General features: G+C 40.7%; 7 protein-coding genes and 1 gene segment (V, D, J or C); 6 read left to right on the top strand and 2 right to left on the bottom strand.

Moving 5' to 3' along the window:
* Positions 1–2,196: 2,196 nt before the first annotated feature.
* On the top strand, positions 2,197–17,463 carry LOC309387376 (uncharacterized protein; the record flags this gene model as incomplete). The annotated part of the gene is made up of 10 exons (XM_081943848.1): positions 2,197–2,320; positions 4,075–4,240; positions 4,569–4,822; positions 5,217–5,353; positions 5,862–6,009; positions 10,796–10,921; positions 12,849–13,014; positions 13,349–13,602; positions 16,676–16,812; positions 17,314–17,463. Exons 1-10 carry the CDS (start codon positions 2,236–2,238, stop codon positions 17,461–17,463), a joined length of 1,623 nt encoding a protein of 540 aa, XP_081799974.1. The 5' UTR covers positions 2,197–2,235.
* A 15,263-nt stretch (positions 17,464–32,726) lies between these two features.
* LOC309385784 (cationic trypsin-3-like) lies at positions 32,727–37,058 on the top strand. Its single transcript, XM_081940498.1, has 5 exons — positions 32,727–32,824; positions 34,822–34,987; positions 35,256–35,509; positions 35,891–36,027; positions 36,821–37,058. Exons 1-5 carry the CDS (start codon positions 32,785–32,787, stop codon positions 36,968–36,970), a joined length of 747 nt encoding a protein of 248 aa, XP_081796624.1. The 5' UTR covers positions 32,727–32,784; the 3' UTR covers positions 36,971–37,058.
* A 5,183-nt stretch (positions 37,059–42,241) lies between these two features.
* LOC309387375 (T cell receptor alpha variable 13-1-like) lies at positions 42,242–42,580 on the bottom strand. The segment is given in 1 exon: positions 42,242–42,580.
* A 2,023-nt stretch (positions 42,581–44,603) lies between these two features.
* Positions 44,604–50,330, top strand: LOC309385782 (cationic trypsin-3-like). Its single transcript, XM_081940496.1, has 5 exons — positions 44,604–44,762; positions 47,924–48,089; positions 48,369–48,622; positions 49,003–49,139; positions 50,093–50,330. The coding sequence occupies exons 1-5, from the start codon at positions 44,723–44,725 to the stop codon at positions 50,240–50,242; spliced, it is 747 nt and encodes a 248-aa protein (XP_081796622.1). The 5' UTR covers positions 44,604–44,722; the 3' UTR covers positions 50,243–50,330.
* A 28,219-nt stretch (positions 50,331–78,549) lies between these two features.
* On the top strand, positions 78,550–100,152 carry LOC309387373 (putative DBH-like monooxygenase protein 2; the record flags this gene model as incomplete). The annotated part of the gene is made up of 16 exons (XM_081943846.1): positions 78,550–78,831; positions 79,806–79,952; positions 84,403–84,564; positions 84,732–84,815; positions 84,933–85,100; positions 85,861–85,963; positions 86,550–86,716; positions 87,942–88,033; positions 88,955–89,051; positions 89,156–89,215; positions 89,743–89,873; positions 90,642–90,756; positions 92,400–92,549; positions 98,750–98,809; positions 99,323–99,466; positions 100,117–100,152. 16 exons carry the CDS (start codon positions 78,550–78,552, stop codon positions 100,150–100,152), a joined length of 1,998 nt encoding a protein of 665 aa, XP_081799972.1.
* Positions 100,153–102,047: 1,895 nt separating this feature from the next.
* Positions 102,048–110,301, top strand: LOC309385788 (C-type lectin domain family 7 member A-like). 3 transcript variants are annotated; one of them, XM_081940508.1, is made up of 7 exons: positions 102,048–102,220; positions 103,013–103,091; positions 104,195–104,304; positions 104,996–105,046; positions 105,137–105,273; positions 107,554–107,663; positions 109,604–110,301. In XM_081940508.1, exons 3-7 carry the CDS (start codon positions 104,250–104,252, stop codon positions 109,710–109,712), a joined length of 462 nt encoding a protein of 153 aa, XP_081796634.1. In that variant the 5' UTR covers positions 102,048–102,220; positions 103,013–103,091; positions 104,195–104,249; the 3' UTR covers positions 109,713–110,301. The 3 variants fall into 3 exon arrangements, with proteins under 3 accessions (XP_081796634.1, XP_081796632.1, XP_081796633.1); XM_081940506.1 differs by having other exon boundaries at positions 104,195–104,364; XM_081940507.1 differs by lacking the exon at positions 104,996–105,046 and having other exon boundaries at positions 104,195–104,364.
* Positions 110,302–113,201: 2,900 nt separating this feature from the next.
* LOC309385785 (C-type lectin domain family 5 member A-like) lies at positions 113,202–135,469 on the bottom strand. Of its 7 annotated transcripts, none has more exons than XM_081940499.1 (8): positions 135,356–135,469; positions 126,484–126,605; positions 123,915–124,003; positions 123,170–123,226; positions 120,905–120,961; positions 118,497–118,645; positions 115,150–115,259; positions 113,202–113,408 (listed from the first exon to the last, which is right to left on the bottom strand). In XM_081940499.1, the coding sequence occupies exons 3-8, from the start codon at positions 123,991–123,993 to the stop codon at positions 113,294–113,296; spliced, it is 567 nt and encodes a 188-aa protein (XP_081796625.1). In that variant the 5' UTR covers positions 123,994–124,003; positions 126,484–126,605; positions 135,356–135,469; the 3' UTR covers positions 113,202–113,293. The 7 variants fall into 7 exon arrangements, with proteins under 7 accessions (XP_081796625.1, XP_081796627.1, XP_081796629.1 ...); XM_081940501.1 differs by lacking the exon at positions 135,356–135,469 and adding an exon at positions 133,487–133,597; XM_081940503.1 differs by lacking the exon at positions 135,356–135,469 and adding an exon at positions 131,606–131,626.
* LOC309385776 (uncharacterized protein) lies at positions 135,456–138,189 on the top strand. The gene is made up of 2 exons (XM_081940490.1): positions 135,456–135,614; positions 136,375–138,189. The coding sequence occupies exon 2, from the start codon at positions 136,384–136,386 to the stop codon at positions 138,013–138,015; it is 1,632 nt and encodes a 543-aa protein (XP_081796616.1). The 5' UTR covers positions 135,456–135,614; positions 136,375–136,383; the 3' UTR covers positions 138,016–138,189.
* Positions 138,190–144,179: the final 5,990 nt, after the last annotated feature.

Raw genomic sequence — 144,179 nt, 5'->3', positions numbered from 1 at the left:
AAGTCTTAAAGCTGTCAAGTTTTAACACCCCTGGGTTCTTTTTCTAAACGGTTAGGGGTGCAAGGGTCTTGTAACTGGACAGCTTTAAGACTTGCGTGATTCAAATGCCAGAGTTTCTGAGCCAACATTTTGGTTGGTAAGCTGTTGTTGTTAAGTGAGTTTCACCACATTTTACAAGTTGGCCATGCCCACCCAGTCACATGACTGTCAAACCACTCCCACTCAGTCACATGGATGGCAAGCCACTCCCACAAAGCAGGCCACACCTACAGAAGAGGTTCTAAAAAAATTTGAAACCCACCACTGACCTGGTGGAATGAGGTACTTTATTGCTGGCCATTTTAAAATGATTTCAAATGAATACCGCTTGGCTAGCAGTTGTCTTTGCTGAATTTTTGACCAGAAAGTGCAAACACTGTTTGGCTGACCGTCTTCTGTGACAAATATTAAGTGTAGCCAGGCTTATCATCATGTGTGCTACTTCAGTGACAACCATGGCAGAGACTTGAGAGGGTCAGCATCTGTCCAGCTCATAAGGGCTAGTTTTTGCAACTGTGGGCATGTTCTGTACTTTCCGGGCCCTGCCAATATCCCTGTCTGGCCATTTTTGTTTCTGCTGCTGGAAGATGGATGTGATACTAGAAGACAAGTAGCAGCACCGAGATTGTTGGAGATGAAGGTAGATCAATAGATCAGAAATCTTTAGAGAATTACTCTCCCAAGTGGAAAAAATCACCCCAACAGGCAGGCCACTTTGGACAAGACGTAGTCTGCTGCTTTTTCTCACAACCTTGGTTCTGTTCTAGTGAAGTGTCATAATGGTCAGAGTGGTGTCAACTATAAAATGTTCCTGACTGAGAATTAGATTTCACTCTAAGCCAGAGATATTTTGGCAGCAGATTACAAAGTATTCGGTCTGAAGTTAATGAAATAAATATTTGCCAATTTATTAGTGACTTTTTTCTACTATCTCTCATGTGTTAACAGTATTACTGTATTCAGTTTTTAGGACTTGCAGACTATATTCTATGTTTCAACAGACTTTTTAATGACTTGTTTCTTTTCAGGATGGATTTTGAAATTTCAAGAATTGTTGTTTTCTGACTGAAACATTCTTCTATGTTAGCATTATACCATTTCTGTAAAAGAAGCTACACTCATTTAACCAGAGATATGACCAAAATCAGCAATTTGGTTCATTCTAGTTTCTTGGCAATCTGCTGATGGAAACATTTTCAGTTTCTATTACTAACTGAAATTAAATGAGCGTTCTCGATATACCGTTTCACCCACATTCTGGTCCCCAGCAATTGAGCAGTGTCGTCCAGCACAATCCAGGAAGCTTTGAAATGATAACGCCCCAGACATCTTCATGTCTTCTACCCCAATGACATTCATGAACCTACCAAAGATCTAATGGTTCTCCTGGGCTTTAGGCAGGAGGGTGGCTCAGCCCATCATTTGGAGGATTTATTTAAGTTATAAATTCACCTTCAGGCTGTTTGTGATTTCTTACTCTTTTCTTACTTTTAATTATAAACCACTCAGAGTCATTAGGACCATGTGGGCAAAAATAAAGGAAATCTTAAAGCAAATAAAATGAATTTTGATTACTCAAAAAGAATATTTTTAAGTATTGAGTGGTTTTTTTACAGCTCAATAGCATCTATTCACAAGAATGTTCTTGGAGAGTAGTTTTTGCAAATTTTTGCAAGTCAGTTGGAGCTTAAAGAAATTATATTCACAAAACCCACTTCATTTTCATTTAAATTAAATCAAGTTGAGTTTTTGTCTTGGGATAATTAACTTTTGGGCTATTTGAGCTCGGTACACCATTCAAAGTCTGAAGAAAACCCTCATCATAAAAAAAAAATCATGTCTCGATATTTTTGCAAGAAAGATGGGATACATTTATGCATAAAATAAACATAACATGTATATCTTATGACAGATAGCAATAACATCTCTGCAAAAAATTTCCACTTTCATAGAAAAAATATAACTGCAAGGAAGCTAAGAATCTTTATCATTCAGTATGATAAATGTATTTCCCCAGTATTTATCTGAGAACAGCAATATTAAATTGTTAATAAGGGGAAAATTCATGTGAATTCCATTTTCCTTTCCACCTGTTATTGTTGAGATCCAAGTAACAAAGTTTATATTTTCCACTGTGTACTTTTCCTTTTGATTAAGTCCTTGGAGCAAAGATAATATTGACCCCACAAAATAAATATGCAGCAGGTCCTCTGGTCTACCACTCTGAGGAAGGAAGGCAACATGAAGTTCATTTGGCTGGTAGCATTCTTGGGAGCAGCTGGTAAGCCAATAATTTCTTCATATATTTTCAAGTAGAACTTGAGCGAGCAAACTAGTGAACCTAAGGATTTTTAAAAATCAGTTTAGGTCTGAATTTGTAAAGGTGGGACTCCCAAGCCACCAAAATTAATCTATACAAGTGTTTCTATACTTTGACAACCTAAACGTGTATGGATTTCAATTCCCAGAATTCCCAATTCAGCATGCTAGCTGGAGAATTCTGAATGTTGAAGTCCATACATTTTAAAGGTTGCCAAAGTTGTAAAATACTAGACTAAAAATAGACAAAGGTTATTAATTTTAAATCACATATCTTTAACAATGACATAGCCAAGGAAGTTTCTTGATGCTTTCTTGGTATTTCTGCTGAAGGCAACAAATTATACTCCATAGTGTCTGGCTGAGGTAACGTATCCCCAGGTATAATAGCAAGTCAAGAAAGAGTTGTAGCCAGGAAAAACTTAGAGCAGGCAAATTGCTTTTTAAGGCAACAGACTTTAGACCAGTGATGGCGAACCTATGGCACGTGTGCCACAGGTGGCACGCTGAGCCATTTATCAGGGCACGCGAGGCGCTGCCTTTTCATCTGACTTCCTGTTTGCTCGGAGGGTCGTTTTGAGCGCTCTGAAGGCGTCAGGGATTGTCCGGTGGCTTCCCTGATGCCTCTGGATGGCATCCAGGGGCGGGGGAGGCTGTTTTTGCCCTCCCCAGGCTCCTATAAAGCCTCTGGAGCCTGGGGAGGGTGAAAAAAGCTTGTAAAAATGGAGGGGGAGAGCGCCTGTAGTGCGCGCTTGTGCACTGGGAGTCGCACATTGCATTATGGGTGCGGCACGCCCACATACAACCCCCCTGCGCTCCCCCCACTTATGGCACGTGAGCCAAAAAAGGTTTGCCATCGCTGCTTTAGACAAACTAAATTAGGATCCCCAGTCCCTCAAATATTCTACCCATACCTTGAAACAGAATCATTAGCCATGCCATATACTTGCAGGAGACAGATGATCTAATAAAAGTTCAAAATACAAAACGTCCAATAAAAGAGGGAAGCTGTTCAAAGGGACCTTGGCTTAGGGTCCAATTCTCCTTGTCCTACTCAATGTTCTGGGGAAATTATGTGCAACAGAAAGTAAACAACAAACCTGAAGGCAAAAAGGTGTTTCAGAATGTGCAAGGGGCTCATGCATAGCATCTGTCTAGAACTCCTGAAGCCAGATACATCTTCTCCTAGGATTGTATAATTCTGAGGAAAAGCTGCAGAATCACTCCAGGCATGGAGATCTGCTGCATGCGTACTTCCCTACACACCAAAGAATATTCCAAACTTGCATTCTGGTTCATTAATATCTCTTCATAGAAGAGTGGAAATCACTCAAAAGAAAAGGGAAGAGAAGACATTGTGAAAACCTATGGGCCAAGAAATAAGGGCAGGAATTCAACTGCCATGAAAACCAATGGCATTTCTGGGTTCTGTGGTGGAAGTTGACAGAGAGATAGAGTGAATGTAAATTACTTTGAGATAATTTCCTTTTTTATTATTTCCTACATCCTTCTCTCCTTCCTCCCTTCTGACCTCCCTTCTCATATTCCTACTGGCTGACTAGCCAACCATCACTTGCCTGAATGGGATGACAATCCCACCATATGGACCCTTTAAAGTATATCAAAAAATTTGTGAACTCCTTTTGCTAAAATTGGAAAACATTTGGTTCCTGTTTCACCACTATTAAATCTCCTCTAAATATTTTCATTATCCAGTTGCCTTCCCCATCGATGATGAAGACGATGATAAGATTGTGGGTGGCTATACTTGCCAAAAGCATTCTGTTCCCTATCAGGTCTCCCTGAATGTTGGATACCATTTCTGTGGTGGCTCCATCATAAATAACCAATGGGTTGTTTCAGCTGCTCATTGCTATCAATCGTAAGTAATCATCTAATGTTATTTTATTTGGAACACTCCCATTGTGCTCAAATATGTACGTGTATCGGTAAATTTAATAAAGGATATAAACACATGTTCTATATTTAGGTATGGGTGCATACAAATGTATAGAAGTGTTCATTGCTTACCCACTACTGGAAGCCAACATGCAATTGTGTCCATCATTTTCTGGATTCAGCCATTCTGGGCAACAGGATGCCTTTGTGAATGACAATATTAGTGGGCCTGGCTTTTATCTTACAGCATGTTAAAGTAGGTTGGATGAAAATAGATATGACCAAAATCTCTGTTTCTTGTTTTGATTCAGCCGAATCCAACTGAGCCTTGGGGAACACAGTTTGACCAAAGATGATGGTTCCGAGCAGCACATTGATGCAGTCAAAATCATTCCCCATCCCAACTTCAACCGCAGAACTTTGGACAATGACATCATGCTCATCAAACTGTCCAAACCAGCCAGTCTCAATTCCCGTGTTTCAGCAATCCGTCTACCAAGCAGCTGTCCGTCCACTGGAGCAAAATGTTTAGTCTCTGGCTGGGGCAACATTCTCAGCAGTGGCAGTGAGTCTTCTTCATGTTCTTTGATCAAGATAGAGTCATCTGTGATCATGTTCAGTTCAGTTTATTGAGCAAAGCTAATCATTATAGAAGGTAAATTGCTACCGGTAATACAAAAATATTTCTGGCTTTCATTTCCTGCCATTTCCATTATAAAACTGACCATGCCATGTAAAACAATGTACCTCAATTAAATAAACAGAACTTGCCTTAAGTCCAGGATTTGGTCAGCTGGAAGATTTTTGCATTGAAGCAGAAGATAATTGACATCCTTAGAGCAACAATTTTATAGGAGGGGGGGGAGCTTCATTTCTGTCATTGTGCTGTTCAAACATTCTAGGGAAAGTCTAATATCTATTTCTGGAAATGAATACAATTTCTTTTATCTTTCCCACAGCACACTATCCAGACCTCCTACAGTGCCTGAATGTTCCTGTACTTTCTCAGAGTGAGTGCAATAAGGCTTATCCAGGAAAAATCACCAACAATATGTTTTGTGCAGGATACCTGGAAGGTGGAAAAGACTCTTGTCAGGTAAATAATTTCCCCATTTTTATCATATATTTTAGATGGTGTTTAAAACATATCCCACTGAATAAATTAAATTCATAGCTAACTGGTGCTTAAGGCTGAGGATATAATAGAGAAGTGGGTAGTTGGAGAGAGATATCTACAGTATATTCAGGAGCTGTTTCTGCAACTTCTCTGGTCTTCAGTTGCCTGCTTCTTCTAATGAATAACAAACAACATCAATCATATCACCTCCAGCTCTTATTAGGTTATGAACTATACGTCGGATCTATCTTCTCTTTTAAGAAACTCTTACAAGCTAGATGGAGCATTGCTGGATTTTCATCCTATCCTGGAAACAATTATGACATCTAATATAGAAGCGTATTAAATCAATTCCATTGGAAAACTTTTTTTTTACTTTAGGCAATCTATTCCTTGTCTCTATCCACCAGAGTCTGAGATAATGCAAATTGTATTTCTTCACTCAATATTCTGCTTTCTGAATACATGTTCATCCTTTCTTTCCCAGGGAGACTCTGGTGGCCCAGTTGTCTGCAATGGAGTACTCCAAGGAATTGTCTCTTGGGGCTATGGATGTGCTCAGAAAGGCCTCCCTGGTGTCTACACTAAAGTTTGCAACTACATTTCCTGGATTCAGCAAATCACCAGTTCCAACTGATCTGTACTTCCTGTTCCTTTTCACAGCCATAGCTAACACTTCACAGACTGAGGAGAGAGAGATTAAAGCTGCAAAAATAAAAAATTAAATTATGCAATGGCAAGCCTGGTGATTGGTATCTTTCTTTGGTGGTGGGGAAAGGTCTTGGCCTTTAAACTAGATGAGTTTTAATTCTTTTCAATGATCACATTCAAAATTAGTGAAATGATGATAAAGGAGCTGAGATGAATCAGTTCTTAGATGGAAGTCTGATCTGAACTACAAGAGGTACACACTGGAGTGTGATTCTGAAAATGTCAAAGAAGAATGCAAGTTGACAATGACATTGTCATGTGATGTTGCACTTCATAACTGCATTGCTAAGAGACAGAAATTTGAGTCCTAATTACCATTGTGAAGCAAGTATTTCAGGATCAGATTGCAGTTCTAAGTGGTTTTAGTGTCTTATTACAGTGTCCAATTCTGAAGATGAAGGAACCAAACAGTATTTGTGTTCACAAGGTTGGGATCCAAAGTGTTGTGTGCATCTTTAAAATCAGTTGGTTCATGTACATGGTCTAGTATCATTTCACCTTGGCATTTGTGTATGCAAATCACTGTGGAATAAAACAATCTCCCTGGTTCACAAATATTTGCATGGAACACTACTGAGCCAGGAGAGAATTGGAGAAGAAAATTGATTCATCCTGGGCTGCCCCTTTGATCTTGCAGTGACAATTTTCTCTGGAATTCTATATCAACTATTGGTGGGAGTTGATAGCAACTTGATGGCACATAACATCTTGATGGCACATAATCAATCCAACTCATGTAATTAGGTTTAATAGTGTTCATATGTCCCACCATCTTTGCTCATCCTACACATCTATTGGGGAGAGGCAAGCTTTGGGACTTTTTCATTAAACAATGTCATCTTGTGGGACCCCAGAATTGCAACTTTCTTTTGGCAGTTTTTCAGCCTACATAGTGAGTCACCTTCTAGAAGCAATGAAACACATCTGGAGAGTACCAGAGTGGAGAAGATTGCTTTAAACTACTTGCTTTTATATCCATGTTCCAAATAACATTCTACCATGTGTTTGCAACCTGTCATTTGTAACAGTCAAAATTCTATCAGGTTACATAGTGATATATAAGAGAGAAATGCAATCTAATTTTGCCAGATTTCCTCTGCCAGAAATATTGCAGTGATCCAGAAAGGTTTTTAGTGCTCTAGGTTCCTTTGATTCAGATCCTGTATAACTGAAATGGTTTCGGCTTATACGTCTTTGTGGCATGCAGGGAGGCTGCAGCACTGCAAAGTTGATGTTTAGGTGTGAAACCTGGAGCTCACTGTGCCTTAGAAATGGCACAGAAATATAGTGCTGGTTTTGTAGACTCATCTGGAGGAATCTTGAGAGAACCATGGGTCACATGTAACTTGTCTATGGTGTAGTGTTTGATTTTCATCCATGGAGTGTTTTGTTGTATGGTGTAGCCAATGGTCATTCTGTATGTCTACTGTTGTGCTCCTTCCAATGCTTTGTAGCTATCCCAGGGAAGTGGGGGGCAGTTGCTTATAACCACACACTCTTCAAATCAAAAAGTGCTGTTTTGCTATTTTTTTTTAAAGCCTTGCGGCACCAATATTTCATATAAAATCCTGCTTATATATCACTAGAGAAAGCTTTAAAAATGCACAATCATTTAAAACCCAGGCACACTTTAAAAAAAAAACACCAAAAATGCACCTCAGTTTTAACAGCATTTTTTGAAATTTTATTTTTGCTTTTTGACTCATCTTTAACTGTTAATGGACTGGTAGAATGCTGATTTATTCTATAAACCCTTGCTGGATTTTAATGTAGATTTTTTACTTCTTTTTAATGCTTTATTTTGGAGTTGTGAATCACTTTTGCTTTAGCCTTATGGAAGTCGATGGCGAGAGGACTCTCCACTGGGTAGTGAAAGTGACCTGATTTGAGTTACATTTACACTGATTTTTACTACAAGGATTTTGTTTCCTCTTAGTTTTTAAAAGCTCTGATCTTATTTCTTTTAACTTCTGGTGGGAACTTCTTTTTCTTTTCACTTTTCACTGTGGAAATATTATCTCAATATTTTCTGCAGTTATTCTGTTGTGATACAATTACAACTTACAAGGATCTTGTCCTTGAGAGCAACTGTTTACATTTGGTTGTGAAAGGTCAGCTACAAGAGTGTTTGAATTATCTTAAAAATCCAAACAACAATAAATTAAGGATTTTGAATATTATTCATCGTATATTCCTTACAATATCCATAAGAAAGAGATATAAAAGAAAGGCGAAAACCAAATAAGTTTAATGTTAAAACCCTTTGGAAAGTCTTTGAAAAAATGTTTTTCAAATTACAAGCTCAAATTAAAAAATTGAATAAAAAGTTTCAAAACAATGGATTAAAATCAACCCCAAAATGGCACTCAGACACAAGTTACAGCAACTAAATCAGACTTCCAGTTGGATGGATTGGACTCTATCTTGTTGCTAGCAGATTTGAAGGAGAAGGAGACTGCTTTGAGAATTGCTGGCTTGTTGGAGAAGGCTGAAAGGAGCATGGATTCAAAAGAGTTGGAGATGACAGAATCAATGAATGATGGACTGGACTTTCTTAAGAAAATTTATGGAAATTGGGGCATGGACTTATTATATCCAATCAGAAAACAAGAGATGACACATTTCAACTTGTAGGAAGATTCTTTGAACAACAAATGCTGTGGAGATATTTTTAACAAATATTTATGATTTGGGGGAATGAGATGCAATTGTTGGGAAAGATCCCAGCTAAAATGTTAAGGAAAAGTTTTATCATTAAGAATCAAGCAAGGATATCGGATTCTGGAAGGATCAGAGATAATCTTTGCAGTGGTTTATGGTAGATCAGAAGCTGTTGTGGACTTTCTACAAGTTAAATATAATAATAGATAGTTTACAGAGGTCTTTCAAGTTTAATTTTGCTGTTGGCTTTACCTGTTAACTATTTCTTTTTCTATAGTAGATAGATGCCAGGTCAAATTGGTGGAGTAAACATAGTTGTAGAAGTTCATAAACTGTGGGCCTGTTTTACAAGGGAGGGAGGAACTATTATTGTTGAAATACATTTATCAGTATTCAACTGGGGGATCTATTTATATGGGTTTTTTTAATGCATTTTTAATGTCTTGTTTAAGCTTTGCTTTGTTCTTATTTTGGAGGGGATGATTTTATTTTGTGAATAAAATAAAATAAATATTGAAAAAAAGAAAAGAAAATGCACAGTCAAGGAACAGAGCTGTGGGAAAGCTGCCACACCAGGCTACAAACTTTATAGCTTTTAAAAAGCACTTTGTTTTCCCTTTCTTAATCAAATGGATTCTCAGAGCAAACAACAGGAAGAGGATGAGCCAAACTTTCTATGACTTATTTTCTCCCAATCGCATTATTTTTTAACATACATGTAATCATATGAGGGACTGGAATACTGTACAAGAGACACAAGTTTGATTCTCTCTTGGCTGCATCAGATGAATTAAGGTCACTCACTGTTCCTCAACCCAGCCAATCTCATGGGCTAATTCTACAGACCTATTAAAGGAGGCTCAGAAGGGTGGCCCTCTCACTACCTGGGTAAGCTAAAACTTTCCACTTTTTCTTTCTACCTTTCCATCTAAACAGAATGCTGAACTCAGCTGAAAATAACATAAAAGACCAAAATAAACTCAAAGATCATATGATAAAAAGCCAGATGTCAGTATTGAGAGCCTTGTACAATAATAAATTGTTTAATATATCAAGTATAATTTATAATTCTGTAGTAATCATATTTAAGACAGAAGACAGTAATCAGACATCAAAAGCTGATTCACTTCTACTCTAGCAGGGACTTCTCAAAACATTCAAACAAACCTCCTAATTTTCGCTTCTTGATCAGTTTGTTTCCTCAGCTTTTTCCTGCTGCAAAGTTTCTCTTTTTTCTTCCTTTTTCCTAACATTATTGTTCTGTGTTTTCTTTTGTTTTTAAATTTTGGGAGTGGCAAAATGTATCCATCCACTTGAGAAAAGGAATCCCTACCTGCCCTTATCTGCACACCAAATACTTCCCACTGCATTTCTCCTATTGCAAGAAAAGTCCCAGCTTGACACCTGCCCTTGAATCCTGGCCCAGAAGAAGCTCTCTGGAGCACCTCTTTGGTGGCAGGAAGGACTTCGAGCCTCTCTAACCAAGCAGGAAGTGAAGGTGGGGACCTGCAATGCCAGAGAAGCTCATCTCTCTTCCAGTTACGGAGCTGACTCACTAACAATGTTAAACTGAATTAAACACAAATGTTCAAGTATAATTGAGTTTTCATTTGTAAAATGAAAACTCATTTAAACAAAGATATGACCAAAACCAAGAGTGAGGTTAATATTAGTTTTGTGGACTCTGCTGAGAGAAACATTCCGTTTCTGCTTTTAACTGAAATGTTATGACCATGTTCAATGTACTTTTTCACCCACATTCTGGTCTCCAACAAAACCCATGAACCTTTGAAATAATAACATTGCCACAAAATTATTCCACTTCATAGAAATAATATTTACTCACCTGTAAGAATAGAATATTTAACCTTTAGTATGATACATTCAGTATCAACAGTATTGATCTAAGAATGACCGTATTAAATGGTTGGATGGATCAAATAAGGGGGAAACCCATGTGAATTTCATCTTTCCTCTCCACCTGTTATTGGTTGAATTCCAAGTAACGAAGTTTGTATTTTCCATTGCGTATTTTTGCTTTCGATTGAGTCCTTGGAGCAAAGGTATTATTGGTCCCACAACATAAATATGTGCAGCAGCTCCTCTGGTCTTCCTCTTTGACGAAGGAAAGCAACATGATGTTCATTTGGCTGGTAGCATTCTTGGGAGCAGCTGGTAAGTCAATCAATTTCCTCAGAACAAGTGCTGAGCAGTCTCATTTTGAGATTGGAAAGAGACCTCTATAGATTTTCAAGCAGAATTTGAACAGCAAACTAGTGAACCTGAGAACTTTTAATAACAATTCAGGGCTGAATTTATAAAGGTGAGGCTCCCAAGCCACCAAGATTAATATATAGATTTTTTTCCAGGGAATTCTAGAGTTTAAGGACCAGATATCAAAAAGCTGTCAAAGTTAGACAAATACCATTAATTTTGAACCAGGTGTCTTTGTGGATGAAATAGCCAAGGAAAGTTGTGTTCCAGCCGAAGCTGCTAAACTATTCTGCACAGTGTGTGGGCTAGTGTAACTTATTCCCAGTAATAACTGCACATGGAAAAAAAAGTGTTGTAGACAGGAACAGCTGAGAACAAGCAAACTCTTATTTGGAGCAATGACATCAGATAAAGCCTAGGCTCTTTAAAACTAAACCCAAATATTCTTAAAGATTATTCATAACTTGAAACTCAAATCTTTATCAACTCCCTGTTCTTGCATTATAGAAATGGTTCCATAAAAGAGAAAAACTATTCAAAGGATTTTTGATTGGGGGCTGTGCAGTACGTGAAGGCAAAAAGATATTACTGAATGTAGAAGGGGCAGTCTATAACTCATGAAATCAGACCCACCTTTTTCTAGGGTTGCAGATCACCCAATTGTGCAATCCGGGGTTGGGGGATTCAGTATCTCTAAGAAAATGGAAATATGTCATATGCATATCTTCCCATATTCCAAAGCAGGCTTTTGCCAATGGGAGACAAAATAAGGGCATTGTCACACTTGACATGAAGACAGGTGGTATTTCTCACTGTTCTTTCAACTTGATTTTGTTGTCCTCTTCTTGACAATAGCCACTTTAATGGAGAAAAGCCTGGTTCATTACTTCTTATTCTTTATTGGATTTTATGAATACATGGTCTGTTTGAAAGAAGTTCATGTTTCTTAAAAGAAGTGAAAATGTCTAAGTGTGTGAAACTGAATATTGGGAGATATCTAAGAGTTAAATGAAGAATGGAAAACTTAACAGGAATCTACAATAAAATAAAAAGAGACTGGCCAGACCAAACACATTGGCAAACTGGTGCAGAACTATTGTGGACATTAGGATTGTTTAGTAGTTAAGAAATGTATAGTGAATGTAAATCTACGTTTCAATATATTTCCTTTTCTATTACTTCCTACATTCCTCTCTCTTCCCTTTCACCCTCCCTCCTTGCTCATATTACTTCCTACTAGCTGACTTGTCTGAATGGGATGAAGATCCCATCATATGCACCCTTCAAACTATACCAAAAAATGTATGAATCCCTTCACAAATGAGGTTCAATCTGCAAAGCAAATATATGAAGGGGGAATGAGCAGGTTGAGCAGAAAAGAGAGGCGGAGAGACTTATGGACAAAGTTTATGAAATCTGAAAAATGGGAAGTTTGAAGACAAAAAAACACATTGACAGACTGGTGCAGGAATATGGTGGACAATAGGATGATTTAGTAGTTAAGAGAGTGAATGAAAATGTATCTACATTTGGATAGATTTCTTTTCTATTATTTCTTGCATTCTTCTTCCCATCCTCTCTTCTGCCTTCTCTTCCTTCTTCCTCATATAACTTCCTACTGGTTTTTTTTTTTTCATATTTCACAATGCTGCTTACCTAGACAAGGAATAGCATTCTGGGTTATGCATGCATTTAGTATACATCAGCCATTCATATAAAACTGGCAGACTGGCCATCTTGTGGCCTATATGAATAAGATGAAGATCTCATAATGGGAAACCCTCAAAGTTCACCCAAGATATTATGAATCCCTGCCGCTAAAAAGTGGTGAATATTTGGTTCCTATTTCACTACTATGGAATCTTCTCTAAATATTTTCATTATCCAGTGGCCTTCCCCATCGATGATGAAGACGATGATAAAATTGTGGGTGGCTACACCTGCCAAAAGCATTCCGTTCCCTATCAGGTCTCCTTGAATTTCGGGCAACATATCTGTGGTGGCTCCATCATAAACAATGAATGGATTGTTTCAGCTGCTCACTGCAGTAGATCGTAAGTAATTTTGTGTTCTTATTTTATTTGGAACATCACCATTGCATTGATATATTTACTTGTATTAGTAAATCGAATAAAGGATACACATACATACTTTTATTTGCAGATAAGTGTACACACGTATTTGTAGAAGTGTTCATTGCCTGCCCAATAGTGGAAGTCAACATACAATTGTGTCCATCTTTTTCAGGATTCAGCCATTCTGGGCAACAGGATGCCCTTGTGAGTGGCAATATTAGTGGGCTTGGCTTTTGACTTACTGCAAGTTAAAGGTACGGAAGTTAGATTAAAGTAGATATGACCAAAATCTCTATTTCTTGTTTTGATTCAGCCGATTCCAAGTGAGACTTGGGGAACATAGTTTGACCAAAAATGATGGTTCAGAGCAGCACATTGATGCAGTCAAAATCATTCCTCATCCCAAATACAACCCCAAAACTTTGGACAATGACATCATGCTCATCAAATTATCCAAACCAGCCAGTCTCAATTCCCGTGTTTCAGCAATCCGTCTGCCAAGCAGCTGTCCATCCACCGGAGAAATATGTTTAGTCTCTGGCTGGGGCAACACCCTCAGTAGTGGTGGTGAGTCTTCTTCATGTTCTTTGATAAAGATAGAGTCAAGATGTGATTATATACACTTTGCTTTATTGGTTACAGAGGGTAAATTGCTAATAGAAATTTATTTTTGGCATTCATTTCCCTTCAAAGTCCATTATAAATATCACCGTGTCAAGTAAAACAATATTCAGGTAGTCTTCACCTTGCAATTATCTGTTTAGTGATTTAGTCACAGACCAGCAAATAAAAGCATTAAAACAATAATAATGGTAAAAATTACAGAATAATATATTACAATTGGTGGTGGGTTAACCATGGACAGTTAAGTTTGCTTAATTGCAGAATTTGGCCACATTCAAAGAAATTACTTCATATGAATCTTATAACAGTACCCTGTTTCCCTGAAAATAAGACCTCCCCGGATAATAAGCCCAATTGGGCTTTTGAGCGCATGCACTAAAATAAGTCCGCCCCCTAAAATAAGCCCTCCCCAAAATATTGCAACACAGCAGCAGCCATGAGGTGACTATTCTCACCACCTCCTGCACCTCAAAAATGATAAGACCTCCCTGAAAATAAGGCCAAGTGCTTATTTCAGGGGTCAAAAGAAAATAAGACCCTGTCTTATTTTCAGGGAAACACAGTAGTTGGATATATATAAGACCAGTATTTCCCAGATATTTTATTAGTAAGTTGTTATAAATTGAGGCTGTGCATTCTTATAGGAGATACAGTATAACAGGACATAAACTATAGTTTCAGTTGCCCCTTGTCCATAGATATTTTTCAGCTCATATGATATATTTATATATATATAGGCCCTCCACAATCGCTGGGCAAAATATGTTGCGGCATGCTAAGGTTAATACCTTCAGATTTTTGGGATGGTTAATTAATATATAAATATCTCACAGCTTTAAAGGGAAAGTATGACTGCTCAGATAAACATTCTTGTGAAGAGTAGCCCAATCTTGTTGGATTTCCATATCTTTAATACAGTAGTATCTCAGTACTCAGCGTTATTTGGTTCTAGGAGTACACGGAAGTTAGTACTGATGAGTACCAATAATAATGAGTACCAAACAAATGTTTGCCATAACGAGTCAGAAGGCAGCCAATATTGACAAGTTCTAGCTTGTGTATTGAGTACCAAACAAACGGTGAGTACAGGGACACAATTTTCACCTCAACATGCATTGAGTATCAAATTCAATGAGTTTCAAAGCGGTTGAGTACCAAGGTACCACTGTACATTGTTTAAGTCCACTTAATGTACATTCATAGCTCTTCATTAGAAGCACTTCCCTTGAGAAACCAAGATATTGAAGTGTTTTGAGATGGGCCTGAACCATACTGATATGAAATTGTCTTCTACAAGAAGAGAACTCAAACCTGTAGAGAAAAAGAATGTTTTAACCAGTGTGCAAAAATGTAAATTCATACACCTGTTTCAATTTTGGTTAGTCCTGCCTCCCAACAGAGAACTACATTTGGGACACAGTCAGGGGTGGGTTCCTGCCAGTTCTAACTTCTTCTATAGAAGAGGTTCCACAAATCTACAGTGCCGTTTAGAACTGGTTCCAGCTCCCTCCCCCCCCCCCTGTCGGCAAATCATCAAGATGAAGAGCAAGAGGAGGAATTTTGGGAGTTGAAGTCCACAAGTCTTAAAGTTGTCAAGTTTGAACACCCCTGGGGGTTTTTTTCTAAAGGATTAGGAGTGCAAGGGTCTTGTAACATGGCAGCTTTAAGACTTGCACACTTCAATGCCAGAGTTCCTGAGCCAACATGACTGAAGGAGGAATTCTGGGAGTTGAAGTCCACAAGTCTTAAAGCTGTCAGGTTTTAACACCCCTGGGGGGGGGGTTTCCTAAAGGGTTAGGGGTGCAAGGGTCTTGTAACGTGACAGCTTTAAGACTTGCGTGCTTCAAATGCCAGTTTCTGAGCCAACATTTTAGTTGCTAAGCAAGAGCGTTGTTAAGTGAGTTTCACCACATTTTACAAGTTGGCCACGCCCACCCAGTCACATGGCTGACAATCCACTCCCACCCAGTCACATGGCCGGCAAGCCACTCCCACCCAGTCACATGGCTGACAAGCCACTCCCACAAAGCAGGCCACACCTAGAGAAGAAGTTCTAAAAAAATTTGAAACCCACCACTGGACACAGCGTACAACCTGAAATACGACTCTTAGGAATTTGGACTGCACTCTTTCCAGAGAAGTAAGAGAAGAGTAAGGTCCCAGCTGAGCACCAAATGGAATTGTGTGGGAGTCTTAGCTGAATATAACTTCAGTGGTGCTGAAAAATACTGTGGTGCCCTGGAAAAATGAAAAGATTGGATTGCTACCACTGGGGTTTGGGGGGGGGGGTATTCTGGATGACATGGTTTAGATGTCCACTGCATTTAGTAGAGTTATGGAAAACCAGATATTTAAAGGATATGATTTGCTTGAAGTTTGGACCATTTATCTTCCAGGCATGCAATTTAAGTCTTTTTGCGAAGATCATAATCTTAGTTTTGCTATAATTGATTTTAAAAGCCTATTCAGTGCAGTAACTAACCAGAGCATTCAAGGCTCATTTAAGTCCAATTTGGGTTTGTGATTAAAGTGCTACATCATCTGCAATATGAGCTGCAATATATCTATTAGCTAGTTTAGGGGATGATGCTCTAATTGGTTTAACTGGGCCGCAAGTGGATTTATAGACAGATTAAAGAGTAGAGAGGCTAGTTAGTTAATGTTGCTAACTTAACAATTGCAATGATTCACTTATCAACTGTGGTGAGAAAGGTTGTAAAACAAGGCAAAATATACTTAACAACTGTCGGGCTTAGCAACAAAAATTTTCAACTCAGTTGTGGCCGTAAGAGGAGATCTACCTGTATTCCAATTAGAAACTCAGAATTTGCCTTAAATCTGGGCAACTGGAACATTTTTTCTCACGAAAGAATGCTTGGCATCCTTAGGGCAACTATATTATAAGGTCTAATAGAGATTCTTCTTTTCTATTATTTCTATTTCTGTAGAAGATTTCTAGTGCATGTCTAATATTTACTTCTGAAAATAAACCCAGCCTCTTTGATCTTTCCCATAGTAAACTTTCCAGACCTCCTACAGTGCCTGAATGTCCCTATACTCTCAGAGACTGAGTGCATTGGGGCTTATCCAAAGAAAATCACCAACAATATGTTTTGTGCAGGATACCTGGAAGGTGGAAAAGACTCTTGTCAGGTAAACCTTTCCTCCACTATTAGCGAACATTTCAGATGGTGCTCAAAAATCTCCTGCTATATAAATTACTTTCATAGCTAGCTGATGTAAGGCCTGGGAATATAATAGCAAGATGGTAGTTGGGGGAGAGATCCTTACATTCAGGAGTTGTTTCTGAAACCTCTGTGATCTTTGCTTGTTTCTAATGAACAATGAAGCAACATCAATCGCCTGACCTCCAGTTTTTATTATGTTATGAACTGTACGTTGAATCTGCCTTCTCTTTTAAGAAGCTCTTATCAGAAAGCAGTAGCATTTCTGAGATTTTCATCCCATCCTGGTAGCAATTATGTCACCTAATATAGAGTGGTATTAAAGTAATTTCACCTAGAAGATCTTTTATCACCTGTAATATGTTCCATTCCTTCACCCACTAGAGCGTGCAAATTATAGATAATGCAAGTTATCTTTGCTCACTTGCTATCTTGCTTGCTGAAAACATGGTCATCATTTTCTTTTCAGTGTGATTCTGGTGGTCCGGTTGTCTGCAATGGGGAACTCCAAGGAATTGTCTCTTGGGGGAGAGGATGTGCTCAGAAAGGCTTCCCTGGTGTCTACACCACAGTTTGCAACTACATTTCCTGGATTCAAGACACCATCAGTTCCAACTGATCTGCACTTCCTGTCTGGAAAGCTCCCTTTTTGCATCTATAGATGACATTTTACAGATTGAGAAGAGAGAGATTGCATGTGCAAAAATAAAAAAAACTAAGTTGTGCAATAGCAAGCCTGGTGATTGGCATCTTTCTTTTGTGGGGAAGAAAGCTCTTGGTCTTTAAACAAGATGAATTTTAATCTCTTTCAATAATCACATTCAAAGATAGCAAAATGATGAGACAAGCTATGAAGAATTAGTAAGAATAGCTCCTTTGATAGAACTGCTAGGAATTACAAAAGATTCGATGGTGGATGGTGACGATGATCCAATTAATTGAGTCCAGAAGGTATGTGTTAACCTCAATATAAAGATAAAACATGATCACCCAATCTGCAACATTTAAGTGTCAAGGCATCAAAGATATCTTTAAAACAGTCTTGAGTAGGCTCCTGAATACCAGGAAGTAAAGGAGTTAGGCAAATGCCTGGGGTCAGCTGCATTCCATAGTTTGGGAGCAGCCATATGGAAGGCCTGTTTTGTTATTCACCTACTCTTTATTTGTAGATTTCTTTTGTAGGAACTTAGATTGGAGACAATCCTAAGAACTAGCCCCTCAGAGATATGATTATTTTACAGGTCTGGGCAGAGGAGCTTGTTCAGCACCTGACGGACAAAATCACTTGGATCTGTTCCCAGTTGGATCCCATGCATGTAGATAGTCGATGTGAGATGCCCAGGGAGAGGTCTTTCCCTATTATCTAGGTAGAGCTTGATCCTGTTGGCCCTGATGAAGTGGACAGAGCTCTTGATACTGTCAATGCCATCACCTGTCAGACACTTGTTCCTCCTGGATGATGAAAGCCTCCAGGATGGCAACTAGTGAGTGTGTCCAGGCCAGTGGTGGGTTTCAAATTTTTTAGAACCTATCCTGTGGGTGTGGCCTATTTTATGGGTGTGGCTTGGCAGTCATGTGACCGGGCAGGTATGGCCAACTTGACATCACTCATGCACACTCAGTCACATGACCACCCCCACCCCCAAGGCATGTGGCAAAAATTTTTGGGACTCCTATGAAGGGGGGGAAGAGAGGGGGAAACCTCCCAAAAATAGACAACTGGAGGATTAATTAGGGAGATCTGAGAAGGCAGGACAGAGGGGAATCCAGTAGAAAGCTATCACACGCTGGGGAAAGAACTTTGGGAGATCGGAGGAGGCAGGACAGAGGGGAATCCAGGAGAAAACTCCTGAGTTTGCCACTGCTGTCTGGATGGTGCCGCTGGACCTCTCCATGCTTCTCCGTTCACCACCTCCACTCCCAGGTATGGGACTTGACACCGAATTGGGCTAGGATAGTGCGGACAGGCAGGGGGGGAGCGAGCGATGGAGCAGCTTCCAGACAGGCAGGGGTGAGCTAGCGAGTGATAGGGCTGAGGCAGGCATTCCAGAAGATACTTCTGGGTCCACCGGTCGAAACTCCTCTTACCGGATCGGTAAGTTTCACCATCCAGTTGCGAGCTGGTGCGAACTGGCAGAAACCCACCACTGGTCCAGGCAGTGGGTAATATATCATTGGTGGAGGGGACATTTCCAGATGCTTTTAATGAAGCCCTGATTCACCCCTCCTTTAAAAAAAACCACCACAGGATCCCACCTGCCTGGATAATTTTCATCCAGTTTCCAACCTTCCTTTCTTAAGGAAAGTTGTGGAAAAGGTGGTGGCTTGGAAGCTTCAGAGGGTCCTGGGTCAAACATATTATCTATACCTTGTTAAGTCAGGATTGAGGCCCAGTTATGGGATGGAAATGGCATTGGTCGCACTTGTTGATGATCTCTGGCAAGAATGAAATGCTGATAGTGCAAAAAACCTCGCTCTCCTTGATCTCTCAGCGGCTTTCAATACTATCAACCATGGTATCCATTTATTTCAGCTGTGGGGGCTAAAGCTGGGTGGCACAGTTCTGCACTGGTTCTCCAGTCCCTATTGATACTGATAGGGAATGAGAAGTCCAGCCCTCAGTCATTATTCTGTGGTGTGCCACAGGGCTCAGTACTCTCTCCATCCTTTTCAATATCTATATGAAACCACTGGGTGAGATCATCTGTCACAATGGGTTGTGGCATATAAAGTATGCTGATGACACCCAACTCTATATTTCCACTCTTGGGGATCAAGCAATGCTGTGCCCACCCTCTTTCAGTGCCTAGAGCCTGTAGGGGCCTGGATGGGGGTCAACAGTCTTCAACTCAACACTGGCAAGACCAAATGGCTTTGGGTATCTAGGATCAGGGACTTGTCATCTTTGATGCTGGACAGGGTAGCATTGCCCTAGAAACTTGGGGGTTCTCCTGAACTCATGACTCCTGCTCAAGGAGTAAGTGGCAGTCACAGCTAGGAGAGCCTTTGCACAACTTCATGTTGTGAGTCAGTTGTGGCTTTTCCTGGATCAGGATTCCCTGAACTTGGTCATTCATTCCCTGGTCATCTCACATTTGAATTACGTATTCTACATAGGGCTATCGTTGAAGAGCATTTGGAAGCTATAGCTGGTGCACAGTGCAGCAGCATGGACAGTTTTGAGAGGCCCTAGAATGGCCCCCACTAAAGCCACTGCTCCATGAGCTGCATTAATTACCAGTCTGCTTCTGGGTGCAATTCAAGACAGCATGGCATGATTATGGCATGGATCCAGGTTATTTAACCTGGGTTGTTTCACTCCACTGGTGTTGACCCATGCCAATTGTGCCGGCCTGGGAAGCATGATGTGGGTCTTGTCAGCCTGAGTATTCAGGCTGGCAGGGTCCAGGTGGAGGGCCTCCTCTGCTGTTGCTCCTGCCATCTGGAACATCTAGCACCCACCAAGTGAGGCTTGTATTTCAGTATTAATTTAGATTGCAATTCTAGGTAGCTTCAGTACCATATCTTGGGGCACATCAGAATTCAATGTTTAAGCTTTTCCTGTCTTGTATTCATGCTGGTTTCACACTACACCAAGTAAACAATCTGATAGATAATTAAACAAATCAATCCAAAATTCTCACAAGAGGCATAATTAGCCAGGCTCAAATTATCCTACTTCAGACACATTGTGCAAAGACCTAGTTCTGGTCAATCAGTTTTTTGACTGGAAACAGTGAAATTTGTAGTGAAACACATCTTGAGGATACCTGAGTGGACAAGAATGCTTTAAACCATCAGCCTCGGGCCCTGGGTAAGGGTGGTGGGGTGGCGGTGGTTATGCGGGAATGTTTAGAGCCGAGGGAGTTCACTGTTCCTCAGATACCCGGGTGTGAGTCCCTTGGTGTGAGTTGGGGCCCAGGGAGGCAGTGGGGCTTGCTGATTGTATACTTGGCTCCTCGCTATGCATCAGCAGCCCTGCCCGAGCTCCTCGAGCTAATCTCAGCGACGGCAGTGGAGACTCCCAGACTTCTGGTCATGGGGGACTTCAACTTGCCGTCAACGGGAGCGGCTTCCGAGGTGGCTCGGGAGTTCATGGCTTCCATGACGGCCATGGACCTGACCCAATTAGTTCAGGGCCCCACTCACGAAGGGGGCCACACACTGGACCTCATTTTTGTATCTGAACAGTGGACGAGTGATCTGGGAATAGGGGATTTAGTTATCACGCCCCTGTCATGGTCAGACCGCTCATCCCTCCGGCTGGACTTCCCTGGCGCTATCCCCCACCGCGAGGAGGCGGAACCAGACTCTATAAACTGGTACCGCCCCAGGCACCTGATGGAATCTGATAGATTCCTGACGGAGCTTGGGCCACTACCTGTAGCCTTGTCCCGCTCCCGTTCCGAGGACCTAGTGACTGCCTGGAATAGGGCGACGACTGGGGCCTTGGACCGGGTTGCGCCGTTGCGACCTCTCCTGCGGCATCGACCCACCCGGGCTCCTTGGTTCACTGAGGAGCTCAGGGTGATGAAGCGCCACAGGAGACGTCTAGAGAGCAGGTGGAGATCCTCGCGCTCCGAATCTGACCGAACACAGGTAAGAGCCTATTTGCGGACTTACCTTGTGGCAATAAGAGCGGCCAAACGTAGACATTGTGCTGCTCTTATTGCGTCCGCGGATAACCGCCCTGCCGCCCTGTTTAGGGTGACTCGCTCCCTCTTATCGCAGGGGGCGCGGGAGACACCCTTACAGGGTAGAGCAGAGGAGTTTGGGGAATATCTCCAGGACAAAATCGATCAGATCCGGAGCGGGTGGACCTCCGTCAGTGGACCAGACGAGCCGCCAACAGCGAGTCTTGAGAGACCATTCTGGGAGGAGTTTGACTCTGTTGCCCCCGAGGATTTGGACAGGCTGCGTGGACGGCTGCGACCCACCACTTGTTTAACGGACCCGTGCCCCTCCTGGCTGGTACTGGCAGCCTGGGAGGTGACACGAGGTTGGCTCCTGGGCCTGGTGAGCGCCTCACTGAGCGAGGGATACTTACCAACCGCCTTGAAAGAGGCGGTGGTGAGACCCTTGCTCAAGAGGCCTGCGCTCGACCCAACGGAGCTAGCTAACTATCGTCCAGTCTCCAACCTTCCCTTTCTGGCGAAGGTTGTCGAGAATGTGGTGGCGCAGCAGCTCCCGCGACACCTAGACGAATCCGACTATCTAGACCCACGCCAGTCCGGCTTCCGACCCGGGCACAGCACTGAGACAGCCTTGGTCGCGTTGGTCGATGATCTCTGGAGGGCCAGAGATAGGGGCTGTTCCTCTATCCTGGTCCTATTAGACCTCTCGGCGGCTTTTGATACCATCGACCATGGTATCCTATTGCGCCGGTTGGAGGGGATGGGAGTCGGAGGCACCGTTTTGCGGTGGTTCGGCTCCTACCTCTCCGACCGGAAGCAATGTGTGTTGACAGGGGGGCAGAGATCGTCCCTGAGGCCACTCACTTGTGGGGTGCCACAGGGGTCGGTCCTCTCGCCTCTCCTGTTCAACGCATATGTGAAGCCGCTGGGTGAGATCATCCGTGGTTTTGGGGTTGAGTACCATCTCTACGCTGATGATACTCAGCTGTATATTTCAACCCCAAACCACCCCAACGAGGCTGTCGAAGTGATGTCCCGGTGTTTGGAAGCCGTCGGGGTCTGGATGGGGGACAACAGACTTAAACTCAACCCCTCCAAGACCGAGTGGCTGTGGTTACCGGCGCCTCGGTTCAGCCAGCTGACTCCATCGCTGGCCATAGGGGGCGAACAATTGTCCCCTGTGGAGCGGGCGCGCAATTTGGGCGTCCTCCTTGATGCCCGGCTGTCAATGGAGGACCATGTGGCAGCCGTGGCGAGGGGGGCGTTCCACCAGGTTCGCCTGGTGCGCCAATTGCGCCCCCTACTGGACCGGAGTGCCCTGCGCACGGTCACTCATGCGCTGGTGACGTCTCGCCTGGACTACTGCAATGCTCTCTACATGGGGCTTCCCTTGGGACGCGTCCGGAGACTGCAGCTAGTTCAGAACGCAGCCGCGCGGGTTATTATGGGAAGTACACGTTACTCCCACGTAACACCTCTCCTGCGCGAGCTGCACTGGCTACCTGTGGCCTTTCGGGTGCGTTTCAAGGTATTGATCACCATCTTTAAAGCGCTCCATGGCAGTGGGCCTAGTTACCTGCAGGATCGCATCCTACCACACACGTCCCTGCGGCCTATCCGCTCACACAGAGAGGGGCTCCTCCTGGTGCCGTCTGCTGGTCAATGCCAGCGGGCGACACCTAGGAGTAGATCCTTCTCTGTGATGGGCCCAACCCTCTGGAATGACCTCCCCCCTGACATTCGAACTACCACCGACCTCCGTTCCTTCCGGCAAAAGTTAAAGACTCACCTATTTCAATCAGCTGGCCTGGCACTTTCTTAGTTTTACCTCCCGGGGATTTATTCATTTTAATTGGGTTTGGGGTTTTAAAAGTTTTTATTATACTATATATTATATTTAATATTTATTATTCCATGTACAGTCTGTAACCTCCTCCACCTACCTACTTATTTAATTATTTAACTGTTTTGCATGTATTTTATAACGTATTTTAGTGACTGTACACCGCCCCGAGTCCCTTTCGGGAGAGGGGGCGGTCTATAAATATGAATAATAAAATAAATAAATAAATAAAACACCTTGCTATTGTATTCATGTTCCAAATAACATTCTACCATCTGTTTATAACTTCTCCTTCATAAAAGTCAAATTTTTACCTGGTTGCATAGAGAGGTACAAGAGAGAAGCACAATCTGGTTTTGCCAGATTCCCTCCCCCCCTCACCCCCGTAAGTATTACAGTAATTGAGAAAGAGTTTAGTGGTCCATGTCCCTGTGATCCAAATCCTGTATAATTTCAGTAGTTTGGCTTACATGTCTTTGTAGTGTGGAGGCTGACTGGAGCGCTGCAAAGTTCATGTGCAGCTGTGAAACCTGGAGCTCTCACTGTGCCTGAGAAACAGCACAGAAATATTTTGCTGGCTTTGCAGCCTCATCTGGAGGAATACTGAGAAAAGCATGGGTCACGTCTAGTCTGTATATGTTGTAGTTTTTCTTTTCCATCTGTGGACGGTTTCCTTGTATGGATAAGCCAATGAATTGTAGTTCTGTCTGTCCACTATTAAGCTCCTGCCGATACCAATAGATGACTAAATAGCTGCTGTCATCATGTTCACAAGTGATGCTCGCCTGGGTCCCTTCTTGGATGGTTTTGAAGCGTTCCTTCTGGGTCACTGTGACCCCGTGGCAAACACCTATGAAGACTAGATAGGAGGGCAAGATGCATCCCAGGGGACATTAATTGGTTAATACACACTGTCACATTGGAAAGCTAAAAGTGCTGTTTTTCTTAAACATTTCTTTCTCTTTGAGAATAAGATTTATTCTCCTCGTGCCCCTAATTGTTTGCTATCAAATCCTACTTACATTTCAACCAAAGAAGGCTTAGAAATTTCACATTCAGGAAGGGAAGTGTGGAAAAGCTACCACATCAAGCTATGAGCTTTTCTCCTACTCACTACCTGGGTAAGGTAAAACTTCCCACTTTTTCTTTTCACCTTTACATCTGAAGAGAATGATGAACTCACTGAAAACAACATAAAAGACCAAAACAAACTCAAAGACCATATGGTAAAAGGAAAACGTCAGTAGTGAGATCCATGTACAATAATAAATTGTTTAAGGTATAATATATCAAGTATAACTTATAATTCTGTATTACTCATATGTAAGTCGAAGGACAATAATCAGACATCAAAAGCTGGATCACTTCTACTTAGCAGAGACTTCTCAACTCGTTCAAACAAACCTCCTAATTCTCGCTTCTTGATCAGTCTGTTTCCTCAGCTTTTTCCTGCTGCAAAGTTTCTCTTCTTTCTCTTTTTTCCCCAACACCATTTTCTATCCTTTGTTTTTAAATTTTGGAGATGGCAAAATGTATCCATCCACTTGAGAAAAAGAATCCCTACCTGCCCATATCTGCACACCAAGAACTTCCCACTGCATTTCTCCTATTGCAAAAAAAGTCGCAGCTTAACACCTGCCGTTGAATCCTGGCCCAGAAGAAGCTCTCTGGAGCACCTCTTTGGTGGCAGGAAGGACTTCGAACCTCTCTAACCAAGCAGGAAGTGAAGGTGGGGACCTGCGACACCAGAGGAACTCATCTCTCTTCCAGTTACAAAGCTGGCTCACTAACAATGGTTAATGGCAGATTATGACAGGCATGATTAGCAATGAAATTAATAACTTTTTTTCTAATTCTCCCTTTTCTTTCTTCTACGATCTCAGTTTTCAGACACTGCAAAGTACATTTTGTGTTAGGCGGTCTCTTCGGTGCTCAGCTGCTCTCCGTTATTTATTTTCAGAAAGAATTTTTGTTAGATCGGGTAATGAAAGGCACAAAAGGCTAGAGATAACAGCAGCTCTTTATTTGGTCAAGTACAGGCATCCACTGACTGTAAGGTTGGGCAGCTCCCTTTTTAAAGGGGAACTGTCCAGCTCTTCAGCCAATCATGGGCCTCTCCGTTCCTGCCTGAAAGGAGAGGACTTGAGTGGAAACTACTATTATCCTTAGCAACAATAGAAGGGAGAGATATCTAACACCCCTCCCCTCTAGGATGGAACATCCTAACGAATGACGTAGTCACGCAGGTAGGCGGGTCTTTGGGTCGACATGCTGGACCTGCGCAGTTCAGATGGTTGCGTTCCTTCGCGCTGGTCGGTCACACCTGTTGTGTCTTCGGACTTGTCGAGTGGAATCTCCTGGAAGCTTCCGGCAGCCTCGGTTGGCACTGTCGGTGGAGGACTCGCCCATGCCCCGTCAGAGTCAGATAAGTCCCCGGGTACTTCTGTAGTGGTCGGCAGGTGGTGCAGCTCAGCCTGTGATGGGGTTTGCCGGAGTGGGGAGTTCACCACTCGTCCCCAGAGTTGTTGATGTGCCTATGGTAAATGTCTGGATCTTTCCCGTGGAGTCGGGGTATGTGTCGGAGGAGTAGTTGGGGTGCCGTCGATCTAAGTGGGACCTGAGTCGGCGCCCCATGAGTAGTTCAGCCGGGCTTCAGCCAGTGGTGGTGCTGGGCGTGATGTGTTGGATCAGGAGGTAGTGGTCTATCCACGTTTGCCAGTCGCCCAGGCCCATTCTGTTTAGGGCCTCCTTGGTAGACCTTACCATCTGTTCCACCTGGCCATTGGACGCCGGGTGGAATGAGGCACCGAGGACATGTCAGATCCCTTGTGCTGCTAGGAATTCTTTGAATGATTTAGCCGTGAATTGTGGGCCGTTAACCAACACGAGCATGTCGGGAAATCCGTGGGTCACGAACAGTCTCCGTAGCACCCTGATGACAGCGTCTGTGGTGGTGGATGTCATCAGGATTACCTCTAGCCACTTTGAGAAAGCATCCACTATTATAAAGAACGTTTGCCCGTGCACTGGCCCTGTGAAGTCTATGTGGTCTCTGGACCACGGTGCTTGGGGTCGCTCCCATTCCTTCACTGGTGTCTCTGGGGGAGCTGGCCTGGACTCTTGGCATGGTGTGCATGTGGCCACCCACTCCTGTATGTCTCTGTCCATATTGGGCCACCACACATAACTTCGTGCCAACGCCTTCATCCTCACTATTCCTGGGTGACCCTTGTGGAGGGCCTCCAGCACGGCTACTTGCAGTTGTTTCGGGATGAATACCTGGTCCCCCCACAATAGGCAACCCTGGATGGTGGACAGTTCATCTCGTTTTGTGACAAATGGGTTGAATTCTGCCCCAACCGGCCCCTTGGGCCACCCCCTCCACACCCAGTTCAAAGTCTGTTTGATGGTTGGGTCTTTCTCGGAGTGGTGTGTGACGTCTCTGGAGGAGATGGGCCCCGAGTCTAGACAGTCGATCAGGAGTACCATGGTCTCGGGTGTCGGGTCGGCGAGTAGCTCCGGTAGAGGGCATCGGCTCAGTGCATCTGCATGCCCCAGCGTGGTGCCCAGGCGGTGGATGAGTTGATAGGAGTATGCAGCCAGGAAGATTGTCCATCGGGTCATGTGGGGGGAGAGTGACACCGGTGTTGGGTGGTCTCCAGCCAGCAGTCCCAGCAGTGGCTTGTGGTCTGTCACCAAGTCAAAATCCCTGCCGTACAGGTATTCGTGGAATCGCTTGACCCTCACCACTGCAGCTTCCTGGTCTAGCTGGCTGTAGTTCCATTCGGCGGCGGACAGCATACTTGAATAAAATGTGATAGGGGCTTCTGTGCCATTTGGCATCTGGTGGCTCAGGACAGTGCCAACTCCGAACGGAGATGTGTCGCAAGTCAGCACCAATGGTAGGATCTGACTGTATTGGACCAGGAAAGAGTCCACTGATAATGGTCCCTTCATGGCAGCGAATACCTTGGCTTCAGTTCTGCCCCACGTCCACTCCGCGTTCTTCGCCAGCAGGCCGTGTAGCGGTTCAGCAACTGTCACTTTCTGCTTGAGGAACACGCTATAAAAGTTAAGGAGTCCGAGGAACGCCTGAAGTTCAGTCTGATTTTTGGGAGTGGGGGCTTCCCTAATGGCCCTGATTTTCAAGGTTGGTTGGGTGAATCCTGGAGCTGTCAATCATGTATCCTAGAAATTCCATCCTGGGAACGTTTATTTTGCACTTATCCTTTTTTAAGCGGAGACCCTCATTCTGGATTCTGCTCAGTACAGCGCGAACTCTTTTTAAAAGATGAGCCTCGTTTGCAGCGGATATCAATATGTCGTCAAAATAGGGGATGACTCCTGGTACCCCCTGCAAAAGATGTTCCATTATGCTTTGGAACAGCCCAGGGGCGATACTAATGCCGAATTGCAGGCGCTTGCACTTGAACACCCCCCTGTGCATTACAATGGTTTGGGCCTCTGCAGTAGGCTACTGGCAGCTGCTGGTACGCCTGCGCCAAGTCCAGTTTTGCAAATATTTCTCCCGGACCGAGGGAATGCAACAGATGTTGGACTACGGGAATGGGTACGCACTTTGTTGCAACCCCTTGTTGATTGTGCATTTGTAATCGGCGCACAATCTGATAGACCCATCAGGCTTGACCGGGGTCACGATTGGCGTTTCCCAGCAGGCGTGATCGACGGGTTTGAGGATTCCCTCGCTCACCAGTTTGTCGATTTCCTTATCAATTTTAGGTCAGAGGGCGAAAGGCACCCTCCTGGGTTTGAGCCGAATTGGGGCCACTTTAGGGTCTAGGCTGAAAGATATGAGGTCCCCCTTGTACTCACCAAACCGAAAGCAAAGACATTCTCGAATTCCCTAAAAATGGTCTCTGCAGCATTCCCAGCGGCGGCAGCGGTTGGTGCTTTGTCCATTTCATCCAAGGCGTTGACTTCGGCCACGACCATTCCCAGAGCCTGAAACCAGTCCAGTCCGAAAAGGCTCTGGAGATTGTCCCGAACCACAATCGCCTGCAGCTTCTTAGTGATCTGCTTGTCGCGTACGGTGAACGTGCCTTGCCCCACGAGGGGAATCAGGTTTCCCTGATAGTCGCAGAGGCGGACGTCGGGGCTCTTGAGATCCTATTTCCGCATTGTGGGGATCGTTCGTTTCAGCACTGCCTATGAGATGATCGTGAGAGATGACCCGGTGTCGATCCCCATCTCGCACGGGGTGCCCTGGAGGAAAACGGTGACTTTAAGTGTGCCGTACTGGGACCATGACGTTCAGTTTCGGGTGGTGGCCCTGGTGTTTCTGGATGCGGTGAAATTGGCCACTTGGTTGTTGGCCTCTGACCTTCAGAGGATGTGTCTGGCTGGGACATTGTCTCCGGTTTGGCCCCTTCTCCGCTCTCTCGGGGCGACCGATGGTCTCAAGGAACTCGCTGCGCCACACTCTGGCAATGTGTCCCTTCCGCTCGCATCGCTGGAACGTCGCATCCCAGAACCGGCAGGTTGCTCTTGCATGGTTGTCTCCACAGCTGGCACAGGGCAGGCTGGGCGATTTGAATTTTTGCGCCGGCGCTGCGCGGCTACTGCACGTGCAGTGGCTGCTCTCCTCGTCGCTTTTCGAGCTCTCCTGTTCCACGGTCTCACAGTGAACGCGGGCGCTCTTGGGTGCCTCTGTGGGTGCGTGGAGGCGCTGGAGGGTTTCAACGGACTTTTGTGCTGACTCGGCTGCCCTTGCCTCGTCAAGAGTGATCTGGAGGGAGAGGTTGTTTCTTGCCAGCAGTCTTGCCTGTAGGGTCTGGTCTCGGACCCCCATTATTATCCAGTCCAAGATAATATTGTCCAGCTCGCGGAACTCGCAATGGGCTGTGGCTTTCCGGAGTGCAGCGATGTATTCATTTATCGACTCGCCTTCCATCTGGTTCCTCATGTTGAAGTGATAGCACCGAATGTTCTTGGATGGCTTCGGGGCGTAGTAAGTCTTCAACGTTTGGTGTAGGGCGGTTCAGGAGATGTCGTGTAGCGGCATCGGTTCGGAGAGATTCTTGACGGTCTCTAGAACTTCAGGGCCGCAGTAACCCAGGAACAGGTTCTTTTTCCGGGGCTCTGGGGCACCACCGAGATCGTTCGCCTCCAGGAAAACCTCAAAACGCAGCAGATATGCATCCCAGTTGTCCGTGCCTGGGTTGAACGGAGGCGGTTGGGCATAGGTGTCCATCATGACTCTCTCTGGGTTCATAATGGCCAGTTGATGCCTTCCTGCGCTCCGGGTGGAATCGCTGCCTTGTGACCAAGCTATTTGTTAGTGAGTTTCGCTCTTTTGTCTGCCTAATTGCCTTCCAATCCCATCTTCGGCGCCAGTGTTAGATCGGGTAATGAAAGGCACAAAAGGCTAGAGATAACAGCAGCTCTTTATTTGGTCAAGTACAGGCATCCACTGACCGTAAGGTTGGGCAGCTCCCTTTTTAAAGGGGAGCTGTCCGGCTCTTCAGCCAATCATGGGCCTCTCCGTTCCTGCCTGAAAGGAGAGGACCTGAGTGGAAACTACTATTGTCCTTAGCAACAATAGAGGGGGGAGAGATCTAACAATTTTGAAGATTCAAAGATTGTTGTTCCCTTATTGAAAAGTCCTCCAATGATAGCATCATACCATTTCTAGCAATCAGGAGAATTAAAAGGACAAACTTTAAGTTTGAGATGTATTTTGTTCTCTTTTGTATTAGATGTAATACACAGGAAAGCTGATTCCACACTGAATTAAACACAAATGTTCCAGTATAATTGAACTTTTTTTTTTTTTCAAAAAGTTTTATTGGTTTTTTAAAACATTTATAAGGAAAAGGGTAAGTGGAATGGTTACAAATTTTGGCAGTTGCAAGTTTGGCAGACGCCTCCTCCCTCCAAACTCATAGGTTACATCTAAATATCAAACATTAATACATAATAATAAAAAATCAGCATATTAATTCTAGAAAAAATAATTTTCAATCAATTTATATAGTTATGATATATAGTCTAGATATAATTTCATTATTACTTTCGGTCTGTTTATAACATTGTGGTTTTCTATTCATTTTTGTGATCTGAGCTTTCTTAGTGTTTCCCCTTCACCCCCCGCTGGCAGAGCTCCGGCCCCTCCCGTGTCCTGTGTGACCGTTGTGGTATCTTCTGTTTTTTCTAGGTTCGCTTTATTTTTTTCCATAAAGGCCTGTGCCTCTATGGGTGTGTTGATTCTGATTCTTGTCTCCTCCCAGAATATGAGCATACCTTCAGGCATCAACCATCTAAACCACACCCCCTTCTGGTATAGTTTATTCGCCAATTGCGAATAGCTTTTCCTTTTTTCCCTAATTTTTTTGGGAATCTGCTTCAGAATGGTTGTCTCCCTGTCGTGGTATGTCAGTGTTTGCCCCCTTTGTACACCCAGAATTTCATATCTTGTGGTTTTCCTAAGGAATTTAATATGAACCTCCCTGGGTACATTGTGAGTTCTGGCATATGCTGAATTCACTCTATAGACCAGATCTATTTCCCATTCCATCTGCTGTTTATCTTTGTGTATGTATTCAGCTAAAATATTAGTCATAATGTCCCTTATGTTTTCCCCATCTGCTTCTATTACATTTTGAAATCTAAGATAAAAGGACATTCTCTCAAACTCTGTTTTCATTTGTTGGATATCAAGTTCTTTGTTCCCCTTCTGTAAAGCCTCTACCCCCCCCCTTTCGCCTCCGCCACCCCACCCTCCACAAGGTCCAGTCTCTGTGAGTTCTTATAAATTTGAGCTTGATTCTCTTTAATTTCATCTTTCATTTCCCTTAGCTGTTTCTTAATTTCCTCCTGGCCTTGTAAAATTTGTTGAAGCATTTGTTGAAGGTCTATCTCTGTAGTCTTAGGTTGCATCAGTTCTGTTATCTTTGACTGTGTGGCTGGGCTGTATGTTGCAGATGTTGGAGCAGAAGTGGCAAAGCCAGGTTTTCCAGGGGGTGGTCTTTTTGGAGACATGGTTTATGAAACAAAGAGATCAGTCAGTGTAGGAACTGGGCAGCTGGAGAAGTAGAGCAGGCAGGCGAGTCCAGAAGGCAGAGGATCCAAACAGGTGGGAGTTTCTTTAATCACTCTAGCAATAGATGAAAGTTTTTTCTCCAAAGAGTTCAGAAAATAGCAATCCACAAGAGATTCCTCTGGGTGACTCGGAGACAAAGACCGGAAGCCTGAATTTTAAAGGTGGAGTCAGGTTTCACAGTTCATGAAGACAACGGAAGAGTGCCATCTTGCCCTGCCAGCTTTGGGCTCAGAGGCATAGAAAATTTTAAAAGTTCAAAAAGTTCTCAGGTCATCAATAAGTTCTGGATCTAAGTCCCATAAAACGCACTTTTACTAGGGTGAGGCATCGTTAGTTGGCTCTCCCCCCTCCTCCTTCCCCAGGGGGCGAGAGCAAAATTTTAACAAGCCGCTTGTCCAAGGGGGGGGAATCCCCCTCCCCTCTAGCCGCTCCTCAAAGAGTAACTCCGAAAGATTAACTTTTAAAAGTACTGAAAAAGCCTTTCAATTCAAAAGTAAGGGGATGAAGAGAGGAAGCATCTCACCGCACCGCCGCTGCTTCCTTCAGTTTTGCATTCTCCGATCGGCATGGGGCGAGACGCAGGCGCGTCCTCCGAAACTGCTCCCTGGTGCCTGGATCAAAGCAGAAAAGCCCCCACCAGCCGCTGCCGGTGCCAGAGCCTTCCGCGAGCTGCTCCTTTGGCAGGGCGCCTCTTCGGGGCGTCCTGTGCCCCCCCGAAGACGGGGGAAGCCCACCGAAGAGCGGGAGCGGGCAAAGTCCTTGCCCGTTGCCGTAGCCGCCGGAACCGGAAGTCCCCAGTATAATTGAACTTTCATTTGTACAATGAAAATTAATAAAATGAAAATTTGTAAAATGAAAACTCATTTAAGCAGAGATATGACCAAAACTACCGCAGCAGTTAGTTTAATATCAGTTTTGTGGACTCTGCTGAGAAACATTCCCAGTTTCTGTTTTTAACTGGACTTTTATGACTATGTTCAATATACTTTTTCACTCACATCCTGGTCTCCATCGATTAAGCAATGTCATCCAACAAGACCCAGGAACCTTTGAAATGATCATGATAACATTGCCACAAAAAGTTTCCACTTCGTAAAAATAATATTTACTTAGTTGCAAGGAGGCCAATGATAAAATCTTTAACCTTTAGTATGATAAATGTAGTATCCACAGTATTAATCTAAGAATGACAGTATTAAATGGTTGGATGGATCAGGTACAGGAGAAACTCATGTGAATCCTATCTTTCTTCTCCACCTGTTATTGACTGAAGTAACGAAGTGCATTTTCCATTGCGTATTTTTTGCTTTCGATTGAGTCCTTGGAGCAATGGTAATATTGGTCCCACAACATAAATATGTGTAGCAGCTCCTCTGGTCTTCCTCTTTAACGAAGGAAGGCAACATGATGTTCATTTGGCTGGTAGCATTCTTAGGAGCAGCTGGTAAGTCAATCATTTTCTCAGAACAAGTGCTGAAAAGTCTCATTTTGTGATTGAAAAGAATAAGTATAAGTATAATCTTTATTGTCATTGTACAAAATACAACGAAATTGGTTTTAACCTCACTGGTGCAAAATTATAGCAGAAACTAAAAAAGAAAGAAAAAAACAAGTGTGAGCATGGAGTGATTGTGGTTGTATTTAAAAGTCTCACAGCCCAAGGATAGAAACTATCTTTAAACCTATTTGTTCAGTTGGCTATACTTTGATGTCTTCCGCCCGATGGTAGAAGTGCAAAGAGACACTGGCCAGGATGTGAATCATCTCTGAGTATCTTCCTTACTCTGCTAAAGCAGCGAGATCTGGCGATGTCATCCAGTGGTGTCAGAGGGCAACCAATGGTTTCTTGTGCCGAATTGATCACTCTCTGTAGTGCCTTCCTGTCCGCAGCTCTTAAACCAGCATACCATACTGTAATGCAATATGCGAGGACACTTTCCATGGTGGACCAATAGAAAGAGGTCATCAGCCGTTGTTCCACCTGATTTTTTCACAGGACTCTAAGGAAATGAAGTCTCTGTTGGGCCTTTCTAATTACGAGAGACGTGTGTGGAAGAGACCTCTCTAGATTTTCAAGTAGGATTTGAACAGCCAACTAGTGAACCTGAGAACTTTTTATAACAATTCAAGGTTGAATTTGCAAAGGTGGGACTTCGAAGCTACTAAGATTAATCTATAGATTATTTTTCCCAGGGAATTCTAGAGTTTAAGGACCAGATATCAAAAAGCTTTCAAATTTCAGAAACACAGAGCTATAGTATTAGACAAATATCATGAATTTTGAACCAGGTGTCTTTGTGGATGAAATAGCCAAGGAAAATTGTGTTTCAGCCGAAGCCGTTAAACTATTCTTCACAGTGTGTGGGCTAGTGTAACCTATTCCCAGTAATAACTCCAAGTGAAAAATAAAGTGTAGACAAGAACAGCTGAGAACAAGCAAATTCTTCTTTGAAGCAATGACAACAGATAAAACCTATGCTCTTTAAAACTAAACCCAACACCTCAAATATTCTTAAAGATTATCCATAACTCTTTGATTCAGGGCTGGGCAGTACTTTGAACGTGAAGGCAAAAAGATGCTAAACAATATATTAAGAGGCTGCCTGTAACTCCTGAAATCAGACCCACCTTTTCCTAGGATTCCAGATCACCCAATTGTACAACCCGGGGGTGGGGGAGAGAGAAATCAGTGTCTCTAAGGAAATGAAGATGTGCCATATGCATAACTTCCCATATTCCAAAGCAGGCTTTGCCTTTGGATCAGAAGCATTACGTAGTACAAACATCCATCCCACTGCATCCCACCCTACAAGAGTGGAAATCATTGCCCTTTTCATGATGATAGCCATCTTAACGGAGAAAAGTCTGGTTCATTACTTCTTATTCCTTATTCCTCATATATTTTATGAATATATGGCCTGTTTGCAAGAAGTTCATGTTTCTTAAAAGAAGTGAAAATGTGTAAGTGTGTGAGGCATTGAAACTGAATATTCGGAGGGACATAATCGTTGAAAGGTTGGGACATAGAGAGAGAATAAATGAATATCAATCTGCAAAGCAAATATATGAAGGAGGAGTGAGAAGATTGAGCAGAAAAGAAAGGCGGAGAGACTTATGATTAGAAAAGATTATGAAATCTGAAAAATGAGAAGTTTGAAGACAAAAAACATATTGCCAAACTGGTGCGGGAATACAGTGAACATTAGGATATTTTAATAGTTAAGGAAGGTATAGTGAATGTAAATGTATCTATATATCAGCCATTCATATAAAACTGGCAGATTGGCTATCTTGTGGCTTATATGAATAAGATGAAGATCTCATAATGGGCAACCCTCAAACCTCACCAAAGATTTCATGAATCCCTACTGCTAAAAGTGATGAATATTTGGTTCCGGTTTCACCACTATGAAATCTTCTCTAAATATTTTCATTATCCAGTTGCCTTCCCCATCAATGATGAAGACGATGATAAAATTGTGGGCGGTTACACCTGCCAAAAGCATTCCGTCCCCTATCAGGTCTCTCTGTATTCTGGAAGACATAGATGTGGTGCCGCCATCATAAACAACCAATGGATTGTTTCAGCTGCTCACTGCTATAGATCGTAAGTAATTTTGTGTTCTTATTTTATTTGGAACATCACCATTGCCCTGATATATTTACTTGAATTAGTAAATCAAACAAAGGATACACATACATGCTTTTATTTGCAGATAAGTGTGCACACATATTTATAGAAGTGTTCCTTGCCTGCCCAATAGTGGAAGTCAACATACAATTGTGTCCATCTTTTTCAGGATTCAGCCATTCTGGGCAAAATATGTTAAAATAAGTTGGATGAAAATAGATGTCTATTTCTTGTTTTGATTCAGCCAAATCCAAGTGAGACTTGGGGAACACAGTTTGACCAAAGATGATGGTTCCGAGCAGCACATTGATCCAGTCAAAATCATTCTCCATCCCAAATACAACCCCAGAACTTTCAACAATGACATCATGCTCATCAAACTATCCAAACCAGCCAGTCTCAACTCCCGTGTTTCAGCAATCCGTCTACCAAGCAGCTGTCCATCCACCGGAGAAATATGTTTAGTCTCTGGCTGGGGCAACATTCTCAGCAGTGGCAGTGAGTTTTCTTCAAGTTCTTTAACCGAGATATTATCATCTGTGATCATTTTCAGTTGAGTTTCTTGAGCAAAATTGATGGGAGAAGGTAATAGATATTGATCCTTGGCTTTCATTTCCTAACAAATTCTGTTATAAATTGGATCATCTCATGTAAAACCATGTATCCCAATAAGATACTCAGAACTTGCCTTAAGTCCAGGATTTGGTCAACTGGAAGGTTTCTCCAATGAAGCAAAGGATCGTTGGTATCCTTAGGACAATAAGGTTATAGAGATTTGTGGATGAGCTTATTTTCTACTATTGCTATGTAGAAACTTTCCAGGGAATGTCTAATGTCTATTTTTGAAAGTGAACACAATTTCTTTGATCTTTCCCACAGAACATTATCCAGACCTCCTACAGTGCCTGAATGTCCCTGTACTTTCTCAAAGTGAGTGCATTGGGGCTTATCCAGGAGATATCACCAACAATATGTTTTGTGCAGGATACCTGGAAGGTGGGAAAGACTCTTGTCAGGTAAATAATTTCCTTTTTTTCTATTTTCCATCATATCGTTCAGATGGTGCTCAAAACACATCCCACTGTATAAATTAAATTCATAGCTAGCTTGTGTTGGCCCTGACAATATAATAGAGAAGTGGACAGTTGGGAGAGATCTTTGTAAAAATAAACAAACAGCTCGTATTATATTCTTATTACTTTGCTAACTCTGCTTTGGATCACCATTATGTCTCCATGGGAATGTACTACATCTGCAGTTCAAGAGACAGATTGGAGATTCAGAATTTCCTGCCCTTGTATGAAGATGCATGTCTGAATTTAAACTTTCTCCCCACTTGACATTAAAATAGGTGTGTGTGTGTGTGTGTGTGTAAAAGGTCATAGGAGAACTGAAGTCAAGCGGTGTAGGAGATATTACATTGCCTTGTAGCATAAGGCATCTTCCTGTTCCACCAGATTCCTTTAGAGCAGTGTTTCTCAATTTGGCATCTTTAAAAGGTGTGGACGTGAATTCCCAGAATTCCCCAACATGAATAGAATTGAAATCCACACATCTTAAAGTTACTAAGTTTGAATAACACTGCTATTGTGCTAATAATGGCACATTATTTCATGGCACAAAGGAATAATTCTAGCAATTATTCCACCTAATATAGAGAAATACTAGACTTCACTTGGAAGACTCTTTTACCTTCTGTAAGATGTTCCTTGCCTCCACCCACCAGAGTCTAATATGATGCAAATTATCTTTCCTCATTCACTATCCTGCCTGTGGAATACGTGTACATGTTCATCCTTTCTTTCCCAGGGAGACTCTGGTGGCCCAGTTGTCTGCAATGGAGAACTCCAAGGAATTGTCTCTTGGGGCTATGGATGTGCTCAGAAAAACAAACCCGGTGTCTACACTCAAGTTTGCAACTACATTTCCTGGATTCAGCAAACCCTCAGTTCCAACTGATCTGCACTTCCTGTCTGGAAATATCCCTTTTCACATCTGTAGCAAAGATTACATCTGCAAAAATAAAAACTAAGTTGTGCAATGACAAGCCTGGTGATTGGTATCTTTCTTTGGTGGTGAGGAAAGGTCTTGGCCTTTAAACTACTGTAGATGAGTTTTAATTCTTTTCAATGATCACAATCAAAATGAGTGAAATGATGAAGTCTCCTCTGAACTACAAAAGGTACACGCTAGAGTGTGATTCTGAAAAAAGTCACAGAGAATACAATGACATTGTCATGTGATGTTGCACTTCACAACCGCATTACTAAGAGATAGAAATTTGAGACCTAATTATCATTGTGAAGCAAGAACTGAGTGCATTTCAGGATCAGATTGCAGTTTTAAGTGGTTTTAGTGTCTTGTAACAGTGTCTCATTCTGGAGATCAAGGAAACAAACAATGTTTGTTTTCACATGTTGGGATTATGTCCAGGATGAGGATGTATTGTGTTGTGTACATCTTTAAAATCAGTTGATGCATGTAAAAGGTCTAGTGTAATTTCCCCTTGACATTTGTGCTTCTATAACTAAAGAAGAATCTTTGTGCATGCTATAACTAAAAAAGAATCTCTCTGGTTCACAAATATTTGCATGCGGCACTACTGTGCCAGAAGAGAATTGGAGAAGACAATCAAATCATCCTTGGTTGCCCCTTTGAACTTACGGTGACAATTTTCTCTGGAAGTCTAAACCAGCTATTAGTAGGAGTCAAAAAAGCCTTGATGCCACATATTCAATCCAACTAATATAATTAGGCTTAATACAAATAGAGTTCATATGTCCCACAATCTTTGCTCATCCTACACACCTGGGGGGGGGCAGGCTTTGGGACCCTTCCATTAAACAATGTCATCTTGTTGGACCCCAGAATTGTAACTTTCTTTTGGGAGTCTTTCTGTCTACATGGTAGTCACCTTCTTAATTGGAAGCAATGTAACACATCGGGAGGTTACCAGAGTGGACCTTGCTTTTATATCCATGTTCCAAATAACATTCTACCATGTGTTTCTAACTTGTCATTCATAATAGTCAAAATTCTATAATGCATTACCTTATTTTTTGGACTATAAGACGCACCAGAGTATAAGACGCACAACGATTTTGAAGAGATAAATTTTTAAAAAACGTTTTTGCCCTCCCCTGCCCCCAGGAACACTCTGCAGGCCTCCCAAACCATCTGAATGCCCCATTTTTGTGAAAAACGGGGCATTCAGAGTTTGGGAGGCCTGCAAAGTGCTCCTGGGGGCCGGGAAGGGCAAAACGTGATGTGGGGGGGGGGGCTTGGGAGGTGAAAGATGGTCTTCTTCACAAACACGAGGTCATTTTTTGCAAAATCGGGGTGTGCAGAGGGTTTGGGAGGCCTGTAGAGTGCTCCTGGAGGTTGAGGAGGGCAAAAGCATTCTCAGTTTTGTAAAAAAAACAGGCCCGTTTCCACTCATTTTTGCCCTCCCCAGGCCCCCAGGAGTACTTTGCAGGTCTCCCAAACCCTCTGCACGCCCCATCTTTTGTGAAAAATGGCCCCGTTTTTCACTTGCTTTTGCCCTCCCAAGCCCCCAGGAGCACTTTGCAGGCCTCCCAGACCCTCTGCATGTCCATTTTTTTGGGGGGGGGAATAGGATGCGCAGGACGGGATTTCAGAAGTCCAAATATGGCTGTATTCAGTCTATAAGATGCATCCAGATTTTCACTCTCTTTTGGGGAGGAATAAGGTGTTCTTATACTCTTACAAAATACAGTAATAAGAATTTTGCCAGTTTTTTTCTTTTCCCCCTTAAATATGATCCAGAAAGGTTTTTAGTGCTCCATGTTATGTGATTCAGAACCTTATAACCAAAGTGGTTTGGCTTATATGTCTAGGTGGCACGGATGGAGGCTGACTGCATGCTGGCTGGGGAATTCTGGGAGTTGAAGTCCATAAGTCTTAAATTTCCCAAGTTTGGACACCCCTGGTGTATATGTATATACTGTGTTCCGACCCCCCTCCAAAAAAAAAACCTAGCCCGAAAATAAGCCCTAAGTTGATTTTTACACGAGCCCAATATAAGCCCTACCGCCCCCCCCAAATATGCCCTAATTAGGACCCTGCCCACTCTAGGGTGCACAGGGTGGGGCAACACGCACGGCTAAAAATTAACCTAGGGTGGGGATGGGGGGGGTGGAGCTGTCCTAATACTTACCCTCAGACAGTTGCAGGCAGGCCTTGCACACCCCGACACCTGCCTTGCCAGCCCACTTCTTCTGCAGCTGGCAAGGCTTTCCTGAAGGCCTCTGCAGCCGATAAAAGAGCTCCGTGTCAATCCGGAGCTCTGTTATCAGCTGTAGAGGCCTTTCCTTAAGTGTGTATGCATATCTGTCTGTCTCTCTCTCTCTCTCTCTCCCTCTCTCTGTGTGTATTAGCCTGGTGAGATTTGAACTGCCAAATTGCAAGCACCCGGCAGGCAGCAGAAGTAACCTGCAATACTGAACTATAACCACTGCGCCAGCATAGCTCGTACACACACGTTACATTAAATGTATATCTATACATACATACATATATACATACATACATAATCACACCAATTAATGAATTAAAAGATCAAAAGGCACATAATTATTTATAATGTGCCTTTTGATCTTTATAATTTATAATCTTTATAATTATTTATTTATTTCTAAGGATTTTTAACCCACCATTAATACAATCATTGCAGTTATATAGACAGTGTGCCTTGGAATTTGAGTGTTACTGGTTCAAAGTGCAGCAGTTTTTTCTTTAATCTCTTTTTCCCTTAAGCTTTCTTTCATAGGTTTTGGGGACCACTTGTGAGAGGCCCCAAGAACCAAGAAAGACACGTGTAATTACTTCTGAGTAATTCCCTTTATTGTTCCTCACCTATAGGCAGAAATGTTGATAAACTCAAGCAACTATAGTCTGAGAATTGTTAGGAAGGAGCCTTCTTAAGTCTGTTTCTCCCAACCAAACGATCTAAGCTTCCCTGCCTCTTTGGCTTCTGGAATCCTGCCCCTCCCTCCTGGGAATCCAGACTACACTTATTGTTACAGGTGTTATGTCTACCTTACATACAGCTCTATCATTCCTCTCTATTGTAGTTGTTTCCTGTATCACATTGCCACTCTAGGATTCATCTCTATTGTTCCTGTGATGCATTTCCTGTTCCTGTTGTATTACTCACTCTCAAGCAAAATGGGTTCTACACACTGACGGCTTGTAGTGTACTTACTTATTCTACCATGAAACACTTATCACAATTTGGGAACTTAGATCAGCGCCTTCAAGCTGAGATGACTGGAAAATTGGTGAAATGGTAGAACGGCCTTTAAAAACAAATAAGCAAAGTACGAAGCAAGAAGCTCAAGGTGGCAGGGGAAAGGGATATAATTTCTTTGTAAAATTGTACTGAGTCTCAAACCAATACCATAATATTTCGTTTTAAGGCAAAACTAACCACTCTATTGCAACAATCCGAGCGAAGGGGAAGTCTAAAGGGATTAGAGGTCACGTGAAACAGCAGCTCCGTTGAAGACACCTTCCTTCCTCTGCAAAGAAGGCCTGGAACTGGACTGAATTCTAAACCAGCTATTGGTACATGAGAATATTTTGCCCACAGTATATTACAATGACAACAGATCTTTAGAAAAAAAAAACAGGTTAAGTAGAGTGAGCAGAAAAAATACGTCAGGACAATTTTTGAAAGACAAACAATAAGGAATGAGGCCCCGATAAAGCCCTTAAGAAGTCAGCGAGGGTATAAATGATGGCAAGGTCAGCAACTATATTCTTCAATTATTCAATTCCACTTTAGGAATAGGTCACAAGTCCATCATGCAGAAAAGGAAAGAATCAGAAGATTCAATTTACGGTGATGCTTGTACAACTTGGATATCAGTATATTAACATTTAAATCTGTTTTGCCAGTGTTACATTTTGTCCCTCTCATTTATTTCGCTATAGCCTTAGAATATTATAATCTTACAGGAATTATGGAACTACAGCTGGCTATGACTAGTAGTTGATCTAAGGCCATATGGCATGCTTCTTGCAAAGGTGGGGTCTGAACCCAATATTTTCTTTTTTAAGGTTCAGAATCCATACTTCACTGCATACTTACTTTATATTAGCTCTCATTTGTATTACATTCAAATAATATAAACTTTAAAAAATCAAAGGTTCATTTAACTGAGTTTTGTTCTAACGCTACTTTTCAAGGACATCCTTGTTCTCGGAGAGGAAAGATGATTGGACGGAAAACCCTCCATCTAAATTCAGAACAGTTTAATCCAGAGATGCTTACGGTCTTCAGCACCTTGGATGCTGCAAAAAGAGCTCATCCGAAATTGCTGCCAAGTCTATTTTTCAAACAATGATGGACAGAAAATATTCGCTATATGGAGACTAATCATATTGCCCTTGATCTTGGGCGTTGGAGAAAAATCCTGAGAATACCACGGATAACCAGGAAAATAAAAACTGATAGATCACTAAACAAATCAATCCAAAATTCTCACTAGAGGCATAATTAGCCAGGCTCAAATTATCCTACTTCGGATACATTGTGCGAAGAGCTACTTCTGGTCAATCAGTTTTTTGACTGGAAGCAGTGAAATTTGTAGCGAAACACATCTTGAGGATACCTGAGTGGACAAGAATGCTTTAAATTGACAGTCCTTTTTAAATTGTATTATTATTATGGGGTATTTTTAATGGCAATTTTTTATTATTATTAATGTGTTGTATACTTAATTATTACCTCCTCCGGGTATGTATGTATAAGTATGTATATGTATGTATCTGTATGTTTATATGTATGTATGTAAGTTTTTTATTGTACGCCGCCCCGAGTCCCTTGCGGAAAGGGTGCGGCTAACAAATTAAATATTATTATTATTATTATTATTATTATTATTATTATTATTATTATTATTATTATTATTATTATTATTAAACTCCTTGCTATGGTATTCATGTTCCAAATAACATTCTACCATCTGTTTATAACTTCTCATTCATAACAATCAAAAATCTATCTGGTTGCATAGAGAGTTATAAGAGAGAAACACAATCTAGTTTTCCCAGATTTTCTGGCAGTAACTGAGAAAGATTTTAGTGGTCCATGTCCCTGTGATCCAAATCCTGTATAATTTCAGTAGTTTGGCTTACATGTCTTTGTGGAGTGGAGGCTGACTGGAGCGCTGCAAAGTTCATGTGCAGCTGTGAAACCTGGAGCTCTCACTGTGCCTGAGAAACAGCACAGAAATATTTTGCTGGCTTTGCAGCCTCATCTGGAGGAATACTGAGAGAAGCATGGGTCACGTCTCGTCTGTATATGTTGTAGTTTTTCTTTTCCATCTGTGGACGGTTTCCTTGTATGGATAAGCCAATGAATTGTAGTTCTGTCCGTCCACTATTAAGCTCCTGCCGATACCAATGGATGACGAAATAGCTGCTGTCATCGTGTTCACAAGTGATGCTCGCCTGGGTCCCTGCTTGGATGGTTTTGAAGTGTTCCTTCTGGGTCACTGTGACCCCGTGGCAAACACCTATGAAGACTATGAAGGCAAGATTCATCCCTGGGGAGATGGTTAATACACACTGTCGCACTAGAAACCTAAAAGTGCTGTTTTCCTTAAACATTTCTTTATCTTTGAAAAAAAGATCTATTCTCCTGGTGCCCCTAATTGTTTGCTATCAAATCCTTCTTACATTTCAACCAAATAAGGCTTAGAAATTTCACATTCAGGAAGGAGAGTGTGGAAAAGCTACCACACCAAGCTATGAGCTTCATGTCTTTACAGTAGCATTTTGTTTTCTCTTTGCCAAATTAAATCTACCCACAGAACAGTAGCAAGAGGATGGACCAAGCTTTCTGTGGGTTTCCCAAATTCTTTCACTTGGTCATATTATTTTTAATATACATGTAATCATATAATGGCCTGGAGTACAAGAGACACAAGTTTGATTCTCTCTTGGTTGCATCAGGTGAATTAAGGCCACTCACTGTTCCTCAACCCAGCCAATCTCATGAGCTAATTCTACAGACCTATTTGAGGAGGTTATCCTACTTTTTACCTGGGTAAGGTAAAACTTTCCACTTTTTCTTTCCATCTTTCCATCTAAAGAGAATGCTGAACTCAGCTGAAAATAACATAAAAGACCACAATATAACCTCAAAGACCATATGCTAAAAGGCAAACATCAGTATTGAGACCCCTGTACAATAATAAATTGTTTAATATATCAAGTATAATTTATAATTTTGTCTTAATCATATTTAAGACAGAGGACAATAATCAGACATCAAAAGCTGGATCACTTCTATTCTAGCAGAGACTTCTCACGTCGTTCAAACAAACCTCCTAATTCTCGCTTCTTGATCAGTTTGTTTCCTCAGCTTTTTCCTGCTGCAGTTTCTCTTCTTTCTCTTTTTTCCCCAACACCATTTTCTATCCTTTGTTTTTAAATTTTGGAGATGGCAAAATGTATCCATCCACTTGAGAAAAAGAATCCCTACCTGCCCATATCTGCACACCAAGAACTTCCCACTGCATTTCTCCTATTGCAAGAAAAGTCCCAGCTTGACATCAGCCCTTGAATCCTGGCCCAGAAGAAGCTCTCTGGAGCACCTCTTTGGTGGCAGGAAGGACTTCTGAGTCTCTCTAACCAAGCAGGAAGTGAAGGTGGGGACCTGCAACACCAGAGGAACTCATCTCTCTTCCAGTTACAAAGCTGACTCACTAACAATGGTTAATGGCAGATTATGACAGGCATGATTAGCAATTAAATTAATAACATTTTTTTTCTAATTCTCCCTCTTCTTTCTTCTACGATCTCAGTTTTCAGACACTGCAAAGTACATTTTGTGTTAGGCCGTCTCTTCGGTGCTCAGCTGCTCTCCGTTATTTATTTTCAGAAAGAATTTTGAAGATTCAAAGATTGTTGTTCCCTTATTGAAAAGTCCTCCAATGATAGCATCATACCATTTCTAGCAATCAGGAGAATTAAAAGGATAAACTTTAAGTTTGAGATGTATTTTGTTCTCTTTTGTATTAGATGTAATACACAGGAAAGCTGATTCCACACTGAATTAAACACAAATCTTCCAGTGTAATTGAACTTTCATTTGTACAATGAAAATTAATAAAATGAAAATTTGTAAAATGAAAACTCATTTAAGCAGAGATATGACCAAAACTACCATAGCAGTTAGTTTAATATCAGTTTTGTGGACTCTGCTGAGAAACATTCCCAGTTTCTGTTTTTAACTGGACTTTTATGACTATGTTCAATATACTTTTTCACTCACATCCTGGTCTCCATCGATTAAGCAATGTCATCCAACAAGACCCAGGAACCTTTGAAATGATCATGATAACATTGCCACAAAAAGTTTCCACTTCGTAAAAATAATATTTACTTACTTGCAAGGAGGCCAATGATAAAATCTTTAACCTTTAGTATGATAAATGTAGTATCCACAGTATTAATCTAAGAATGACCGTATTAAATGGTTGGATGGATCAGGTACAGGAGAAACTCATGTGAATCCCATCTTTCTTCTCCACCTGTTATTGACTGAAGTAACAAAGTTTGTATTTTCCATTGCGTATTTTTGCTTTCGATTGAGTCCTTGGAGCAAAGGTAATATTCGTCCCACAACATAAATATGTGCAGCAGCTCCTCTGGTCTTCCTCTTTGACGAAGGAAAGCAACATGAAGTTCATTTGGCTGGTAGCATTCTTGGGAGCAGCTGGTAAGTCAATCATTTTCTCAGAACAAGTGCTGAAAAGTCTCATTTTGTGATTGAAAAGAATAAGTATAGTCTTTATTGTCATTGTACAAAATACAACGAAATTGGTTTTAACCTCACTGGTGCAAAATTGTAACAGAAACTAAAAAAGAAAGAAAAAGAAAAAAAACTAGTGTGCGCATGGAGTGATTGTGGTTGTATTTAAAAGTCTCACAGCCCAAGGATAGAAACTATCTCTAAACCTGTTTGTTCGGCTGGCTATACTTTAATAATAATAATAATAATAATAATAATAATAATAATAATAATAATAATAATAATAAAATATTTATTTCTTAGCCGCACCCTCTCCCGAAAGACTCGGGGCGGCGTACAATAAAACATAGGAAATAAATATATAGACAAACATACATATAACAAGAACATATACAAGACATATACAAGGAGGAGGTGAGCTGATGAATACAAACAATTAAAAACACAATGTTTAAAAATCCCTAAATAATTGAATACAATTAAAATACCCCAAATAAAAAACCCGTCAGGAGTGATATAGTTAGATCAAAGTAGAGCCAGGCCCGCTACTTGAAATAGGTGGGTCTTGAGCTTTACACGAAAGGAGTGGAGGTCAGAGCTATTCCTAATATCCGGGGGGAGGTGATTCCACAGGGCTGGGCCCGCCACAGAGAAGGCTCTACTCCTAGGCGTCGCCCCCCGGCACTGCCTGGTGGACGGCACCTGGAGGAGGCCCTCTCTGTGCGAGCCGATTGGTCGCAGGGATGTATGGGGCAGAATACGATCCCGCAAGTAACTAGGTCCTGAGCCATGGAGCGCTTTGAAGATCGTTATCAACACCTTGAAACGCACCCGATAGACCACAGGAAGCCAGTGCAGCTCGCGCAGGAACGGTGTCACATGGGAGTACCTAGTACTCCCCATAATTACCCGCGCGGCTGCGTTCTGGACCAACTGTAGCCTCCGGGTGCATTTCAAGGGAAGCCCCATGTAGAGAGCGTTACAGTAGTCCAAGCGAGACGTCACCAGCGCATGAGTGACCGTGCGTAAGGCGTCCCGGTCCAGTAGGGGGCGCAATTGGTGCACCAGGCGAACCTGGTGGAACGCCCCCCTTGCCACGGCTGTCACATGGTCATCCATGGACAGCCGGGCATCCAGGAGGACGCCCAAATTGCGTGCCCGCTCCACGGGGGCGAGTTGAATGCTCCCGATGGCCAATGATGGAATTAATTGGCTGAACCGGGGAGCCGGTACCCACAGCCACTCCGTCTTGGAGGGGTTGAGTTTGAGTCGGTTGTCATCCATCCAGACCCGTACGGCTTCCACACACCGGGACATCACTTCGACGGCCTCGTTGGGGTGGTTCGGGGTGGAAAAGTACAGCTGAGTATCATCAGCGTACAGATGATATCCCACCCCGAAACCATGGATGATCTCACCCAGCGGCTTCATATATGTGTTGAACAGGAGTGGCGAGAGGACCGACCCCTGTGGTACCCCACAAGTAAGGGGGCGTAGGGTCGACCTCTCCTCCCCTGCCAACACACGCTGCGTCCTGGTGTCTTCTTCCTGATGGTAGAAGTGCAAAGAGACACTGACCAGGGTGTGAATCATCTCTGAGTATCTTCCTTACTCTGCTAAAGCAGTGAGATCTGGCAATGTCATCAATGACAGTGGTGTCAGAGGGCAACCAATGGTTTCTTGTGCCGAATTGATCACTCTCTGTAGTGCCTTCCTGTCCGCAGCTCTTAAACCAGCATTCAAGGTTGAATTTGCCAAGGTGGGACTTCCAAGCTACTAAGATTAATCTATAGATTATTTTTCCCAGGGAATTCTAGAGTTTAAGGACCAGATATCAAAAAGCTTTCAAATTTCAGAAACACAGAGCTATAGTATTAGACAAATATCATGAATTTTGAACCAGGTATCTTTGTGGATGAAATAGCCAAAGAAAGTTGTGTTTCAGCCAAAGCCATTAAACTATTCTTCACAGTGTGTGGGCTAGTGTAACTTATTCCCAGTAATAACTCCAAGTGAAAAAAAGTGCAGACAGGAACAGCTGAGAACAAGCAAATTCTTCTTTGGAGCACTGACAACAGATAAAATCTATGCTCTTTAAAACTAAACCCAACACCTCAAATATTCTTAAAGATTATCCATAACTCAAAGCTCAAATCATTATCAATTCCATGTTCTTGCAGGAGACAAATTGTTCTGTAAGGGAAAGAAGTTGTTCAAAGGATCTTTGATTCAGGGCTGGGCAGTACTTTGAACGTGAAGACAAAAAGATGCTAAAGAATATATTAAGGGGCTGCCTGTAACTTCTGAAATCAGACCCACCTTTTCCTAGGATTCCAGATCACCCAATTGTACAACCCGGGGGGGAGGGGGGGATCAGTATCTCTAAGGAAATGGAGATGTGCCATATGCATAACTTCCCATATTCCAAAGCAGGCTTTGCCTTTGGATCAGAAGCTTTACGTAGTACAAACATCCATCCCACTGCATCCCACCCTACAAGAGTGGAAATCATTGCCCTTTTCATGATGATAGCCAGCTTAAAGGAGAAAAGTCTGGTTCATTACTTCTTATTCCTTATTCCTCATATATTTTATGAATATATGGCCTGTTTGCAAGAAGTTCATGTTTCTTAAAAGAAGTGAAAATGTGTAAGTGTGTGAGGCATTGAAACTGAATATTCGGAGGGACATAATCGTTGAAAGGTTGGGACATAGAGAGAGAATAAATGAATATCAATCTGCAAAGCAAATCTATGAAGGAGGAGTGAGAAGATTGAGCAGAAAAGAAAGGCGGAGAGACTTATGATTAGAAAAGATTATGAAATCTGAAAAATGAGAAGTTTGAAGACAAAAAACATATTGCCAAACTGGTGCGGGAATACAGTGAACATTAGGATATTTTAATAGTTAAGGAAGGTATAGTGAATGTAAATGTATCTATATATCAGCCATTCATATAAAACTGGCAGACTGGCTATCTTGTGGCTTATATGAATAAGATGAAGATATCATAATGGGCAACCCTCAAACCTCACCAAAGATTTCATGAATCCCTACTGCTAAAAGTGATGAATATTTGGTTCCGGTTTCACCACTATGAAATCTTCTCTAAATATTTTCATTATCCAGTTGCCTTCCCCATCGATGATGAAGACGATGATAAAATTGTGGGCGGTTACACCTGCCAAAAGCATTCTGTCCCCTATCAGGTCTCTCTGTATTCTGGAAGACATAGATGTGGTGCCGCCATCATAAACAACCAATGGATTGTTTCAGCTGCTCACTGCTATAGATCGTAAGTAATTTTGTGTTCTTATTTTATTTGGAACATCACCATTGCACTGATATATTTACTTGAATTAGTAAATCAAACAAAGGATACACATACATGCTTTTATTTGCAGATAAGTGTGCACACATATTTATAGAAGTGTTCCTTGCCTGCCCAATAGTGGAAGTCAACATACAATTGTGTCCATCTTTTTCAGGATTCAGCCATTCTGGGCAAAATATGTTAAAATAAGTTGGATGAAAATAGATATGACCAAAATGTCTATTTCTTGTTTTGATTCAGCCAAATCCAAGTGAGACTTGGGGAACACAGTTTGACCAAAGATGATGGTTCCGAGCAGCACATTGATCCAGTCAAAATCATTCTCCATCCCAAATACAACCCCAGAACTTTCAACAATGACATTATGCTCATCAAACTAAGCAAACCAGCCAGTCTCAACTCCCGTGTTTCAGCAATCCGTCTACCAAGCAGCTGTCCGTCCACAGGAGAAATATGTTTAGTCTCTGGCTGGGGCAACATTCTCAGCAGTGGCAGTGAGTTTTCTTCAAGTTCTTAACCGAGATAGGATCATCTGTGATCATTTTCAGTTGAGTTTCTTGAGCAAAATTGATGGGAGAAGGTAATAGATATTGATCCTTGGCTTTCATTTCCTAACAAATTCCGTTATAAATTGGATCATCTCATGTAAAACCATGTATCCCAATAAGATACTCAGAACTTGCCTTAAGTCCAGGATTTGGTCAACTGGAAGGTTTCTCCAATGAAGCAAAGGATCGTTGGCATCCTTAGGACAATAAGGTTATAGAGATTTGTGGATGAGCTTCTTTTCTACTATTGCTATGTAGAAATTTTCCAGGGAATGTCTAATGTCTATTTTTGAAAGTGAACACAATTTCTTCGATCTTTCCCACAGAACATTATCCAGACCTCCTACAGTGCCTGAATGTCCCTGTACTTTCTCAGAGTGAGTGCATTGGGGCTTATCCAGGAGATATCACCAACAATATGTTTTGTGCAGGATACCTGGAAGGTGGGAAAGACTCTTGTCAGGTAAATAATTTCCTTTTTTTCTATTTTCCATCATATAGTTCAGATGGTGCTCAAAACACATCCCACTGTATAAATTAAATTCATAGCTAGCTTGTGTTGGCCCTGACAATATAATAGAGAAGTGGACAGTTGGGAGAGATCTTTGTAAGAATAAACAAACAGCTCTGATTATATTCTTATTACTTTGCTAACTCTACTTTGGATCTACATTATTTCTCCATGGGAATGTACTACATCTGCAGTTCAAGAGACAGATTGGAGATTCAGAATTTCCTGTCCTTGTATGAAGATGCATGTCTGAATTTAAACTTTCTCCCCACTTGACATTAAAATAGGTGTGTGTGTGTGTGTGTGTGTGTGTAAAAGGTCATAGGAGAACTGAAGTCAAGCGGTGTAGGAGATATTACATTGCCTTGTAGCATACGGCAGCTTCCTGTTCCACCAGGTTCCTTTAGAGCAGTGTTTCTCAATTTGGCATCTTTAAAAGGTGTGGACGTGAATTCCCTGAATTCCCCAACATGAATAGAATTGAAATCCACACATCTTAAAGTTACTAATTTTGAATAACACTGCTATTGTGCTAATAATGGCACATTATTTCATGGCACAAAGGAATAATTCTAATTGCTTAGTATAATTTTATATTGCTTCAAAAGCATCAGATTTTCAGATTTTCCCCAACAGTCCATGAAATGGCAGACTTTGTGAGGTGCTATCTCTTTTAGGAAACTCTTACCAGACAGTTGTAGTACATCTGGGATTTTCATCTCATCCTAGTAGCAATTATTCCACCTAATATAGAGGAATACTAGACTTCACTTGGAAGACTCTTTTACCTTCTGTAAGATGTTCCTTGCCTCCACCCACCAGAGTCTAATATGATGCAAATTATCTTTCCTCATTCACTATCCTGCCTGTGGAATACGTGTACATGTTCATCCTTTCTTTCCCAGGGAGACTCTGGTGGCCCAGTTGTCTGCAATGGAGAACTCCAAGGAATTGTCTCTTGGGGCTATGGATGTGCTCAGAAAAACAAACCCGGTGTCTACACTCAAGTTTGCAACTACATTTCCTGGATTCAGCAAACCCTCAGTTCCAACTGATCTGCACTTCCTGTCTGGAAATATCCCTTTTCACATCTGTAGCAAAGATTACATCTGCAAAAATAAAAAATAGAGCTGTTCAATGACAGGCCTGGTGATTGGTATCTTTCTTTGGTGGTGAGGAAAGGTCTTGGCCTTTAAACTAGATGAGTTTCAATCCTTTTCAATGATCATATTTAAAGTTAACGAAATGATTAGAGATGCTATGAAAAGTTAGATGTTAACCTGCTACAAGAGCTGTAAATTTTCGTGCAATAGTGAAAAGAAGGCAACGGCAACCATACCTGTATTGTGGTTAAACAAAGGGCCCGGAATGGTTTGGGAAGTCACCAGGATGTAGCTTGATACCCAGGAGATTTTAGGTTGAGGAGATGTCAACTAGTGTAATCTCCTTTCCCAAACCCAACCATCAGGAACTGCAGTGTGGCCAACCAACATTTTAGACTGAAGGAAGAAACACTGGCCTTGAATGCAAAAGAAAATGTTTTCCAAAAGTATGTATTTATGAAGAGATTCAATGATGATGATGATACCATCCCGATCAACTGAGTTCAGAAGGTGTTTGTTAACCGCAATATAAATATAAAACAATAATCAGCCAGTCTGAGTCAGTTATGTATATCACATCAAAGACAACTTTGAAACAATCTCGAGTATGCTCCTGAACACCAGGAAGTGAAGGAGTCAAGCAAATTGCTGGTAGTAGCCACATTCCAGAGTTTGCAAGCAGACACCTACCCTTTATTTCACACAGGCAAACAACCTAGCAACCTAGATTGGAGACAGTCCTAAACTCTAGTCCCTCAGAGGTATGATTTATGATTTTTAGGAAGAAAGGGGTTCAGGTTATGACACAAGTATTCCAATAAGGACTAAGTTTAACTTAAATTGCCAGAATGGATTTCTACATTGATAGCAAAGTAGATTTATTTCCTAGGAGTCAAATTTTACCAGGAATGTTCAGTGTTACAACTCACAGATCCTAATGGAAAATATTGCTGTTTCAATCCCTGTCTAATGGCTAAGAGGCATTTGACAATTGTTCATATCTGTATTCTTAAAGTTTTGCTGAAATGTTCTCTGAAGGGCAAATCATTGGAATCTATGTTTGGTAATAATATAAAAGACCACATGGGATTGAATAAAAAGCTCTCTTTTGAGGAGTGTTTGGCAAGAAAGATTTGGTCCTTAGGGCCAAAGCAGTGGTGGGTTTCAAAATTTTTGGAACCTCTTCTGTAAGTGTGGCCTGCATTGTGGGAGTGGCTTGCCACCCATGTGACCAGGTGGGAGTGACTTGCTGCCCATGTGACCGATGGAAGTGGCTTGCCACCCATGTGACTGGGTGGAGTGGCCAAGACAATGTCACTGAATTCTTTGCCCCAATGGATAAACTACAATAAGATTAAAATAAGTACACAAAACAATAAAAGAGCTACTTAGAGAAGGAAGATGACTGTCCTTGCCAGTCTTCAGTATCACTGACTCCAATGAATGACCTGCACAAAGAAGAGACACAGAAATGAACTCTTCCATTGCATGTACTGCATTAGGATGAAACAAGCACACAAAACAATAAAGACAGCTCTTACAGAGGGAAGATTACTGCCTTGCCGGTCTCCTGCACACCACCACCTCACCACCTTGCTCCATCAACCTGCACAAAGAGACACAGAAAGGAAGACTTTAATCGCATGCACTGCATTAGGATGAAACAAGCACACAAAATAATAGAAAAGGAAGTTTACTCTCCTTTTGTGTGTTGAAGTCACCCACTGACCACCTTGCTCCAATGAATGGCCTGCACAAAGAGATACAGAAAGGAAGACTTCAATTGCTTCCACTACTATATTAAGGATGAAATAAGGACACAAAGCAATAAAACAGCTACTTACATAAAAAAGATGACTGTCCTAGTGGTCATACTCTGTTGCCTCTTCATCCTGTTAAATAATACTAACTGCAGAAGAAATAAAACAATATTGGACTCAATTGTGGTTGTAAGCTGAGGACTACACTACAGGTAACAGAAGGGACCTCTGTTTTCACCCAACAATGTACAGTCTTTTCAGGAACAAACAAGAAAGATATAGTCTTTCATCCAAGAAGTTAGATCAAGAATGAATGTCATAGGTAGATTCACAGAGCAATACAGATTTCTTTTTCTGAAATTTAGTTCTCAGTTCAAAAAAACAGGAATATATGAATTAGGTTCAGTACTTAGGTAAGTCCAAGTAGCTATTCAAGAGTTAGTGGTTAGAAGCAATGGTAAAGCAAGATATGGATTTAAAACCAGAAATATTTTGTTGGCTATTTGAAAGGGAATATAATACATATGTAATTTTACACATGTTAGCAGCTGCTGGAATTGTGTTTGCACAACAGTGGAAAAGCAGAGATATGAAAATGAATAAATATTGCAATGTGCAGGAATAAATAAATTGACAATTAAAATCAAGAAGGATTTGTTTTAGCAATTGCTAAGTAACAGAAACAGAAATTAGAAATCTAAAAGTATGAAAGAAAACACCAATTATATAAGGAAAGGTCACTGAAATGTATAAGGAAATATTAGTACTTGATCATTATTAATGTGTAGATAACTGTGGGACATTACACACCCACAAACTATGACAGTGCCAGGAAAGCACAAAAAAATGACAATTTCCCCCCAAAAAACTGCAGATGAAACCAGTTTTTTTCCCTAACCCTAAGGATAGGAAAGACAAAGCCACTGGAATAAAAACCATCAAGGCATTGTGGGAAATTATAAAGGACAGTGCCAGGAAGCTCACAAAACCAACAACCACCTCACAATTACCTAAACAACCAGGTATCACACAGAAACACACAAAATCTGACAAAGCTGCCTTGCACCAACCTGGCCTGCCCATAGAAAAGCAGCCACTTTGACACACAGTAAATTACAATAAAACCATTTAAAAATATTCTATACACAATGCATTTAAACGTATTGAGTATAGAGTTTTTTAAAATGGTTTATTTTAATTTATTTTTGATAGAATCTTTTTTTAAATAGTCTAAGACAATTTAAAAAAAGAATCTACACACAATAAATTGAAATAAACCATTTTAAAAAACTCTATACTCTTAAATAAAATGATTTTAAAAAATTCTATACACAATAAATAAAATATTCTTTTAAAAAAACATTAAAAGCATAAAAGAAAAAAAACCCGGGTCACTTACCAGCAGGCAGAAAAAGCAGCTCTCCGATGCGATGGATGCAGCAGGGAGCAGGCAGGTGACGAGGCAGCAGGTAAGCTGGACTGAAGGGACTAGGGACAACCGGGTCAGCTAGCCCACTATGAATTCCTCAGATTCATCGTAGCTCCAAGAATGCAGGAATCAATTATCTTGCGATTTGCATGGCTGGACAAGTGGGCGCCGACAATAAAGTGGGTAGATGGCATTAGAAAATTGATTATCGGCTTTGGGCCGTTAACACCGGTGGAGCCAAAAGCCACCCAGGAACGATGGAACCCAAAAGCCCAGACCGTCCGGAACCTGCAGCACCTGCAGCAGACACCAAACCCCCAGGGATCCAACAAGTACCAAAAGACTACTGGGACTTAGCGGGGGTGTTCAGTGAGGAAGATTGCAACTATCTTCCCCCTCACCATTTGAAATAGCCTTCAAACCTGGGGCTACTTTACCAAAGCCAAAAATGTACTCCATGACTTCCAAAGAGATGGTTGAATTGAGGAACTACATCAACGTCAATTTAAAATGGTGCTTTATTGAACCAGGGCAGTCGAAAGTAGCAGCCACAGTGCTCTTCAGAGTAAAGAAAGATGGTGGGGTTCGTTTCTGTGTTGATCTGTGAGCCTTGAATGTGGTATGCAAAAAAAAAATACTTATCCTCTTCCCCTCATGAAAGATATGTTGAACCACTTGGCAAAAGGCAAGATCTTCACCAAGCTGGACTTGAGAGAGGCGTATCAGAGAGGGAGATGAATGGAAGACCGCTTTTAACACCCACCTTGGCAGTTTTCAGTACAACGTCATGCCATTTGAGCTACAAGGAGCACCCGCAGTCTTCATGCAGTACATAAATGAGGTGCTACATGACCACCTTTACTGTGGAGTTATTGTTTATCTAGATGACATCTTGATCTTCTCTGAAACCCTAGAAGAACACATGAAGCTGGTACGGCAAGTCCTGAAAAAACTTTTGGCCACCAAGCTATATGCAAAGTTGTCGAAGTGTGAGTTTCACAAGACCTCACTAGATTACTTAGGTTATCACATTTCCAACGAGGGGATAGAAATGGATCCAGGAAAAGTGAAAGCTGTATTAGACTGGAAACCTCCAAGCACTCGCAGACAACTACAGTTTGCCAATTTCTACAGGCAGTTCATTCCGACTTTTGTGGAAATTGCCCTCCTATTGACTGAGCTATTAAAAACGGGGCCTTCCCCAACAAAGCCAAAAACAAACAAACCCCTGAAATGGACAATGGACTGTCAAAAAGCCTTTGAGAAATTCAAATGGCTCTTTGCCCAAGAGCCCATATTGCAAGACCCCAACCCCAAGCAACCATTCATAATCCAGATGGATGCCAGTGATGTAGCAATAGCTGCAGTGCTACTACAAAAGAATAGAGAGGGCCACCTCTTGCCGTGCACTTACATCTCCAAGAAGCTCACCACTACTGAAAGAAGGTGGGCCATTTGGGAGAAAGAAGCGTTTGCTATCAGATGGAGGCTTGTCACGTGGAGACATCTCCTGGAAGGGGGGGGTATGCCGTTCGAGGTCTGGACTGATCATAAAAACGTCGAAGCTATCCACGCCCATCAAAGACTATCCCCCAAACAAGTTCACTGGGCACAATATTTCCAAAGGTTTAAATTTGGAATTAAACACATCCCTGCAGGGAAGAACTTGTTGGCAGATGCTTTGTCGAGAAAACCGCAGTATGACAGTAAGAAGGAAGAAGTTGTTCAACCCATCATTTCTTCCTCCCACCAACAGGTGGCCCAGGCACCACTCGAAGCCAGGATAAGCTGACAACAGAGTTCAAAGCAGCACTCCCAGAAGACCCGTGGTTCAACAATAACAAGGACATCCTAACGATGAGTGGTGGCTTAGCCTGGAAGGGGTCCAAACTGTACGTCCCTGCAGGGTTGAGACTGGAAGTCCTACAGTGAAGCCATGATGCGAAACTAGGAGGCCACTTTGGATTCCTAAAAACGCTCCACCTCACCAGGTGTCAATTTTGGTGGCCAAAGATGAGATCGGAGGTGGAAGATTATGTAAAAAGTTGTGCTACTTGCCATGATGAAAACATGGCCGGGGAAGGCCCTGGACTACTACAACGAGTGGCCAACCATAGCCGACCATGGGAAGAGATCGCAATGGACTTTATCGTCGAGCTCCCAGATAGCAATGGGAATAAAGTAATTTGGACAGTTATTGATTTGTTTTCCTAGCAGGCACATTTCATCGCTTGTTCAGGGTTGCCATCTGCAAAGAATTAGCCAAAATGTTTGCAAAACACATTTATCGCCTGCACGGGGTACCCAAAAGGATTATTTCAGACGGCGGAGTTCATTTCACTGCCAAGTTCTGGAGAGAGTTCCTGAGATCCATTGGGTCCATACAAGAACTGAATTCAGTGTTTTATCCCAGCACGAACAGTACAGCAGAGAGGGCCAATGTGATGGTGGAACAATACATCCGGTGTTACGTGGACTATCAGCAAGATAACTGCTCAGACTTGCTACCCTTTGCCAAAGTGGTGTACAACAATGCGATCCACAGCAGCACTGGATTAACTCCTTTCCAGATTACCAGTGGCATGGAATTTGTTCCCATGCCTGAGCTACCTAGAGAACCTCCCTCCTCCATGTCTCTGAATGAATGGATGGACACACTAAAGAAAGGATGGGAAAATATGAAGAAAGCTCTAGCAGATGTGGCAGAAGCTTACAAGAACAAGCTGATAAACACCCCTCGCTCCAACCCCCCTTTCGTGTGGGGGACAAAGTTTTTGTATCTACCAAATACATAAGATTAAGAATGCCTAGTAAGAAATTGGGCCCAAAATTTCTAAGTCCACTCCCAATAGAGAAGATAATTAACCCAGTTACAGTTCGACTCAGTCTACCCAGAATTCTAGGGAAAATTTACCCAGTATTTCATTGTAGCTTGTTGAAACCAGTAATTGGGTCCAGCATAAGACCATCCATCCAAGCTCCCCCTCCTCCTGTAGTGGTAGAAGGGAAAACACATTATGAGGTGAAAAAAATCTTAGATTCCAGGCTGTAAAGGGGTCGCTTACAGTATTTAATGCATTGGAAGGGGTACCCTTTGTCCAAAGCTACTTGGGTGAAAAGTTGGGACCTAAAAGCGGATAAGTTAGTAAAACAATTCCATGAGAAGTTTCCTGATAAGACAAAGGGTCCCCCCGGGGGGGGGGGGGAGTGATTAATGGTGTTATATTAATTTTTATGTTATTCTCTTTACAGTAAACATTTTTCTTCTGAGGAGAGGCCGCCTGTCAGGCCTGCAGCTATATTCCTTTTAGGATCTTTGGCCTGCGACACACTCTATTATTTTACTATGCTGCTTCATTAGTGTAGTAATTGGGAGGGGGAATAGCAAAGAGTGGAATTGTAGAATCTGTTGTTGTCATAATAGAACATTCCTTTCTAGAAGCCCAAGATCATTCTTTGTCTTTGCACCTCTGCATCTGACTGGAACTAGATGGGTGGAAATGCCAGCGTGGCAGAAGAAGATTGGACCATGTGATGGATTTGTGGGTGTGGGGACAAGATCATGAACTTTCAACTGGGTGGAAACCCAGGAAGCTTTTAGAGTCAGGTTTCCACATATGTACCAACATGTCTGTCTTATTAAATTATGTCTTGAACTCTGATTTAATTCTGGATGATATTTGGAATGCTGACATCTAGTTGTTTTTATTGTTGTTCAGTGCATGTGGCAGAAGTTCCTTGCAATCTTTGCTAGAGAGATGATGGAGACAAATATCCAGTCAGACTAGATAATACCAGTTTGATTACCCAGTTATCCAATCCATAAACACCAGACCATACCATTCACAAAGGCAGCAATGTTGGAGCAGGAATTGCTTTAAATCAAAGCTATATAATTAATCTTACTCCTTCATACCGTGTTCTCATTTGAATCACCTTGCCCTTAACTATGGAGTAGAGTGAGAAAACCTGTCCACATACAGTAATATGTCTGCCACTTTAATGTTTGAAAAATGAGGTCAGGAAACAGCATTGGAGGTATGTGATTTCCCATGAAATTTAACAGTTGTAGATCCATATAGTGTCTATTTTTACAACATTGCACTCTACTGGAAAAAATGTTAAAGAATCTGGTAAAAATGTCTATGTAAGGTCAAAGGATATATTTAGCTCTCCTAGTTATGCTCACCAGTTTAGACATGGCAGACAGGAAACAATCATCTCAAGGCTAAGCAGACATTTGTCCGAGAGTACAGATTAGCTAACATCCTGGACACTCACCAAGGGCCCAGTGTGTAGAGGACATAGGGAATGACCTTGAAGAACAGGAGGAAGAGCTGCTAGAAAAGCATATAAGATAAATGGAGCTTGAGCCCAGCCCAAGAAAACAACTTGATCCTGTAACTAGAACTGTCCCAATAAAAGTAGTCCTGATTTCTATGCTGTTGTTTCTTAGTCTGGTCTGTCTTGTTGGGCTGACATAGTGCCACCAGATGCAGATATGAGAACAGGATGGTTACTGCAAGGAAAAGGAAAACCAAAAGAAAACTCTCAAAGGAAAGTGTTCAAAGCAGCATCGCTTGGGAAGGAAAGTGGCATCAGAAAGATATAATAAATGGCAGCCCAACATTTGTTTACTGCAATATTTTTTTTAAAAAAAATTCTCAAACATCCTTGTATGCCCATACTGCTAAAGTATCTGCCCATATTGTTTAACAATTCACATTTTAATTATATTGCCAAGTAAATGATTCAACTAAGTTATATACAAAATATATCCTCTCAAAATCTTTAAAATACTCATTGCAAGTAAACTGATTCAAAATGTTAATCCTTTATTCAGCCCTAGATTTCCAATCAAACATGTCCTCCCATCTCCGTATAACAATAACTCCCAAACCTCAGTTTCTCATATAAATCTCGGTCAAAAATGTAGTTACTTCTCTGTTAATGCCCAAATCTCATAGCTTTCAAAACTGAAAAACACATCATTCATGGAATGCTTTCCTGACTTCATCCCACCACAGCATTCATTAAAGGTTGTTGAGTTGTGGTATAAAATTGTTCTTCTCAGTGTGAGAAGAAATTATTTGGCCTAAAGCCACAAGTGAATTGGTGATATGAGTATTTAAACTTGGACCATCTGCATCTTCTGTATCAAATGTTACACTGTCTTAAAAAAGAGATATGAATAAATAGGAAGGCAGTAGACCTTTCTCCTAAATGGACTGGATAACCACTTTGGGGGAGGAGGGGGTTGGTCTTGATTCCTGGCAAGATGCTGTAGTTTTCTTACCAAGATTTTTGGAAGTGGTGCCTGCAGTTTTGAAATGGACAAAAGCCAGGCTCACATGGCTGGTTTGGAGTCAAAAGATATAATTGGTGCCATCAGCTATCATGGTGGGCTCAGATTCAGAGTCAAAGGAGCTCCAGAGCCCATCAGATGAACTTCTAGGTCTGGGCAGTAGACAAAAATGTCATTGCTCTCTGGAGATAGCACAAAATTGACTCCTTCCTTAGTGCAAGAATTTGGTAAGCTGCAAAGAGTAGAGCAAAGATGCCCTACGAGGCTGCTTGCACAGAAGGCATCTCACCTTTCTAAATGCCATACACTAAAGCTGCTTTTATTAAAATGGAGTAGCAAGCACAAGCTCTCTGACAAAACCACCCATTAACTCACACTCTTTACCTTGAGTCATGCATCTTGAACCTCAACCAAGTTCTGCTACAAGCTCTGATGTTCAGACTCCACCTGACTACTGTCTTGCATGCGATTTTGATTTTGAAATGTTGTAAGGCAAAGTTGCTGGACTTTGGGGGGGGGATTTATCTCTATGCTGCAAGTGCATATGTTTCCAAGCCTTTTTTAGTACAGAGAACAAATCACCCTTTCATGTACTTCTGTGTGCTTGGTATCCTACTGAGGAAACCCACCACTGATACAGATCACTACTCAAACAAACACTAACCCTTCCTTCATCTGTTTTTGTAAATCCTTTTTTCATTCCATCCCTTCCAAGCATACCTCCAGTTGATTTTTTCCCCCTTCTTCTTTCTCCTCCTGCTGGAAAGGGGAAGGGAATGTGTGTTTGGGGATACAAACACGCCTACTTTTAGGTTTTTGAATGTGAGAAAAAGAATGATTGGTGTCAATGAACAAACTACTTTTGTAAATAGGATAGTAAATTTCAAAATATAGTGCTGGCTAACAACTTACCTGGTTTCGTAAAAGGGCTGGACCAATTCATGGGGATCAATGGCATTTAGCATTGATGACAGTCTAACTGCCTCCCATCTGCTAGGAGACTATGCACTCCCTGGTTGGCCACCTTAAGATACAGACTTTTAGTCAGAGGGTCAGGACACTGCTGAAGCTCTTATCTATCTATCTATCTATTCATCCATCCATTTATTCCTTCATCCCTCCATCCCTCCCTCCATCCCTCCATCCATCTATCTATCTATCTATTGGCTACTCTGCCTTTGAATGTTTATCTGAAATAAAAAAATAAAAAAATAAATTAAGAAATAAAAAATTAAGCGTAAAATAATAGAAATACAAGTTACAATGGCAGTCTGTCTCCAAGTGGTTATACCTCTGAATATGCCTCGTATCAGGGTGGAAATTCAGCCCTGTTCCCCTCCTGGGGTAATTGTATCGAATGAGGGATGCACTGTGTTTTTTCCTTGAAGTATACTTCATAATTAAGAAAAATAAACCTGAGATATATTCTAAGAAACACACTTCATTGTAAAGAAAATGAAAACAAAACTTACTAGCTAATGATTACATTTTGGCAGTGTTCCTGCCTACAGTGAACAGAAAGTTAAAACTAAATGTGGACATGCGTAGTGAGCTTAATGATAAGAGTCAGATCAGTCTACCATATGTCTTAAAGTTTAAGCACAGCTGGCAAACAAAATAACGCAGTGACATGGTTGCAGAATCACAACTGCAGCTGTTAATTAAAAGGAAAGATGTATAATTGGGTATCACCACTGAACAGACTCTACTCTTAGACAATATAATGCAATTCTGACCCACCAGTGCAAGCATAAGCCAGCTCTAGCTCATCTAAGTGAGTACTGTTTCTATAATATAATGAATAGCTCATGGCTTCCACCCGGTGTCAGTTATTGGGAAGGATCTGCCCTGGGGGGGGGGGGGAATTCCTGTGAAGAGGTTTTGGCTTGGCTTCCTCAGCATTTGCTTGGCTGTGTGCTCTTGAGAAGCACAGAAATAGGTGCCTGTGTCTTCCAGCTGGGCATTCTCCAGAGACAGAGGCAAGGCATATGACTTCATCCCTGATGTCTTGAAGCGTTTTTTAAAGGCTTCCTCAATGGCAGATTGTCCTTGAGAACCTTCAGATGTTAAAACCACCAGCTGGAACTGAGAATGGGCTTCTCTCCTCTTCTCTTGCTTGTACCAGGACATAAATGTATGCCTGGTTTGAACCTGAGAACAAGTCAGTGTGGTTGCATCTCCTTCCATAATGATCACATCTGGCAGTTGAACAATAGCAGCAGCTACAAAAATCCATAATTAATTAATAGTTAATGGACTCAATTGCGGAGATATAATAAAATTTATTTTAAATAAGGAAAAGTGACAGCTTTGAAAATGAGATCTATTTCTTAAAGTTGTGAATTAAGCAATACTAACAGCTAATTATTTTTGTGACATTGTGGCAAATTTGTGTGTGTGTGTGTGTGTCAGAATTTTTCAGTGCTTTTATCCCTTCAATTTTTTTTATGAGTAACTCAGGCATTTGTAAATTCACAACTCAGCTTAACAAGTTAGTTAAAGAATTAAGTAAACAACTTAGTAAAAAGAGGGAAGGACGTTGTTTAAGTTATTGGTCTTCATGATGCACATGAGTAGTACCATCACTGAGACTTCACTAGTTAAGTTATCAGAGTTTTCTTTTGAAGGCCTTTACTACTTTCAGATCTTCAACTATTTTTCAGAAACTGGAGATAACAAAGTCATGAATATCTTAGTTAATATTTTTCTATTGTACTCCTTTTTAACATCACTTGGGGCATGGCTGTCATTTATTTTAAATGTTAAAATGTGGCAAGGAAAAGACTCCCGGATTCTACTAATTGAAAGAACAGTGATTTAAATAATGGCAGTAAATCTCTTACCAGATAAGGACAAGAGGGCAAAAACCAAAAGGAGGCTCATTTGTGGCAATAGAGTCTTCTCTGACTGGGCCAACTGTGTCTATGTTAATATAAGGTGTAACTGCAACAAAATGCAGATGTGAGAACAGGAAATCACATGAGCACGGAAATCAGAATGGAAACATTTGAGCTAGATGAACAGAAAGAGCTGATAGATTGAAGGATTCTGTGAATTTACAGCCTCATCTGGAGTTGTAAGGTACCTAAATTGTTTTAGCATCAGAACATTTTGCAGAAGTTTTCTCCGAGATGATTCTTTGAGTTGAACCAGAGGGACTCTCTAGGCTGCCTAGAAGGAGTTCACCCAATAGCTACATACTTAGTTTCCAATGAATTCACCCCAGCCCATGGGAATCAATGATTATAAACTTTGATGGCAGTCAAACTGCCTTTGAACATCATTTGCTGGGAAACTAGTTGGCTTCCTTGTGGAGATAGTTGGCCATTTTGACAAATAGATTGCTGAATTGCAGGCTTGGGAATCCTATCCAGCAGGACACTGCTTAGACTCTAAATGTTCTTACAGAAACATCTGAATTAACATTATAAGTAGTACTCCACTTAGGACTGTTACTGACTGTTCAAGTTATGACCTACCTGAAAAAAGGGTAGTCATGTGACAACAATTTGGGTGTTCAATAACATAGCCACATTTACAGTCCTTTGCAGTCATGTGGCCAAGTTTTACAACAATTCTACAACATTCCAATAAAACTGTACCATGATGGAGGAGGATCCAACGTCGCGATGATACAACATGCGGTCTCGACACTCCAAGACCGCCATTGACACTTTTGCCGCTGGATGGTCCATTTGGTCCTAAACCGTCCTGTAGAGATGGTGAACAGGAATAGGAAGCCTGGTCTCAGGGACATCGCAAAGTCCCTGATTGACCCAAGGGAAGCTCTTCAAGCCGGTGGTAAACAGGCAGCCCCAGGCTGATGAAGTTGGGACGGCTCCGGAAGGAAGGAAGTGAAAAGAGAAAGTGAGTCCATCTGGTGAGATTTTTTTTCTATTTCTGCCCAAAGAAATGTTTTTTAAAAGCCAAATTAAGCAAATTCTTAAGCAAAAGAATTAAGCGGCGAAATTAACTTATACTGGATTGCTTTGGAAAGCTTTTTTTTTTCTTTGTAACTATATTTTGTGGATTGAAGTGCTCGCAACGTTTTTCGTTTCTCCTCTTAAAGTGAACGGATTAATTTTTTTCTTCTGCTCTTTGTTACTTATTTTTTGACTTCTGGACTAAAACCTTCCTTTTTATTTTAACAATTCTTCCTATTACTTGTTATTAAATTTTATTAAAGAACTTTGTTTCCTATAAGCCAGAGATAAATATTAGAAAGTGAAAAGTAGCAACACTGCCACTCAGAGGTCAGAGGCTGGAGTTTTTGAAGCAATGTATCTCTTCTTTTTTCCTCTTTGATCTTACTGACTTTGTAGCTGAAGGGTTTGCAATTTGTTTACACAAACTGATAAAGAGCCAAGGGCACAAATTATTTTTAAGTGCTTTTGAGAACTATTTTGGCAGGGGAGAGAAAGGGGGAAAAAACCAGAACCCTTCTCTTTTGAAGAGCACAAAAGAACTTGTGCTTAAGTCAACCTAAAATTAAAAAATAGAAGAGGCTTGGAAGGCTAGAGTGGCAGTGGTTACTAGTTTTTTTTTTCCTTCTTCTTTTTTGGAAACATGGATCAATATTCACATGAGGAAACCTTAAAATTCCAAAATATTTTGGCTGGAATTCAAAATCTATTGGAAGGATATGGGAGAATTGAGAAGAAGTTGAAAAAACTAGTGTTTCTCACAGCAAAAGATGAAGTGGTTGGAGCACCAAAAATTAAAGAGGAGAATGAAGACATAGAAGATAAAGACAAGACAACAGATGAATTTATTAATGGAGCAAATGTGGGTGAAAGTGGAATGAAGGGAACATGGAAGAGGGAATTTGATGAACTGGAGCTCTACCCCAGATTCCAAGATACAGAAGAAGAAGAAAGGGTAATGATGATGGATTTAAGAAGTGAAAATTTTTCAGAAGCACGATTGACAACCAAAGACAAGCTAACTTTAATAACAACTGGAGGGCAATGAGATTACCTGAGAGATCTTTCAAGCAACAAAGTGCGGAGAGAAGTCTATAAAAACCTTATAAAGGAGATAAAAAGAAGACTGACACCACAATTGGCAAAAGAGATAAGACTGTTTTGTTACTGGAAAGATACAGGTTGACAATGAAAATTGATAATAAAAAATTAGTTAATTTTGGTTGAGCAATAAGTAGGAATTTAGCAATTCTTAGATTGTTTTAGATTGTTATTAAATGTTTATTCATCAACAAATAATTAACTATAATAACAATAATGAAATGATAATGGATATAGCTTAATGATATATATATGTTACCGGCAAACTAGTAAAAGAAATTTGGATATAAATTGCAAATTGTGATCGGGGAAAAAGACCTATAAATCTTATTAACAAACTTTTATTTAGGTCTTGTAATAAAGGTGTAATGTTTTTTGGGTTTGACGAGAGAAAGTGGGATATAAATAGTAAATGATTTTTAGCCAATTATAATAACAACAGGGAAATATCAATGGATATTGTTTAATAATATCAGTGGTGGGTTTCAAAAATTTTTGGAACCTACTCTGTGGGTGTGGCCTCCTTTGTGGGAGTGGCTTGCCGGCCATGTGACCGGGTGGGAGTGGCTTGCCAGCCAAGTTCAGAGAACACCAAAGGACCCCACAGTCCTCTTCCTCCTTATCTTTTTCCTTTTTGTCCTTCGACTTCTCCTCCTCCTCCTTTCCCCACAACCCCACTCCCTTCTAGCACTGATGAGGTTACCTAGTTTGGTAATGAAATGTCTGTAAGAAAACCACCAAGCTCAGAAAGCACCAAGGATTCCACTATCCCCCACCTCCTCTTTCTCCCTTTCTTTCTCCTTTTTGTACTTTCTCCTCCTTCCCCACACCCCACTCCCTTCTAGCACTTCACCAGCTTGGGCACGACCGGAGAAGTTTCTCTTCTCATAAATGTCTTCTCAGTGGAGCGGTGGCAGCCTGCTGTCCCTTTCAGGAGCTCCACTGAGGAAACTTCTCCGGTCGCGCCCGAGCTGGTGGAGCGTCGGCAAGCGCCATCCCATTGCCAGGGAGACAGTCAGTGAGGTGAACCACGTGGTTACTCGGATCACACGGACGCAGCCCGAGAAGACATTTCTGAGAAGAGAAACTTCTCCGGTCGGGCTGCGTCCGTGTGATCTGAGCAACCACGCGGGTCACCTCACTGACTGTCTCCCTGGTGATGAGACGGCGCTTGCCAGCACTCCACTAGCTTGGGCGCGACCGGAGAAGTTTCCTCAGTGGAGCTCCTTAAAGGGACAGCAGGCTGCCACCGCTCCACTGAGAAGACATTTCTGAGAAGAGAAACTTCTCAGGTCGCACCCGAGCTGGTGGAGCGCCGGCAAGTGCCGTCCCGTCGCCAGGGAGATAGTCAGTGAGGTGAACCATGTGGTTGCTCGGATCACACGGGCGCAGCCCGAGAAGACATTTCTGAGAAGAGAAACTTCTCCGGTCAGGCTGCACCCGTGTGATCCGAGGAACCACGCGGTTCACCTCACTGACTGTCTCCCTGGCGATGGGACTTCGCTTGCTGGCGCACCACAAGCTCGGGCGCGACCGGAGAAGTTTCTCTTCTCAGAAATGTCTTCTCAGTGTCCCTTTGAGGTACTTCTACCCCCGGGAGGGAGGGTGTGGGGGGGCGTAACTCCAGCCTCACACACACACACACACGTTGCTCAATAACCCTAACCTTCGCGCTCTTATCTGCGCTCTCCTCGGCTCCTCACGACTGCAATAGATGTCCAGAATTGGCTTTTGGTGCTAGGGTTTCCTGGTCCCGCCGCTTCTGGACGTCTATTGCCGTTGCGAGGAGCCAAGGAGCATGGAGAAGAGCGTGAAGGTTCTTGGCGCTCCGGGAAGCTATGAAAGTGGCTGGGAGAAGTGCGCGACTTGGTTTAGCCTCTCTAGCAGCAGCCCCAAGTGCGCCGATCTCACCATTTTTTGCATCGGGGCATGCTTCAAGGGGGGGGGGGGTGGAGACCTTATCCAGCTGGCGCAAAGGACTTCCCTGGATTGCTTCAGTGAGCACGGGCCCGCACCTCCACCACCAACAATCCGGAAAAGGTCTTTACTCCCTCTCTCTTGCAGCAAGCCCCGATGCAAAAAATGCCAAGGCCTTGTGAGTGAGTGACTGGGGCGGGCAGGAACTTAATTCCGGGTTCATTGACCAACCGGATTGCGCGATCTGGTGCGAACCAGCAGAAACCCACCACTGAATAATATATACATGCTCTGGTATTGGTAAAAGCAACTTGGATACAAACTCTAAACAGCGAGTTGGGGGGCAAGGGGGGGAGGTTTAGAAACTTTATTAATTGACTTTTACTTAGAATATGTGATAAAAGTGTAATGTTATTGGAGGATTTTTGAAATAGCTAACGAATGCCATTATGTGGTTGTGTTTTTAAGTATGAATAATTTGAGGTAAAAGCACGTTCAAATAATTGTAGTCAAATGAGAATTGTGGTACATTGATAGTAAGATATACAAAGATTTTTGATTTAAAGTGTATAATCTAATATGAACTATAAGTAATGACTGTGGAAGAAATGCACGAAAGTTATCTGTAACCAATCGACACGCTTTCTACAAGATGTAATGAAGGATGATTCTTTTTTTGTGTTTTTGTTTAATTAAAATTTTTAAAAAATTTTGCAAAAAAAACTGTACCCTGATGAAAATTGGTTCATTTAACAACCACCATATTTGCTTCATGACCACCACAAAAATGGTCGTAAAATCATACAACACTCACAACATACAACCATAATGAACAGGCCCCATTACAAAGGAAGGCTCTGGTCGTTTGTGCGGTTTGTGGAGTCTCCTTAAAACACGTAACTCTCTACAGTCTCCTGAAAAATACTTGCAGAATAGCAGGAGGTCGCCATGAGGCCAGCAGCCTCTACAAGAAAGCTGAGCTTCATATTGCTTCATTATCAGATGGGTTCCTCTGCAAAAGACAGAAAGGTAAGGTGCGTGTTGCTGGGCCTTGGAGCTGGGTGACAAGTATGCCAAATCCTGCAAGTCTCTTAGGTGGCATGGATGGGAAGCATCCTATTGGCCTATTGGCTACAACTGCTCTCGTTGCTTCTGCTCACCAGCTTTCAGCTCCCTTGCTTGGCTGTAGAGCTGGCTTGGGAGCAGGCTGAGGTCTGGGGAACTCCAAGGGACAGGGAGAAAATCCTTGGGAGGCCCAGGACAGGTGGGCCTGAGCCTGCACTAAACCTCCAAGGTCTTCCTCAACCAGAGGCACCCCATGCTTCACTTAATCATACACACACATTCATTTTACAATTGCACTGGGAAGAGGAGGGATGGGGAGACATTAAGTCAAATGCTTCACTTAATGGCCATTGCAACATGTGACCCTGATGGGCAGGCTCCATTGTGGTCATATGTTGAGGTCTATCTGTAGTTCATTCCTTTTAAATAATTATTTTAACCTTCTTTTATTTGGAGCGTGGATTCTGGTACATATACACCAGTGTCATATGCAAACATTTATATGAACCTCCCAGTTTGTTCCAAAATGGAGCGATCTTTGATTGGCCACGTGAGTTAAGGTGCCGCACAGAACTTTTGCCTGTGAATATTTATTCAATATACATACGCCCCCCCCCCCTTTGAGTGTTTATCTGAAACAAAATAAAGCGTAAAAGATTACAAATACAAGCTAGAGTGGCAGTCTGTCTTCAAGCAATTATGACTCTAAAAATGCTTTATACAGAATCATGTCTCCAGTTTTGTCACTCCTGAGTGTCACCACTGAGCAGATGCTACTCCTAGATAAGCTAAGCCAAAAGTGTCATATATTTGTACATTATAATAAATGCTCATGGCTGCCCCCTTGTGTCAGTTATTGGGAAGGATCTGCCCTTGTTGGGGGGGGGGGGATTCTTGTGAAGAGGTTTTGGCTTGGCTTCCTCAGCATTTGCTTGGCTGTGTGCTCTTGAGAAGCACAGAAGTAGGTGCCTGTGTCTTGCAGCTGGGCATTCTCCAGAGACAGAGGCAAGGCATATGACTTCATCCCTGATGTCTTGAAGCGTTTTTTAAAGGCTCCCTCAATGGCAGATTGCCCTGAAGAACCTTGAGATGTAGAAGCCACCAGCTGGAACTGGGAATGGGCTTCCCTCCTCTTCTCTTGCTTGTACCAGTACATATAAACATGTTTGGTCTTAAGCTGAGAACATTCCAGTGTGGTTGCATTCCCTTCCATAATGATCACATCTGGTGTCTGATCAATAGCAGCAGCTGTAAGAATCCATAATTAATTAATAGTGAATCAATGCATTGTGAATTTGCAATCACATTTATTTTAAAAATGGGAAATGACAGCTTTGAAAATGAGATACGTTTCTAAAAGTTGTGAACAAAGGAGTACTAACTTGCCTGCTTATTTTTTGTGGCCCTGGTAAATTGTTTTATGTTTATTACAAACAGACAAAAAGGAAAATAATTTTAGTTCAGTTCCTTTATCCCTTCAACTTCTGAAATGAGAAACTCACAGCTCTAAATTCACAGCTAAGCTTAACAAGCTAGTTAAACATCAAGTAAACATTATATTGATGAAGATTTTCAGTCCTCCAAATAGAGGTGTCTGGAAATTGAGTCTGTCTAGATCAGTGGTTCTCAACCTTGGCAACTTGAAGATGTCCGGCGAATGCTGGCTGGGGAATTCTGGGAGTTGAAGTCCGGACATCTTCAAGTTGCCAAGGTTGAGAACCACTGGTCTAGATGATTGTGATTCTTTTGTCGACATATTGCCATGCACTTTGGGAAGGGGGGGGACCCCTGAGTTTGGCATGGAAGGAGTTGGTATATTCCAACTACTCTATGCCTAACCAGCTTGCACAGGCTGAAGAACCTGTTGGATGGGCAGCAAAATATCTCAAACCAACAAAAAATAAGTTCAATTGCTATGACTCATTTTCCAGCCATCCAAGCAAAAACTTAGTAAAAAGAGGTAAGGATATTGTTTAAGTTATTAGTCTTTGTGATGCACACAAGTCACAACAGCGCTAAAATTACATCAGTGACATTATCACATTTTTTCTTTTGAAGGCCTTTATTACTTTCAGAATATTTTTCAGAAACAGAAAATCAGACCAAGTCATAAATACCCTAGCTAATAGGTTTTTTTTTATTGTGCTGCTTTTTAACATCACTTGGAATATGCCTGTCATTTAATTCCGTGCTGATGTTAACATCTGGCAAAGAAAAGGCTCTCAGATGAAATGAAAGAACAGAGATTTAAGTGATAGCAGTAAATCCTTACCCGTCAAAGACAAGAAAGCAAACAACAAAAGGAAGCTCATTTGTAGCAATAGGGCATCTCAGCCAAATCTTGTCTGGCTGGGCCAGCTATACCAACATTAATATAAGGTGCAACAGCAACAAAATGCAAATGTGAGAACAGGAAATCATGTGATCAAATGAAATGAGACTGGAACCATTTGAGTAAGGGAAGTTAAAAGAATGTAAAATAGAAAGACCTGAATGTCTGATTGAAGAATTCTGTGAATTTACAGCTCAGCTGCAGCTGTAAAAAAAAAAACCATAAATTTAGCCAGCCTGCAACATATTGTTTAGGAATTCATACCATTGGAATTTCAACACATTTTAAAGATTCCAGTTTGAGAATCTTTTTTCTCTTGGTTCCATTTTATATTTTCCCCCAACTGCCTACCTCACTTAATATAAATTCCGATCACCTTGCTCATATATATAATGAAGTTACTAATGTAGTTGCCATTCATAATCACTACGCCAGCGTTCCAAATATCATGCAGAATTAAATCAGAGTCCAAGGCAGAGCTATCCTTAAAGTTCCAATTTAATAAGACAGACATGTTGGCAATGAACTGTGAAATCCTAAATCTGAAAACTTCCTGGGATTCCACCCAGTTTAAAGTTCATGATCTTATCCCCACACCCATAAATCCATCACATGGTCCAATCTTCTTTGGCCACGCTGGCATCTCCACCCAACTGGTTCTGGTTAGGTGCAGAGGTGCAGAGACAAAAGATGACCTTGGCTTCTACAAAGGAATGACAACAACACATTCCACAACTCTTCTCCTTTCTATTCACCCCTCCAGTGGTGGGTTTCTGCCGGTTCGCACCGTATCGCGCGATCCGGTTGGTCAATGAACCCGGAAGTAAGTTCCTGCCCTGCCCCTGTCACTCACTCGCAAGTTTCATTACCAAACTAGGTAGCATCAGTGCTAGAAGGGGGGGGGGGAGAGAAAGTACAAAAAGGAGAAAGAAAGGGAGAAAGAGGAGGTGGGGGATAGTGGGATCCTTGCTGCTTTCTAAGCTTGGTGGTTTTCTTACAGACATTTCATTACCAAACTAGGTAACATCATCAGTGCTAGAAGGGAGTGGGGTTGTGGGGGGGAAGGAGGAGAAAGGACAAAAAGGAGAAAGAAAGGAAGAAAGAGGAGGTGGGGGATAGTGGGATCCTTGCTGCTTTCTAAGCTTGGTGCTTTTCTTACAGACATTTCATTACCAAACTAGGTAACATCATCAGTGCTAGAAGGGAGTGGGGTTGTGGGTGGAAGGAGGAGAAAGGACAAAAAGGAGAAAGAAAGGGAGAAAGAGGAGGTGGGGGATAGTGGGATCCTTGCTGCTTTCTGAGCTTGGTGGTTTTCTTACAGACATTTCATTACTAAACTAGGTAACATCATCAGTGCTAGAATGGAGTGGGGTTGTGGGGAAAGGAGGAGGAGGAGAAGTCGAAGGACAAAAAGGAAAAAGATAAGGAGGGAGGGGTCCTTTGGTGTTCTCTGAACTTGGCCGGCAAGCCACTCCCAGCCGGTCACATGGCCAGCAAGCCACTCCCACAAAGGAGGCCACACCCACAGAGTAGGTTCCAAAAAAATTTGAAACCCACCACTGCACCCCTCCCAATTACTACACTAATGAAACAGCATAATGAAATAATAGAAAGTGTGGCAGGCCAAAGATCCTAAGAAAAGAATATGACTGCAGGCCTGACACACTAGTTCTTCCCTGTTTGCATTAGCCCACATGTCCATCTCCACTCAGGGGCATGACTTCTCAATGTGTCCATTGTTACTCATGAGGACTTAGGTTTCAATCTTTTCCGTCACACTTTAGTTGGTGCCAGATATTAAGTGTTTCCACAAGTGCCCTTTTATGATTTTTATCTTCTGTAGCATATTTTAATCTTTTCTTGTTATCACAAAGTCATGTTTTCGCTTCCTGAAGACATCTCAGATGCCCTCAAAATGGAGACACATGATCTTCCTTAGAAACCAAGTTCTTTTTATCTTTTCTTAAGCCATCTTTGCCTTGTAATCCTCTTTTCCCTGTCCAACATTATATCAGAAGCACCTCCCATATCCAACTCAGTCTTTCAGATGCAAAAATAATTTTCCAGCCGGGAACTGAGAAAGAACTACTTAGAACATTGAACTCGGACTAGAACTGACTGTCTTTTAGGAAATGTATATTTGATCCATATCAACAAGTATTGTACAGTAAATATTAATCAGTATTAAACTTAAAGTTCAGAAATGTAAATTTAAATATGTAAAAGTTCTCTACGTATTTGATTATTTTATATGAGCATGGTTGTGGATTTGGAAAATTGGAATCAAAATGAATTGAAATGAAGAATTGCTGCAGCCTAAAGGGGGAAAAAACCCATGAATGATGCTACTTTCAATCCTTGAAGTCAAGAATAGAATAGAATAACACAGTTGGAATGGACCTTATAGGTCATCTAGTCCAATCCCCTGCTCAAGCAGGAGATACATATCATTTCTGACAGATGGCAGTCCAGTCTCTTTTTGAAAGCTTCCAGTGATGAAGCTCCCACAACTTCTGAGCTGTTCCATTGGTTGGTTGTTCTCACTGTCAGAAAAGTTATCCTTATTTCTAGGTTGAATCTCTCCTTGATCAGTTTCCATCCATTACTCCTTGTCTGGCCTTCAGGTACTTTGGAAAATAGGTTGACCCTTTCTCTCTGTGGCAGCCCCTCAAATATTGGATCATATCTCCCCTGGTCCTTATCTTCACTAGACTAGCCATGCCATGCCCAGTTCCTGTAACTGTTTCAGCCTCCAGTCCCCAAATTATCTTTGTTGCTCTTCTCTTCAATCTTCTCTGTACTCTTGTGCAATTCATTCAAGGTGAATTCATTAGAGCTGTGTAGTTTTCAGATCCTATTCCAAAAAGGTGATTCACGGTACATAGTGAACTCCACTTTGGCATGGAAAGGAAGAATTCTATAGCCAACTGTGGAAGGAAGCAGAACTAGTATCTCATTTGTCCTCAAGTAAACTTATTTTATTCCCCTTTTCTCTAACCCAGTGGTTGTTTTCAGATCAGTTTATAAAGATTAGTCATGACTCAGATTCCAGAGATTTCTCTGGGATTCATTTTCAATTGATCTGGCATGACCTTGTAATGCTTGCATTCAGATAAGTTATGAGGTAGAATTTCATCTCATCAAATTAAGCAGGAAAAATATGCTACGGACCCTGTCAGTCAAATAATTTCAAGTGGCAGGGTCTAAGAAGAGACCCACCTCTGTCACTGCCCCTGCTTTATGGAACATCTTGCCCCAGAGGTGTGGAAAGCCCCCAATCTCTTCACCTTCTGCAAAGGGTTCAAAATTTGGCTCTACAGCCTTGGGGGGGCGGGGTGGAGGAATAATGGATCTCGTAACCATGGGGCTGGCTAGTCCCTTGAAAGCTCCTGCACCTGCAATAATAATTTTAGAGTTACTCCCCCATTTTTATATTTAATTGCCATTCTATAATTTTGAAATATTTAACCCTAATTTAATGAATTTATAATGCTAGTTTTATATGTTGTTTTATTTATCAGTTATATTATATTGTAAATCACCCAGAGCCCCTTTTTGAGAGAGAAGGGTGGTTTAGAAATATGAAATATGAATAAATACATTTGATAGGACTATATTTATTTTTGTCAACAAATTCCAGCACATAACATAATGAATTTGAATGAAAAAGAAAGTAAAAACAGGTGGATTTACCCATCCAAGTGCTGGGTTTTGAACACTTAGCTGTTTATGTTTGTGGTGCTACTTTAGAATTGTCCCCTTCTCCTTTTCTTGTTTATCCTTCTAATTGGAACTAGTTTCTCATCATCAACCCAAAGTAGCAAGTAGATCCCATATGGCCACCTGATTCCTCAAAAACCTGTAGCTAGTCAATTTCACTGGACCAGACTCATAACCAATTACTGATGACTCTTTTGCTTGACTCTGAAGCTATCCTCATATTAAGGACTCAGCCCCCTCCACCCACCCACCCATCCTAACTACTTGTTTTGAAGGACAGGTCCTCATGACATACCAATGTAGTCTATCTTGCAGTGCAGGCTGCTTAAATTCCTATTTAACTGTTCCAATTTTAAAGCTGTGTTTTCCCTCCTCTTCTCCTGATAAAACTTTGATCATGGGCTTGAGCTACTATGCTTGCTTGATGAGGTGCCGACATACAGATAGAGAGTGGGATGTGCCCAATTTCTATTGGCATTTGAAGCTGCTATGGACATGCCCCTTTCCCTTCAATTGCCTGGTATTTGGACTGGACACAGGGCTTCTGTAGAGGCATCTACCCCCACCCTCCCCCTGGCAGTTTTGTCAAATGATCCATGGGTTGGTAGAATGATAGTCTGGGAGTGTGTATGAGTATATATATATATGGATTTGGTTTGGCTTGTCTTCATGGGGCAGCTTGGTCTTTGGACAGAAGAAGACAGTCAATAACTTTGTTTCATCTCAGTCTGCCCTCTCCCCCTACTTCTTTTTTGATATTGTCTCCCCCAACTTTCCTGCTCCTTCTGTTCAGTGGTTGAATGTAGGTGTGTGCTTGTCAGAAACCACAATTACAGAGCTCAGCATATCTGGCTAAGTTGGAAGGAAGAAAGAAAGCACACTTCCTGTAACAAACAGCCACAGTTGAGCAAGACATGAAGGAGGAGAATGGATTTTGAGCTGAACGCTAGGAATGTTTTTTGCCATATGAAATGTGTTCACTAAATACAAGAGACTTGATGCAAATTCACAGATCTGTATGATCATTTGTGGGAGGCAGTTTATGAAAGTCTAATATATAGTGTCCAATCATAACAATGATTGTGAGTGGGTTTCTGGGCTCCATTCAAAGTGCTAACTATGATTTATCTCTATACTGCACAATGCCTGGTTACATTATGGGTTGCCTTGTCTAAAATAATCCTATCATGGAGGCTGACGCCAGCAGCTTTCATTTTGGTGCCAGTTGACTATCTGGCTATCCATTTTAAGGATTAGTTTCTACTTCCTATATATAATTCAGTTTTCTTCTGAGTTACCAGCCAGCCTGCAACCACACTGTATTGTTTGAGAATTTATAGAACTGGAGTTCCAACACATTTTAAGGATGCCAGTTTGGAGAATGTTAATCTAGACTGGATGATTTTGCTCTTGGTTCCATTCTATATTTTCCTCCAACTGCCTACCTCACTTAATATCAATTCCTATCACTTTGCTCATATATACAATGAATTTACTAATGTAGTTGTCATTCATAATCACTAGTTCTTCTTTGTTTGCATCAGCCCACATGTCCCTCTTCCTTCAGGGGCATGACTTCTAAATGTGTCCATTGTTACTCATGAGGACTTAAGTTTCACGCTATTTGGTGCCAGATCTTAAGTGTTCCCACAAGTGCTTTTTTGTGATTTTTAACTTCTTTACTGTACTTTAATCTCTCCTTGTTATCACAAAGTCATGTTTTCTCTTCCTGGAGGCATCTGAGATGCCCTCAAAATGGAGACACACAATCTTCCTGAAGGTTTCTTATTTCCAAGAAACCAAGTTCTTTTTATCTTTTCTTAAGCCATCCTCGCCTTGTAAATCTCTTTACCCTCTCCAACATTGTATCAGAAGCACTTCCCACAACCAATTCAATCTTTCTGATGCAAAAATAATTTTCCACCCCTTAACTGAGAAAGACCTATTTAGTGCATTGACAGAAAAGGGCAGGACAAGATCAGTTTTCAATAATTTGACTGCTTCTAGATTATTTGGCTAATTTCTAAAGAAGCCTGTATCCTATCCATACCTAATCAAAATTTGATAGAATGTACTTACTTCTCTCATTTACCCATCCCTGTCCTCCCCCTTCTATTTAATTTCCCAACTGCATTACATGAATCTGAAAATCTGAAGCATACAAATATGTTTCTACTAAATGCTCCAAATTAAATGCCTCTGACTTGCAGAATTCCATCATAAAATAGCTGATTCTAATCCATTACTTATACATTGGCTGTAGAAACCCGTGACTTCCCAAAATGGCTGAGGCAAGTTCTGCCCTATGCTTATACAGTAATCTAGGAAAACTGTTTCCATATACATTAACAACTCCTGTACCCTCCCAAAAAAAACCACCCATGAGAGACAATTTAATATGATCAACCATTCCTCTCTCAACCATTCTCAAGACAATTCATCCAGATTATTCTGAATACTTTCATAATTATTCTGATGTCAGCTACTATTCACATGGACATGTTTAAAATGTTAAAATTATTAGACTGATTTTTAAAGACTGCTTTATTATTGTTGTAGATAACCTAACAAAATAAATAAGCTTTATAAAATAAATGTTTGATCTGAAGAGGCCCAGTGCTATTGTATCTTCTTTTAAATAGCAGAGAATAACTTATACTTCCTGAAAGCCACATCAATTTTAACAGCATCTGTACAAATATAGCCTGAAATGTAACAGTGTCTTGTTATAGTCTTAAGATAATGTAGCTGAGTTAGACCCCGACTTAGTCATGTTTGGAGTAGATCTATTTAAATAATTGGGAGGAGTTAGTGTGACTATGTTTAAGAAAACTTTCAGTATAAAACTTTCAGTATATTAATATACTGCCATAATGTACATTTCTCCAATTCTTTGCTATTTCTATGGGTCAGGCACACAGGCACAGAAATACACCGTAAACAACGTATATTATCTGTACTGTTTGCTATTTGCTGCAACCTGGCAAATTGCTGGGAGGCAAAAAAAATGTTCTTATTTTCCTCCCCAAAAGCTAGGTGTGTCTTATACTTCGGAGTATCCGAAAAATACGGTATATAAAGCTTATATCAGCCAATCAGTGCTTTGTGACTGATTGTTACCTAGGTATCTCGTTACATCACTCAGGTCCAAACCCAAACATGAAAACTTCTACCTTTCTACAAACATGACAGGTAATAAATCACTTGGATTTTGTTGTGTGCATTGTAGGGACAGAACATTCTGGGAAACTATTCCATTTTAATTCCAGCTCACATTGGCCATTGCAATGTTGGTCCTGGGAATTTTATTTTTAATGTAATCAGGGATTTGATAAACTGTACATGTCCCAGTCTTAAAACAGAACATTTTGCATGGTGGCAAAGCTTTCCCTTGCTGACATGCTGGAAGTGCTTTATGTGGGCTTCTTTCCCTAATCATGGCAACACCCTGGTGGCTCCTAGGAGAGGGAAAGTATGAGAAATTTCTTCTAATAAGAACACAAAGTCCCCCGTCAAACTCATTACCATTTTCAAAACAGCCTTTTAAATAACCAGGCTCCAATTATCCTGTTTCAGGAAACTTTAATGGAAGCCTAGCTCCCTAGAGAAGATGGGAAAGGAGGAAGAAAAGAGAAGATGATGACCAGCAGAAAGGTGGATAGACTCAGTTACAGTGGCAAGAGAGTGCACTCTTGACAACCTGAAAGACCAGGTTAGGGTTGTCATGGGGGAGGAGGGGGGAATCAATGTGGTTGCTAAGAGTTTGACAATGATTTAATGGCACAAATTCAATCAATCATAATTGCAAAACTCTCGTCATGCCATGTGATGGAAGAATGGGCGGGTCTTCTTCCATGAATATCAATCTGCACCCTCATCTGGAGTTACACAAAATGGAAATAGATACATCAAAGAACCCACATTTTGCTAACATATAGAATTGTGACATTTCAGAATGAGTTTGGTGTTTTTTTTTTAAAAAAAGTGAGTTTGTGTGTGTGTGCGCATATGTGCATGCAGGGTACAAAGATTTCATCCACTAGGATTATAAACGAATTGTTCTTCAGGTCATGCTAGAAGTACATTGGGATATTGTCCCTGGGAGATTCCATGCCAAAGTCTATGTGTGTCTTTTCTGTTGAAACCAATGTGACGTTTTAAAATGCATCTTGAGCTTTTCATTCCTTTGACAATAAAAATATCACACACATTCACAGCAATGTGAGCCAATTAGCAGACAGACTGTCTGATTAGCAGGCAGACATTTCTGATGGCTGTGGAGCAACATAATGGGCCAAAGGAAGAGAAAGAGAACGATGACAGTGTCCAGGTTGTCGATGCTAAACCATGGCCAATATAGATGAGATTGCAGAAACCTCCTACTCCATCTTTGATACTGCTTGTGCAGTTTACTTGTCTTTAGTTAGCTTTACACACAAAGTAAACATCAACAAACACAAGCTACTATACTCACAGGGTAGTGCCACAGTCAGTCCAGGCTTCTACTAAGTCTACTTGTATTTAATGCATGTTTTTAAAGAATAAATAAGAATCACTGTGGTCTTGTGTTGTTTCTAGGGAGAGAAAGTAGAGACAGGCAGACACTAAGTAACCATCAGTGCTAAGCAAGTCTGGAAATTAGGGGGGAAATAGAAGACAGCAATAACAAATATTTCTATATAATTCTCAGACATAATAAAACAACATAAACATGCCAATTAAATCATCAAAATTTGAACATCACTCTTTTTTTAAAAAACCTGATTAGATCCAACCGATTTGCCTCAATTGCTCTCAGATTCTTAATAAATAAATAAATACTTTAGAAGGGAACATGGGCAAATTCACGTTAAAAATACAGCCAGGATGCCAAAAGGACAATCCAAAATAAATACAAGGATGCCAATTACTGAAATCCTTTGCTAAAGAGGCAGATTAAGTGTTCTCTTCACAGTTTTCTCTCTCTTTTTTTTCAACAGATTAGCCTATTTAACTGATGATGAATCTTTTTTTTAAAAAAAATTCCACACTAATAGTATGGGAAGATTGGGCGTCTCTTGTAATGTATTATCTAATGGAATAAGAGGAAAATGAAATAAGAATAGCTGATTACAGAGGCTTAGTTTACTTAAATGAGCCAATAATTACAATTTTGGAATATTGGTTTAGTTTGATAGTGTTTTTTAACCTGTTGTTCATACAGAAGAATGTAGGACACATAGTGCAGTTGGAACTTAGTAGGTAATCATAGAAAACTGCCTGGATAGTGCATGAATTTTCCTCTCTTTCTTTCCTCAGATTAAAACACCAGCAAAATTAGTGGTGGTCAAAATGTTCATACACTTCAGAAATGTTCTACTTCACTTTCACATTCAGGAGAGGTTATGTCATCCCAAATGCTTCTGGAAGACGTGCATCGTGCAAAACCTGGACACAAGAAGGACCTTCTTTCCTGGGGAAAAAAAGGCATCAAGCAATGCCTCTTGGGAAGCACACCACTTTATTGCATAAAATGAAAAACAAATGCCAGGGCTGAAATCTAATCTTGTAGTATTCAAAATGCTGTCCTTCCTCTTTGGCAGGGATCCCAGCTAGTCCCAGTTTTTTTCATATAAATTGGGTCTCCTCCACCCCACAAGGTGGTTGTTGAAGGAAAGCTCTGTCAAAAGATATGAGAGACAACAAAAAATCACAATGTACCCCAAATATGAACCATTCGTCTATGAAAAGCCTGCTGTTCCTCATGTCCACCTTGTGCGTTTGCTCCAGCCATTCTGCAGGTTCCCGGCTGCGTTTCTCTTCGTTCCTGGATCCCAGGAATCAGACTTACCTCCGATGGGACTATGATGACGAACTTGCCATTATGAGTTTTGAGTTTCAAGCCCAGTCAACTGGATGGGTGGCTTTTGGCTTCACCATTAATAAAAAGATTCCAGGAGCAGACTTCGTGATTGGCGGTGTTCTTCCTGATGGCAACATCTATTTCTCAGTAAGACTAAATCAAGAGTGCCATTTCATTAGGGGCTTGTCTCAGTGCACGTAATTGAGGAGGGGAGAGGGATAATTTGTAGTTTGAAGGTACCAATGAATTTATATGTGATTGTTTCTCGTGACCAATGAGATAGCTGCAGTGTCATTTATGAATTGCTAGGGCCACATTATATTCTCACTCTTGCTGGCTGGCAAAGCAGAAAAAGAATATTTGAGGGAGATGGGTGATTAACAAATGCAAAATATAAATAAATAAATCCCTGATGGCTTCTGCAGTTTTGGCTTGCTTAGTTTATGTTGGAAGGCACAGAAATAATTATTTTTTTGAGGCATAATTTGTGCTTGAAAAGCAATGCTCCCTAAAACCTCAAAAAATAAGGAAGAAAAAGAAATCCTTCTTTCTTTAAAGAAGATAGTGAAATGTCTATAGTTTATTTTGTCTTGGGGATGTTTTCCTATTCAGAAACTATTGATTTTACTACTGAATCTTGTGAAATGGAAAGTCTGGGTCAACTAGCATGCCTGCAAAATTTCAGAGCCAATTATTATGTCTTGAGTTCCAGGATGATTTTTTTCATTGTAATATCAAGAAATATACCTTATTCCTACCAAATTACAAGCTAATTTTTACCCTTAAGCCTAACAAGATGGTTACGTTTTTAAAGTGTGTATACAAATACATATACACATTTACATCAACACAGCCTAATCCCATCTTTAATAGCCAGATGCAGCATTTAGTTCAATTATGCCTATATATACATATTCACTCATACACACACCTTTCTCCTACCTACCTATAGCAATCCTGCAGCAAGATCAATGAGATATGAATGGAATGATTGGTCCAAGGTCTCCAGGGAGGTTCATTCTGGTGATGGTGTCTCTAACTGGATGGTATCTCTTATCCAAATGATGGTCTCTTCCTCTATCCATGGCAACATATTTGTGAGTTCTTCCTATTTCACTCAGGATTGGCATGGTGTGAACGAGGATACCATCCTGGAGGATGAAAGGCAAGATTATGAACTGCTGTCATTGACCCAGGATGCAACGTCCACCACCATGGCATTCAGGCGACAGTATCGGACATGCGATGAACATGACCTGGAAATCACAGTAAGTAAAACAATGGGACCTATTATTTTTGTTTTTTTGTTTCATTCATTCATTCATTCATTCATTCATTTTATTTTATTTTTCATCCCATATTTATTATTTTTATAAATAACCCAAGGCAGCAAACATACCTAATATTCCTTCTTCCTCCTCTTTTCAATCCTGTGAAGTAAGTTGGGTTGAGAGAAAGTGACTGGTTCAAAGTCACCCGGCCAGCTTTCATGCCTCGTTTGAAACTAGAATTCAGAGTCTCCTGGTTTCTAGCATAATGATAAATAATAGCACAGGCAAGGACATGGAGGCAAAAGACAGAAACAAATCAGAATTTGCTGCAACAAAGTGTGAACTGCCTTTGCTTGTTACCCTTTAAAAACTAAAATATTTTCTTTCCTTTTAAAACCAGGGAGCATTTCAAGGGTTTGTTTGTGGTTCAGGTGTTAACTCATAAAGAATAGAGTGGAGTGGAGTGGAACTGAATTGAATTGAATTCTTTATTTGCCAAGTTGATTGGACCAGGGGTGGCTTCCTGCCAGTTCTAACCTCTTCTATAGAAGAGGTTCCACAAATCTACAGTGCTGTTTAGAACCGGTTCCAGCTCCCTCCCCCTGCCCGTCCGCACATCATCAAGATGAAGAGCGAGAAGAGGAATTCTGGGAGTTGAAGTCCACAAGTCTTAAAGCTGTCAAGTTTAAACACCCCTGGGTTTTTTTTCCTAAAGGGTTAGGAGTGCAAGGGTCTTGTAACATGACAGCTTTAAGACTTGCGTGTTCAAATGCCAGAATTTCTGAGCCAACATTTTGGTTGCTAAGCAAGAGCATTGTTAAGTGAGTTTCACCACATTTTACAAGTTGGCCACTGCCACCCAGTCACATGGCTGGCAAGCCACTCCCACCCGGTCACATGGCTGGCAAGCCACTCCCACAAAGCAGGCCACACCTACAGAAGAGGTTCTAAAAAATTTGAACCCCACCACTGGATTGGACATACAAGGATTTTGTCTTTGGTGCATATGCTCTCAGTGTACATAAAAAGAAAAGAGACATTCATCAAGAATCATAAGGTTCAACACTAATGAGAGTCACTGGGTACAAATAAGCAATCAGGAAACAATCAATATCAATATAAATCATAAGGATACAAGCAACAAAGTTACAATCCTTCAGTCATAAGTGGGAGGAGATGGGTGATGATAAAGGTGATGAGTGTTAGAGTATAATACAAAAAACAATGGAAACAGCTTATGCAGTGCTACCAAAATACAATTAAAATTTCAATTAATTAATTAATTTAATTAATTAAAATTAAAATATAAAATCTTTCGAAGTCCATTCAAAGTCGGAAAACACACTTAAAATGAAATATAGGCAGAGGGGAGACAGCTGTTTTGAGACTCCATCTTGTAAAGGTATGTACAATATTTATTGTCATTGTACTTAAATACAACGAAATTGGTTTTAACCTCACTGGTGCAAAATTATAGCAGAAACGAAAAAAGAAAAAAAAAGAAAAAAAACTAGCGTGTGCATGGAGTGATTGTGGTTGTATTTAAAAGTCTCACAGCCCAAGGATAGAAACTATCTTTAAACCTGTTTTTTCGGCTGGCTATACTTTGATGTCTTCCGTCCGATGGTAGAAGTGCAAAGAGACACTGACCAGGGTGTGAATCATCTCTGAGTATCTTCCTTACTCTGCTAAAGCAGCAAGATCTGGCCATGTCATCCAGTGGTGTCAGAGGGCAACCAATGGTTTCTTGTGCCAAATTGATCACTCTCTATAGTGCCTTCCTGTCCGCAGCTGTTAAACCAGCATACCATACTGTAATACAATATGTGAGGACACTTTCTATGGTGGACCGATAAAAAGAGGTCATCAGTCATTGTCCCCCCTGATTTTTTTGCAGGACTCTAAGGAAATGAAGTCTCTGTTGGGGCCTTTCCAATCACCAGAGACGTGTTGTTTTGCAGATAGCAGTTCTTTAGATATAAAAGAATATGGATAGATTGTGTCTACAGACACCGGTCTATGACAATTCACCACAGCCAACTCATTCATTCATTTCATTTCATTTATTCGATTTATAAACCGCCCCCTCTCCCCAATTTGCCATGGCCAACCTGCCACAGCCAACTCACCACAGGACAACTCCCTGTGAGACAATATCAAAGAAATGGTGGAATAGAATCATTAAAGAAAGGATGTAAAAGAATGGGAAAATTAAATGTGAATGACAAAAATTAAAATATTTTAAAAATATTTTAAATAATTAAATCAAATTGTTAAATTGTCCCATAGCAAGTTGCCCCTTGACAAGTTGGCTGTGATGAGTTGGCAGCGGAGAATTGGGCGCAGCAAGTTGGCTGTGGCAGGTTGTCCCATTTCATATGCATCTTCATTCCATCTCTTTGTCACTTGAAACTAAAAGAGCTCAAACTATGTTCCCACTACTGAAAAAAAGAACTAAAAATCTGAGACATCACCACATCCCTCCCAAGCTACACATACACAGAGTTTCATAGTTGCATTGTTCCACTAAACCCATCTTTTAAGTGCTAGTGTTTAATCTGGAACAATTCTCTGTTTCCATAGTATCCCAAAATCCTCTTCTGATATATCTTTCTTTGTCAGAACTGAAGTGGGTGCAAAGCTCTTATTTTAGTGGCAGTCATTTATAGTTATATTTTAAAACCATGAAAAGAAAGAGCCATCCTTTTTAAAAAACAAAGGAAACAGAGAATACATTAGTTAAAGAAATGCCTGCATGTGGCTGGCTAAGTACCTAAACAATGAGAAGAAGAGCTAATCAATGGTTGTGACCTCTGCCCTTATCCCTAAAAAGGAAAAGGAAATGAACTGCCCACCAAGCTATTATGTCTAAATGAGAACTTGGGCTCCTGTTGCTGCTAAGAAATCACTGAGCAGCAAAAGATAATAAGCAATAATTCCCTTCCTAAAAGTAGGTTAAGGACCTCCAAATCTTCCACAGACAATAATCACACTCCTTGAAGTTGTGAAGAGCTGTTACTCCTCTCCCAGATTTCTCTTAGGCAAAAGGCAAGGCTGATGCAATGGTAGAAAAGGCTGCTTTCTGTAGAAAAGGTCTTCCAAAATTCCTAAGATGAATGGATTTAAGGATCTAAATAGTCCAGGTTCATTTAAAAGTTCTGAGCTGCATTTTCATATTAATTAGCAAGCATTCCATATGCATGGAAAGTATCTCTTAGGCTTGAGATACATAAGGGTATAGCCAATAAAATACAAATAAGGAAATAATTGAGGAATCAGTGTGGGTTTTAGATCAAGCTTTCCAAGGATTAAATATATTGAATATGCAATGGATATCAGCAGACCCTTCGGTCGAATTGGTTAATTCATTAGCTAATGAAAAGTTAACCTGATTCTTCAGTGAATTATTAAACAAAACTGGTTCTTTCTGCAAATTTGGAATGCTGCAGATATTAGAAATTAGAGAATATCAGAGTTGGAAGGGACTCGGAGGTCTTCCAGTCCAACCCCCTGCTCAAGCCTATACCATTTTGGACAAATGGCTGTCCAATCTCTCCCTAAAAACTTCCAGTGATGAAGCACCCACAACTTCTGAAGGAAAGCTGTTCCACTCTTTTTCCCTTTGACAGGAAAGTTCTTCTTAATTCTAGGATATTTTGGGATTCTAATACGCTTTCTTCTATCAGTTTCGCAGAGGAGTGCTACAAATATTTTCTACCTGCAATTGCCTTGTGCTTCTTCAGTCTCCCAAGTGAGACGTTCCATAAATAAATCTGTCTGAGTGCTTGCATATGCATTGACATCATTATTCCCAGCTCTTGGGCAAACTGGGCTATGGATCTTAGGTGTAACACCTCCAATATGTCTGAAGGGCAATGGGTTGGGAAACATCTGATCTAAGCACCCAAAGGCATTTCTGCCAGAGTGCCTTAATCTGACTCCTTTGGAATTAAAATTGACCCTCATTAAATGTTTGTTTCAGAAACTGACCACTGCTTCAGCAAATCCTCTGCCCCCAACAGTTCAGTTGTTTGCTTGATGACCAACTGCATTAATCGCCACAAAACAGCAAATCTCTAGACTTGCTATTTTGTGGAAATTAATGCAATTGGTGATCAAGCAAATACTGTCGTTGTTAGACTATCATCATCTGAACCAGGGTGAATGTTATTTTCTTTACTAATTCAACATAACTAAAACCTGTTTTGGGAGAAGAAAGCTTTGTATTTAATCATACAAATCGGTAAGAACATTAGTATGGATTTGTGTTAAGATTCGTATAACTCTGGTAAGAGATGCTTGCAATATGAAAAAAAACAAGGTTCATCACACTGAAGATTAGGAAGAAGAAGAAGAATAATTATATCTTTGTGGCTGCCAGTCAAGCTAAATGTTTAGGGATGTGATAGGACAGAGGATACCTTCCTTTTCATTTGTGTCTACACAGGGTGACACACTACGACTCATGGGTGCATTTGGCACAAATGACACCATTGACTTCTTCAAAGGAAAAATAATCCACAAGTCTCTCTTCTTGATGCTGGTGGCAACTGAAGAGGAACTGAAAAGTCCCAGTGTCTATCATACGCATGATCTGAAAGTAAATGATGTAAGTATCTAAAATTAAAAACTATTTCCATTCCATGGCCCTCACCGGTTCCCAGCAGATTGATCTCTTTCATTCATTGCCTCCTCACTCTGGTGACCACACAGAGCAATACATATCTCTTTCAGGGTCTGAGATATTTACCATGTGCCTTGGCTTTCCCTTTTCAGTTTCCTGTCCCAGAGGATGAGACCACCTATGCCTGTACCTTTCTCCCTTTACCCATTGTCAAGACAAAACATCATATTTATAAGGTAACTAGAAAATCAAGCAGGGTGTTCTGCTGGTGAGATTGACAATTACCCCAGACTCTAAGAGCTTTTCACTTGCTGATTCCTTTCTGGTCTGACCTTGTCTTTTTTTCTGTCCAGTTTGAGCCCAGGGTAACACCTCGGAATATAACATTAGTGCACCACATCATAGCATATGCCTGTGGCAATGGAAGTGTGCTTCCCAGTGGAGTCAGTGACTGCTATGGAGCTGATCCTGAGTTTTCTCTGTGCTCTCAGATAATTGCTGGCTGGGCTGTAGGAGGAGGGGTGAGTGTGTGGATCTTCTAAACCAGATTAAATGGTCCTTATTTCTCATTGAGTGTTTTAACCCACTGTTGTTTGTAAACCTACTATATCCCTGGAACAGTCTTGTATTTTTAAAGATTTTATTTCATAGCAATTTTGGGGAATGAGGGAGGAATCACTCGATATTTTGAATTATCTAGTGCAGTGTGATCATGGGTTTTGCTCAGCATGGTTTTCTTTTTGCAGTTGTTGCCAAATTCAATCATATCATCTGTTTTTTGACACAAGGTTGTGAGGTTTTCTGCCTTTTTATGCAGTTTTTCCTAACTATCTGGATCGAGGTTGTTGCAGTTAGTATGCCTTAAATCTCAACAACATCAAGATCCCAACATATCAACCTATGCTACCCACTATAACCCTTGTGGCGCAGTGGTTAAAGTGCAATATTGCAGGCAAATTCTGCCCACAACTTTGAGTTCGATCCTGATGGGGCTTATCCTTCAAAGTCAATAAAATGTTGGCAGCAATGTGCAAATAATGCTTTTACATTGTATATTGCTCAGAGAGTGCTATGGGTGTTATATAAGTCTAAGTGCTATGGCTATATTTATATGTTCTCTCTCATCTGGCAAGAAATTTAGTGGCATGACTGTCAAGTGATTCTCTCTCTCTCTCTCTCTCTCTCTCTCTCTCTCTCTCTCTCTCTCTCTCTCTCTCCTCCCTCCCTCCATCCCTCCTTCCCTCCCTCCCTCCTTCTCTCTCTCCTACTTCCATAAATAAGTCCTACATGTTCCCAGATGAAACTGGAATCTCCATAGGGACTCCAATTGATCCCCAATGGATCCGACTAGAAATTCATTACAGCAATTTTGATTTAATTCCAGGTAAGCAAAAGTGCAGTGAATTGATTAAGGGAAAGATTAGAGGCACAAACAGGTATCCAAGACAGAATGGAAAGAAGTACATGTTATCAGGATTCAAAGATTCAAATTCCAGATGAAAAGAAATGAATATCTGTAGAGTATGTTTCCAATATCTATAAGGGATAGATCAACTGAGCAAGAGAAACAAAACTGTACCAAAAGCTCTACAATTTTATTTGAGAAATATGTAGTTTCCCAAATAGCAATCTTACCAAGGTGAGTTAAAGGGGGGGGAGGACTGTTTAAGTGAGAGGAGGCAGCATAGTCAGTTCAAAGATGACTAGATAAAACCATGAAAATTTCCCATGATTTCATCTAATCCAGCTGTAATTTCTAAGCAAGGCATAATAAAAAAAAAGGTTTCTTTGATGCTTATTCTGGGTCTCTGATACAATACTGAAATGAGTCCATTGGAGTTGGGCAGTTAATAAATTCAGATTAATAAATGTATGTATCAATGTATGGTTCCTAAATGAATGGAACCCATGGATTTTAGGTGAGTAGTCAAATGCTGTTTCACTCAATTCTGTTATTTCTTTTTCTTAAGGCTTAATTGATAACTCAGGTCTGAGAATATTCTATACTTCGGAGCTTCGTCCATATGACATGGGGGTGATACATACAGGAATTTACACTTTTCCTGTCCATTTCATCCCCCCTCAAGCAGATTCTTTTATGTCTTACGGACTCTGCAATACCAGTCGTTTTAATGAGGTAAGCATAGCAGTCTTTAATTCATCCCATCATAATCATCTCTAGTTATCTTTATTGAACTCTTGAGTTCGGTTGCTCATTCTTATCAAAAGCCTACAGTGGGGAGGCTTCCTTCCTCCCTTCCTCTTTCCTGTTTGTTTGTTTGTTTGCTCTTCAAGTCTGTGTTAACTCATGGCGACATCCTGGAGTAGTCCCTGCAGTTTTCTGGGCAAAATTCAAAACTAGTTCATCATGCCCTTCTTTCCAGGGCTGAGAATGACTGTCTCAAAATTACTCAACTGGCTTTGTGCCTAATGCTGGACTAGAACTCATGATTCCTGCACCAGCAACTTAAATATTACACCAAATTGGCTCTCAATATTAGGCCACCTAAAACATTCCACAAGAGTCCCTCCTAAGCCTCTTATCAGAAAGCTAGTCTGAGGAAACTGACCATCTGAGCAATGAAGTGGTGGAGAGATAAAACTCCTTGAAAGAATTGGTTAAAAGGATGTGTGTGTGATCCAAGTGCATTCAGCAGATGAGGTGGGAAGATTTGATGTTGTCTTGGGTCAATGTGTTATTGCTTGCTCTCACCATGGAAACATTGGAAAGAGATGGGAGATGGAACACTTTTCCAAATGATAGGAAAGTAAAAAGTTATTCCAGCTGTTTCTTCTTCCTGTTTCCAGCCACAATCCCAGTGGTGGGATTCAAAAAGTTTTACTACTGGTTCTGTGGGTGTGGCTTGGTGGGTGTGATGTGGCTTGGTGGGCGTGGCAGGGTAAGGATACTGTAAAATCCCCATTCCCTCCCCACTCCAGGGGAAGGTTACTGCAAAAATCCGCATTTCCTCCTAATCAGCTGGGACTCGGGAGGCAGAGAATAGATGGGGAGGGGCCAGTCAGAGGTGGTATTTATCAGTTCTCCAAACTATTCAAAATTTCCACTACTGGTTCTCCAGAACTGATCAGAACCTGCTGAATACCACCTCCGTACAATCCTTAAGGCTGTGCATAAGTTTTAAAAGAGATCAACCCACTATTCTTGTGTCTCCTGTAAAAAACATCAAGATTTGGTCCTGCAGACAGAGTAGATGTGAAGATAAATATGTTATCTTATAATCCTGTTGAGTAATAACAGAACTGGTGGATGGAGAGGAACACATAAGTAGGGACGTTTCCTCCTCCTGCTGTTTTTCATCCCAGATCCAGTCTAAAACTAGTTCATCTCTTTTCTTCTCCAGATCAATGGGAATCCAGTTCCAGATATGCATGTCTTTGGTTATTTACTCCATACCCACCTAGCTGGAAGAGGACTGAGAGGTATCCAATACCGGTAAGCAAACTTTTTAGGGCAGATGTAATAGCAACACAATTCCCCCCCCCCCAACTAAAACCAATATGGGAATGGCTTAAAAGCAAAAACTGAAGAACTCTGATTTTCCATCGTTATGGCTGAGAGAGCAGTACATTTCTTGGCAGTATGCTGGTAGTCTTGTCCAATATAAACACAAACACCAAAATGGAAAGAGTCTCTATGAAAGCACTATTGTCCACCTAGATATAATTTTCTTGGCTGTGGTCAAACCTAAAAGGTAGGAAAGACAAAGTGGACAGGGATCTAGCACCCAAGCCACAAAACAGGGGCATGTTCATAAGGCCAACCAAAGAAAGCGGCTGTAATTGTACAGGTTTCAGGTTGGGTGTTTCCTTGACCTGTTCAGTCAAGAGTTGCTTCATTGGTAGTTGCCCTGTGCCTTTATTCCTTTAACCTTCCTTAACCTCATTCTTTAAAATCAAGATAAGACCCTGATAGCAACTATGTCACTGTTTCTAATGCAGAAACATTTGCCACCAATTTTCCCTAAAAAACCAGCTGAGATTCCTTGGCCTCATTCAGATCCTACTCCTGCAGACATTGACTTTCTTTTTCCCTCAACAGAGGACTGTGGGAGACACCATCCTGACACTGACCCATGCCCTAGAGAGCTCCCCATGCCAAAGAGAACAGCCAATATCCTAACAAGAGAGGCTTTGTGCTACATGCTGATGGAGCCAAGGCTAATGTGAAGACACAGCCATAAAATTCTTTCTTCTAATCCTGTAAATAAATCAATACATTGACATTTGAGCTGCAGTGATCTTTGGAAACATTTCTCTGGAAATTATTAGATCATGGTTGTTCTTACACCCCAAATATAACCATCTCTGCAGCGTGAGCAATGATCAATCTCACTGATATTGTCTCTATGTACAGGAATGGAAAACAGTTGAGGATCCTCTGTGAAGACAATAAATATGATTTCAATCTTCAGGAAACAAGAGACTTGAAGAAGCATATTATTCTCAAACCAGTACGTCATTCTAAGATATCTGTTTGAGTTAGAGTTAGGCAATAAGCCCCTTATTATGGAGACCCCATATTCTCTCAGATTTCTAATGACTGCTTTGTTCACAGGGAGATGATTTCCTGGTAGAGTGCCACTATCAAACTAAAGAACGGACAGAGACAATATTTGTAAGTCTTCTCTGAATACTTAGGATAGACAGAATGGTGGATAGACCATGTTTGAAAATTAGATCAGGCTGATCCTGTAATTGGGTATGTCTAATCTAATGAAGACAAGTATTAGGAATGAAATGGTAGCAGTCTTCCAGTACCTGAGGGATTGTCACAGAGAACTTATTATCCAAAACATCTGAGGGCACGACAAGAATGGGTGGAACACCATTAAAGAGAGATTTCACTTAGAACCAAGGAGAATTCTCATGTCTGTACGAACAAATAAACCACTGGAACAGCTTGTTTCCCAGAGTTCTAGGTACTCTATCACTGGAGGTTTTTAAGAAGACATTGGACAACCATTTGTCTGAAATGGTATAGGGTCTCCTGCTTGAAAGACCTTCAAGATCCTTTCCAACCCAATCACTTTGTGTTCTATGTTCTAACCTTATTCCCACAACAAAAGTTTTCAGGATAAGCTGAACTGAAGCTCCTACACAATCTACTTCTCTTCCATGAAACCTTTCTTTTTCTTTACTCAGGGAGGCCCAAGTACCCTGAATGAAATGTGCCTGATATTCCTCTTCTACTATCCTCGCAACATCATATCCAGCTGCCTAGCACTCCCAGACATTCAATATGTTGCCAATCAGCTTGGTCAGGAGGCAAATGAGTGAGTGCTTCAGGCTAGGCCCAAGAAACTATGCTTGGAAATCATAGCGGGAGAATGTGTGAGGAAGGCTTACTACCAAAGCATCATAATGTCAAAGCACCCTGGACAACTAGTTACCACTCCAATTATAGAATGCAGAATCCTCCGTTTTTTCTGATGTTTAATAGGGAATGGGATGCCAGCAGAGAAACCAATCTGCACAGATCTTGAAGGGAAGCATCCTAAGGGAACATCTGTGGTTTGTGCAAATGATATACACCTATATATCAGTATAGATGAACCTCTGTATAGCAGGAGTGTAAAACCTGTATCATCAGAGTGGAGACATCAACTTGAACTATATTTAGCTAATGTAATCCATTTAAATCCAATTAAGTCAAATGTTTGTCCTATTCCCTGCTCAATTTGGGGGGGGGGGGTCCCCAGCATGCTTTTCAATGTTTTGCAGAGGGTCTCCCTTAACTCATACGTAGTGCCAGATGCAACTTTGAGATTGAAAAAATTGTCCAATACTGCTATGGGGGAAAAAATAAGCCTTTCAAATGTTCTGGGTGTAATTTGAATGGAGTCTAGCAGTAACTGGTTGAGCTGGAGACTGCATTTAATTACACACCCATTATTCCTAACCATTAGCTAGGTCGTTACCATCCTCTCCTCTATTAGTTGCCTGTTTTCAAGCATTAGCTTTTGTGGATGCAGCTTTTTCTGTCTCCATGTCTCATCTTGGTATCTGTACGCAACTCCCTATGTTGTGATTTCACCCTGCAGCGCAACAGAAGGAATGATGGCCATCAACTCTGTACAATGGGACAATGAAACTATCAAGAAAGCAGAGAAAGCATGCAAAGAAGCACCTCAGATTATTAACATAAAAAACATTGATGTAAGTAGGCTTTAAATACTGGAGGAAATACAATTGTTGAACTGGAAATGAAATGAGACAACTTGCCACGGCCAACTCATCACTGCCAACCCACCATGGAACAACTCGCCAAACGACAATTCAACAATTTGATTTAATTATTTAAAATATTTTAATTTTTGTCATTCACATTTCATTTTGGGGCTCTTTTTGCACCCTTTCTTAAATTATTTTATTGTATCATTTATTTGATATTAGTGTAACACTTATTCCACGGTGAGTTGTCTCACAGCAAGTTGGCCATGATAAGTTGTTTGTGGTGAGTTGTCATAGACCCAACTGGAGAAGCTAGAAAATGGAACAATAGATAGCTAGTCTTGGATCTCCGTGAGGTTTATACCTTCCAATCTCTCTTTATTCTGAACATGGTGTGAAGAATAGCAATAAATTAGGCAGCATCTTTCCAAATTTTATGCAACTGAAGCTGACATATTGTTAGTTTCAACTCTCATCAAAGGGAACACAGACAAAGGCGACATGTAGCTCAAAACAAAAATAGACCAGGTAATTGAAAAGCATTTATGGGCTTCCTTTTCCCATTCCTTTTCAGCCAAATTGGTCCTTTGTCCATTTTCCTCTTTGGATGGTCTTCTACATTTGGCTTTGCCTTAGTTCATTCCTTGCTTGACCTCTATCTTCTTCTAGATTAAAAATCCCTCTTTTTGTTCAGATTCTGACACAGTAGCCACTGAAAATTGGGACAGGAAAAAGATGTAAAAGTGTATTCTTTTTTTTAAAATCTGCAGTAAACCTTTTTTCTCAATTGTAAATAGGTAAACCAACCACATGTATCACCTTCTAGTTCCAAGTCTTCTTTTGACTTGGTTGGGTTCCAACTCATTTTCAACCCATTTTTAGAAATATATTCTTCTATGTTCCATTCATCTCCTTGGAAAGTTTTTTTAAAATACAAAGATGGTTATCTGCCAGAAAATGTATAAATATTTAAATAAGACATCACACTCAGTACATTTCCAGCATCACATTTTCCTAAAATAAAACAAACAAACCTGGAATAAGCAGAGTATTGAAATAGTCACTCCTGCTAGTGGTTTTTATTTTAACATTTAAATTAGGTCTGTCTATTCTAATTTCACCTAGAAAAAAATAATGACCTTGTCTTGCCCAAAGACTGGGGTCCTTAACCAGAGGTCTTTTTACTGTATACATACGTGTGTGTGTGTGTGTGTGTGTGCGTGCAGACACAGATACATATACATATACAACTTTCACTGATCTCTAATTGAAATTTAGCTTGTATTGTAGGTGATTTAACAAACCACAAGCCTATATATTACTATTATTTGTTATTTTTTAAATAATTTGATAACTGTATTTGAACATAATGGGTTCCCTTTCTAACAAAATATATTGATATTGTTATAACACACAATATACATATACATAATGTAATATAACAAGATACATGTGTTTTATTATAAACTAGTTTTATGAACTTAAAGACATTCTTCTGACCAAAGCATTGTACGTTTCTTGAAGCTCTCAAATAATCCAGGGTTTAAGAATCCTTTCCTTAAGAAGATGGGCAAGAGCCCAACAAGTAGGTATTGCCTATCCTGAACATTTTGCTCCTTTACTTGTAGGAGGTGATGATAAACGAAACTGGTTTCATTCCTGATATTGATGTTCCTGAACCAGAACCCTGCAAGTTGAGTCCAAGAGACACAACTGCAACACGTCAACCAGAAGGGCACACCAAGTACAAAGCAATTCCAGATGTGGTTTCCAAAGATGTTAGCACCTTTTAGCCTGCTGTTCATAGCTTTGGGGTTTGTTAGGCTTCTCGTCTTCTCCCCTCCCTCCCCTGGTATGAGTTAAGAGCTACCCTTGCCAGCTTGTAGTCCCAAGCCCAGTTGTGCAACTGCTGTTGTTCTTTACTTTTTTCTGTGGCTGGATGGCTGGGGGTCTACACCCAACCACTTTTTTATTGCTGTGTGTATAAAGTTCAAAGCTGAAACAAGCTAGACAACACTAGGGAGAAGGCCAAATGCCAGTATATCACCTGGAATTTAGAGAGGACCTATCCTTCTTTTCAATTTCAAGCCAATCCTTCCATACTGTTTTCTACACTGGGAAGAAATAGGGCATCAGTCATGGGATAAACAGAGAATAAGAGCCCAGGGCAAATGTGGGCAACCAGTGAATTTTATAGCAGACTTCCTCAACCTGATATCTCCAAATATATCATCTGGATTGGAATTCCCAGCCAACGTAGCCAAATTCCTTGCTACCTGGGAGGTTTGAATATATGGAAGATACCTGGGTAAAAAAAGGGAACTCTTAAGTATTCTCTTGTGTTCAACCATGTGCCTTGCATTGATTGTCTGGGAAGGCAAGCAAAATGCCTTTATTGGAAGACCATTAGAAAGCAGTCTGAGGTAACCCACAGTAATAACATCCACAGCTGAAACAATACGCACAAGGAAGTGGAGCAGTTAAGTTGGCCCTTGACTTGAGTAAAAATGAATTCATACATGAACCCAACACATAGTATATTTAAGTATATTAAAATGGAGAAAATGATTGGTAGAAATGCAATAGAACATTAAATCTTATAAAAATAGAACACAGTATTGTGCATTTTGATATGTGAAACAAAGGACTGGATTTGCCACTCTTATCATTAGCAATTCAATTCTGTTTTGAAGGTTCCACTAGAATAAAAGGATGGGACAGACATATAATAAAAATAATATCTACCTTTAGTGTAATAAAAACAAACATTACAAGAGCATTTCTACTTTTCCTTAGCATATCCAACATCCAATATATTAACAGTTGTAATGTTAAGATCTTTAATGATAGTTTCTCTGTAAATGTGATTAAAATAAGATTTACTTTCATATTTTATATAATTTTTAACCAAAAATTATAACATTTTGGGATTTTTTAAAAATAAATAGATGTAGATTTGGTATGGAAATGTTCAGCTGATTAAAAATACAGATACCTGATTATGACAATCAAACATAAATTTTTATGTGATTCGTGCACATGTTTCTGTCTTCTTTAATATACAGTACTTGCAAGTTGTCTTCCAAACCACTAGTTTGGAGACAGAATAGGCTAGGTCTGTGCTCCTTTGATACAAATTAAAGACTTGTCTCTTGATGGTTGACCATTAAAGCTATCCGCCCCTCTGCTGTCCCTCACCCCAATTTCTTCGTGAAAATTGAGCTATACCCATATGGACATGTAGACATGCAGGTGTTTAATAATACAAATATTTGTCAATTGCTTCATTATTAAAACAGCTGAGTCCATCCAAATAGCGGTGCTGAATTCTCTCCTGAATGATATACTTTCACTTGCCAGTAGATCAATATGCCCATATTTTCACTGCTTCTCTGCATTCAACCTACAGGTACTTCTTGACTTACCCCCAAAATTGGACCCAACATTTACATTGCTAAGCAAGGCAGGTGTTAAGTGAGTTTTGCCCCATTTTATGACCTTTCTTGTTAAAGAAATCACTGCAGCTGATAAGTTAGTAACACAGATGTTAAGTGAATCTGGCTTCCCCTTTGACTTTGCTTGTCAGGAGGTCAGAAAAGGGAGATCACACAACCCTGGGACACTACAACAGTCATAAATACAAGTCAGTTGCCAAGAAACCAAGTTCTTTATATCTTTTCTTAAGCGATCCTCGCCTTGTAATCCTCTTTTCCCTCTCCAACATATTATCAGAAGTGCCTCCCATTTCCAATTCAATCATTCTGATTCAAAAACTATTGTCTAGCCCTGAACCGACTAAGAGCTATTTAATGCTTTGATAGAAAGTGGTAGGACAAGATCAGTTCTCAATAGGTTTTGGCTGCTTATAGATTATTTGACTGATTTCTGAAAAGGCTTGGTCTATCCTGTCCATATGTAGTCATAATCTGATAGAATATACAGGTAGACCTTGACTTACAACAGTTCATTTAGTCATAATTCAGAGTTACGACGGCACTGAAAAAAGCGACTCATGGCCATTTTTCACACTTATGACCATTACGTATAAATCATGGTCAGGTGATTTACATTTGGATGCTTGTCAACTGGTTCATATGGGACCAGGTGATCACCTTTTGCAACCTTCTGACAAGCAAAGACATATTCACTTAACAATCATGTTACTAATTTAACAACTGCAGTGATTCACTTAACAAATGTAACAAGAAAAGTTCTAAAATGGGACAAAACTCATTTAACAAATTTCTCACTTAACAATATAAATGTTGGACTCAATTGTGGTTATAAGTTGAAGACTGCCTGTACTTAATTCTCTCATTTACCCATCCCTATCCTACCTATTGTACTTAATTTTCCAACTGCATTACATGAATCTGAAAATCTGCAGCATACAAATATATTTCTAGTAAATACTCGAAATTTGCAAATTCTGACTTGTAGAATTCCATCATAAAATAGCTGATTCCATTCCATTACTTATATATTGGCTGTAAGCATATTTCATTTTTTAGAAACCCATGACTTCCCAAACTGGCTGAGGCAAGTATTTGTATAGCCTTTATTGTCATTGTACATCATGTATGTGAAATTGGTTTTAGCCTCACAGCTCAATCCATGACAAAAAATACAAACAACATAAATAGTATAAAGAATAATCCCTATGCAAGTGATGCAAGTAAATACTGCCCTATGCTTATGCAGTAATCTAGGAAAACTGTTTCCATATAAATTAACAACTCCTGTACATTTACACACACCCAAAAAAAAACCTCCAAACCTTGTTCTTTTTACTCTAGGAAAAGATGAGAGACACTTTAACATGATCAACCATTCCTCCCTCAATCATTCTCAAGAAACTTCATCCACATTATTTTGAATATTTTCATAACTATTCAGATGTCAGTGTACTATTTGCATGGACATGTTTAAAAATCTGTAAATGTATACAGAAAGTCTCCCACCAATTAGTTTTGGTATTTCTGGCCAATAACCAAGTACAGAAAACTTACCAGCCAATCAGTGCTTTGTGACTGATCGTTCACCAGGCGTCTCACTTCACCACTCGGGTCCACACCTAAACATGAAAACCTCTCCCTTTCTACAAACAAAAGGTAATAAATCGCTTGGATTTTGTCATGTGCAAAATGTTCCATTTTGTTCCATTCTGTCCAGGGACAGAACCTTCTGGGAAACTATTCCATTTTAATTCCAGTTTACATTGGAAATTCCAAGATGGGCCCTGGCCATTTTGTTTTTAATGTAACAGGAAGCGATGTGATAAATTGGACCTATTCCAGCCTCAAAACAGAACATTTTGCAGGGTGGCAAAGCTTTCACTTGCTGACATGCTGGCAGTGCTGTATGTAGGCTGTCTTCCTGTGGTGGATTCCTGCCAGTTCAGACTAGTTCGGCGTGAGTCACTGGAACTGGCAGCAACCCAGGCCTGCCATGTCCCCAAACTGGTTCTCCAAGCAGTGCCTTTGGCACCGCCATCTTCTTATTTGTTTCTGCACATGCGCAGAGCAATTTTTATTGGAAGGAGCATGTACATACAGCACACACAAGTGCGTGCACGGCCAGGCCATGAGTGAACCGGCACCAATGACTGCTGGAACCCACCCCTGCTTCCTTCCCTACTCATGGCAGCACCCAGGCAGTTCCTAGGAGAGGGAAAGTGACCTGAATGAGGAATTCCTCACTTTTTTCAGTGCCATTGTAACTCTCAACGGTCACTAAACAAACTGTTGTAAGTCTATCTAATTTCCCCCCCAATATTTTGCCTCAGCTTTCCTTTGAAATTTCTCTAATCGCTTCACAACTCTGAAGCCTATCCTTCAGGAGTGGAGTCATAACGATAACTCTGTTTGTTTCTGTTTTGGGGCATGATATCAAAGTTAGAGATTTTTATAAATTCAGAGAGGATACAACAGGGGTGGGTTCCTGCCAGTTCTAACCTCTTCTATAGAAGAGGTTTCACAAATCTACAGTGCCATTTAGAACTGGTTCCAGCTCCCTCCCCCCGCCCGTTCCCACATCATCAAGATGAAGAGCGAGAGGAGGAATTCTGGGAGTTGAAGTCCACAAGTCTTAAAGCTGTCAAGTTTGAACACCCCTGGGGGTTTTTTTCTAAAGGGTTAGGGGTGCAAGGGTCTTTTAACTTGACAGCTTTAAGACTTGCACACTTCAATGCCAGAGTTCCTGAGCCAACATTTTGGTTGCTAACCAAGAGCATTATTAAGTGAGTTTCACCACATTTTACAAGTTGGCCATGCCCACCCAGTCACATGGCTGTCAAGCAACTCCCACCCAGTCACATGGCTGTCAAGCCACTCCCACCCGGTCACATGGCCGGCAAGCCACTCCCACAAAGCAGGCCACACCTACAGAAGAGGTTCTAAAACATTTTGAAACCCACCATTGGGATACAAGGACACCTTTAAAATATATGGAAATAACTGATAATTTTCCCATTGGAGGGAAAAAAAAGTTGTATCTATATGAAATAATAGACATTTTAGAAGTAAACTTGCAAACTGGGATTTGAAACAAAATAAGAATTTGTTCTGCTTCTGTGAAGCATGCAGTTTCATATTTCACTTTATCTGAAGTACAGGTTGTGAAGCTTGTTACTTCGAACCAAGTGTGTATTTTTCTTTTGTTTTTCTTCCTAGTTTATAATATTTGGAAATTTAAAATAGAATATAGTTGCTATTCGCAAGCCCATTTCTGAAGAAAGAAGAAATATCTGCATTTATTAGGGCAGTGAATGCTTCAAAATTTATTTAGAAAACATTTAAGTACAGCATCTCTCTCCTGGTCATTAAAAATGTGTAACTTTTTTCACTTTGAGCCTGAAGTCACATTATCAATACAGATAGTCCTTAACATAAGACTGCCACAGAGCCCAGAATTACACTCATAACTTGTTGCTGTCGTAAGTTGAGGCATCTGTGACTGGACCTAAATTTTCAACATTTTTACAGTAGTTGTTAAGCAAATGCTATAGTCATTAAGCAAACACTGAAGTCATTAAATGAATGCCAGGACACTGCTGTTCTGTCATAAGTCAGAAGTAGGGATATGCAATCACCATAACTCCTAAAATAAGTCAGAAGTAGCTCTGGGGCAGTTCCTCATAACTTCAAATAGTCATTGTACAACCAGTCATAAATCAAGGACTGCCTACAATGAATGGCTTGTTTAAATACAATAAAATGTACCTGTAGAGGTGGTAGAATCAAAAAGTTAGCAATTACCACTTGCATAGGAGGAGCTTTTCAAGTCACAAAAATTAAATAATTGTATTTTATTAGGGAAAACCCTCATTGCTGTCAGATCTATCAGGGGAGAAGAGGACCTGTCCTGTCCCTTCCCAAGCCAGGCCACGGCAGGAGGCGATGTATGTCTGGCATGGCCCTTAAGCAGCAGCAGAGGCAGTGGCACCAGCCCAGCCAGCAGTCGCTCCCTCACGGGCCAGACTCATTGTAGCCATGTCCCAGTGAATAGCCCCAACTATAGCCCCAACATCCACTGCTACATGTCCCACTTGGGAGGAATGGGAAGGGGAGTGGAAGTCCTGGCTGCAACCAGAGCCTCGGCAGGCCAGTGGGGAGTATACACATTGACTCCTCCCCTCCCTGGAGCATGTGCATGTGCCCCCAAGAGACAGGCAGGTGGGCAGGAACATAGCCAGTCTTCTTGGAAATGTGGACACCGCAATGATTGGGCAAGCGAGGCTCAAATGGTGCCTGCTCTGCTTCCTCGACATTCCCACCAGGCCATGGCAATGCATGAATAGATACATTTTGGTTTGCAGAGGGGAGGTATTTCTATCCTATACTTCTGCTTCTGCTAAAGGAAAAACAACTCAGGGCAATCCCATTCCCAGGCCAGCTGGCAGGTCTCTCAGAGCCTCCATGTGTTCACTCTTAAAAAGGGCTCGTGGCTAGTTTTAATTGGCCCTTCATTCTCTCCCCAGACGTGTCAAGATGGAGAAATGGACGCCAAGCGTCCAATTATGGAAAGCTCCACTGAGTTGGTAAGGGCTGACCCTCTCCTCATCATGCTAATGGCAGAAGCCCTGTCTCTACGAATGTGTTGATATGCCAACAGACAGAATCGTTGCATTGTTATTCCAGGATCCATTGGAAGAATCCCTTCCATGTACATCCCCTCCGGATGTACAGAGGCTGTGTCCATCAAGGTAGGTAGCACCTGGGAGGGAGAAGACCCCTGCTGGTTCACAAGGGGCTTGCAGGGGAAAAAAGATGAACAGACCAGGTGGCTCATCATGGAAAGGGAAAGCTGAGCTAGCTTGAGAAATTTAAACATTTCTCCTTCTTCCGCTGGACAGTATGTCAGAATCCTTGGAACAGAAGCCCCTGCCCTCAGAGGTAAGAAGGTTTTGGCAATGGGGCCGAGGGAGGCTATGCCACAAGTCCTGATAGGGGAGGAGGAAATTGTGCAATATATCCTCCTAGGCTTAAGGCTTCCAAAGGTCCTCTTTCTCTTGGCACGTAGGGGCTGAATGCCTTGATGCTGCCATTTGCAGGATTCTATGAAGGTCCTGGTGGGCTCCACATGCAACAGCCTAGAGGACATGGACTCCCTTGATGAGCTTCTGGATGAGGTGTCAGAGGGAAGCTGGGAAGAGGATGCAGTGGCTTCTGATGCCGGTGATTCTTCCAGTCCATGGGTAAGAAAGTGTTTTCTCTTGGGAAGGGTTGGAGGCAAAGAGTAGAGAGCCTATTTTTTTCATCCCCATTCAATAGGCCCTCTTTTAGGGACTTGTAGGTCTCTTTTGCCCTCATGGCTAAAGAAGAATCACTGTCGTGCCCAGGATTCTCCTGACTCGGAAGCCACACTTGCAGACCTTAGCAGCCTGGACAAAGACTCCCTGGACCTCTCCCTTGAATTTAAAAAGGTATCTATTTCAGATTCTCCATGTCAAAGAGTCTTTTGCATCCTAGTGAAGCAATGAGCTATGCCATGCAGGGCCACCTAAGGCAGACAGGTCAGAGTGGAAGGTGCTGATACAAGGTGGCCCACTGGAGAAGGAAGTGCCAATCCTCTCCAGTACCCTTACTAAGAAAACCCCATAAAAGGTTTCAAAAGGCTAAAAGCTACCAGTATGATGCCAAAAAATAAACCCCTCAGATCGGAAGATGTCCAATATGCTACCTAGGAAGGGCAGAGGGTGATGACAGGTAACTCCAGAAAGAGGAAAGTGTTTGTACTTTTATAGAAAGTGTGTGGTACTAATAATAGCCTTTGATTCCTCCCCCAGATGCTTCCCTTCCAAGGTCCCTTCCAACTCTGTTGTTCTGTTCTGTTATTCTGCTTCAGCAACGGAGACAGATGGCGGAATCACCATCACCGTAAGGAGCTGCTTCCCACCCACCCACCCGGAACTTTCCAAAACCCAATATATTAAAGTAGTGGTTTTAAAATCTTTAATAATAATTACTTTATAAATAATAATTGTAAATAAAATAAGTTATTATAATATATTATTAGTATATTTTAATAGATATATATATATAATAAGAAAATATTCATCTGATTAAGTGTTTATTTAAAAAAAGGATAGTTGCAAATGTTTCTGTCATCTTTAGTGTACTTGCAAGTTTCCTTCCAAATCACTAGGGGGCAGGCTGGGCCTGTGCTACTCTGAAAAAAATATTTTGATGTTGTGGCTTTACCATTAAAGCTAACAGTCCCTCTGGTGTCCCTCACCTCAATTTATGCCTGAAGATTGAGCTATACCTATATGGACATGTAGACATGCAAGTGTCTAATAAATGTAAGTGTTTCTCAATTACTTCATTATTGAAACAACTATCAGTCCACCAAAATTAGGGGGGTTGCTGCAGTGGTGGGTTCCAGAACCTATTGCAACCGGTACGATGCAATGGGCCCCTGCATCTCCCACATACACACATGCAGCGCGCATATGCATCCTTACCTCCACGACGCCTCCAAGACGCCGTATGCTCCATATGCCGAAGCGCCAAAAAGCTCAAATACATGTAAGGAGTTCAGGCGGGCTGGTGGGCCCTCCAGAGCACCAAACCAGAACAATACGCGGTGCTCCCTGCAGGCACTGGTACGCCCATACCGGGGCGTACCGCCTCCAACCCACCACTGGGTTGCTACATTATCTCCTGAATAACCTTTTCTTGCCAGCACATCAATATGCTATATTTGTATTACATCCACTATATTTTGTCCTGACTATTTTACCAAGACAAATCTGCTCATGCTTTGTCCAAGACATTCCTTCTCTCTTAGTCAATGCCTTCTTATGTTGGAAATTTAGCCTTGAAGAATCTTCCTTACCTTAATGATCTCCAATTTTATTCTTCTGAATTTCTTGCCAATATGTGGAAATCCCCCACCCAAGCCAGAACTGACTCTTTTGTGGGGCTATATATTTGATCCAGATCTACAAGTAGTAAATCAGTACTTCATTAATCAGTAGTAAACTGATTAAAAATGTAATGTTTAAATATGTCGAGTTCTTCTACCTATATGGGTAATCTGTCTAAGCATACTTGTGATTTTACAAAATTGTAATCGAAATGAAATGAAGAATTGCTGCAGCTCAAACAAAACCATAAAAAATGAAAACATAAAATAAAGCAAGAGCAGTCATGCCATCTTCAATCTCCGAAGTCTGAGGGATTCATTCAAGGTGAATTCATTAGAGTTGTATAGTGCTCAGATTTGATTCCAAAAAGGTGATTCAGAGTCCCGCACTTCTTTTAACACACTGGCATCTTTTCTTGGGATGGCACAGCAATTCCTCCCTGTTTCAGCCATGTATCTTAAAGCGATAATCAACATCTTTCTAACATTTAGAAAGAAGCTAAATAAACTCTGATGTTAGAAAAGCTGACTAGGACCAAATTCAGATCTCCAAATATCCCTAAAGTAAACTTGGGTCATTTTTCTGATCTGAGCCCAAATCACCTCACAGGATTGTTGCGCAGTTAAAATGGGAGGAGGAGAACAAAACACACTCTTCCAATTACGTTCTCAATACTGCTGTCATATGCATGTAGATGCACATGTAAAAGCACATGTCAACTTTTAAAAGGAGAAATAGCATATCTTAAGAAAGGCAGCCCCATAGTCTAACCCAGGGGTGTCCAAACTTGGGAACTTTAAGACTTGTGGACTTCAACTCCCAGAATTCTGGGAGTTGAAGTCCACAAGTCTTAAAGTTCCCAAGTTTGGACACCCCTGGTTTAACCAGCTGAGAAAATTTCCACAGCTATATTTATGAAATGAAGAAGTAAACGTGGTCCAAGGGAAGCAAATGAGGAAGGAAAATAAGACTCCTTTAAGAGCTAAGAAGACATAAATGGCGCAATGAAGTCTTCTTACGCACAAAGAGAAAGAATTCTACGGTGGAAGAAAACAGAGGCAGTATCTCATTTGCTCTTAGGTGAGCTTATTTTGTTTCTTTTTCTCTAAGAACCTCTCTGGGTTGTTTCAGATCAGTTTAACTTTCTCTGGGATTCATGGTCAATTAAATTGACATGGACATTTAAATCTTCCATTCAGAATGGAATGATGGAGAATTTGGATGGACTATATTCATAATTTGATAACAAATTGCAGCACCTGACAGAATGGCTTTGACTGTAATAGGAAGTAAAATGGATGACTTTGCCCAGTACCAGGTTTCAAAACTTAGCTCTTTATGTTTGGGGTGTTAATTAAGAATTGCCCCTTTTCTCTTTTTGTCTGCCCTTCTAATTGGGACTGTTTGAAGGTCAGCACCTCATGACATACCAATTTAAGATATCACACAGCGGAGACAGTTTAGATTCTTATTTAACTGTTCCAATTTTAAAGCTGTTTTCCCTCTTCTTCTCCTGATAAAACTTTGGTCATAGGCTTGAGCTACTATGCTTGCTTGATGAGATGCTGAGACATGAATAGGGAGTGGGATGTGCTCAATTCTATTGGCATTTGAGGCTGCTATGGACATGCTCCTTTCCTTTCAATTGCCTGGAGTTTGAGTATCAGTTCCCAGAGAGACTGGGCAGATGTATAAGTATGTGCATGGGTTGGGTTGGATTGGGTTTGGTTTGGTTTGATTTGGTTTGACTTGTTTTGTTCGGGCAGTTGGTCTTTGGACAAAAGAAACACTGTCAATGACTTTGGTCCATTGGCAAACCCCATCTTTGTCTGCCTTCTCTCCCTACTTCATGTTTGTCATTTTCTTCCCCAGCTTTCCTGTTCTTTCTGCTCTGTGGTTGGACGTAGGTGTGTCAAAAACACAATTCCATTGCTCAGCAAATCTGGTTAAGGTAAGAGGAAGAGAGGAAGCAAGCTTCCTGTAATAACCAGCTGCAGTTGAGCAAGACATGACGAATGGGGGATGTGGTTTTGCTTAACACATAACCACGTCATTGGAGAAGGAAACAATGGAATGAAGCAGAAAGTTGGTGGGGGAGGAGGAGGAACTGCCAAGAGGGGCTTTGAGATGAAAGAGGCAGCACTAGGACTTGGAATCTATAGAGAGAAACCTGTGGGATTCTCTCAAAGAATACCTCCTTTCTACATGATATCCTCTGTTCTCTGCCTACTATGCTCAAGGCTTTTGGTTGGAGCTGCTTGTCAAGAAACCTGCCTTTCTCCACAATAGGCCAGTTGATTGGTGCAAGAAGCTCCCTTTCCCTATACACACATCTAACACCAACACACATAATGGAAGAAAAGCATGCTGTAGGGGAAGAGGGGAAGACAGCAGGCAATCTCATTTTGAAGCAAAATGCAAGAAATAGGGTCTAATGCTGTAGAGCTATAGATTTTTTTTCAGTTTTGAATAGCTGGCAGACTATTTTGTTTGTGTGAATGAAAATACAATAAAGGAGAAATGAAAAATGAAGTTCCTTCCTCTTTGGCCCACATTTGTCTTCCATGCCTGGAACTACATCTGTAGTCTTGGGATCAACTACACAGCTACATTTCAGAAATCAGGTTCCTTTGGAAAACTGGAAGGTGACTCAAGCCTCCTTCCCAGAGACTTTCTTATGCTTATCCCACACACTCTACCCCACTGCTGACCTTCTTACTGGGGTAGAATAGGGCTATGGGGGCAACACAATTTAAACAGGCATATTGTTTTGCTGAGTCAAAACCTGGAGAAATGCATGTTATTATTGCGAGGAAGAACCCTAAGTCTTGTAAATTTCTGTTGATCAACTGTATAGAGAAAGAATAAACCTGAAATAAAATAAATGGAAAAGGAAGTTCAGAAATTGTAAAATTCATATTCTCCGTGCAGTCATTATCAGTTTACTAAGTAAACGTATTGATTTCCATTTACTAACTTAGTAGTATTTGCCTGATCCTGTAGTAACAAGTACTATACCTCATTTAATTTGACATAGCTCACTTTATATTTCAGATTCAAGCAAAGCCTGACTCATAACTGAAGATTTCAGTCTGAATGCAAAAGGAAAATGTCTTGGTGTTTTGCATCTAAACTACAGACTAATATGGATTGGAAACTCATGGGTACACTAGTGCCAACTTTGATTATTAAGCTAGTAGGCAGTTCTCTGTTCTTTGTATATAGTATGTATTATATTGATTTTTTTATTATCAGTCTTCTAATTTTAGAAAATAATGGTTAATACTGCTTCCTTTGCACGTCATGTCATTCTTGTGATGTGTCCATTTTCAACCATAGCAGTTCTTTTGACCAATGTAGCCCTGACCAAAATTCCATAAGCAAAATATATTGCCATTGTTGTTATTATTGTTATTCTCTCACATACACACAAAGAGAGAGACAGAGAGACAGAGATAGAAACAGAAAGATCTTATTCAAACTTCAATGCTCTATTCCAGGGGTGTCAAACTCACTTTGTCATGCCATCATGTGACTTAGCACAACTTTTTTCCCCTTTGCTAAACCGGGCATGAGCATGGCCAGCGCATGACGCATCCAGCCTGCAGGTCGTGAGTTTGACATCCCTGCTCTGTTAGAACAAGTTACACATCATTTCTATCAGTGTTTTAACTAGCATGGGAAGTTTTTATGGATCATGGAAGGAAATTCTCAACTGCAAAGAGTCGCCTTCTATATGAGAAGGATAATACAGCTGGGAGGAAGTAGGTGGGCTTGAATTTAGTGAACATTTTTTGTGAATGACCGTGATAGCTTTTTAAATGCCTGCTTATATTAAGAGTCATTTGTATTCAGTTTCACAGATCTTCTCAGAAGTCCCCAAAATCACTTCACCAAGAAAAACCAGTGAGTTTGCAATGTGAATGCCACCAGTGAGCTAGCAATGTGATTTCTCCTCCCTGGTATGCACTGAAGCCATTTCTTCGTATTCTTTAGGCTGCTCCTTAAGGTGGACTCTGTATGAAGGAAAGTGCTACCACTTTTCTACACTGCTAAAAACATGGGATGAAAGCCAAAAAGAATGTGTCTCTTTAAATTCTCATCTTGCCATTATCAACAGCAAAGCAGAACTGGTGAGTAGATAGAGTGCATAGTAAAACAAAAAAATTAGCAAGTATTTTGGGACAAGCATTTAAAACTCATTACACTTCCATAAAATAATGTATAACTGCCCCTCTCCCTGGACAAGCTGTCTTGACTTTAGTGCCTGAAAAGGCCTGTTTCGTTTATCCATTGCCATGTATTTAGAGAGCCAGGAGTTCTACAAAGATGTCTGACTGACAACTGTCGTTAACGGCCAATTCTTCAATGTAGTCTGGCTTGTTATTGGCCATTTGGTCCACACTATCATGCTATCCAATGGTGCTCCTTGACAAAATATCCACCACATTGTGTCCGAAGTCCATGTATTTGCTGTATGCTAAATAAATCCCCAGGCAAACAATTTACCTTTAAATGGAAATTAGGGCATAGTTGCAGCACTCCTTAAGCTCTCCTTTTGCTCAAGCCTGTTTGACTCTGGTTCAGTTTAAGAAAATCTAGCCAGAGAGAGCTGCTTTGGCAACAGCTAGCAAAGTATTCAAATCAGGTCTGAAGTATTTAAAAAAAAACATTATTTCTTTCTCTGAAGTATAGGTAGTCCTCAACCTATGAACATAAATTGAGCCCAAAATTCTGTTGCTAAGTGGAACATTTGTTGAGTTTTGCCCATTTTACGACTTTTCTTGCCACTGTTGTTAAGTGAATCACTGCACTTGTTAAGTTAGTAATATGGCTGTTAAGTGAACCTGGCTCCCCCATTGATTTTGCTTGTCAGAAGGTCGCCAAAGGTGATCACATGACTTCAGGACACGGCAACCGTCATAAATATGAGTCATTTGCTAAGCATCTGAATTTGATCATGTGACCATGGAGATGCTGCCATGGTTTTAAGTGTGAAAAATGGTGATAAATCACTTTATTCAGTGACGTCGTAACATTAAACCATCACTAAATTAACTGTTGTAAGCAAGAACTACCTGTATCTATTTTTTTCACTTTTTAAATCCCAACAGTACATTGTTTCATCATTTTTCCAGTCACATGAGATAAAATAACCTCAGGTGACCAGAAAAACAATGAAGTGGTGCACCACTGAATCTATTTTAAAGAAGAAAGCCCTGTGAAAAGAAATTAGTTCAGGAAAAGAAAAATTGTAATTTAAAAACGCACATAGATGTTTGGGATAGATTAAGAACCAGCAACATTCCAGATATTAAACAACTGTATAGCTACCCCAACTATTATGAAATTAGTTTTAAAAGCTGTTCTAGATATTAGATACCATGGCAACTATTCCCTCAGCTGAGATGGTATTTTTGCCTCTGAAAAATAACCGCACAAATTGCAAGGTTTAGATTCTAGAAGAAAGTAACAGCCAAAATATTTTTGAAGTGTTGGTGAGGTTTTTTTTTTTTAATTACTATTTCCCCCCCTTGATTGCGGAAACGTAGTGGTATAACCAAAACATTCTAAAAATACTGTAGAACAGCACAAATCTGGAAGTCCGTTCTCCTCAGCTACTGTGAGGAAATGACTTTCACAAATACTGTGTGTGTGTGGGAGAGATCTTGAAATTAAAATGCTTTTAATTCTGTTTTAATTTTCTTTCCTTAAAGAATATGCATTTGATTGGCCCAATTCCAGAGAGCTTGGAATTGATACTATACTGAAACCAATAAGGAATGCTTTGTATTTATTTGAAATAGAAGCTTTTGTAGAGATAGTGATAAACATGGTACTGAAAAGGATACTGATAACCCAGTTCCAAAGGCTTCTCTGCCCTCCCCCACAGCCACATGACTGCATTTTGGACACTCAGCAACGGGCCCACGTTTATGGCCATTTACAGCATCCCACAATCATGTGACTGTGATTTGCAACCTTTTTGGCAGAAACCAGCAATTTCTTCTAGTTTATGTCCAAAAATGTCCCATAGCCAGAGGTGGATTTGCTTAACAGCTACAGAGTTCACTTAGCAACTAGGTTGTTTGCTTTACAATTGCCACATTCTCTTAATAACAACTGCAAAGAAGATCACAAAACCGGGTGAGGTCATGTGATAACCCAAACACTGACCATCACAACTTACAATCATAATTGGGGGGCCAATTAATGTTGTCAGTCGAGGTCTATCTGTAATGCATAAGGTATGCATGGTTTAGGTTGATGCAATTTGTATGTCACTTATGCAGATAATGTAGGTTTACACAGGGTCTGTCCTTTTCCTTTATTCTATAGATACTTTGAAGGTCCATAACAGAATTTGGTGTCATTGTATTTCATAACATTTTGTTCCTGTGTATCCTATCCAGGCATTCCTGAACAACAAAACCCTAAATGCAGATTACTTCATTGGCTTGAGACGGAGAAATTCCAATGAACAGTGGAAGTGGATTGACAACACAAAGTTTCAGCCTGACATGTAAGTTTTATTAGACTTCTAATCATTATTGTTTACTTAGAGTAGGAGTAGGCCACCTTTGGACAGCTGACTGCATCTGGCAGCAAGTATGGATGTATACCTTGACTGGCCTTCAAGAAAACCATACAAAGTTGATTAAGGAGATGATTAGAGGACTGACACCACAAATGGCAGAAGATATGAGACTGTTTTGCTACTGGAAAGATACAGGTTGATAGATGGAAGAGTATAATTTAAAACTAGCTAAACTTAGCGAAATTTAGTGATAATAGATATAGTTAAATAAATAATTGATAATGATAATAATGTATACAATGTGTAGTGCTATGATAAGTAATAACTGGATATGAATATTGAATGGTACCCATGAAAGGAAGATTAGAAACCCTTTTGGATTATATATAAAGGTTAATTTAAAAAAGAATTAAATTAGATTCATTTAAGTCTTGATTATTAAGGGGGAAATGATATGATGCAGGATATAGTCAAATAATGGAGGGATAATGATAATAATTATACACACACACACACACACACACACACACACATATATATGGGTACAACATAAGGAAATGGGATGTAAATTGTAAACAGTGATTTGGAAAGAAGGACAGAAAACTTTGTTATTAAATATTATGGATGTTTAGCTAGAATAGGACATAAGGATTTAGTGTCATTGGAGGATTTTAGAAATAGTAAATGAAATGGCAGTATGTGGTTATGTATTAAATCTTGGTATATTTTATGATGAAGGATGTTTAAACAATTATAGTCAGATGAAAACGGAAGTATAATGACGGTAACATGTATAAATATTTGAGTTAAAATACTTGAGTTAATATGAATTCTGCTTGATGACTGTGGAAGAGATGCACGAAAGTCTTTTGTAACCAACTAATACACTTTCTACAGTATGTAAAGAAGGAAGATTTTATGTGTTGTGTTTGCTTTGAAAATAATAATAAAAAACTTTTATAAAAAAGAAAAAAAGAAAAACATTTTAAATTCCAAAGCTCCTGACCCTGCTCTTATTTGTGGCTGCACCCATTACTCTGTCCACTGCAGCTTTGGGCATTTAAAAAGGGGCCCCTCTTCACTCAAAGGTAGTCTGCTCCTAACAAAGAATGAAGGGGAAGTCAGTTCTCCATGTCTGTGGCTAGAGCTATTCTGGATTGTTGTGGGAAAAAATATTATTGTATATACTTACAAATAAACCCACCTGTGGATAAGTCGATCCTTGAATTGATAGGTGTTCAGGTATGAGAAAGTGTGATAGAGTAATTATCCCATGGGGTGTGCTGATCTATTGGAAAAGCAACCTAAATGGAGAAGTAACCCATATAAAAAATACACTCGGCTAAAAGAAAAAAGACCGCAGGTTACCTAGATTTAACATGACATATGGCAAATGCTCAGGCATTAATTCACCCGTCATTGGAAGGTGAAATGTATATTCTATTCTGATGGTGTTTTGGGTATCTCTTTCTGCAACTACTAATGTCCAGTATATATAAGTGTAAAAATCTATGACTGCAATTCCCAGCAGAGGTTTGAACTCTCTATAATAACCTCTGGCTATCTGTGACTGAAAAGTCCCAATAAGGATAAAACTGATCACATGACTTCTGGTGAGGGGCATGACCGAATTGTGTGAGCTGAAAAATATATCTTCTGCCTCTAAGATGGGTCAGGCCAGCAAGCATATTCACAAAACCTAGTTATCTTGATGGATTATGTATATCTTTTTATTGCCTACGTTTCAAACTGCTGTGATAAAGAATTTATATGAAATCTTGCCAGTTTTTCACCTCCGTGTATATTTATTTCATTTGTATTCTTAGCTCCCATATAAAAATGAAGTTTCTGACATTATTCATGATTACTACTGTGCTCCATTTCCTGTAAATAAAGTTCTGTTTTTTTTCAATTTCCCTACATAGATTTAAAGTTCAAGATAAAACAAACGACTGTGTTGCAATTGGATTAAATTCCATCTCTTCAAGATCTTGCTCTGAATCAAACCGCTTCATTTGTGAAGAGAAGGTATAAAAACTCTTTGGGCAATGGAAATTCACAGCAAGATCGGATCAGAATTCTATTCTCAGTTCATGAACGTTGGCCCTGATAAGAAAGTGAATCTATCGTAATGCAATTAAAAATTTGGAATGAGCATTCCTTTCCAACATATTTCAGGTTACATGGAATTCTACCCTTAGATGTAATTTCTCCTTGAATGAATATAGTATTTTCCCCCACTGCCATCATTTTGCTAAACAACTAATTCCCACAACACTTTCACTATTTAGTAAGACTGTATTAATATTCTTCTTCTCATCTTTCCTATTGCTTATCTCCTTTTCTACTTATGACTATAACTTTGTTAACAGATATTTATATTGTTTTATTTAGTTTCCTAGTATGATTTATGTTGATTCTATCACTGTGTTGTATCTTATGATTTATGATTAATGTAATTTTATGATGGCTATGATTATGATTTATCACTTAAAGCTTTTATGTACAATGAGAGCTTATGCACCGAAGATAAATTCCTTGGGTGTCCAATCACACTTGGCCAATAAAGAATTCTATTCTATTCTATATCAACCTGTATTATATTGCTGCTTTAAAAATAAAGATTTTCCAAAGGAACTATGACTGTTATTTCAAATCAGCAAAGTAAATGCCAATGACTATCAGACATTGGAAAACTGAACTATTGTGCTGTACTCTGCTAGAGCAAAATATGTACATATATTCATTTCAAGCTCTTTTCATGCAAAAGCATTAACAATTTAATGTTTTAAAGGTGACTTGTTTGTATGGCCTGTTAACATCCTGAGTTGTGCATGTTGTATTGCTTTATGTTAACCAGTTGGGTGCTAGTTCATATAAAGCAACACAAAATTAGGGCTTTCCACACCAGGCCAACAGATAAAAAGAAACTATGGTTGTTTTTCCCTCACGGCAGAAATAAAGCAAGCAGTAGGATGATTATTGTGCTCATAAACTTGCATAAAACAATGGGTCCATTTCTCATATGTGCCTTTGCCTTTTCTTATTATTATTTATTATTATTTATTTTATCAGACTTATTAGTCGCCCCCTCTCCCCACAGGGACTCGACGTACACAAGGGACGACGTACACAAGCAACGGTCTACGGACTACAAAGGAGGAGGTAAAAATAAATAAATACAATAATCAGAGAAGTTAAAACCCCAATAAGAATAAAAGTTTAAAAGCTAACATTGACAATTAAAATTAACCAAGGGGTGGAACAGTTGTCGAGATTATGCCAGGCCGGCTAGCCGAAACAGGTGGGTCTTCAGTTTACTGCGGAAGGAGCGGAGATCGGTTGTTGTCCTGATGTCTGGGGGGAGGTCGTTCCAAAGGGTGGGACCCGCCACAGAGAAGGACCTACTCCTGGGCACCGCCCTCTGACAGTCTCTAGAGGACGGCACCCGAAGAAGGCCCTCTCTGTGTGAGCGAATGGGCCGCAGGGATGTATGGGGCAGGACACGATCCCACAGACCCTATGCCATGGAGCACTTTAAAGATGGTGACTAACACCTTGAAGCGCACCCGGTAGGCCACAGGAAGCCAGTGCAGCTCGCGCAGGAGAGGTGTTATATGGGAGAACCTCGATCTCCCCATGATTACCCGCGCGGCTGCATTCTGGACCAACTGCAGTCTCCGGGTGCACCTCAAGGGGAGCCCCATGTAGAGAGCATTACAGTAGTCCAGACGAGACGTCACCAGCGCGTGAGTGACTGTGCGCAGGGCCCCCCGGTCCAAAAGGTTTTGAGTATACAAAAATAATGTGTTTCCTATTTGGTCTTTTAAAAGTTAACTTCTTCCTCCTAGAATATGCTGGTGCATATTAGATGAACTATTTTGATCTCCTTGTATTGGACCTGTGGAAAATAGCCTTTATGTGTCTCTACAATTTATTTCCACTAACAAAGAAAGATATGACAAGGTGAATTTCATCATTGGGAGAAACACTTGGCTGATTCAGGTTGTTAACTCATTTAGTCCATTGTCCCAGTGGTAGTTGCCATACAAAGCCAGAAGAAAATTGATGTTTCCATCCCACATAGTATCACGAGACTGGGGAGGTCCACAGCAGCAGGTTCTGAATTGCAGGAAAGATCCTGTATGGAAATTCTCATTGATCAATTTTGCTACATTATTAACCTGGTGACTTCCCTTCCAAAGGACAGAAATAAAGTGGAGGATTCACAAATGGAAGAAGTTAGCAGCTTTTGGGGGGGGGGGGGCAACATGAATGATTTGGTCCGTTCTAACGAAAAGGATTTCTTTGTAAGACAAGAAAACAATTGAGGTGTTTTGGTTGGATAATGCAAAATAGATCTCTTTATCAGAGAAAACCATACATAGGAAGCAATCTAACAGAGATGCCTTAATCACAGTATAAGATGTATTGCATCATGGGAATGGCGTGCACATTATTTAGCAAACTCGAGTAAAGTTCCACTTTTTTGTTATGACACAAGGAAGCAACTAAGGTTACACAAAAACTGGTGTGATATTTTACAATGGCCTTTAAGACTAATGGGAATGAGCTTTCCCAATAGAGGCTAGTATAAGGATCTGCTGTATGTCTGTAATCAGGATTAACAAATCAATATTAAAATTTTAATGCCTTTGAGTATAATTAGAATGATAGTCTGGACTACTGAAGACTTGTTGATGTTTTCTTCGTGCTCAGCAGCTCTATCTTTGAGACTAGATGCAGATAGCTACTGGATTGCCTAAAGTAGATATTCCCACATTATTTCCTGTGCGTGCATTTGTAAATTAAATAAATATTATAACCCTTTCCATGTCCTCAAAACTAACATTTAGAGGAAATTACATTCTTTACAATTAGTTGAGAACTGTTTACTCCTCTGAAATGGCAATGAATGATTTCACAGCAGAATTAGTTCCCGAATTTGATGTGGCAATGAAACCACAGTATCCATTTACCAAGAACACAATTTCCTTCCTTTTAGGGCAAAACATTTTGTTTGAGTCATGTGTTTGGCTAAACACAATATAATTTTGTAAACCCTGGCTTTTGACCCAGGAGACCATAATTAAAGAAGTCACAGTTTAGTATGACATGTGGCTCCTGTGACAGTTGACAGTCACCTTGCCGTGTTTTCAGGGACGGGAAAAAGAACTTGTTCTTTGAGGGATCTTTTTAGGCAAATACATTAATATGAGCCTGAGCTGGTCTCTCAAGATCTCATTCTGCTATTGGGAAAGAAAGAGGAATAAATATGTTCCTTGTATCTTTTGTCAGATTACTGGTACCTTCTAGATTCCTACTAGTTAGTATCTCGCCTCTTCATAATTCTCTATTCACTCAATTGCACAAAGGTTTCTGTATAGGCAAAATCCTTGATGCAAAATCCTTGCAGTTTGGGAAGTATTTCCATTCCCCTTACGCTTACAGTATAAAATGCCGTGATGATCTTGATTCAGTACCAAATATAGTAGCTTACAGTAAATGAACTGAGTGAGATCATGAAAGGATATAACTGTTTTATTAATCAATAAGGTTTGCTGTTTACTCAGTCTTCACTCCTAGGCAGCCCTGTAGAGGTTTCTTTCAATCAATTAACTATAGGTCTTCTCACAAATCCAGTTGTTTTCATCATAACACGATACTGGACTCACATTTCCTGCCACAATAGCAGCACATTCTTTATCCATTGTTGCTTTAATTGGAAAGCTGTAAACAACAGAACAATTTTTAAAAATCTGAATTTGATTCAACAAATCTAGTAACGTAAAGCATGTGCCTGACCCAAAATAAAAAAATATTAATGTTACAATTCAAGTTAGTTAGTTTATTTGTTTCGGGAAACAATAGTAGAAAGAGGTTTTCAAGGATTTTATAACCACATTAAGAGTTATTTAGCCCCAAAGACCAAATAAATTTAAGAAAAGTAATTAGTAATTAACCAAGAATTTAGAAGATACTTCAAATATTCCTTCCCAATAATACTATCATTAGAAAAACTAGGATGTTTATATGGTTACCATTCATTTTTGATTGTTTGAGAAGGAACATGAGAGGAAGAAATAAGCTAAAATATGTACGTTTCTCTAGCAAAAATATGATATACATGAAGAAACCAACATTGGAGATTAATTTTTATAAAATGCAGATTTAAAATGGCAAAAAAACCTGAATAAAAATCTAACTTTAATGAAAGATCATTTTTGTGATATCACTTTTTTGCTTTTTTTTTCCCCACCATTTTTAATTTTTTCTTTTGTTCTGGCTTATTAAAGGCAAACAAATAAATAAAGGTCTGCTTATAAATTAACTTGGGAATTAATCCTAATGAATTAAAATATTCTACTCAGAACGCAGAACTACCTCTTTCAGTTTGTTGGAGCTAAAACAAACTGAATTCTTGAGCTCTTCTTGTTAGAACTTGAACTCATCTGAAACCACAGATTCATTCTGGGCCAATAATGTTAATTAAAAGCCATCCACTCTCAACTCCATGTGATCAGCTGCACCAGGACCACAAACATGTGCTTCTTTTCATCAATAAATGGACCCTCTTTCCAATCAGCCTCCATTTTGTTTCCAGTGCCTTTCTCCCATTTGGAACTGAACTAGGTGGATATTTCTTCCAACCTAATGAAAATGAATTGTCCTCCTCTCCACAAACAAAATAAAGCAAAGAGGGAAGTAGAGACTCCACAAGTTGCCTCTGGGCAAATAGAAGTTGCTTAGCTATCGAAGAATTGAATCAGAGCCTCTTCACCACACATCATTTATATGTCAGCATTCATGTAATTATCCTCCTCCTCAACTTTATAGATGTGTTCAAAGTTCCAGAATTAAACTCTCATCTACAACTGATGCTGATAATTGGCTACAGATAAATCCTAATTTTAAATATGTTGGATCAGTGCATTGAAAAGAGGAGAGGGGGCGGTCTAGAAATTTAATAAATTATTATTATTATTAAAATAGAAAAAAGAATCGTAGAGCTTAATAGGTATTATCTTTTAATAAAAGTCCCATAGAAAGTGAACAACTGCTGCAGCAATACTTCATTCGCCTTTTGTGCACACAATTCTATGCTAGTGCTCCTTCAGAATTGTGAATTAACGTAAGTATGGTTCCAAATTCTCAGTAATAATGTGCAAACTAAATGTAGACCTTTAAAAATAGTCGTGTTTTACAGAATGTGTTGGGGACTGGAGGTCTGGAAAGCATTGGATTCGATGAGCTATAGGTGATCCGTATTGTTATGTAAGAAAGGGGAAAAAATAAACATATAAACCTTTGAGAAAATGCATTCATAATTAGCTCGTTGCAATATTTTCATGTAGATTTAAAAAGGAAGCTGCACATCTATGAAGGGAAACAGAACATGTAAAATTATTATATATGGGGAAAATAGATCCCTCTCTAAAACAGAGATGTCATTAAAAAAAATGAAACATACAGGATCATGTTGTGCTCTTTCTGATCAATCCAAATCCATTTTTTTGTTGATTCTGAATAGGTGAGTCCAATGAAATAATTAGCCATTGCTGTTTTGTTAATAATAAATTCCTGGTGAGAAAAAGAAAATAAAAATGGAAAATCAAAGGTTCTTATCAGGGGCCCTGAAAATCAGAAGCAGCCTGAAGTAGTCTCAAAGAGAGATGTGAATTCCCTATGCTTTTCATCCTGATGTAGGATATAGTTTGAGTAAATTACCAGATTCAAATGATAGAAGACACATCTGCCAAAGTCCCATAATTATTGTACAGGAATCTTGTTCACATTCATCTCTAGCTTCTCAAGTGCCATATGAAAGAACCTGTTCTGTATACAGAGTGTTTACTAAGGGTGGTAGCTGGGGAACAAACATAAATCATGCTTAAAAATTCATGCTGTTTTCAATGTGCGAGACGTGTGTACCCAGCTGCAAAAACACATGCAGCTTTCTTAGTGCAGACGGCTTTTGCTTTAAGATTGTGGAGACTCAGATGATTCCACAAACTTGTTCCGCAGCAGCCACCCAATAGACCAGTGGTTCCCAAAGTGGGCGGTACCACCCTTTGCGGGGCAGTGAGATGGCTAAGGGAGGCAGTAAGAGGCAAGGGGGGCGGCAGGGGGGCGGTAAGAGGCAAGGGGGGAGGCAAAGGAGTGCTGGAGGTGGCCTCCTCTAGCGAGCCATTCAGAACCAGTTTGCTCACTCACCCCCGCCCATCCAGAAGCTGCTCGATCACTCGCTCCCCCTGCCCATCTGCACTATGCTAGCCCTGCCCACACACTGATTGGCTGGCTCACCAATCGCCCCGCCCGCCTCTAAGAGCCCTATCTAAACCCAGTTATCTTTTTTTCTGCTTGGCTTTCTATAGATAGGGCTCTTAGAGGTGGGCGGGACAATTGGTGAGCCAGCCAATCAATGAGCGCAGGGCTAGCATAGTGCGGACAGGCGGGGGGAAGCGAGTGATCAAAGGGAGGCCACTTCGCCTCCCTTCACTCCCACTTTGTCTTGATGAGGTCGCTGCAGCTGTGGGTGCGGACAGACGGAGGTAGCCAGAGCGGCGGGGAAGCCCGGGGTACAGGCAAGTGAGCGAGAGAGATGCCTGATCCTCCATCGCTCGCCCGCTCGCCCGCCCGGGCCGCTCTGGCTACCCCCGTCCATCCACACCCGGCAGCTGCAGCCACCTCATTAAGACAAAGTAGGAGGCGAAGGGGCCACTGTCTATATTTCCCTTTCCATCCCCATGGTTCTTTAGTGAAAATTATAACCCAAGAACATATAGATCTGTTAAAATGTTCCCATTCTCACTTTCCATATTGGGAATCCCTAGGTACCATGCAATAATCTCATGGAATAATTCAAGCAAATGTTGGTGACATTGAGCTGAAGCCAAAGTTCAAGAAATTGTACCAAGAGTTGTGGTTACAGAAAGAAATTTCTGATCGCTATCCTGCACTATGGACAGTGGTTAAGAAGCTCCTTGTTGCATTTCCAACATCATATTTGGTGGAACATGGCTTCAGTGTGGTCATCCAATTTCTCTCCAAGCAAAGAAAATGACTCCAGATTACTGAATGTGGTGATTTAAGACTCCTGCTAAGTGACTTAAAACCAGACATTGGGAAACTGGTATCACTTCATCAAGCCCATCCATCATATTAAGAATTTACTGAACAGTGAAGTAGTTACTAAATTTTACTAAGTTTACTAAGTTACTAGTTACTAAGTTCTTTATAAATGACTATCAGACTTTGAAAACCTGGTATCACTGGATCATGTTCAACAATTTTGTTGAATTAACTAACTACAAAGGTTTTTAAATTGGATTTTGAATAAATGTGCAATTAATTGTTACAATTTTGAATTTTACTGTTACTATCTTTATTTCTTCATGCAAACTGCCCAGTCACATGACTCCCCCAGCCACGCCCATCAAGCCACGCCCACAGAACCGGTCGTAAAAAATTTTGAATTCCACCAGTGGGTGGGGGACACTGAGAATCAGTTTGTAGCACCAAGGGGGCGGTGGACTGAAAAAGTTTGGGAACCACTGCAATAGACAAATGGTAATGAGACATTGGAATGGCAGATTCAAGAAGCCTTGTTCTCTACTGGTGATGATGTATCTGTTGGCTGTACCCACCACAGAGAGAAAAAGAGGGTCAGAGACAGAGAGACAGAGAGAAAGACAGAGAGAGAAAGACAGACACAGAGAGACAGAGACAGAGAAAGAAAGAGACAGAGAGACAGAGACAGAGAGACAGAGACGCAGAGACATGTAAACAGAAAAAAAATGTCATTTCCAGAAACACTGTGATTTGAGTCACTCAATAAAGGCAAATTTTGATTGGCAGCAAATATAGAGTACTGCAGCCCTATTCCAAAATAGTTCTGAAGTTTCTCATATTCCCTTCTTCAGTTTGGACCGTAAAACAAGTTTTGCTTTGGAAAAGAAAAAGAAGAGGACTGGATCAATCTCCAAAGCAGACTGCTTTGTTTTGATTTTCAGATTCACTTCAGGGTGATTTTGAAGATGAACCCTTTGATATGGGAAGCTGAAATATTGCTGATGTTACATGCTAATCAATTTGCAAACTTTTCTCCTTTCAGAGTTCACTGCAAAATAGAAGAATGTCTGGGTCCCTTCCAGATTATGAGGACACTTTAAAAGTAATTTAAACATACCAGCTATATTTACAGATGGTAAGAGGTTCTTGCTTAGCACAGAAAGTTATAATCCATAGTTGTTTCTCTTGGATCTAAAATAGTATGTTCATACTTCATACTTTGTCCTCCTCTATTTTTAAGTGCACCTTGAGTGGTTAACATTGTGTGGCATTCACTCTCCAATTCAACAGTACCCATCAAACATAAAACAGTACCCTTTAAAACTAGAGTTTCCTTACAAGTAAAAACTATGTGTACTGGAGAACCCAGTGACGTATATCATGCATTCCTCAGGATACACTTGCTCTCATTCCTCTCATCCATATCCCTCAGGACAAAGTTTATATTTCTTTCAAGCCCTTGCTAACTCTTGGGTTTTTTTTGACTCATGATTAATCGATCCAAAATGTAAGGCAAGGTCTGCTTCACACATTAACCTGGACATCTCTGTATTTCATACTCCATCCTACAATCCATATTCCAACTATATTTTGTCAGAGAATAGTGATTGCCTCACTCATTCAATGGATGGTCTAAAGATCCTGACATGATTCTTTTCCCAGGTTAAAGGGGTATAAAAGCATAAACCCTTCAAGGGGTTCCTTCAAGGATGAAGTTGGTTTCCTCCCAGGTGACCATAAACTTACCAGTTCTTTTTTGTCATCAATGATCAAAAGCTTTGATTTCCATTCTTCACAATCAAATTGGCTGATGAGCCACGTATTTTTCTCTTCAGAAAACAAGTAATCATGCCCTCTGAATCGTTCCCACTTTGGTTGCTTCAAGGGAGTTCTGACTATAGCAAAAGATCCAAGGAATAAATAATTTTGAAAGTGATAATAATAGTTACAGCTTCAGGAGTTCCAGAAAGATAAAGCATATAAAGTCTAAGTAGGGCAATTTTCGTCCCATCCAAATTTTATCATTGGAATTTGATTGTTATTTCCTGGTACCAATACAAGCATCTTTGTCTTATTTACAAGGCACATTACTATTTCTTGAGCAGGTCTTTTTTATAGCGACTGTGAGTCTGTTTTTCTGTTGCATATTGGAGGAAGATGCTGATCTAATTGCTGAATTCCCAATCTGGTTCTCCATTATTCAGTAGCTCCCCTGCTACTTCCTGCTTCTTGATCTGATTCTTCCTTTCCTTCAGCATGACATTCAGTGAAGGCAAAAAGGGACAAGAACTGCACCCATTGTCCTTCCTTTCAATTAAAATATGTATCCCGCAGGGCAAGAGGTTGCTTTAACTTCAGGTAGAGCTAATGTAGGTACCAAAATCCACATGATAACAAAGAAAGTTTTCTGCATCTATTTTCTTGTTAACTAGTGACCATCCAAATTTCTGTAGCACAAGAGGCTTATTCAGGTCCCCACTGTTGACTGAAATATCTGGAACCCAGAATACCAAAGTGTTCAGGTTTAGTTTCTGCTGAAATGTCACTAGCCCAAAACAGATCAATAGAATTTTCAAAATTCAATGTTTTTGTACAGGTTTGTCACACTGTGGCTTGAGTGCAGTTGGCTTAATATGAATTCAGACACCTGTATTTTGGGACATAATCTCAGGGCCAAAGTTGCAATTAAAAATATTTAACACAGCCATAACTGTACTGTAACTAAAACAGCATTTTATTTTCTTTAGTTTACTGTAATATTGTAAGGAACACTACAAAACCTTGAGTATGCATTAATGAATATCAGCAATGTATTTGTTTTCAGAACAATTACCTGTTCACCCTTTTCCCAATTAGAGGATCCTATTCCTTGCAGGAAATTCCATGGGAATCAAAGTTACAGGTAATTTTATAAAACTTTTGTATACTTGAAAACAAAACATCACGACTTATGTTGTTTAAAGATCTGCTCAAGATCTGTTTTCTTGTAAGGTGAAAGTGTTACAGACATAGGAATTTTTGCATAAAGAGATGGGAATTGCACAACCCTGATCTGAAAGCTTCTAAACTTTGCTTCCTCAGATGTTTTACCAGGTTTCCTCTGTAGACAACTCATACCTCTATGATATAAAGACGTTCTACTACATATCTTGGAAAAATAATCTTTCCTCTTAGATAAGGGTTACTATATTTCTATGAGACAGCTCTTTAGAAATGCTAATAATGAAGCTAAATTTAAAGATTTTGGAGATGTAATGTAGAAAAAGAAGTAGAAGACAATTGTTGTCAGAAGACAAGGTGGATAAATCCTATCATTGATGACACAAACCAGAGAGTATAAGAACTTAGCAGACCAGTAGCTGGCAGAAAATCTTGGACATAAATGACTTGGAAATGAATGAGTAACTGAATAATCATTCATATAAATTACCACTATAAAGTACACTCTCTCTCGCTCTGTGTGTGTGTGTGTGTGTGTGTGTGTGTGTGTGTGTGTGTAGCCAATATATTGCATGGCAATCCTATCTGGATCAGTGTCCGAAAGATGTTTTTCAAAAGGCAACTGGACTTTATTGGGTTTTTTTCCTTAAAAACATTTTGCTTCTCATCCAGGAAGCTTCTTCACTTCTTCAGAACTGAAGAAGCTTCTTGTATGAGAAGCTAAACGCTTTCAAGAGAAAAAAAAACCCAAGAAAGTCCAGTTGCCTTTTGAAAAGCAACATTGGGACAACCAAGACTTGGATGATTAAGAAACTCCACAGACATATCTGAGTCCAGAGTGAAAAACACACACTGAAAGACATTAAGTAATAATAAAATGTAGCTAATATTAAGTCTTATTGCTGAAAGGAAACTTTTTGTCCTGGGATACAGATATGAAAATTTAATAAAAATGTGAGGTGAAAATAACTGATTTGGGATTTTTAATATCTCACATAAGATGATTTCAGTTAATTGTCTTCTCCCCTCTATTATAAAAGAAACTTCTCAATTTATTTTGTCAAACCTGGTAGACAATCACAAACATGAGCTATTTTCCTCTACCTTGATATTCAAAGTTTCACTAGCAGAGTTACCACTTTCCCCATTCTCTTTCCAATCATCCCCAACCGACTATCAGATATGGAGAGGAAAATAATAATTTCACTTTCTACCTGTAATAGGATGCAAAGGAGAGAAGGAAGAGGTCTGCTCAGGAGAAAGGGGATACACTAGGAACCAAAAAAAATGGCATCCATCATTTACATCCTAAATGTAAATTGAATTCACATCATCAATACTCAGCAGTACCCAAAATTTTAAAAAAAGCAATCCTAAGTCCTATATGCATCCTTCCTCAGCAAAACTAGTCTTCTTTTGACACTAAAAGAAAACAACTGCAACAAACAGGTAAATGCAACAAGTTCAAGCATACTTTTGCAAGAAAATAAACTATGGACTGTAGCAACAGTATACAAGGACATGAAGAGAAAGCATACACACCTGGCTTCAGCAAGTCAATCAATAAAGAGATTTTGACATATTTATTTTTTAATTTCTTTTGTATTATCATTATGATACCAAGGGGGAGAAAGCAAAAGAAAAGGAGGAGGGAGAAACAATGTAAGCAACATAATATAGGCAGCTGACTCTCAGATCTCAACTAACTGACAAATCTAAACTATCATAACGGTTAATATACTGTAATACATCATTAACCATTTAGAGTATTCTGAGACATTTCATATCCAATTTCTAGTCAAAGCATACTTTGTTGAATGGTAAAATTATTTGATTGGCACAATTGAAATCAGTAAGAGGAAACAGAATACCTGCATATGAGACATTAAAAATAATATAATAACATGTAGGTTGTATATTAAATTACACACATTGGAACCTAAATTCGGAATGTGGCATGATTGCATGTATAGAATTGCAATCCAGAGATAGTTTTCAAGTAAGATTGATAGTGTATATCAAATCTATTTTTAGTTACGAAGTGATTCTTGGCATTGAAACACATACCCACAATTTAACTAATTATTCTTCCACAGAGGAGATCAGGGGTCTTTTCCAATAAAAAGCATATAAACTTGCAACTGCTATCATATATAATTCAGTATATTTTGAAGGAATACATGGTTTCGTAAAGTTTAATTTAAAAATACCTTAGTTTGAAATTTCAGAATTTATTCTATTCTGCAATGAATTAATTTCCAGTATTGTTGAGGTTTGCAGCATTACCACCTCATATGCATCCAAATTGTTGGTTGCATTTCTAGCATTTTGAGAGAGGTTTTTTTAAGCACCCTGAAGTTTCCATGAAATCAGTAGAAAGAATGAATGATGTCATCATTACAAACTCCAAAAGCCCACCAATCAGGTAATTGTTTGATTTTCAAATTCCCAGGCAAAAGCTTTTCCCAGGAGGCGATCAACTAAAATCCTGTTCCAGAATTGGGTTTTGTGGCTGTCTATTAGGTGTTGGCTCTAGGCAGCCTAACTGGTCTTCCTGGCTTTATAAGAACCAATTATTCCCCTCTATATGCCGTAGATGCAGTTTATGAACAATACAGCAGAAGACTATCTATGGCACGTAATGGGTTGCACTTTATATTTAGGCCCACTCCCTGTGATCATGGAGTCACAGCTGAGGTTTTTAATACAGCCCCATGCTCTCTATAAAGAGTTCATCTGCTATGTAAAGTCACATCTAGCATCTTAGCATGAAGCAGGATCTATATGTTCCTCAGCCTGCATCATAGGAAGAGATGAGACTTTTCATAACAGGCATGTCTCATTTCTCAGCCAATCCCCTTAGTGCACAGTAAGGCAAAGTAATAAGCACACACTGCACCTCTATTGCATCAAATGAGTGGGGTGGAAGTAAGAGTCAGGACCTGCTGCTTGTAGAACCTTGACACTTCCACCATGCATTAACTGATACAAGGAGGGCATCATCCATCTGCTGGTTGAAGATGATGTGTGAGAGCATCTGGAAGTCAGGGGCAATCAAATAGAAAGAGTTGCTGGAATTCATGCTGTATCATTCATCTAAAGCCCTCAGCTGAAGAACAGCACATGTCAAACATCTTTTGAACCAACTTCTCACTCATTGACTCACAACTATTTCCACTACTGCATAAGCAGCTGAGAATAACTTTGCCTCTGGTTACCAATACAGATTGCCTAGTGCTGCAAAATGTTGGAGACATCTGGATGACATTTACTTTCTACTTAATCCCCTTCAATTCAATGGGAAAATTCTTTTATGTTGAAAACTCCTCTTCTTTGATGGAGAAAAGGGAGTTTCAACATTCATCCCCCACTGAATGCCACATAATACGGTTTTTTTCTCAACAGAAATCAAAGTACATTTAGAACCCATCCAGTTATTTTCTGGTCTCAGAAATCTCTGGTTTTTTATGTAGAGTTACCTGAAGAATTTTCTGTAGAGATGGAAGTGATGTTCCCCTTGGGAAAGATCTGAGGAACTGAAAAGAAGAATATTTTTAAATAACAGCTGATAAAAATTCCTCAATACTTCTGCTAAAATAAAATAGGAAGTAAAAGAAATGGTTTTGTCAACGTTATTCATTGTCAGCTGAGGGAGCTCAACCCTTAGTTTAAATCTCAACTTTGCCCTAGAGAAAATTCTGTATCTTCATATCAGGCTATCTGTTAATCTGCCTCTTGTTTTCAATGGGATAATAAAGTATACAATAAAAATTTCACCCTGTGGAATGATAGTCACATATAAAATACTTCTTTGAAAAACCAAAACAATAACAGCTGCAAACAAAAGGGTTATTTATACTTTATGTATTGAGGCATAGAAAAACATGGAAACTCAAAGCATTTCAATAATAATAATCTAAGTAATCTTATATGCTACCCAACCCTCATGACAATCAAAGATACTACAATAAAATCAATAAAGCATAAAAAAATAAAGATAACAGAAGAGATAATGTATGTACTGTACATTATGGCTTTACTTTTCATTTATACCAGTACACACATATACATATCCCCCCACACACATACACACTGTAGTATATATATATCCATATTTCAAAACTCCAAAGCCCTTACAGTATATACAAGACAGGAAAAAATGAGAAAAAAGACAATGACATGATTATATATTTTTAAAAAACTTAAAATTTGCCCAATACTCACAAAAAACAAAAAATAGAGATGTTCCTGTGAGTTTGACTATTAAAAGGATGACTCCAGGAGCTACTTGCTGCCAATTCATTCTGGTTAATCTGAAAGAGTTCAATAGCAATTCAATGAATCCCCATTAGCAGGATAGTTTTCTACAGTTATAATTTATCAATCGATAGACACGACAAATTGAATGGCAAATAAATAACTTTTTATTTACTTAATCCCCATTTTTTGTATGTTGTTTTAGAGTGGATGGTTTTATTACAGGCTGCTTTATTAAAGGCTTCTTTTATTCTTTTTGTATGCCTCTCAAAGTGTCATTGTGAGATCATGCAAGAAAAAGAGAGATTAATTCCTTCCTTCCTCTGAAATAGGCTTTGACAATGTTGAAGTCCCCACATATGTAAAATCCAACACATCCAGACAATCCTTGATTCAGAAAGTCTCAATTCATAAATGGATTAGAGACCACAATATTAAAGAGACAGCAACTCTTTTATAATGTATGGGCAATCTATGTTATTTAAAAAGACCAGAATTGCAGAGCTAATTAATCGCATCATGTTGTTATTCTGGTTTGAGATTAATGGAATGTCTGCTTTATTGCTCTGTGTGTGGCAAATTCTAGTTAAAACTGGCACTGATTTAATGTATTATATAGACCCAAACATGTTGAATGACAGCATTTGAGCATCTTCTTTCCTGCTTAGCCAGAAAAGAAGTATAAAAGCAAATGGAAGAAAGCTTCTACTAACAAGTTCTTCTCAGGGAAAGATATAATCTAGTTTATTTTTATTTTAAAATTACTATAAAAGGAAAACGTAGCCTTAATCAAACTCCACTCTTTGAGGATGTCTGCATCTATGTAGTTTTCTCGGCAACAGAGTGGAAATGTTGTGGTATTGTCTGTTTCTGGTATGTCGCTGCCTTCCTAATGTAGGATTCCACAATAATCACCAATCTTACGCAATACCTTTATTAGAAGAGCCTAGCCTGTGCCAAAAAAAGAATAAAAAATGTTTACAGGGCTAGCAAATTGCCCACTTTTGGGTGGGATTTCTAATCCCCAACCAATTAACTTCCACTTCCCCTCTAGGCTGACCATGAACAAGTAAGAGTGCATTTTATGTGGAAAGACCAAAACTCCATTCACTTCTGAGACCCAAAACAAATTCCTCGGGCTCAAATCTTTCAGCAGTGTGTATGTAATTTTATTATTTATTACATCTGTATTTTGGATGAGAGTCCTAAATAAATAAATTAAAAGTAGTTCTTTATTTCTAACATTCTAGCCCAAGGCTTGAGCTAAAGGGGAAGCACCAAGCATTTCAGAGTTGAAATCCAGCCTCAAACCAAAACAGAATAAGTCTGAAATAAGTTTAACCCTTACCTTGAAGTGCTTTCAGATCGTGTAATATTACTGGCTTTCTAAATTAGCAGTCTGTTATTTGATGGAATGAATAAACACACTTGAATTTCAGAAAAGGAAAAAACAGAAGAAATGGAAATTTTACTTATCAGAAGGATTCTGCAGAGATGAGAAAGTGTTCCAATATAATTCTTCAGCAGATGATAAGTGACTGTCTGAACATTTTTCATCCCCTTTGGATTTATGCACTCTCACTCTTGCTAAGCAACTGTTAAACCCTAAGAAATTATGACACTTCTCCCTTTGTGTCAAGAAGTTGTGATAGACCATGCACTCAACTGTATCTATTATGAGATACTTCCTTTTTCTTAAGTCTTCCTCCCGAGCAGTAGCTTGGGTTAGGCTTGGATATTAATGGCTTGGCTATTTTTGGAGTAGAGCTATGAAAACACTTTATGTTTATTAGACATTCTCCAACCTACACAGCCCAAATTTGTTGTCAGACCCCACAACTGTAGCCTTAAAGGGCACTAAGTTGTAGAAATGCTGAGCATAAAATGTCTGGAAACTACAATATGTTTTAGGTTAAGATCTGCACTAAGCTTTTCAATGGTATTGCAGTGGCTATGCACAAAACCTAAAACTAAAAATAAATTTGCGATTACATTACATTTTATTCATTAAATTGAAATGAAATCAGAATTAGAGTTCATACAATTTCCATGTAGTCATAAATTACAATTTATCAGCAGTTGTTGGAGAAGTTCTGGAGGACACACCCTAGACTTTTGGGGGGTATTGTGTAGCTCCTAAAACTGGGATTAATTGCCTTTGGCTAATCCTGTAATCTTGGAAATAACTCTTAGTGGACTCAGTGCAGCTTACTTTCTGGGTAAAAGTATCCTATAAGAAAAACTAATTCATATATATCAGGAGTGGCAAATCTGAGGACAGGCTTCTAGGTGTTGTAGGATATCTGAAAAGCTGTAATTTTTTTAAAATCCAGTTTTAGTCCAAAACTGGATAATTTAAATATCTCCCTGTTGCCTTTTTACAGTTTCCTCATCTCCCATTACCTAAGTAAGACGTAATCTATTTTCACCACCGACCAGCCACAATCCTAAATCAATTATTATTATTTTTTAATTACCTGGTCAGGGAGCAAGGAAAGAGTACAACCAATGCCTTCACAAGGAGAAAAGAACGCACCTATAATAGCTTCCTTCCGTCTGTTTTTATCTTCCATTTGTCTTCTGTACACGTAGTGCCAGCAATCTGCCAGTTGACTGATGGAATGCATTCTGATACCTTGAGAATCTTTTGGAATCTTCCTATGTAGAAAGAAATAAGAAATGGGTGAATGTATACTTTAAGGGAAAGCTTTCAAAGTACAGATGGATGCTTCATACCTCAATCCTAGAATCAAATCTGAGCAAGCAGAATTTGAATTTGAAAAAGACGGAATTATTGCTGATTTGGGGGGAGGGGCTGGACTTCTGGACGCAGGAAACGTGTCTGTTCTGGATGGAATCACACAATAAATTCACAATCTGCGTGTCATCTTAGACCTGGCATTGAAAATGGAAACCATATATTATCTATGGCAGAGCTAGCTTTTAATCTGCTTTGAATGAAAAACTGATTGTGCCCCTCCTTGGAGGACCAATCCTTCTAAACATAAGCACTGTAAATTTCAGGCTTAGACTTGTGAAAAATGTTCTTTATGAGGCAGCTCTTGAAGACATTTCAGAAATTGTAATTTGTTTAGAACGTGATAGAGTAGGTGTAAACAACACTTCTCAGGTATGCCACTTTAGTCCCATGTTAAAACAGCCACTCTGGTTCCTGTTTACTTTCTAAACCCAATTCAAGATACTTACAACAGTAGACAAAAATGCATATATCTTAAACCCAAGTTATTTGCAAAACCTCTATGATCACATATTCTGCCAATATCTTCAGTGGGGCACTCTTTGCACTGGATTTCATAACTGTACCAATTGTTTTTTTCCCCATGATAGGTCCTACTTTGTAGGTCAAAGTGCATCAGAGTTAAGACTTAGATCATTCTCCTCTCCCCACCACTACGTGACAATTGAGGAATGAATGTATAATGTATTTCTAAAATAAAACATTTTTAGCCAAATAACTCTTAACTTAGATCACAAAGGATTCATAGAGCCACAGAGAAAGAAATAAAGAGGAGGAGCAGCAGGGCCATCTTCCAGGAACTAAGAAGCATTTTGGAATGCTTGTATCTTTGTGGCTGCGTAAATAAAAGTTGAACCCTCTCCAACCAATGCAGAGTGGCCTCAGAACTATGAATTATAGGAGAAATGCACAGGAATCACTACTTTATTATTTATACAAATGTTTCTATCCACATTCTGAACCTGACTAGCAGAGATTATGAAATTGTTCAAACTGAGGTGTATGATAAAATCTAGTTGTGAAATTGAATAGAAAACAGGAAATGAAGGGAACAAACACTGTCTTTAGGTTTACCCATAACAATGTTGAGCCCAGTCCTATTATAGAAACATTTTTTTAAAACATTAAAATAAACTAAAAGCATTACGCCATGTAAAAAAGAGTAGTTTTGTGCATTTTGCTAAGAGGATGCAGTGAGGAAATATAAGATGCCTTATGTCTGGGCTTCTCGAAGTATGCAGTTGTTTTGAAATGTCAGAAGAGGAAAGGATGGGGAAAGCGATGAAGGGTCTGTTTCTAAACAGAGATGAAAAGGACCTCAATGATCAAATCAACTAAGCCTTACCTACTACATGATTCTAATGTAAGGAAGAGGTTTCCCCCCAAAAAGCAATAGATTCCATTAAAATAAGGATTATATATACAGAATTTTTGATACAGTAAAAGTACTGTATATAAAACAAAAGAAAAATATGAAAGGAAATGAAAAAAGAAAACATGGTTATGCCTTCTGCCCTTCTTTCTATCAACTACCATTTATTTTCCCCCTCATATTCTTTGCCTTTTTAAATCCCCAAATGCTGAAATCATCAATTCAGCTTTTTTCTCTCTCTCAACAAAAAATCTATATAAGGTTTCCAGTCTTTCAAAAACAGTTTTTTTCATTTTTTCCCCTGACCGAAAAAAGCAATAGGTTCTGTAGAATATGGACAATTACTTGCAATTCCACTTACAGCAGAAAATCTATGGGGTTTGTGCTAAGAGTTTTCATTCCAGACCTTCTTTTAACTTGAATACCCATTAGTGATTTATAGTTTGATCTAGCAAAAAAATGAGATTATTGAAACCCTGTCCCTCATTACCATCATTTTTTTCACAACAAAGATTCTAAAAATATTTCAAACTACCATTGGGAAGCCTGTCAATATCATCTCTGCAGTAAGAGATCAGATTTGTGAGATGAATGTTTGAAGGTGGACAGCAGCCAAATAAATGTATAAACCTTTCATATTTCAGAATATATTGCCAAGTAAAGTACTTTGCACATCCTATTTCCCCCAGTCATTTCTTTCATTTGTATTTATCAGCAACATTTTTTTTGACTATTTTCTAATCGGAAGCTGTTATTGTGATATGATTTCATTCTTTGAGTCAGATGGCAAATCTGTACACAGAATCCAGAGGGGCACTGCTGGCAGAGAACAGTAGATACCACATAGGAAAAGCACTAATCTTGTATGTGTACTTGAAGGAACTGTACGGGGGCTGCTGGTATATAGTATGAAGGGCCAAAACAGACCATATTAGAATCATTTTGTGTTGTATTGAAAGATAAGTGCACTTGGATTTTTTTTTAAAGTTTACCATTTGAGGAAGAAAAGTTCCTTTATCAGCAATGTCAACAGTAAAAATGAATTGTCAAAATTAGCCATGGAGTCTTATTTTTGGCTAGACTAGAGGAAGTGCCTGGAGAAGTGTTTCCTAATCATTTCCTCTCAAAGCAATTCTTCATCTAGGAGCAAGATATGATAATGTAAAGAAAAGTCTACAGAATACACTCACTGCTCTTTATCATCATATGAATTGTGTAGTCCCAGCCTATGTTTAAATGCTAATTGCCTAAGCACATTAATACCGTTTCAGAAACAATGAGCAGGTGTAGCCTGCTCAAGTTTTCAAAGTGCATTTTGAATGGGGTGCTTTAAAGTCATTTAAAGAGAATCTCTGCATGCCACCTGCATGGCCTCTTAGAGAATGAATTAGCTGAACTAAATTAAATGAGGTTCAAAATCAGATCACTCAGCTCTCATAAAAATAGAAATACAGCTACTGAGAGTTGCAAATTTGATGAGTTAAGAACTGAGGGAGATGGAAAGAATATTTTTATTAATTTCCCTCTTCCTTCAGTTCAAAATTGCCTTCCTTGGGCAAAATGGAGTACCCAAATCTAATTCCAGGATAGATTTGGGACAAGAAAAAAAATACCTTCCGGAGAAATTATAGGCAATTGGGATTAACAGCAAAAGAGGAGAAATGCTAGATGGCCACAAGGAAGACAGAATGGCTTCCTGGGGTTTAGTAGATATGCTGGCCAGATGCAGTAGTAGTATCTGGGCATGGTGGCATCAACCAGGCCAGGAGAGCTCAGAAGGGTATGGAGAAGCATCTGACAGCAATGGCTATGGCAAAAGGGGAACAGTAGCTTGCAACACAGAGTAGATCAGAGGTGTCAAACTCAAGGCCCGCGGGCCGAATCCAGCCCATGAGTTGCTTAGATCTGGCCCATGGGGCCACCCTGGAAACAGGGAAGGACCGGCTCGCTGTGCCTCTGCCAGTAAAAACAGAGTTCAGGAGGGCCGTGTGCAGAGAGCTGGAGGCAGCTGCAGCCGAAAACAGAACGCCCCCTTCCCGCATCCCATTTTAGCTGAAGGAGGCCATCACAGCTGAAAATGTGCTGGGTGAGACCTCTGGAGGCAGGAACGGAGCTTCTGAGGGGCAGATCTTCCCTTCAGAAGCTCCATTTCTACCTACAACATGCTGGGTGAGGCTTGCGCAGGCCTAAACGGAACTGCAGAGGGGCGCACGTGGCTGAGAGGCTGGAGAGGAGACTGCTTGCTAGATAAGTGACCCAGTATGGCCGGTTGAGGCGAGAAGCAATTGTGGGGCGTATGACGTATTTCAGTGGGTCAGGAGGGCCTTGGGTGGTCTTAGGCAGGTGGCCTCTTCGATCACTAGCCCCCCCCCCCCCCATGGCCTTCCCCACCCTGAAATATGTCATGTGCACTTAATGAACCTCGCATTCGATTAGCAAATGTGTGGGCGGAAAAAGGGAGTGATCCCATTCAAGGTACGAGATTCACTCCCACGAATCCTCAGGTTACGAATGGAATGGGCAGGCCCCATTACATTCATAACTTGAGGACTACCTGTACTACACTGGAGCATGAGAATTGGGAAGGAGAGTAGATCAAAAACTATGATGACAATGCATCTGATCAGAAATGCTATATTGATGCTATGATGTCTATTAACTGGGGTTTTATTATTAATTTTTTTATTTATGAATGTATTATTATATATAAATTATTAATAGTGTATTAACATTGGGATGCAACACAAATGGTACCAAACGAATCTTTAGAGTGAATTGCTACTTTTGCCTCCTTATTGTTTAGAATGCCTTGAAAGGTTGATATTGGTTTGAAATATGTTAACCTGAGTATGGAAAAATAAAGGGAGAGTAAATAGCAGATGCTGGAAAGTCAGAAAGATGCTGCGGGAGAAAACTCACCAGTTTTCCATCTGGTGACAAGAACATGGCATACTCAAAACTCCAAAGATGTCCATTGACCCAAAAATCTGTCTATATTGTAGAATAAAATTCCACAGTCACAGTCAAAAGCAGCAAGTAAAGAGAAAAGTTTAATCAGCAACAATGAATGTAGGCCAACTTACACAACTATATAACTCTAGATAACCAGTAGATGGCAGTAAAGAGATGCCAAAAATCCACTTTTAACTAATTTCTCTGGGCCATCCATATTTGCTCCAGATCTGGTAGTTGTAGGGTCAAATCCTTGAAATTCCTCCCCCACCCCATCCCCACCCCCCAGATGGATTGCAACAGTTCATGGTTTGGGAAAGATTTGCTTGAAAAACTCAACATGGGAAATCCAGATTTCTTTTGCAGTCAGCAAATGTGGCAAAATTCACCATTCTAGTCAGACATGTCAAACTCAAGGCCTGCAGGCCAGGTGCAGCCCACGATGCGGTTAGATATGCACCCTGCAAAAGGTGCACACGGAGGCTGGCCCTGTTTTGACCTAGCCTTTGCAGAAGCAAGAAACAGACTCCTCGCAAAGAAAACCCCCTCTTTATTTATGTGAATAACTGCACTCACCCACAAAGTCCAAGCAAGAATCCTGCAAGGGGTTAACTGAAGCAATAGGCCCACATCAGCTTGTTATGATAATTGCAAGGACATGAGCTCCCAGCCGAAAGGCTGCAAATTAAATCAGTTCCAATAAACAAACCTCAGTTACAGCAAGGCAGTCTTTGTCGCACAAAACACAATGAGCAAAATCTCCAGAAATATGAATGTTTGTCTGTTACGACCACCACTCCCCTTTCCTCTGCCCGTCCAGAAGCCACTCCATTGCTCGCTCACCCCCCTTTCCTCCTCTCAGCGATCTTTTGGGAAGGGAAAGAGCTAAGAGGGGGAAAAGCCTCCCATTGAAAACAGCGCTGAGTGGGGTGAGGAATCCTCCCGTTCCTCCTCTCAGCGATCTTTTGGGAAGGGAAAGAGCTGAGAGGGGGAAAAGCCTCCCATTGAAAACAGCGCTGAGTGGGGTGGGGAATCCTCCCTTTCCTCCTCTCAGCGATCTTTTGGGAAGGGAAAAGTGGGGTGGGGAATCCTCCCTTTCCTCCTCTCAGGGATCTTTTGGGAAGGGAAAGATCTGAGAGATGGAAAAGCCTCCCATTGAAAACAGCGCTGAGTGGGCTGGGGAATCCTCCCTTCCTCCTCTCAGCGATCTTTTGCTAAGGGAGGCTTCTCAAAATGGGACGCCCCCATCTCTTTGCACCCTTCAATCCGTCTCTCTCTCCCTCTGGCCTCCCACAATGGCTCAGCTTGAAAAACTGGGGGGAACAGAGGAAAAGGAGGAGGAAGGAAAGGGGGAGAGAAACGGGGGAAGAGAGAGAGAGAAAGAGTGACACACAAAGGGGGGAAGTTGGGGGACTTCCCTCTAAATACTGACGCCCTCTGCTTTTGGGGGGAAAGGAGAGGAGGGTCCTTGGTGAACCTCTACCCCCTATTCCCCCTATCCCAGTTAAGCCAGCTGGGTTTGGGACCCAGCCTTTCTAACTTCATTTGGGATCTTCTAACATCCCACTCCCACCCAGTCACATGGCCAGCAAGCCACTCCCACCCGGTCACATGGCCAGCAAGCCACTCCCACCCGGTCACATGGCAGGCAAGCCACTCCCACAAATCAGGCCACACCCACAGAGTAGGTTCCAAAAATTTTTGAAACCCACCACTGGACTTGATGCAGAGAAACTAGAAAAGGAGCCGTGCAGTTCACTCCTTTGCAACTTTAGTCAGAAGCTTTTAGGAAGTGTTAATTCAACTATCAGTCACACTTTTGATGAAGACTATGTTGGTACCTACAATTTAAAGTCTGCTTTTCCTCAAAAAAGGAGAAAAATATCTCTGTAAAGCCTTTGTAAAGAACAAGGAGGTTTAACAAACGACTAGAATTTCCAAATTCCTTGTCAGAAGGATGAAGAGATTTTACAGAACGTCCTATCATATACTAAATAATGAAATTTCTCCTCAGGCTTTTAGAACCGTGTTATATGAATATTGTAATATGAAAACCCCATCTTACATTCTGTACCTCATAAGTGGTAAATATTCTAATTAATATTTGTCTCTCACCTGTTTTGATGGCAACCAGGCAAAGAATATATCTGCAAAGAATATGTACAAAGAATTATTGTGGTTTCTTTAATCTATAATCAGCTGGAAGAGAATATGCCCAGACAGACGTTCAACAAGTGCAAACTTCTTTAGTCATTTGATAAAGAGGCCGCTAATGAATCTATGTTTGATGCAGGTTAGAGGAGAAAGTCCTCACCACCTTCCAGCTGCTATAGTAATGTTGCAGGTAGAAATTCAATAGGTAAAAAAAAAAACATGCTGCAACTACAGCGTATGCAGAAACAGACAGTATACACTGATGGTATCCCAAAAGAACATATTCAAAAATAACAAATATACCTGAAAAGCATAGCAACTAATTTAATCCAAAAAGCAAATTTTGCTAGATATCCAAGCCTGTAAAGGAAAGACATTCTTAACAGATTGGATGAGATAATCAGTAGCAAGCTGTGAATAGTTAGCCTGCACTGTAGCTGGCAATTTTGCACACAAAGATTAGAAAAAATGTTCCCTTTGGATCAGCTGTGAGGTCCTTAAATTGCAACTTTACTGCTATGCCCTCAAATCTTGCAAGCAATTAGGCTGCCCAGCCCATCAAATAACTTTTGAATTTGCAAAACTAGCACATTAAAATCCAATATATTTAACCAATCTTGCCTCAAATCCATTCCATGTACCTTGGAAATACATTCCTTCAACGTTTACATGTAGTTTTGCTAAGTGGCGCAAGATTCACTAAGACAAATGACACAATGTTCAACTAACTGAACCAAATACATTTTATTAATAGGTAGAGAATGTGTGTGCCATAAAGATACTGAACAAGTATTGGTTTTCACTTTAGACAATATTCACACGATTGGTAGTAGTGTCACATCTTCCTTTCATTCATGCAGCTCTTAATACTCACAGCTTCTGATCATTAATTGAAGCTAAAATATATGCCTAGTATATAGTGGACCTCTTAAATACAGGGCTCTTTTCCATGGTAAAAATATTCCATTATGTCTGTCAGTTTTCCTTGGCTTCTCTAGCCCCATCACTCAGCATTCTGTGTGATCAGGATGTCTATACTTCCTAATAACTTTAGAGTAGACCTATCAAATCTCTGTTGCAAGCATTTGGCTGACGATAGCAAAGGCTTATGGTTTGCTTGGTTTGTTTGTTTGGGGGGGGGGGTGTTTGTTTTGGTATTTGTATTTCTTTATTGCCATCTAGTGCTGATCTAATTTTCTGCAGCCCAGATCTGGCAACCTTAATCTTGAAAGCACTGGGGAAAGCTGTTAAATCAAAACATATTTTTTATTTATTGAACGACTGTTAAAGACACAGAAGTTCTACCAAGGAGGTGGTGGAATCCTAGGTATATTTTCCTGGGAGAAAAACCCAAATGAACTCTAAAAAGAGGCAGAAATAGATGTGTATTTCTCCCCCCACCCCCACCCCATATTTATGGAGAGAGAGAAATCGGTTGATGTATACCAAAGTGTCCTTGGTATGATACACTTCGTAAAATGAATAAAATCTAAATACCTGGCTATTTCCAAGTTGAAAGCAGCTTTATTTTCTGTACCAGTAACTTTTTGCATTTGTACAAAAAATTGTGTCTGCTTGATTATGTCAAGTAGGGGAGGACAACACAAAATTTTCAAGAAGAGGCTGAGAAATGTAATGATAGCAAGAGCTTTCACTTGTAAAAGCTTAAGGAAAAATCCAAATAGTAACTGGCAGTCGCTGATACCACTTGTGTTGCTGTAGACTAAACAAAAATACTTTGCAAAGCACGAACTGCCAATATTGGCGTTTATGCTACTTCCACCATAAAATAACAACACAAATATTTTGGAAAGCAAAACCAGAAATGATTGGGCAAAAGGGAATTCCAGCAGGCATCAGTATCAGATCACTCAAGGTAGAAACTTCAGCAGTGACTATAGAGGAAACCTTCCTCCAAGCTAAAACTTGTCTTTTTACTCTCGGTATCCTAAAGAACTTGAAGCACTTATTTTTTTTCAATCCCTAAAGGAAATTGCTGGCAGGGACTTTGCAAGCATGGATATTATATGTCCATTCATTGACTGCTCTTTCTAGGTTTCCCTTCTGTGATTATTATACTCCTGCTGATCACTAATCTCCACCACTGAGGAGTTGTTCCACACGTTTCTACAAGGCCACGTTTATCACAGGATTAAAAAGTTCAATACTTACCTGTCCCATTTTGTGATTGAAAGCCCTTAGTGCTCATGGGAAACAGTGGATTGCAATTATTTGGGAGGAGTCAGCACGCCAGGAGACAAATTACTGAGGTTAGAAAAGAGGAAGGCAGCAAGGGTGGAATTTTGTAGTTTTCTTGGATGCTGTTGTGTCTTCTAGTTTTCTCTCTCTCTCTAATCAAGTGGTGACCTTGGGTGTAGGAAAGGCTTTTTTTGCTCTGAAGTGTTGTCTTCAATCTAGAACTGCAAAGAAAGTGAGTATGAGGATTTGTGGAGCATAACATGCTATTGGGAAGGGATGGCTCTGTGGGGTAGCAACCCCTTGTTGGTTGTGACCTTTCCAAAGCAATTTGCAGCCTTTAATGAGAAAATGATAATAATAGGCTTAACTTTGGGTTATATGGTGGGGGAACTATAACTTGCCAAATGTTGGATTGTATTGAATTGCTTGGCTCTTTAGCAATTGCAGAATTGATATAGTTTGTAGGCCCAGCATAATTAAAGAACAGGTAAAATTTTCTTTCTTACAAGTAGAAATTCTGTGAATGTAATGACTGCATGAGCAGCTAGAAGCAAGTTGGAAAACTGCTTTCTTATCACAGTAACCATAGGATAAACTTTGCTTAAAAACACAGCACAGGTATCTCTTAACCCAAAATGATAGCCCTTCATGGGAAAGAAATGTTTGTTATAGAGTCTCTGATTCCATCTTTGATATACCCCATATAATGGGCCTTATCATTGAGTGGAACTGCAATAATAAGAAAAATTAATATTTGGCTTTAAATTCTGTGTTAAAACGATATTAAATTCTCAAACTGCAGCAGCAGCAGCAGCTAGGAAGATCACACTGATAAAGCAGTCGGCCTTGTTAGAAGAAATGTAAAAGGCTTGGTAAATTGGTACCAAGATCTCAGCTGCAGAAAACAAGTTCAAACACAGGCTGTGTTTAATATATGGTTTGCTCCAGGAAAGGCTTTGCCTTCATTTAGTGATATCTCTGTTACTTTTCAGAGTGAATCCATGGCAAATCAATCAAGGAGATCTATAAAGCTCTCTCAACGCTGTTCTTCCCTGACCTTACAGGATGAGGCACATACCCCTAAAGCTTCTGCTTCATCTCTCCACCCTAAGAGACAAACTCGTGTGATGCCATTGAAGGTGTCCCAAGGCCGTCGCTCAGAATCCTTTGCTGCGCCAGATTCAATTGTAGTGACTCTGCTCCAGGCCTTGGCCCAGACAGGAGTCCCACTTTCGGAGGCAGAGCTCTTTGAGGCTCTTGTGCGGCAGGCAGGGGCTAGGCGACCACTCCCCTCCCTTGCACAGCTCTATCGTAGCTTCCTTCCTGCCCTGAGACGACAGCATGAATTGGCTCTTTGTCACAGCCTTCGGCATCAGGATGCCTTTGTCTTCCTTCATGAGGCTACCACAGACGATGGACGGATGGCTCTTGGCCTCTCCCTTTTGCCTCTGAATAGACTTGGGCAGTCTCCACTGCTTCTTGGGATTGAGATCCTGGAACAGTTGAGCCGTCCCTTAGTGGCCCGTACTGTGGCCCGTATGCTGAGTGAAGGGCATGTTTTGTTCCACCGGGTACTGGCTGTGGTCACTTCAGGGGGTGTGCCTATGATCCAGGCCTTCGCTGCAAATGGGATTTTAGGTGCGGTGTTGCCAGCTGCCCTTCATGTTCCTTGCTTGTACCATGAGTTGGAGTTGGTGATGGAGCTATGGCAAGATAAGTTAGAAAGTCTGGTTTCACTGCAGCATCTTCTGGATGAGACATTTGGACGGCTTCCAACTCTCCGTCACCGTTATGCACTATTCCTGAAAGAGCATGAACTGAAGCTGTCTCTCCCTGTGTGCAATAGGCAGGCTGGCCCTGAGGTTTGGTTGGAGAAAGCAATAGGCATTGCAGACCATCTCCCAGTTCTGAGGGAATTTGTAGCAAGTGATGAAGTCGAGGGACCCATTATGGCAAAATTGCAGAGTATCTTAGTGGAGAATGACAAGGAACTTGTGGCAGAAGCCACTTTCATAGCTGAGCATGCCCAAGGTCTGTTGGCCACGGCACGGTTTCTCCACCAGATAGGTGAGCCCCTGGCCCACCGAATCTATGGAGAACTAGATTCCTTGCGAGTTTCTTTCTCTTATCACTTAGACACAAGACTGGGGCCCAACACAGAACAGCAACTGGCTCTGTGCCCACCTCAGTGGGCACAACAGTTTCGTGAAATCTTAGCTCAGAGCCTGAGTTGCCTGGAGCGCTTGTTTGACTATCATCCTGCGATGCCCATCTTGAAAGCAGTGCGGGCACTTGATCCCAAGCAACTGGGGGCTGTAGGATGGAACCAGATAGAGCAAGACCAGGGGATCCCTGGCCTATTGGGGGTGCCAGAAATGGAATGGTTTCGATATCAACATTTGGCTGAAGCCGCTCCTGCTGACGTCTCCCTGGCTCAGTGGTGGGAGGCACAAGCTGAGCAGCTTCCTGTGCTGAGTCCTCTGGCCCGGCGATACCTCTGGCTGCCTGTCTGTTCTCCCAAGTCTCCCTTCCTCCCAGGAGGTTTCTTCAACCTACCAGTGGCTGAGGATGGCTTTACACAGGAAGGTGCACGTCTCTTATGCATGCTTAAGTATAACCGCAACCTGCTTTAATTGACTACCTCTGTGTAATTTATCCAGGACTGGACAACGTTCACTTGGAATGGTGCAAAACCTCTAGTGTTTGCTTTGGTTCTATGAGAATTTCAAATATTTGTATTGTTAATTAGATGGAAAGTCATAAAGTAGCCTGATTGTAAAACTAATAAAAATATCACCTGCATCAAATATTTCTTGTCCCTTCCCTTTTTGATGGTGAGGATAAATGGAGATCACAGTGCAACTTGAACTATGAGCATGAAGACCGCAGTGGGAATTGAAAATGATTATGCCTGAAAATAAGAGGTGCCGTTCAGTTGGGTTCTGTTTCGGTGGTTTTATGGATACCAGCGGTATTCCTCTACTTCTCTCAACCTGGTCAATCCTTTTCTTCATCCCACCATTCAATGGCATCTCATGTCCAAAGGTTCTAGTAAAAACTAAATTAACAGCTGCCAATCCTTGCATCTGTTCATTCATATGGCAGTGCTTTCAGAAGTGGGCACTGTATCATTTCAGTGAAGCTGTGATCTGACTGCTGTCCAGTAGATGGAGCCTATGGGTCACACTAAACTCCACTTCTTTAGCACTTACACCAGATAGAAGTTGCTCCAACAGTAAGCAAGGAGAGTTTCCAAAGGAAGTTGCAGAATTTCATTAAAAGAAATTCTATCATAATACCTACATTTGGATGGATGCTTCCCTCCATTGCTGGTTGAGCTGGTGCTGTTTAATGGCTAGTAGTCACAAGGGCAGCTTCCTCTGACTTCTGTAAAGAAATGTAGATCTCCCATAGATTCAGGCAAGATTCAGAAAGCTTCTGAAGAAGCAGCCTGCTGCATTGCATCCTTTTCATCTCTCTAATGCTGGATGAACAGAAATTAAACTGAGGGAAAGTTCAAGTACTGGAAGGCACGTTTTAGATTTTTATGAGCAGTAGGCCGCCATCTTCTACCCCAGGTGTTGGAACAGCTTTAATTTCTTTAATTAAATTGTAGAACTCCCAATTAAGAGGCAAAGTTCTATTGATCAAAAATGGTCTGTGCTAGATACTTGCTCTAACTACAGTGGTTTCCACCAACGTCCTCTGTTCCGGCGGGAACAGAGGTTTAATCCTATTGGGCGAAGGGTCTGACAGCTCCCTATAAAAGGGCTGCTGTTAGACTCCACCTTCGCTGGATTGTTCTCACTTGTTGTACTTAATAAAGAGCTGTTGTTACCGTTAAGCCTGTGTGTGCCTATCCATTACCCAATCTAACACTGGCGATGAAGGTGGGATTGGAAGGCAACTAGGAGAACCAAAAGAGTGTAGCAATGCAGCAAGTACATCCAGCCCGGAGCTCAGCGTGGTTTCAAGCAGCCATTTTTGAGCGGCAAACTCAAAACGCCCTCTGAACACAAAATGGCCATGCACGCCCCACCGGCTCCGCATGACCCAGTCACTGAGCACTGGAACCCATTCATGCTATGATTTGACTGCTTCCTCGAGGCAAACGACCTCATGGGCCTTTCTGAAGGTCGCAAGAAGAACATGTTCCTGGGATACTGTGGCCAGGAAATGTTCGAGACGGCGAAAGACCTCTCTGAGCCGACACCGCTGCAATCAGTTGCCTGGGCCGTGCTCCAGCAAACATTGAGGACCCATTAGGCCCCCAAGCCATCTAAGCACGTTCGCCGGCATGAGTTTAACATCAGGAACCAGAAAGAGGGCGAGTCGATTAATGAATACGTTGCGGCGCTTCACAAGGCCGCAGCATACTGCGAATTCTGATACCTGGACGAGCTGATTCTGGACCGCATAATTTGCGGCGTGCGGAACATTAACCTACAGAGGAGGTTACTCACTAAATCTAACCTCACTCTGCAGATCGCATTGGATGAGGCCAGGGCGTCCGAATCAGCTGTCAAATCTACTGAGACACTGCAGCGCCAAAGCACTCCAGAGCTCGAGAGCTCAAAGGGCAAGGAAGATGACAGCTGCTGCATGCACAGTAGCCGTGCCCAGCAGGCGTGCAAATTCAAACCACATCTCCTGCCTTGCGCTAGCTGCGGAAGAGACCATGCCAGATCAGCTTGCCGTTTCCATGATGCAACCTGCCAGCGCTGCGAGCGAAAGGGGCACATTGCCAAGGTGTGCCGGAGCGAATTCCCTGTCACTACCTGGCAGCCTAGAAGCGCACCAAACTGCCAACAGAGGCCCAACCAAGGGGCCTGGCAGAAGCTACCATGGCGCTCAGAGGGTGACAATAGAGTCACCTACCACACGTCGATCAGCCAAGTCCGCACCAGATGGCCAAAAAAGCTGAAGGTCACAGTCCTCATAGAGGACTCTCCATGTGAGATAGAGATCGACAACGGGTCATCACTGACCATCATGCCATGGTCTACCCTAAAGCAGGCTATCCCTAGCCTAAAGAAGCAGCATCTTCACACCCCTGACATCCGCCTATGCGATTACCAGGGAAACCAGGTCCCCATAGTGGGCCAAGGCACCTTCCAGGTGAAGTTCAAGCAATTCAGTGGGAAACTCCCAGTGACAGTGGTCAGCGGCAACCTGCAGAGCCTCCTAGGGATAGATTGGTTCCAAGCCCTGGGCCTAGAGGTGACTGGTATCAACGCCTTGAAAGACGACGGAGCTGAAGCCATCTTTAAGGAGTTCGAGGACGTCTTTGGCACCAGTCTGGGTAAGTATGTGGGGACTCCAATTTCCTTTAGTTTGGACCACAACATAGCCCCAATAAGGCTAAAACCCAGGAGAGTACCTTTTGCTCTCCGCCCCAAAATTGACAAGGAAATTGACAAGCTTGTAGGCCAGGGAATCCTAGAGCTGGTTGATCACGCACACTGGGAGACCCCTATAGTGACACCTGTCAAATCTGATGGGTCAGTCTGCATCTGCACGGACTACAAGTGCACAATTAATAAAGTGCTACAACAAAGCGCCTACCCTGTACCCATTGTACAGCACCTCCCTCATTCGTTAGGCCTTGGAAAAATGTTCACTAAATTGGACATGGTGCAGGCATACCAACAATTGCCTGTACATGGCACTGCGGAGGCCTAAACCATTGTGACGCACAGGGGTGCATTCGTCACCGCCTGCAATTCGGAGTTAGTATCGCCCCTGGACTGTTCCAAAGCGTCATGGAAAGGCTTTTGCAGGGATTCCAGGAGTCATCCCCTATTTTGACGACATCTTGGTATCGGCTGCAAACGAGGCGCAACTTTTAAAACGTGTTCGCACAGTTTTGGTTCGGATTAGATGGCTCGCGCGATTCCATCCGGCCTCCAATGGTCAGGCGGAGAGAATGGTGAGATCTGCAAAAGAGGCCTTCTTTAGGATGGGCCCAGGAGATTGGCAAACACGGGTTGACCACTAATTGCTAATTCAGCACATCACACCCAGTGCCACTACAGGGAGAAGCCCCTCCAAGCTTCTCATGGGTCGCTGGCAAAGGTCCCACTTAGACCGGCTACACCCCAATTATTTTTCCTCATTGCCCCCAGACGCCACAAGCAAGATTCAGGCATTTATTTCCCAGCCAGGGAGGGGCCATTCAGCATCCATGTGTGCTTTGCTTCTGGAGTCAACTCCTTGTCCTCCGTTGTTCATCTCTCCTAACTGCTCTGTACATACATGCATCTGGAACAGGACCAACTGTTCTTCCTCCTCATATCAGCTTCTAAAGGCTGCTGCTTCTCCAATGGCTGGAAAATGTTGGACGGCCCTGGCTCTATCTCTGTGTCCGACACAGAGCATCCATGAGAGCCTTCCCCAGACTCCAGAACTGGCCAACCTCCTCATCGTCGGAGGCTGCCGCCAGCTCCACTAGCAGCTGGCAGGCCACAACATATGGTATGCCTTGAATCGCCAAATCATGAAAATGACTCACCATGTTGCACAAAGTCAGCTAATATACAAGCAGTCCTTGACTTGTGAGCCCAAAATATATGTTAAGTGAGACATTTGTTAAGTGAGTATTGCCCCATTTTTTGATGCTTCTTGCCAGAGTTGAGTTGATCACTGCAGTTGATAAGTTAGTAACCGGGTTGTTAAGTGAATCTGGCTTTCCCTGTGTCTCAGAAGGTGGCAAAAGGTGATCACGTGACACTGGGACACCACAAAAGTCATAAGTGTGAACCAATTGCCAAGCATCTGAATTTGGATTACATGATCATGGGGATGCTGCAGAAGTGGTAACTGCAAAACGGTCATAAGCCACTTTTTTCAGTGTAGTAACTTTGAACAGTCAATGAACTGTTGTAAGTTGAGGACTACCTGTATTTCAGTTTTAAAACAAAGTTGGTTTTTTTTATTGAAAAAGTTTTATACAAACATATTTTCCCCTTTTAACCCCCCCCCCACCATACAGTGTAAGTCCCATACAGATACTATACCCCCTCTCCTCCCCCCAACCCCCCCTAAAAAAAGAAAATTCAAATATTATACCAATTATTTTACCCCCTCCCCTCCCCCTGTCTAAAAGTAGATTACTCATACACATATTGTTCCCCCTCTCTTCCCAACAATCACAATATAAATTTCTCTTAGAATAATAATAGCCCATCAATCCCTTCTTCTAAACTAATTTAACATGTATAAATCATAATATAAATTTCTCTTAAAATAATATTTCATTAATCCCATCTTCTAGTATATTTGTACATATATATTACCCCACCCTCCACCCTAACCCACCCCCACCTCCCACTCAACCCCCCCCCCCGACTTCCACTATACACCACTCTAATAATTCCAAACATCCCATGTATTATTTACTCTAATCAACTATCAGTCTAAACAATCTTACCTAAAGGCTACATAATACCTCCTAGTCTGGTACTTATTCTGTACATAATCAATCCATTTTGCCCATTCCTGTGTATAATTCTCCTGCTTCTGATCTTTTAAAAAAGCTGAAATTTTTGCCATTTCGGCGAACCCCGCCACTTTCTGAGTCCATTGACCAATTGTCGGTAAAAAATCTTTCTTCCAATGTTGCGCAATCAGCAGCCTAGCTGCTGTGATCATATACAGAACCAATTTTGTTTCCCCTTTAGTAAGATCCTTAGCTATACCCAGTAAAAACATTTGCGGAGTAAATTGTATTCTTTTTTTCAGTACATTTTGCATGACCCACCATATTTTTATCCAAAAAGCCTTAACCTTATTGCAGGTCCACCATACATGAAAAAAGGTAGCATCTAGGCACCCGCATCTCCAACATTTTGGTTGAATATTTGGGTACATGCATGATAATTTTTTAGGATCTAAATACCATCTGTAAAACATTTTATAAAAATTCTCCCTTAAATTCTGTGACTGTGTAAATTTAACATTCTGAACCCATATTCTTTCCCATGTTTCCAACATAACAACTTCACCAAAATTCTGAGCCCATTTAATCATACAATCCTTAACCAATTCACTTTCTGAATCTCTTTCTAACAGTACATTATATATTCTTTTAACTTGTTTTGGGCCTGTCTCTTTAATCTGCTTAATCAGTTCCACTTCTTTGTCCATAAAACCGACCCTTCGATCTTCTTCCCATCTCTTCTGTAGCTGTATATAATGTAACCAATTTAAAACAATTCCTTCTTCCAACAGTTGTTCCAAAGTTTTTAACTTCCATTCATCCCCATCAGCGATAAGCACATCTTTGTATAAACAACCCCCGAGTGACTTAATCATAATCCCCATGGTGTCTGCAAGATCCAACCAAAGCGGTATTTTATAATCCCAATTGGGCCGGTGCTTCTTCCATACTCTCATCAGGGCACTTCGGAGAACGTGATTGTTGAACACTTTGTCCACCCTATCTTCATAAAAAAGATATGCATGCCATCCCAGAACAAGATCATGGCCTTCTATATTCAGCAAATCCATTTTTGTTTTCCCAAACCAATCTGCTACATGCGTTAGTACCGCAGCTTCATAGTACAACCGAAGGTTTGGGAGTCTAAGGCCGCCTCTTTCACGAGTATCTTGCATAATCTTCATCTTTACTCTCGGTTTTTTCTCCTTCCAAACAAATTTATTTAATGTTGCTTGCCAATTTAACAAAGTTTTATCTGTTTTAAGCACCGGTATCATCTGGAATAAAAAGATAAATCTAGGTAGAATGTTCATTTTAATTGCTGAGATCCTTCCAAGCAAAGACAATTGTAGCTTTTTC

The sequence above is a fragment of the Natrix helvetica genome (genome assembly GCF_964273705.1).
Source record: "Natrix helvetica genome assembly, chromosome: 2".
NCBI classification, from domain to species: domain Eukaryota; kingdom Metazoa; phylum Chordata; class Lepidosauria; order Squamata; family Natricidae; genus Natrix; species Natrix helvetica.
The sequence above is the reverse complement of the archived record's forward strand: the minus strand, read 5'-3'. Positions and strand labels throughout refer to the sequence as shown.

Coding starts and splice junctions, on each gene's coding strand:
- LOC309385784 (XM_081940498.1), top strand. CDS start 32,785: ATGATGTTCATTTGGCTGGTAGCATTCTTAGGAGCAGCTG. Junction 34,988..35,255: donor GCTGCTCACTGCTATAGATC/GTAAGTAATTTT, acceptor GTTTTGATTCAG/CCAAATCCAAGTGAGACTTG. Junction 36,028..36,820: donor GTGGGAAAGACTCTTGTCAG/GTAAATAATTTC, acceptor TTTCTTTCCCAG/GGAGACTCTGGTGGCCCAGT.
- LOC309385782 (XM_081940496.1), top strand. CDS start 44,723: ATGAAGTTCATTTGGCTGGTAGCATTCTTGGGAGCAGCTG. Junction 48,623..49,002: donor CAACATTCTCAGCAGTGGCA/GTGAGTTTTCTT, acceptor TCTTTCCCACAG/AACATTATCCAGACCTCCTA. Junction 49,140..50,092: donor GTGGGAAAGACTCTTGTCAG/GTAAATAATTTC, acceptor TTTCTTTCCCAG/GGAGACTCTGGTGGCCCAGT.
- LOC309385788 (XM_081940506.1), top strand. CDS start 104,250: ATGTCTTGGTGTTTTGCATCTAAACTACAGACTAATATGGATTGGAAA. Junction 104,365..104,995: donor TTCTCTGTTCTTTGTATATA/GTATGTATTATA, acceptor ATTTGTATTCAG/TTTCACAGATCTTCTCAGAA. Junction 107,664..109,603: donor ACAAAGTTTCAGCCTGACAT/GTAAGTTTTATT, acceptor TTCCCTACATAG/ATTTAAAGTTCAAGATAAAA.
- LOC309385785 (XM_081940499.1), bottom strand. CDS start 123,993: ATGAATTGGCAGCAAGTAGCTCCTGGAGTCATCCTTTTAATAGTCAAA. Junction 120,962..123,169: donor CTCTACAGAAAATTCTTCAG/GTAACTCTACAT, acceptor TTTGGTTCCTAG/TGTATCCCCTTTCTCCTGAG. Junction 118,646..120,904: donor TCCTTTGCATCCTATTACAG/GTAGAAAGTGAA, acceptor CTTTTGCTATAG/TCAGAACTCCCTTGAAGCAA.
- LOC309385776 (XM_081940490.1), top strand. CDS start 136,384: ATGGCAAATCAATCAAGGAGATCTATAAAGCTCTCTCAACGCTGTTCT.